Source organism: Argiope bruennichi, chromosome 1 (assembly GCF_947563725.1).
Source record: "Argiope bruennichi chromosome 1, qqArgBrue1.1, whole genome shotgun sequence".
NCBI classification, from domain to species: domain Eukaryota; kingdom Metazoa; phylum Arthropoda; class Arachnida; order Araneae; family Araneidae; genus Argiope; species Argiope bruennichi.
The window spans coordinates 54,147,639-54,291,817 of NC_079151.1; the positions used below are offsets into that span (position 1 = coordinate 54,147,639).

General features: G+C 30.1%; 1 protein-coding gene across 1 annotated transcript; it reads right to left on the reverse strand.

Annotated features, from left to right (window-relative positions):
• Positions 1-433: 433 nt before the first annotated feature.
• On the reverse strand, positions 434-80,159 carry LOC129963841 (semaphorin-5A-like). The gene is made up of 19 exons (XM_056078420.1): positions 79,881-80,159; positions 37,971-38,165; positions 16,999-17,098; positions 15,746-15,854; positions 13,421-13,519; positions 13,023-13,236; positions 12,250-12,338; positions 11,915-12,114; positions 11,378-11,513; positions 10,027-10,139; positions 9,609-9,810; positions 9,210-9,286; positions 8,947-9,083; positions 8,410-8,577; positions 7,302-7,475; positions 5,560-5,934; positions 4,442-4,624; positions 3,295-3,450; positions 434-2,722 (listed from the first exon to the last, which is right to left on the reverse strand). The coding sequence occupies exons 2-19, from the start codon at positions 38,062-38,064 to the stop codon at positions 2,379-2,381; spliced, it is 2,970 nt and encodes a 989-aa protein (XP_055934395.1). The 5' UTR covers positions 38,065-38,165; positions 79,881-80,159; the 3' UTR covers positions 434-2,378.
• Between the last annotated feature and the right edge of the window lie 64,020 nt (positions 80,160-144,179).

Consider the following 144,179-nt stretch of genomic DNA (forward strand, 5'->3'; position numbering starts at 1 on the left):
TAAAAACATAATAGACAAAAAATATATGCAACACATAAAACGAACGAACATAAAAAAGGCACACTTAGTTGCTACATAATAAAGCATTTACAAATTTCGAAAGGCACGGAAATCTATTCTTGATACAAAAGTTGAAATTTTCAATACATCAAATACAACAGCATTAATTTTTAGAAAAAGAACCAAAATGTAACAAAATATTAAATCAGGAATTAAAATTATAAGGCTGGCAAACATTTAGTCTCAACTCAAAAATTTTATACAAACACAGGAATATATGGAAAAATTGAGCACAAAAACAAGTAAAACTTCAACAATAATTCTGCGATACTAATATTATTAAAATCAATAATTATCACATTACAGACTAATTCGTGAAGAAATAATTATTGGTGAATACAAGATGCAACTTGATTGATATTCTAGACTAAGATTTTTTTTTTTTTTTTTTTGCCGAGTTTATTTTATTAAATTTGGAATTTTGATCCATTCTTTCTTAGCATTTATTCCTAATTTTTATTTTAATATACTTTTTCAAAATAAAATTTCTTGAAGATAAAATTATGAAATAAAGTGATTGTTTAGATACCAGGACTATGTGACTTTATCAGTATGAATTCTTCCTAATTTCAAAATAAGAAAATTATTGCATCAATACACATCAATAAATTATATCCAAAGTTGGAAGCATTATAAAGAGAGAGGGACATACGTTTAACTTTAAAAAAAGAAGAAGAAAATTACAGAGCATTTCACCACACTGTACTTAAAATCTATATATATATATATATATATATATATATATTTGGGAGTTGAAATTTAGTATCAAAATACTAACAATTGCCATGAAATCAAATGAAAAATATTTTATAAAAAAAAAGTCACCACCGTAGTATTATTTTAAAACAAGTGAAGAAATACCCTTAAATATATTCTTTAGAGATAGGAAAAAAATGCCTTAACCTTCATATTCAAAGGATAAGATATAAATTTTTTTTCCCATATAAATAATAATCCTTATTGATGAAATGTAAAATCATATATTATTTAATTTAAATTATATAAATATAGAAACTAATGGAATTCAATAACTAAAAGTTTAAATAATACAGAGACACAAACTATTTAGAAACAAATACATTCATACACCCATATAAGTAGAATTTAATGAATTTCAAATAAAATTAAGTATAAACAGAAGTATTAATACATAAATCAAAGGAAATTTTTAAAATTCAATTTCTTTTTTTTAACTATATCATATGCTATAAAATTTTCTTGAAACAATAAATACTTTTATTTTTACTACACAAAAATTTCTCTAAAACAGAAACTGAAAATCAAAGTAACAGAAATTTTACATCGATATGTTAATCATAAAAAACTAGATTTGTAGGAATACTGCTAATTCAATGTAAATAATTGCAATAAATAAAATTTAAATTGACATATTTTTCCTTTAGATACTGGTTACTTTAATATTTTTCAGACAATAAAGTAAGATACTTTAATTGCCATAGTTCATACTGATGATAAAATATTAATATATATTAACATAATTAAAATTGTTAAAATTTAAATGCAGAGTAAATAAAAGAAAATAGTTTGTAATTATGAAAAACTCATATGAAGATAAATTCAGTTATTTTCTTCAATAAAATGGCACAATATTTATATACACAAAATTATTCCTGAAAACTATCCAGAATATATAATACAGTTTGTCCTTTGAATGGAAGATTTAGAAAGATTTTTTTTTTTGTTTACAATATTCATACAATAAAGGACAAAATCAAGCAAATGTTTCACATACTAAGACAATAAACTCAATTCTGACCATGTGTGCCGACTAACTTCCTGTACATATCACGTGATTCGTAGCTGCATACTCATAAACTATATGAAAATATAATCATTTGGCATTTCAATTAGCAACATGAAGTCTCCATGAAAAGTTTCTGATGATATTTACAATAGTGAATTTTGCTCAACAGAAGATACATTTTTCACACCCAACAGAACTCTTAAAAATACTTGATGTAGAAGTAAAAATGTAAAATTCCTAACAGAATTGTCCAACAAAATGTGAATGATTTTTTTAAAAAAATGATGTAGCATTATTTACATATAACTGATTGCTAAAAATGTAAAGTTTTCCAGTCTATGTGCACATGTAAAGAGTTATGCACACCAAATAAATTATCCACTTAAAAGCTAAGAAACAGTCTTTAAATCAATGGCACTGTAAAAGACAAAACTTGACTTCGTAGAAAGACTAGGCTGAATTGGACCGTTTTCTTCACTTCTGAACACAAATTTGTTCATTTTAATCATTAACGAAGTTTTTATTTGGTATTTTAATTATGAAATTTTTAGCATTATGTGCGAAAGCTTTCTTCTGAATATAATGGTGTCCGTAAGTTCCTAGTTAAGGTTCCATTACAGCTTCGTTTGATAGTGGCTTCTTTTTGAGGAACTTTGAGAGGACTTTCATTGAGAGGTCTAGTAGCCTTCCACTCTGAATTTGACATATAAAGATTAGCATCAGCTGTTCTAGGGGTGAGGTGGGGCAAATCATGGATTTTTCGTTGTTTGAAGAGATACATTCCAAAAGCTCCAAATCCTAAACCTACAAGAAGTCCACCCATTAAGGCTAAAATGACATGCTCCATGTGAACACCATCTTCCTCTAAGATATGAGATTCTTCAGCTTGATATTTCACTAAAATAAAAAATAAAAAATTTATATCTCAATTTTAAAAATTAAAGCAGTGAATTAAACCATGAAAGTAATCAAAAATATAATTATTATAATTGTAAAGTAAGAAAAATATTTCTATATACTCTTTCATTTGTTCCTAAATAAATAGACCACTTGCACTTGATATAAGAATATAAAGTGATTTAATATGTATTTTAAACAAATTATAGGAAATGTTCACAGCAAATAATCATTTAAAAAAAACAACAACTTTGGTGTAAATATTTAAAATCAGTGTTTCAGCATCCTCTAGTCCATTTTTTCATAGTAAATATTCAGATGCAGTAAAAAAAATTAAAATATAATATTATATAAAATATACATACCGTGTTTAAAAGAAATTTAACAGTTATGTTTTTTTTAATTTTAAAAACAAGATTTAGTCCTTAAATTAAAATGATATTTGAATATTATAAGGGACCCATTTATGATTTTTTAAACTCTACGCAGATCAAATTAGTGAGATTGAACTTATTAAATAATTTCTGATTAAATTCTCAATCTGCAATAAAAATCTTTTTAAACCAATTTACCTCTGATATCATTATCAATACAGAGCCGTGTTTCTCGACTAGATCCAGAGCAAAATTTTGTACCAGGCATATCAATTCTACATTTTCTCTGCCTATGTTGCTCTTGGTTAAAATCACAAAGAGACCAAACAGTCCATTCGTCCCATCCTTCATCATCTGTAAACATAAAATTAATATTCAAAACATTTTTATGGTGGAGGCAGAAGAAAAAATTTTTGCTAAAGGTATGTTTTAAGATGAAAAATTACACTTCTTAAACTATAAAATATGATCTATATATAACTTAAATACACAAAACATCCCTTTTGGGCCATTCAAAATTGCTCCAAAACTTAAAAATTAATTTTTTTTTTCGAATACCAGGAGTAATCTTCGGAACATAAAAAAAAAAAAAAAAAAAAACTGAATAGAACATAGAAGACTAGTGAAGTGGAAAGCATGAACTTCAGACTTAAAACATTTGAAATAGCTCCTCAGAGAAAAAAGATTGAAATATTTGCACACCTAAAAAAATGCACAGCTGAAGTATCTTCATAAATCATAATGGGCTTTTCTTCAAGAGTAAATGAATGAGTTGAATCAGCCAATGCAAAAAACGACTAATATATCAAACATTCTGTAGATGCTTACTTTCTCTAAAAACTTATACTCTAAGCACTAACTGTAGATGAGATTTATAATAACATATCCATTTCTAGCCATATAGCTCTGCTATATAGGGCAAAAAAATACAATATACAGGGCAAGGAATTTGGTATGCTGTCATGGAATTTTTTCAGTCGCATTGTTGAACACACCTTGTGCCATCCCTCAAACAGATCTGTATATAGACAGATTGAAAGCTAACTTCATAATATATTTTCATAAAAACCAAACCCCTACTGATGCCTCTATCACTCACTATTTTGGGTATGCTATTGACTATCCTCAATGATTCATTCTACATTCCATTTAATAAAGTAATCAATGAATGATTAAATCTTAACTTATCCTTCTTATGATATTATAATTATCACAAATGATAATTATGAAATTGATGCACTGCTTCCATCATACATCTTTAGATTATTTTAAACAATTCAATTTAGCACAAAAACTGTAGCATGTTGTCAGTACTTTTTAATAAATAATTAGTACTTGAACATACCTTTGCAAGCAGCTAGTTCACACTTCCTTTCCATTCTTGGTGCACCTTTACACTCAGCTCCATTTCCAGAAGGAGGAGGATTATCACATGCCCTCTCCCTGTATTGTAATCCTGTTCCACAGCTAACAGAGCATGATGACCACTCGGACCAATCAGACCAAGCACCATCCATGTTAATAAACGCTACAAGAAAGAGAATGTTGAAAATGCTTTTTTAAAATAATTCCCCCATTGGCATATATCCAATACTAAATTTCTATCACAAAGACTCTACACTTTTCTCCCTAATAATACCATTTTAAACAAAAAATATTCCACAAGTCCATCAATGAATGAAAAAAATTGTTCTAATCCTATTTAAGAAAATAGTTTTTTTAAAAAATGAAGCATTAAGAAGAAACACAAGGAAATTTGCTTAATTAATTTTTTGAAATGTTAAAAATCAAAATGGATTTCTGTATAATTTTCCTACATTAGTAAGAATAGGGTGAAAGAATTCTGTAAATATCTTAGTACCCCCTCCACCCCCACCCAGCTTAAGAAGTCTTATCTAGTATTTTGCGAAGTATATAATTCGTAGCGTTGAAAGAAATGCATCTCATCTAATATGAGTTTTAAAATTGGGCTTACTTTCATAGATTACTCCAATGAATGTGTTTAAAAAAACTGTCATTTTATTTCAGATTTCAAGATTTATTTATCTGAAACCCCAATACATTAAATGATGAATGGAAAAATTAGTTACAAAAAAATAATCTTAAAATTTACTTAAGATAAAGATTCACATTTTCTACTTTAATTTTAAAACTAGAATTACATTGGGAAAAAAAATACAGCAAGTTATATTTTTAAAGTAGTAATCTTAAAACCTTTATCATATTTGACAATAATAAATGTATAACTAAGCGATATAAACAGATAAATATCACATTTTAAAACTATTTTTTTAGACAAATTTCAAAATATAGAGTGAATATTATAATGCAAATGAAACTAAATAATGGTTCAATCTTTACAAACAGCAAAACAGAATTATTTTCTAAGTAGAAATAAATTATGTCATTGACAAAGTCATTTCTCTAATAAATTTCAACTACTAATCAACATTTAAAGCTTACCAGAATCCAAACAACTAAGGCTTCCTTCTAAACAAAATCTTTCTTCCTTCTTTGGATGGCTAATGCGAATGTCATTGACATCTGGCACATTGGCACGACAGGTGAACCTAAACCTCTGTTGGAAATATCCATCTCTGGTTACGTTAATCTTAAACCAAGGAGTCCAGGATGTTGAGCGCCTATGCTCAGGACACAGATGATTGTTGCAAATACGGAAATCCTGGTCACAACCTGAACATTCATTTCCACCATACTGTGGAGCTGGATCATTGCATTTTCTATCACGAGTCTGAACTCCTCCTCCACAAGGAGAGCTGCATTCACTCCAAGAAGTCCATTCTGACCAATGACCATGTATAGGTACTTTGGAATAAGCTGCAAAATTTAATTAAAAGGTTAGACAAATTTTATTTCTCATAAAAATATGTTTAATAAGCAAATTGAAAAATTCACAAATAATTTATATTAAATAAGAAATTGAAAAAAATTTTCAAAAAAAAAAAATTAAAAAGGCAGTAATGAATTACTCAATATAATATAGACCTTTTCATACAATAGATATGTGTTTTATTTTTTTTTAAAGCATTTCTCCTATTGTCACTTACATAGCTGATTAACAGCTTTACATTTAAAACAGCACAAAGCATAAAATGTGAAATTTTAAACTACAGTTTGACTATATTTGAATGCCAAGTTTAATTCAATGATTTAGACCAAAACATTTAAGAATTGTAGTTAATGTTTCAACCAGAAACCTGTGGACTATATTTTGTCTTTCTTAAATCCTGATTGAGATTGTAAAAAAAGGAATTGGAATTACTTATGGTAGTAAGTAGATAAATGCAATAATAAGATTTAAAATTAATATTTTGATTTTAAAACAAAGTCTAATTATTAGTAAATTAGTTATTAGTAATTAGTAAATTTTCTGCATATGCAATTAAAACAAACAAAATGCTAAACTGCTTAACTGGCAAATTATATCAAGAGGGTTAAGGATAACAGTACTTAACTTCAAAATATTTATGGTTTGTACATATTTTTTCAAACAAATTCAGCAATATCAAAGCAAGAGAAATAAATATTAAAAGTATACAATAAAACAATTATCTCCTTTATATATATAAAAAAAAGTTGACATTTAATCCAGCTTCCCTTTAAATAAAGGGAATTTACTCAGAATTTTGATAATTTAGATTTCTAACAACTGAATTAGTACTGGAAAACTGAACTGTGCTTTTCATTTTTTTTTAAAAAGATACTAAATTTGTTCATGAAACAGTGTCCAAGTTGGCACTGCTTTATTTTCATAATGACAAGAGTTGAACAGATATTATTGGGAACATATTTCATAATGGCAATAATTTTATTTTATTAGGAAGTGCAGGAACAATTGTGATTCTTCATCAAAACTAACGAATGTTTCACAAAGTATATTTTAGAAGACTGACAACTAATAAAAAAAAGATAAATAAAATGTTAATAGATTGAACTTGTTAAAATGCTAATAACAAATTTAGCCTACATATTTCATAATTTTAAAAAAAAATTCTGGGACACCTTTTCAAAAGAAAAGAAAAAGCTGTGATCTTTCAATTATTCTAGATGATTATAATTCCAATCAGTTTGGATAATTGATGTTATATTTCATTAATAAAAATATCAGAAATAAATATAAATTAAGAAATAAAATTCATAAAAATTATTTTATTGAGAAAAATATTTTCTGAACTTGATATTACCTGGACAGGGTGGATTTGTAGCACAGAATATTTCTTCTTGATCTGGACCCAGACAATCATGTCCTCCATGCTTAGGAGCAGGGTTTCCACAAGTCCTTCGCCTCATTTTCAAAGCAGTGCCACAGGTTTGAGAACAAGCAGACCAAGCCGACCATTCTGTCCACTGACCATGAACTACACATAAACACACAAAAAAATCATCTCTAAACATTAACAGTAAAAAATGGAATAAATATTTCTTTATAAATTTGAATTCTAAAAGAAACTAATGGCATGCATATAATAGGTTGAAATTAAACGTATGCATATAAAAGACTGGAATTAAAAGTAATATATGAAACAAATATTGAACTAACCAATCAATATGTTTTCCATTTCCATAGCTGCATTTCAAAAGAAAATTAGAGTTTTTATAATTTGGTTTGACAAAGAAATGTATATGGTTATTTATTTGTAGGAAGTTAAAGATCACAATTATAATTTTATGTATTTTAAGACAAGAAAAGGATTCATTTACTAATGTTTTTAATACCAAATTAGTACTTTTATCATAAACACAGATTCCAGATATATCTATCAAGTATGCAAAATTCTTTACAAAATTTCATGAAAAGTTAAGAAAATTCTCATTTTTTTAATACTATAGCATTATAAATATACAGGCATTATTGATAAGTTTTGTCTTGATATAATTAGAATTTTTTCTTTTCTTTCTAGACAAATTTTAATGGAGCAACAACCAAAACAAAGACCTTCTTCCCATAAAATGTTTAAAAATACAATATTGTTCAAATGGAAGAAAAATTTGAAGGTAGTGATAATTCTTAAAATATAATTTATATACAACAAAATTTTATTGCTTAAAATACACATGTACATTTTAATATCAATATTTTATATTAGTTTTTGAAAAAACTACTAAGAAACACAAAAATAAAATTCCAATTTAAAAATGGCTTAAAAATGTAAACACACACCTTGAAATCGATTAAATTTTTTAACCATTATTTGATACACTACATAATTTTTTAAAATTCCATCCAAAAAGCAAAACAAATTGCAGTTACATTTACTGAAAAAAATGTGAACACCATAAACTCTTTCTTACCAGTGCAATTTGTGACCTGAATTTCAACGCCTTCACAAGGTTTGCCTCCATTTGCTGGAGCAGGTTCATTGCAAAATCTTCTTTTGCAAAAGCATCCTTCATCTGCTGAACCCCGTTTTAAATGAGAACAAGGGAGCCAAGATGACCATTTGCTCCAACCACCATCAACTAAAATCAAAGAAAGATAGTATTACTACTTTTCATGTAGATAATTAAGTATAAGAAAAAGAATCATAGAACCTATAAAAACTCTTTTGCTTCCATAATTTTAAGAAAAGTTGATTCAGGAAATGAATTTATAAATTAAAAAACAACAACAACAAAAAAACAATGTCCCACATTTCAAAACAAATTTCATATTCTTTTGGATTATTTCAGTTTATATAAAAATAGCAATTTACAGAGTTACAAAAATTAAAGAAAATATTACACAATAGATAATTACTTTAAATGGATGCACTTTTGGAAGAAAATCACACACAAACCAGTCCCATTTATTAAATATTACAATAAAATAATAACATCAATGTCTCTTACCAGGATCATCAGGTTTGGGACATCGCAAAGGCTTTTGCTCCCAAAATGAAATGTAAGGGTTTCGATTAGGTGCAGCTGCACAAGCCATTTGATAATCATTCCAGCCACAATAAGGATCCATTGAATGCAAGCAATCACTAATAATAAAGTTATAGATAAATGTTATGATAAATACAAATTTATTAGATAAAAATATAGAATGAAATGAAAAATTTTAAACCAGAAAGTAAATATTTGTTAAAGTATAAAAATTTTATACATACGACTTGGTCTTGAAGCGGTCACATCTATGAAGTGGCAATCTAATCACTGCTTCATCAGTTCCAATATACAGAGAATTCTGTAAATTTATAACACAAGGATGTAGTAAGTATTTAATACTTTTAAAGTTCCTAACAAAACTGAAATTCCTAATACACTAGAAGTATATACTATTTCTAAAATGCTCTGTTACCAACAATTCCAAATAAAAAACATACATTTTTTTCCATATTGTAACAGAAATATAAAACCATTGACATAAATATTTCAATAATTATTTAGTTTATAAAATTTATCTTTAAATAATAAGAATATATATTAAAAAATAATTTTGCATGAAATGTTTGAAATATCTGGCAAATGGTATTTGAATCTTCCTTTCTAACAGAAATAAAACTTACTGTATCTTTTAATATCTTCATCACTTTAATTTTTTGAGGTTTTCCATCAGGAAATATCTTTAATCGTTCTACTAAACAAGTCTCTGTACTATTAGGCATTCTCACTAGCTTTTGCAATTCACCTTCTACTGTTGCAACATAAATTACATGAACTTCACCATGATGCTTGGCAGCAATAATATCAACAGCTATGAAAGTCAGCCTATACAAATAAAAAATAAAAAGAAACCATTATGGAGAGAAAAAAAGGAATTTGGAATTTTAAATAAAGAAAGAAAAAAAAGAATTATAGATGGTATATAACTAAATTATATAACTGAGCCTGAAAAACTTTAAAACAATCTCAATGATCAGAGAATTTCTTTGAATTAATGTTTGACAAATATATAATAGAATAGATTCAAATTTCAATAATTACCTTTGCAATTCCAGTGAATAAACTGGGCGAGAGAAAATTGGTTGAACAGCAGTATCAACTAGCTGATACTTTTCTGAATCAAGTAAATTTTGTGTACTTCCAGGACTTTGACACTAAAACAAAATAATAAAATCATTTTCAATTTAAATTAAAATCCTTTTCAATTCACACTGTGTTAGTTACAAATGAAAAGTTTAGAAGTAGCTTTACTACAGTACCTTTGATAATTCAAATTCATTTATATAATTATAGTTACAATTTTATTACATTGTAAAATAAAAGAAATCAATCAGAATGAATGAACTTCACTTGAATTGATGAAATTTAGTTTGGTGCAGGAAAATCTTATTTCAAAATTAGAGGACACTATATTGAATATTTCTTGGATAAGTTGTAGATATTTGTTTGAGGACTGCTTTTTGTAATGTTATCAAGAATGTTGCTGTTCATATGTTACTTCGGTTAAAATAAATTATTATTCTCCTGAAAAGAATATTACTTTCCCTTGTCTGACAACATCCCTTGCTGAGTTTGCAAAAAATATTTGACCCTAGGCAACCCTTCATTTACTAAACAAAATCTCACTGCTTTAAATATATATGTCATTCTGACCAAGAATTCTTGATTTATAACATTTTAAAACCATAACTTTTTTATAATCATCTTAAATACAATTGATTTGAACATCTTTCACAAAATGTATTACTTTTTTCTGGTTATATCAAAATGAAATTTGGAAATTTAAAATAATTAGAGGAAAAATATTTCTGAATAAAGATGTCAATACTTATGACTATTTAATATGTTGCTGCATATCATCGCTATTCACCTTCCAATCTTCCATAAAAGAATTTTGTGCAAGAACTAAGAGGTGTTAAACATAAGAAAATAATGTGTTGAAGCATACGAAAGTCTATAAAATTATTTTATGATAGAAATAAATGTTTCCTCAATGAATAAATTCCATGATTGGTTTATATGTATTGAAATAGAGCTATGAATTTCCTTTATCGCTAATATCTAGTAACATATTAGAAATAAAATATTTTTCTAAAACAATTTTTGGAATACGACTATCTTATAACTTAAAAAATGCTTGGTGGAAAACTTTCACGTGGGTGCCCTTTAAGAAAATTATAAAAATGTATTTATCACCAGCTCTACAGAACTGGCAGAAAAATGAAAATAAATTTAAGTGACTGATGACAGAATATGTTTGAAAAATAAATTAGGCTAATTATTTTTTTTATTATTTCAAAATGCCTTGAAACTTAACACTTTGAAAAACTATTCTATAACTGCATTAATTAATATCATTCTATACAATATATCAAATGCTAGAATATCTTACTTGAAAGTGCTTGTGAGTGACAGTTTGCTTTTCCCAGGCAGATTTTGGAGTGCTCTGAATTTTCAATGGACCCTCAAATGATTTCTTAATCGCCGACATATTATATGCACATATTGCACTACCATAAATGCTATTACTAGAAGAGGGGAAAAAAAAACATTTTCAGAAACACTCATATTTTATTCAGTTATAATAATACTGACAAAAAATTAGAACAAAAATTATTTTCACTCAAAATAAAAATCAACTTTTTAGAAAGAAAAAAAAAAAAAAAAAAAGGACTTGAAATGTTATATTATATATATATATATATATATATATATATATATATATATATAAAACCTCACATCTACTATTGAAAGAAATAATAATAAAAAGACATGGCAAAGGAAAGGCATTTTTTATGACATATTTACAATACATATGGCATAATACAACTATGATTTTTCAGTAAATTAGATTCACAAAAAAATTGCAATTATTGAACATATTTTAAAAGTAAATAATAATAATAATAATAATAAAAAAACTACTTACTCTGGAGTTGTGAAAGTTGCATACATAATATCATATTTTTCAGAAAAATGAATGCCTTGTATTTCATTGTAATAAAAGGGATAAGAACCCGGAATAGAACAATTTAAACGTGCTTTCAAGAAAGTGGTCCAGTTGTCTTTCAAAATAAACTGACCACCTTTATCATTCTTGCACATTCTTCCAACTCTTGAATAAATAACCTGTAAAGGAAAGGAAGGGGCAAGAAAAGTTTAGAATAGCTGTACTAAATAAAGCAATAAATAAATAAATAAAATAATAAATAATAATCACACAGAAGTTTTAGAATAAATAAATGCATGTAGTTTTTATAATACCTTTCCACAGTTTATATACTCCACAGCTATTTCTCTGAAGAAAAAATATGTGAAGTTCCCAATCTCGTATGAAGCTACAAAACTTGGTTCTATGAAGAAAAAGATTAATAAAGATTATTGGAGATAATGCAAAATATGAAATAAAAATAACATGTTTAATAGAATAAAATCTGAAAACAAAATATATTTAATATAAATATATATTTAAATAAGAGATGTTTATCAAAATCTTAATTGGAAAATAGATCATACGATAACAGACTAAAAATTGTCAAACAAAAAAAAATGTTAAAAATTTTAAAGCAATTAAACAAAGACTGATTTTTACAATAATTAGCAACTGAAGAAATAATGATGGTTAAAATATCAAATGAATTAAGCATAAAAATTTACAATATGACATTCTTTAGTATTATAATTATATTATATATTAACAGCAGTAGTCCCACCTTTTCCCCACCTCAGCCTTCCTTCAAATATAGCAACATGATTTACACTTCTTTTAGGCAAAAACAAAACAGAAGAAAATAAAAACAAATCAAACTATGCCATAAGCTAGAACATAAAGGTAATAAAAAAATCAATATAATTTGCATATACATAGTTTTCAATTTTCTGAAGTAGAAAGCAATTGTTACTTTGAAGTGAAATCTGTAGTGGATATTATTATTTCATTATAAGTATGGGAAATGATGTTAATTTGTCAACATAAAATATATGGAAATAGAGTTGTTGGCATCTGTTACGCCTAATGAGCTAGTAAATTATCTTACCATTTAGCCACTTAGGATCATACTGCACAGTTCGTAAAAATGGCCCATTTCCCATGATACGATAAATTGCATGGTTTTGAGAAGAGAAATCCAATGCAGATGCAATGTAATAATCGCCTTCGGATGTCATGATTGCTGTGCTATTTGCATGAGGATTAAAGGGACATCTGGCCAAACCTTCGACCCAGCCATGAACAAGGCTCAAGGAATTAACCTGAAAAATAAAATTATTCATAAGAAATTAAAATGAAAAAATATATTAAATATGAAATAACTAATTAAAAATTGCATTTTAAGAAACTTTGTTATAATAGAAAAAATTGTCATTGGATGGGAGGGGGGGGGGGGGAATCTGGCAAATTTAAAACTAAAAAGATCAATAAACAGCATCTACTTACATCTCTCCAAGTACATTCAGGTGCAAATGCATTTGTCCCACAAGCAAAAATACGATCTCCTTGCGTTAAAAGAACCCTGATGAAGTTATGACAGTCCTCCTAAAATGACGAACAATGTGACGCTTAAAAACCTCGCCAGGTAAAAAATTTATAATACTTAAAAAATATTCTAATATAATAATACTTCGAAAACAAAATTCATTCCAAAAAAGTTTTAAAATTAGATTATTATCTTGTATTTTTGATATTCAATGAGAGCTTTTTTTTACACTTTTATATTAAAATTATTTTATTTTTATTAACAAAACTAAGTACAATAAAATAAAGAGATTACATTTATTAATAATTTTGTTTAAGAAATCTGTTCCTTTTTTTTAATCCCCAAACCATGCACTAGTATTTAAAGAGAAGGAAAAATGGATTAAAAATGTATAAAATATTAAACAATGCATTCAAATAAACATGTATTTAAAATTTTCTGTCATCCACATTTCAAAATTTGCTGCATTTTAAAACTTAGCTTAATTTGGCCAATTAACTTTTATATTTGTGAAATTAAAACAGCAGAACATTTTTAAAAAGTAAGATATTAATGGGTGTTCAACTACAGGTTAAAATCTTTTTTGTAATGATAAATAAACATTCTATCGTTGGTACTTCATGAAGAAAATTGTAGGGCTCCTTGTATATAAGCCATTTCTTATCATTTAAATAAGTTCCTTAAATGTTTTTAACTACCTGCATTTCTCTGATCAGACCAATTTTAGAATATGGCTTCCCAATTTATTTGTATGCCTTAAAAGTTGAAACTTGAAAGAGTGCAATTAAGTGCTTCAAGAATAATTACTGGCCTTCGTAATAGCTGTCCTAATGATACTGTACTGTACGAGAGTGATCTACCACCTCTTTCTCTGAGAAGAAGCTTCTGAATTTCAAAATATTACAACAAGCTCTATAGCTACAGTGACTATCCCAGAACTTCTGCTTACCTTCATTGATGGTATAATAATAAGCGTTTAAAGAAACACAGTCCTTTTTCCTTTGCAATCTACCTTCTGGAATGGAACCACATTCCTTAAAGCCCTATTGGAATTTTAAATTTGACCCTGAACAAATTCAATTCCAGACTGATCTCTTGACCAAGGTAAGCAAAAAGTCAGAGTTACCTCAATTTAATAGACAAATAGCTCTAAAAACAATTTATAGCATTCCATATCCGGCTCAGAAAAAGTAAACTGATGGCAGTAAAGGAGATGGTAGCATTTCTGGTAGTGGCGTGCACATAGAGACTCTTGAAGGAGCTATTGATATTTTGATTAGAAATTCCGACAACCATTCTGTTTTCAGGTTCGTACTTATTGCAATCTATAAGGGCTTTCAATATACCAACAGATCCACTGAACTTGTCTTCAGGGAAATTTGAATTTTAACAGACAGTCGTGCCTCTATACAGCACCTTTCTCAATGGACAAAAGTGGGGAACAAGACTAGCATGAATATCTTGGATCTTATTGCCAGGCTCTCAGAAGAACACTCTGTACACTTTCAGTGGGTCCCCTCAAATGTTGGTTTAAATGGTAACGAGATAGCCGATAGCTAAGACAGCATCAACCGACATATTTCATGATGACCCAACACTAACTAACCTATTCTAAAATCTCTTCTATTAAAAAGATGGAGTCGGATGCACTTTGGAGAGTCCCACCTGCTCATCTTTGGCACTAGGGTAAAAGTCCTGGTTGGTGTCACCATCTGCATATCTCTAGGAAACAGCAAATGGCTATCTCTTGTTTTTTGAGTGGATGCATCAAATCCCTCATCTTAAACATGGCAGGAGGATCTTTGCTGAATGTCCTTGGTGCAAGGCAGATCAAGCCTCCCCTAATCATATTCTTAAAGGTTTAAATTTTACTATTTTTGAAATTTTAAAGGATCCGCTTTTGTTTTTAGACTTTTTAGAGATTTTTGGTTTTATGGAGGTGGTATAGTGCAACTATACCAACTGAGATCAGAAACAATAACAATTTTTTTTCAATACCTACATTAATTCCATATAAATAATGTAATTTTATACAGTTTAAAAGATATTTTAATATTTTTGTTCAACACACAATATTTCGGATGGTGGAAAATTTTTCTCGCTATTAAGCTGGTAACAAAAAATTATGCATTATTTCAAACTAAATAACAAAATTTTCTTTTGTATTAAGCTTTTCATTTTCAGCCTTAAATTTATTTACCATCAATTCTGAATTCACCTGGAAAAATAAAGATAATCGCCTTATAACAACTCGCATGCAACATTTTTTTTTTCTATATACTTACTTCAGTCTGGCCTTTCTGCATGCATGTCTTCACAGTTTGTTCAGCTGATGGCCAATGCGTCTGCTCTAAAACTCGTAAGCTTTCCAAATTTAATCTAAATAAATAATCCCTGTAAAAAATAGAAAAAGAAAAAAGATAAAATACCAACAAAATGAGAGAAAAAAGTATTAAATTACTGAAAACGGAAGTAAAAATGAAGCTGAAATAACATCTTCCATTAACAAGCAAACATGCAAATATATATAATACACGGATTTAATTTCTCTCCTTTTCTTTTCGATACAAAAAATTTCTCCCGCACACTGCTGCCGTTATTTAATTAACTGAACTTATTCAAGGATAATGTTGACGAACTGCCCGATTAAAAATCACAAAAGATTGTAAAAATATAAATTTATTGATAATGTAGAAGAGATATTTCGAATTGATATTGCTATGTATTATTTTAGAATATCAAAGAAATATATAAATGATTACCACTACAAAATTATTACAGATCGAAGCCATAAAATCTTAAAACTTTCTCCATTAGCGGTCGCTTTTGGGGTGAGAAGAACTTAAGCAATTCTTCATCTATCACAAAAATTTTGTTATTACGATCTTCAAAGTGGGAAATAAAGTATATGATGCATTAAGTAAAAGAAATCTGAATTAAAAATAAATATTTCGAAATTTTTGTAAATTTTTTCTCTTTTTATTTGACTATTTATGAAAACTTTTTCTTCATTAGTCTTGCTTACAAATGTAGAGAAACTAGAAAGATCTCAGAGAAATTTCGTTATCTTAAATTGTCCGTTTTTCTGTTTGGGATAGCGAATTACAGTTCAATATACCCTGATCTAAACCATTTGAACAATGCTATAGTTAAATATGTTTACAACCTTTTTAGAGTGAGGGAGAAATGGCAAAATTCTTATTGTAAAGCTTCAATATATCCAACCCTTACAGCTTTCTCCAAATGCCAAATCAATATCCATATATTTACCCAGCTCTTAGCAATGCGATCCCTCAAATGATTGTGGCAATTCGTTCTTTGGAAAGAGGAAACATTTCTACCAGCTGTTGAACGAATGGTACATATAAATGTATCGCATTCTCAACAACAAAAAATAGCCAGGTTATATGAGTATCCATTCCGGTGGTTTGAGGGCAACAAAAGTTTTATATACCAGAAAACCAAGAAAGGAAATGTTTAAATCGGACGGAATTGCATTGCAAAGAAGGAAAATGTTATATACAAATTTATGACCTACCTTGCTCCCACTATGAGCTGATAACGAGGAATATCAAACAGTAGCTCTGTGTAATAAACAATGTTTGGTCTAGAGAATACTTCTACAGCATTTTCAAGTTCTAAAAATAAAAAAAAAGTTATAAAACAACATTATATTAAAAAAGACAAAAAGAAAATTCACAAACAAAACATTTTCAGTGGCAAATGGTTAGACGATACTCCTTTTCCTGCTTTTGAATTGTATATGTTATATTTTTGAAGAGATTTCTGTCATTTTTAGACTAAATTATAACTTAGACTAAGTTATTCTAAACTTAAAGTTCTAACATAAGATCCAGTATTACTCCAAGTACACTTAATAATTTTAAAAAAATCATGCAGAAATATATGAAATTTTTCTATCCAAAACTTATATTTGAAATATTTCATCAAAAAATTATTATAAGGAAGGAATTATAGTTAAATTATTTGCAAGTTATTAATATCCTTAAGACTTCTAAAATTTCATATGCATTCTTTTTCTTTATTGTAAATTTAATGGGGAGGAAACATTAGGACTCAATAAGTTGGATTTACTAGTTTATTTATGGATTATTTGAATTACTAGTTCATTAAGAAAATCTCATTTTGTCCTTTTCTCTGGAAAATACTAGACTATTTAATCTAACAAGGAGACCCAAATAACCAATCAGTCACGTACATCAATTATACGCAATACCAAATACAACAAACTTATTTCATCATGAAAATATACTAGAATGAGTCATCTACTTTATTTTTATAAAAATGTCACGAAGACAAGGAAGGGAACTGATTATAAAAATAATCACACAATCAGTCCCGCGCACAAATATGATTTAAAAATATAGACAAAATAAACAAAACATAAATGGATAATTTCCTCATTCAAAAATATCTCCGTCTGTCTACAATGTATGAAAGACTCAAAAAAAAAAAAAAAAAAAAAAGTAATTACACATCTGAATAAGTCATTCATCTGAAAGGGGGAAAGAGCTATCTTCGTCTCAAAAGAAATGCATTTATTTCAAAGGGAAATGAAATTTTGAAATTGCAAAAGGGCGCAGGGAGGATGGAGAAGGAAAAAATAAATAGCAGACGATCCCATCCCACCCCCAATGTGCTAGCGCGCGCTAAAGGGCAACTCGTCTTGCATCGCAAATGACAACACAATTAATACTCGACTGTCAACCGCGAGAAATTTCCTTCATGGTTTTTGAAGAACCTTTCTCCAGAAGTAACAAGAAAGGGGAGGAGTAGATTTTGGAAAGGGGATGCGAGAGCATTTGCAGAGTGTAAAAAAAAAAAAAAAAAAAATCGTCAGGAATTATTCGGCTGCTAAGAAATTAATAATAATAAAAAAAAAAATACCGACCGTGTTGGGTGCCAGAAATAACTCGATATACTCTGTAGCAAAACAAACTTGGGTATGAGTAAAAAAAAAAAAATAATGCATAAAAGAGAGTTGGTAGATTCACGGTTGAATTATTTATCTAACTAGTCTTGAAGAAAAGCGTCAAAAAAAATTTCCCTCTCGTTTCAACTTTTTTTTCCCCCGAAAGCATTCACCTCAGCTTTTGAAGATTTAAAGGTTTCGCTTTCGAGTGTTTTCTTGTAAATGAAGAAAGATAGTAAATGAAATTCGGCCAACATTATTCTCACTATCCTCCTTCCACCTAAATTCTTCTTTTCTCTCACAATTCAAGCTTTCTTCAATTCACTCTTCCCGCATTCCAAGATAAAATTTGCTTTAAAAAAAAATTGTTTTCCATTCAAATGGCTCGCAACTTGCGAAAAATTCTTATATTTAAAAATTTCTTATTGTTGTATTTACTTTGACAAAAGCAAAGCATACGAACAGTATAAGGAAAACACTCTTTTAAAACTAAATTTAATTAACAGTTCATCTGAACTGAATAATACAATGATGTTTGATTGAGAACTACACTGACATCATATTATATAATGTCGAAACAAAATGGTATAAAATCAGAGAAAAGATTTCTCGATTTCAGAAATTGAAGGCATTAAACGTCATTTATCATTAACCTTTTAATCCGAATTACAGATACAAAGCAAAAAAAACTTTGAGCTTCATAAAATAGACAATTAAGCCAAACAAAAACATTGCAAACTAAAACAGGTATGATTAAATGAACAATAAAGTGAAATTTACACGAAAAGTGCTAGAGATATTAGAACTACTGAGGAATTTTTACACAAAAAAATTAATCTCAAGAATGATAATACTAGAAACAAGAGTCGCGTTTCTGCGGAAATGCCGTGTCTCGAATTAACTATAAAACTTTTTAATTTCAAAAATTTAAAATATAAAGAATAAAATTGTTCACATATGACAGAAGTGTGGAACCAAAAAGCAAATGTACCAATAAACGCAGAAATAAAATCAAGTTGGTTGACACCGTGTCAAATGCACAGTATTGCTGAAACCTAGCCATTTTTTTCGGATAAGCTTCCAGCTTCCTTAATTGGTTATTTTTCTTCTTATTTTTTTTACCTTTTATTTGCTTTGATACTACTGCACCTACACCAAAACTCAAAGCAGTATTTACACGATAATAACTAAGTAAAAAGTAACATGTTATTAAACAGTTAGACATTAATTACGTATCACACAACATACTTTAGAAGAAAAAAAATACCCACAAAATTATCAACCAACGCAAAAATTAACGGCAACCATTTATTTATTTACTTGCGAATGTAATAGCGGCCGAAAAATCATTATCCCACCCTCCAGAATATTGAGTTAATTAAAGAATGAGGGCGTGTGCAGCAATTTGACATCAAATGGCGCGTCTTGCATGCACATCTTTCTACTTCATCTCGCCCTTAAAATTGCTTTCTAAACGTGGTTCTTTTTTCAGAAGGATTAAAAAAAGATTGAAGTAAAAAAATTAGAAAGGGGAGAAAAAACCGATTTATTTTCCAAAATAAATAAAACTGAAGATGGCATCAAACCTCAGACGATGAAACAACTGAAGACAGTGTCAACTAGGTGTAGAAACATATCGAAGTTAATAAAGACTGGTATATGAGGATCCATGCACAGGAACGAAATAAATACTGATAATTAAAAGCTGAACAGAAGTAACTGCAGAAATAAAAGGCAGTCAAATATAAATGGACAAGAAAATATAAAAAACAGAAATTAAAAGGCTATGATATGTCGTTCTCATATTTCACCGAGCCCCACATCATGCATTCATCCTCGTTAAATAAGAGTCGAAAGAAACGGTTCGGGGAAAAAAAAAACTAATTATCTGCTACCCTTGCCACAAGACAAGGAACAATAATAACACATTTCAAAAATAAATAGGCCGCAGTTGACAGGCAAAGCGCAAAGTCAAATTTAGCGAGAGGACTATAATTTTCGGCGGCTGGCTTCATTACCAGTTATATAAATAAGCAGATGGCATTATGACGAGCGAGCTACAATTAAGATGGGAAGGGCGAGATAGACATGATTTAAACACCTCGAACAAATTTTGACTGTTTTTCTACAACACTTTTTTTCCCCTTTCCAAATCTGAAATGAAGGCAGACAAACAGTAACACAGCTAAGAATGCTGAAGTTCAAGATCAAAGCTATTTAGCCACGATTAGGAAATATGCTGATTTTTCTCGGTTGTATATGTAAGTAATGAAATATGCGTAGAAAACCACCACTTAATATTCTAAATAAAACAAATGGGAATCCAAGTGAATCTATGGCTAATTTCGATTCAAAACAAATACATAAATTTAGTATTTTAAATAGTTAATCCACCCTTTGTAATATGTATTTAGCATCATTAATACAACTTCACTTGTGAATTTAACACGTTTCGCTTCTTAGTTTTAAACCCTTCGAGTATTTTAATACTTTCATATAGAAGTATAAAAATGCAGAATTATCCTCAGACAACTTAAGCCCAGAATTTATCTTCTTCAGACAAATTTATGGAACTTCATTGCTTTCTTTTCTCTCACGCGTGGGGAAAAAATAATATAAAAAAGAATCTTTCGAGATAAAAATTAAACTGATAAGAAACATTTGCAATGAATGGCAACAAAAGTTTTTCCATAAAAATAGAAATTGTTGCCGACGGCAATGTTCTGGTGTCAACATCTAATTTAAGAATACAATTACAATTTGAAACGAAATTTACACAATTCATTGTAAACAACGATTGTCGTAAATGAATTAACAAAATAATATTTCACAATATTGCCAAAAACGCAGGAATCACAATAATAAAGTAAATTTTCTAGGAGAAATTAGAAATTACAATGAAACTTGCTCTTAAAAGTTTATCTCCAAAAAAAAAAAAAAGTCTTTGAAAATACATAGCAAATAATTTTAATAAAAGCTGCAAACTTTTATTAAAATTTTTTTTTCAATATATAACACTTTTTTTTTAAAAAAATGTGTTTTATATAATAATACGTAATTAATATTATTTATAATGATATAATTTAACTAGTATTAATTATAATGATACAAAATAATACTAAGTACGTATCATAGGTATTCTTGGGCTATACTAATTTTGAATTTTTTTTCTTTCGAATAATTTCAAAACTGTTAAATAAAGAACAAGTTTATTTTCTGAGAAAAAAAGCGGAGGAAGATATCCATTAGAACCTGTTATCCTAAATGATACGCTAGCTTTCTCAATCTCAAAATTGAAGCTTCAACTAACATATATAGCAGTAACATATATACTCGCTTCTGAACAGCTCAATTTCATTACAAGGTTACACGTCAATCAGATTAAAGCACTCAGATACAAATAAAACTACATTAAGACTGCAAATAGAAGTAATCATTCATTGAATGGCAGACAAAATCTCTAATTTGCTTTTAAATTTTTCTAATGACAAAATATACAGATAAGATTAACCTTTTTTTTTTAACCCACCTTTCCGCAAGCATTATTTAAATAATCGCCTTCGATTTGGCAGCAAACATTCGAAAAATGTCGGCTGCTCAGTACAAAATGTGCGAGTGTTAATGAAATACGTAGCTTCTAACAAACGACGCCCTAGCCTTGAAATCGGGCGTAGGTAGCAGATGAAAAGCTGAGAAGTGAAGTTAAAACTACAGAACTACAGAGCAGGATAGTTCCATTTATTGAGCAGACATCGATTGTAATTGAAGACTTAAAGAACTAAGACGAAAAAGGAAAAGCTGCATGGTATTGTTTAAGTTATTGCTCATTGTTAAATTAGATTCCATGTTAAGTAATTTTAGACAATCACCAATGCAAAAAATTCAGCAACGATTTTTCAACGAAGAATAAATAGGAAAGAAGAAATTAAAAGATGCCATTTTTCTAATATCCGAATCCAGATTTCAGATGCACACCACTATATTAAATGCAATTCAAACCAAGGTAATACTTATGAATGCAAGCAACAGCATATTAACAGAATAATCATCGTAAAAATGGATAATAAAAAAACGTAGTGGATAATAATAAAAAAAAACATTTAAAGTTAAATTCTTTGAAGGTTAATCCACATATTTTATTCTTGAACAGTTTAGCTCCGGTACAATTTTTTCAATCAATCAGAATGCTCAAGACTAACTATATCAACGACTTTTTGAAAATAGCTTTGAAAAGAATATCGCTAGTCATGGTGGAATAAATATATCAGATAATTAAAAAGAAAGGATTAAAAAATTAAGATATACAAAGTAAAATATGTTGTGACGGAAAAAGCATTTAGCACACCAACCAATAGGGCATAATTTTTTATTTATTTATAAAACTAAATGACTTGCTTTTTAAGCAATTATTTGTTCAAAAAAGCTAAATGGGAAGAAAACTTCCAAGAAGAAAAACGCTTATATCTAATACATACCTCTCAAAACTTTAAAACGAATGAAAAGAATGGATCACTCATTATTTTCGCGGCTGATCGGGATCTTTTTGCAAGAAAATTACGTGATTTTACCTCCCCTCATTTCAATCACTCTACATCTCATTAAAATTACTTTGAAATAATTAACAGGTCTAGATTTTATAGACTAAATCGTTTCAAGGATATATATCTCCTTATACATGTAAACACCTTGAACTGATATTAGTTTCCAATTACTAATTTATACAGAAAACTGAGCTCCCTTTCACGGCTTATTTGCCAATTTGAAGCTATATTTTACTAAGTATATACTTTTTATTTGAAGCTATATTTAAAAAAAAATGTAAATAAAACCTGCGTGTCAAGCACAATAAAATGCAACTGTTAAATGCTTTAATTCACATTTGGCAGATTAATTCTCTTTTGATTATAAAAATATTGATGTCATTCCTCGATATTTTCTCTCCTAATGGATTATTTTTCTTCTCTCTCTTAAATTTTTAAATTAACACGCGCCCGATACTTCAAAGGATTAAAGAATTCATGAGAACTGAAAATTAATCCATGGTTGTATGCAAAACGAATTAAACTTTTTTTAAAATCCAAAATAGCTACATATAGCAAATATTTCTAAATTGTATTAAGGAGCAATGAAACAACAAAAGCATTCTTCTGTGGGCAAATATATTATACCACATTTTTGTCCTGTGCATTTCTTAGTTCATCAGCTACAAAATTTCATCTACACAGGGCTAGACTATCAAATAAATGAACTATCCAAATGCTTAGGACTGGGTTGCGAGATCATTTTCAAAGTAATCTAATTTTGCCCTTTTATTTGACTATCAAAGGTGCGGCACATGATCATATCCAAATTAAAATCAAGCACCGTTTAAAATTCAAAACATTTTCAAGAAGTTAAAAAATTCAGTTGTCCATTAGTGAGGCTTTTTTTTGCTGTTGTTGCATACAGCCCCAGTAAACTTTGAATAAGAATATTTAAAATGCATTAAAAAATTTTAAAAATTCTTCACCATTTAGTTAAAGATTACTTTTAAATTTTAATTTTTTTTTTTTTACACCAGTCACTCATAATACAACTACATCATTACGAAACTAAATCTCTTTAAAGTGATCTGCAACTTGTTGTAATATTTGTAAAGGAAATTGCTTAGATATGATATTAAAATGCAATAAAATGGTAGCTTTTGAAAGCGGGAAAAAAATGATACAACATTGCCATGAGCCATTATTAAGTTCAATCCGTCTTTAAATACATATGAAAAAGATATTTAAAAGAAATCTTAAGTTACTAAATAACATATCCACACACACACAAAATAAATAAAACTATCAAACACAAACTGAATTTTAAATTGAAAAACTACAATTTTCAAAATATTAACTAAATTCAAATGTATGCTTTTAGAATTTTATGATTTATTTTTGTTTTGTTTTCTGTATGGTTTTTTACTAGAGTGAGTGAGTGAATGAAGTTTTATGGCACAAAAACCAATTTTGGTTATGCTGCGCCAAACATATGGTATATATCAAGTACAAATGGTGGATTAAAACTCTTATAGTTGGATTTATAAAAAAGGTTAAATGATTCAAACGTGATTCATCTCTAAAACAAGGTACAATGAAAGATTAACAAATGTTATTAATCAGAAATACGCGATAAAAATAATCAAGGAATGGTAAAAGATTGTGACGTATGTAATGTTTTCTTGACAAATGCCAATGTTGTTTGCAATAGTTAAAAACCAAGTGCTAAAACCAATGTTAGCTTTTTTTCTTACGTCGATGTTTAACATATTTCTTTTTAAAAGTTGAATAAAAGCGTGGATTAGTGATTATCCGACTGGTTGATGGCTGATGTCTAATGTCGTTTATTATGTCTTCGTCAATGGTTTCCTCGGGATCATAATCAATGAAATCATCCGATTCTGTATCATCAGAAAGTAAATTATCAGTTAATATGGATTCTCTCAGTGGATTGGTTGAACATGGTAATTCGGTTGTATCTTGGACAAATGTGTTTGAATCTCTAAATTCAGAAACAAAAACATTTTCATTAGAATCAATATTGTTGTATTGCTTGGTTTTTTTCTTTTTTGGAGGCCGTGTGACATTACAAATTTTGTCATCTGTAAGAGTTGAAACAGAGATTTTAGAAGCACTGAACAGGTTAGTAGAACTTAAATCTGTTTGTACAAATTTTTCAGTTGTATCAAAGGATTTTCTTTGCTGCACTATAGTTGCAAATGATGGAACAGATGGTGGCAAACACAGTTTTTTTGCTTCTGCATAAGAAATATTTTTTAATGATTTCAGCCTCTGAATTTGTTTTTCTTGTTGCCATGTAGGACAAACCTTTGAACTTGATTCATGCGGCTGCGAACAATTCGCACACTTCGGCTCTGAATGACAGTCAGTAGAAGAATGCCCAACTGATGCACATCTAGAGCACACAGAATTTCCACGACAGGCAGCTTTTGAATGTCCAAACCTTTGACATTTATAACATCTAATCGGGTTGGGGATAAAAGGCCGTACACGACAGTACAAGTAACCAGCTTTTACTGATTTGGGTAGTTCAGTTTTATTGAAGGTTAAGATTATACTATTAGTTGGTTGTAATTCAGAACCTTTCTTCATAAAAATACGACGAACATGAATAACGCCCTGATCAGCGAATCCTTCTAAAATCTCCGATTCTGAAGTGTTGAACAATTCAGGCTCAGAGATAACACCTCGAACAGAATTCAGAGTTTTGTGGGGTGTTACAGATATTGGAATGTCAAGTAATGTTTTTGCAATAAGCAAAGATTTTGTTTGCGTCGAAGACAAAGTTTCAATCAAGAAATCACCCGATTTTAATTTTTTAATTGATTTTGGTTCCCCACCAATGCCTGTAATACCTTTGTAGATTGCAAAAGGTGAAAGAGAAGAAATGTTTCTCGATTTATCAAAGGACAGAATTAAAAATCTTACGAATTTACTAAGACAATCTATGTTGCTACGTTCCAGATAAGAATTTCCGACACCAGAAGAATTTTGAAAAGACCCCATGCAAAGAAATGACAAAATTCGGGCCCTGACGGCACCGCCCACCACGGAGCCCAACAAGGGAAGGCAGCCACCGGCTCTGGACATCCCCAGCCTCGGCACTTACCTTGATGCTAGCCAAGGCCTATACGCTCAGAGTCACCTCCAGGAACGTTGACCACCTTTAACGCCAAGCCCCAGAGAATGACTCTTTCGCTTGATCCCTAGCAGACTAACCAAGTGGTTAGGATACCAGCCGATTGGTACACCGGGGATCACAGTGCACCACCCGTCTAAAGGGTCGCCACGCACGGCCAACACGTGGGGTTTTTGGCTGTCCATGAGAAGCAAGAAACAAACAGAGCGGCAACAGCTTCTCATGGAGAGCTCCCTCGCTTGCCGTCGAGGGATGGAAGAATCAAGCAAATAGCAGAAGGCGTAGAGGAGGAGAATCATGAAGGGAGTAAAGATCCCTGGGTACCTCGGGATTGGGACACCCGTACTCACCTATAGTAGGTGAGTCCCTGAGGGTATGGTTTTTTACTAAACAGTCTTTTAAAAAAAAAAAAAAAAAAAAAGAATGAAAATTCCTTCCAAAACGGTAAAGAAAAGCTGCTTTAAAAAATCAAGCCGCCATGTCAAATGGCTCGAAAATCAACGTGCTGTTACATTTATCTTACTCCAAGTCGAAGAATAACAAGAACTGTATCAGCAGCAAGAGACATAAAAATCCAGGCCTTTGGCTGACGAAACTGGAATTTAATTACAGTTCTTCCTACCATTAACGAGGGTATACTGCCAGAAAAGACATGTCTGGGAGAACGATAATTATGATGGCAATACCAAGGGAGCTGGAAGGCCGAGACAGCAGCAATTCGAACATTTCTGCCTATTTCCTGAGAAGATGTATGTGATTAACCCGACGCAAGAGTTCTTTCTCCCAGAAAACGACGAATCGAACGCCCTGGAGTGGAAGTTACACAAGTCGGGAACATTTCGGGTGAATGATGCTGCAATTTTATGAAGGGGCAGAAAATATTTGTTATATGTGGTGAGTTAATTGCAGTTTTGTGGTTCAATCCGTTATTCTATCTAAACAAAGAACTGAAGATTGAAATATGAAGACATTCCACATTTTAAACAGCAAACTACTGACAAGGACCGTGTATCGAGGGATTAAAGTTTAAGAAATTAGATTCTTTTAATAATTTTCAAAAAGAACAGAATAAAGAATGATTCACAATCAGCAATTTTCCCAATAGTACAGATACGACTGTTACACTCACTCATAAAAATGCAAGGTATTTATTATTATTATTATTATAGAAGCATAAAATGCTTTTATTTCACAAAATTACTTCAAACATTTTATAAAAATTTAAGTATTGGTAGGTATATTAACAAGAAAGTTTTAATTATCTTTCAGAATATTGAAAAAAAACTAAGAAAGCTACTATTTTGTTCTCACCGTTTTAACTAACGATAATTGAAGGAAAATAAACATAACCAATGCCAGTTGTCATACACCGAAATCAAAAGAATAAATAATATGGTAGGAAAGGAAAGACTGAGATGACAATTCAACATAGTGTTAGCAATAAAAATCCAATAACTGCCCATTTTTAAAATAAGATATTAATTTTATAAATATATTGTCTCTTATAATAATCTTTTCTGTTAATATATCATGAGACGATTATAATGATGTTTGATTTAAGTAGGCACAAGCGGAACTTAAAGCATTCTAAGGTTATAAATATTTTCCCAATGCAATAAATGACTAACATTACTCGACTAAGGAAACATCAATGATAAAATATATTACATTGTAGTTTGGCGGTATAACAAAATAAAGAAAATTCTATTAAATTTCATTAAAAATATTACCAGAAATTAAGAAGAGTTATAATTATTGCATATAAATAATACCTAATTTATAGTGACCTACAAAACGGTATATTCGCTTTTAAGGGAGTCCCCGAAACTGTTATTTCCAAATTTCCGACACAATTATATCCCGAATTTTTGCATTGAAAAATGTAATGAGCTGCTACTTCCCTCATGCTGTGTGCCCTGCAGGATAAGAATATTCAGAAGAGCTTAACCCTAACCCTAACCCTGGCATATATGGAACGTCTGTCAACCGCGCATCACTCTACAGACGCAAACTATTTCCCAAGATTGATTAGATAGAGTAAATACAGCATAGAATGTGCCTTCCCCTGGAATGACGACGTGTGAGGGCCAAAGGATGGATCAGGCTCCTCTAATCACGACAAGGACCTCCCGATTAAACGTTTTAGCCCCCTCTTCCATTTGTTGGACGTCTTCATTGAAAGGGGTCGTGAGGTCAGAAGCTCCTGCCCAGATTTAATCCATAATTTGGAATAATTTGACGTGACTGAATTGCCCAAGTAGACCTGTTTACTGAAAGGTTTAAAATCCTGTTTGTTTTTCGGCTCTTTGCTGGTTCACTGAACGTGACCTTGAACTTTGATGTCTAGTCTTCGGAAAACATCTCATTAAAACACAAAAAGAGGTTTAAAACCACTTTTAACTTCATTTCATTAAGCAAGTGTACCACTCCTTACACATACGCAGGTCAAATGTGTCAGATCCATAGACAGACCTTCTTCGAAAACCGCACGAATTCACGTATTCTGGGAACTAGTAAAAAAGATTTGAAAAATTACTGGACAGGAAACAACAGCAAATTACACATTGCCGAAGAAATTTATGAAAAAAAAAATGAATAAAAAATTTATTGAAAATATTGAAAAATCGATTATGATGCAATGATTTTCATCGGTGTTTTTTGTTCTGCCTATTATTTTGCTATATGTTTAGGAATAAAAAATGTTTCAATTCTTCCTATTAATTCTTTATTTCTTTTTTAAAGTACTGCAAAAGTAAAACAAACTGAATTTCCTAGGAAACGTAACATTTACTTATATTAATGTCCCACTTCAAATCAACAGGCTATTTTCAGATTTCATAATTTTGAGTAGAAATCAGTTGAGTAGAACATCCAACTGGGTACATCCAACCTCATCTCAACTCCAAACTTTCGCGCCAGATTAGTGGGACGGTATTTGACTCTCGATGTCAAATTGAACACAGACAAGGCCCACATACAAGATGAATAAAAAATGGGATCGGGTCTCAAATCCAACCCCTTCAGTCTCGAAGCAGAGACCTTAAATACAAGCTACCGAGGATTCTATGTTTTCTATAAATTACGAAATAAATGTAGAGTAAAGCCAAATTATAGGTACATTTTTCCTAGTGTCTTATGAAAAAAAAAAAAAATGAATTTGTGAGAATAGTTTAAGTGAACTATTTTATCCAAATTACCTAAAATAAATCAAATATATCATAAATAGCACACATTAAAAATGAATTATTAACCTTTTAAAATGTTTCTGGACTAATATTTTACAATCAAGTTATTTCTGAAAAAATAGTACCTAAAACAATTTATTCCGCAGAATATATAATAATTTACAGTGAATTTCATCCTATAATGTATAATGAACTTGATTCGTAACTCTCAACGATGCTATTATTTTGAGGGGGGGGGGGGGGGAGTATCATATATTAATAATTCATTAGAAGAATCAGGATCAAAAGGTATGGATGCTGCGCAGTCTAAACGAGCTTCGTATAAAAAACTACAAGGACTTTTTTTATGAATAGTCACAGCTGAAAGAATTATGTTATTACATTACTCAAATCAAGTAATCCTTCATTAATAAAAGGCAGATCACGTGTTAAAATGTTCCAATAAAAAAGTATAACGAAGATGCCCATAACTTCATCTAAAATTGAGCCATTAAAATAGAATTACCATACTAACCGAACAACGTTAGATGTCCTTATCACACTTGGTCATACAGACTGGACAAAGATTTTTATCCCAATAATCATCAGTTCTAAGAATTCGCGATAAAAAAAAGGGTTAAGTCCAATGCTCTTTATGCTCAAGGACTCTTTTTTTCCCTCCTTATTCATTACATGAACAGGATTTCCCCTCTCTCTAAGACTCATAACTCAAAAGCAGCCGAAGACTTCCAATTTGTTTCAGTGGTGGATGGACCCCCTAACCAATTTCGCGAAGTTATTCTGCAATTCTTCTGTCAGGCATTATTAACAACCTGACTGTGCCACAAACAGTGAATCCAAACAGCTCAACAAAAAAATAAAAACCAATTTCTCGAGCTTTGAAGATAATTTTGACACGTGAGACCGTTAATTATGTAAGACAACCTCTGGATTAGATTTAATAGGCACCAAGTTATAAATTTCTTCTTATTTTTATTATTGATTTTATGATTCTTTCTTCAGTCAGAGCGATGGGAATTTTGAGACTAGATAGCAAGCCTCGCCTTTAGATTTTTTTTACGCAAACGATAGATTGTTAAATCGATTCCTGCTGGAAATTCGAAATGCAAATTGCATCAGCCACTGAGAAAGTTCAGACCAATCGATATCTGGATCCGAGTTACAATCAGCAAGTCGCATTCCTTAGGGCAACACACTTTTTTTGAGGGGGGGGGATTCTTCTCCGTCAATCGTTGACTTTTATTTCCATTCTTAGAAACTGTCTTAGTTAGGCATCAATCGATATCGTTCAATGCAAACTGAGAAGCAATAGTTGACAAGATGAAGAGAAACTGAGAAATATGAATTAATAAAATTAATTTACGACCAACTTGTTAAGCAATTCTTCTTGAGAATTGACGTTATCAAGTTCTTGCCTCCTAATTCTCATTTATAGGCAGACGCAAATTTAATTTTCTCTTTCTTTTAGGATAGTCCTCGAATTACATCAGATTGCAAAATGCTACCAAAAGCTATCGAAAAAATCTGAAATATTACTTTTATTTTACAGAACATTAAATATATTATGAATGCTTTTTATTTTATTTCATTGTACGAATTGTTACATTTAATCTCTAGCATTAAATTATTTTCTGCGTCAATAAAAAATAAAGATTTACTCATGTAACCCAAGTTTTATTAATTTAATCGGCATTCATTTTCCCTTTAGAACACTGTCAAATAAATTTAAAACTATATCGGAATTTAAACAATAAAAGAATTCTTGCTAAACGAACTCTTACACATTGATTATAATCACAAAATCAACTGGCGGATTTTTTTTTAAGCCCTCAACCCTCCTGTTTGAAAGATTAATGATTAAAATGCCTTTATTGCAGAAAAATTTAAGAAAATTGAAGTTTAACATATTCGAACACTTATCTCTACTACCAATAAAGAAGTGTGTGGCAGAGTATTCTGCAGGATTGGCCAAGAGCTGCAAAATAAATGTTTTACGGCTCGCTAACATAAGAATCAGCATCTCGAAATGTTTTCAAACGTTAATGAGAATTCTATACTTAGTTAAATATTACGTAGGATGATGGAATTTTCTCGCAATAACCCCCCAAAAAACATGACACAAAATTGACATTTTTTTAAATTCAAAACAAAAAAAAAACATTTTATTAGTGATACCAATTTAGTAGTTACAAATTTACCTTGAAAGATGGCAATTTTTTTTAAACATATCACTTTTTTCGCATAATTTTCAGGTATTTCCAATGCTGAACTGAAATTCAAATTGCTTTCATTATTTCACCAAATATTTAATCGCACGGATTTCTTTATCTGTTGAAAAATAAGAAAGAAGGATTCTGTGTAGCTTGCACGAGGAATAAGTAAGTGATGTTACAGTATCGGGAAAGTTGGGAGATAAATTATCTAGACATATACTTTTAATAACAATATGATGTCATGGGACTTGAGTTTATTATTTCATATACTCAATGAACAGCATATACATACAGCTATTAAAGTAGCTTCGCTTTGATGTCTATCACAATTTAAAGCTTAAAAATATCAGGGAAAGATCATTTACCTATTCATAAAAGATTTAATTGACAGTGAACAACCGAAAATTCCCGGGGAATGGCAGTCAATATTCGATAAAAGAGAAAAAAACCAAGGATTGTATATATGACAATCAGTTATGAAACAGATGAATTACGATTCCACAGAATTATCTTTGAGGCAATGACGATGAAAAATCACCAGTTTTAGAAAAATATCACTGACTTCATTTGAAAATTACAGAAGCAAATGCGTAGCAGCAAAAGCAAAAAAGTAATTAGGTTCAAACTGCACAATGAAAGAAGATCTTGCGAAATATGTTATAAAAATAAACCTTCTTTACTATGAATTATTATTGAAAGAAATTTCAATTATTTTCCTAAGAATAAGCAACCTGTACAGACTTCAAGAAAAACAAACAAATAATTTCGCTTGGAGTATGTAAGAAAATACCACATACTAAAATCCGAAGGCATCTATGCCTTGCAATGACAAATGCACAACAAATGTTGTTTTAAATACGAAAGGAATAAATCTATTTTGCTTTGGAATTTTTCTTATTCAATTCATATAAAAATTAATTAGTTTTATTTATGTACTTTTTTTGCAATAAAAAAAAGAGAATACTAATTTTGTAGCTTCAAAAGCGCAATTACTTTCTTTCGAACGAAAACTTCTCTCCTTGCATCATATTTCAGAAAAAATAACACAAAACAGAACTTTATTTACGACTTTCTGGTTGAACGATCTCGAAAGCACTACAAAAAACAACGCAGGTGAATAATCTTCAGCTGAAGTCCGTTTTACATCATTACCCACGCTCTTCCATATCCTCCTAGTTTATGTTTCTACGATGCTTCAAAACACGTGGGCCAATATATCACGACGATTTTTGTCAAAGCTTGGACAAAAGCGTTTTCAACGTTTGAATGCAATGTTCAGAAAAAAATACGCCTTCAGTTACAGAAATATGGGTTGGTGGACTAGGAGAGAATCATTCTACTCAAAGGATAAACATTTTCTAATCAATCAACAAAAAAATAAAAAATAAAAATAATGACATTACCGAGGTCTTGAGTAAAAATTGAATTCAACGGCAGGAAATTTAAAGATTTAAAAAAAAATTGCTTTATATTTTTTTTACAAGTTTAAAACTTATACAGCTAAAATTAGAACTAGACAGCACGGACGTCTGTTGCATATAAAGTATTGTACACGACTTTTTTTGGACATCGTTTCTGGCTGGACTACTTTAAAAACAAAATACAAATACTATTTCTTTTCACTCCTATAGATCATGGCATAATTGCATTTACTAACGATAATGTTAGTTAAAATAAAGGTTTAAAATATTTTAAAATAACAAAGCATAAAACAACTTTGTTGATGAACAGCAATTGAATTTTATAAATATTGTATTTACATATTTCTATACAGGTTGAGCCAGGGGGATAAGATGTTTTTGAAATAATCACAAAATTGATAAATTTAACAAGCAATCAAAATTACTAACAAATAAGTATTCATGATTACATAACATTAAAAAATATTTAAGAACTAAAAAAAAATCAAATCTAGTACGTATATACATTTTCGTCAACGTATTCAAGTTTCGCAAAAGGGCTCCGAGGATATTGGCGTGGATTTCATAACATCGTTGTTTTAAACTTTTCCTCGTTTTCAGGAATACATCTAATATATAAAATTCTCGTGTCACAGTTTTCGTTGCCATACTCCTCCGAAACGGCTTGACCGATTTTGATGAAATTTTTTGTGCTTATCCGGTATCTATGAGAATCGGCCAACATCTATTTTTCATCCCCCTAAATGTTAGGGGTAGTCAATTATTAATTAAAAACTAACTTTCCCGCCAAAAAAATCTTCCATTTTCCACACCGCCAACTTTTCCGCCAAAAAAATCTTCAATTTTCCCCAACGCCAAATGATTTAGGCTTTAGTTCTTTTTTTCTCCCAACAGTAATGAGACTAGGGTTAAGATTTTTCGGCGGATTATTTCAAACGATTCTGTTTATTTTCTTAATGTTTTATGCATTTAAAATTAAACATTGTTAATTAATCCATGTTTCAGATTCATTCTGAAGTACTTTTGAATTAAAATAGCACAGAATAAAGGAAATTAAAAATGTCTAATCTTCATAGCGTTACCCCAACTGGCGTAGAAAAATTCACGCATTTGCGTTACGTAAAAGGCGAAGAAAATTCACGCATGCGCACTGTGTTCTGATCGTTGGCATGGCAACCCTTATCAACGGACGATTTAAATTACTTTTAGGTTAGTTGTATGCTTTTATAAGTAAATTGTATTTATGTTAGTTATATATTTTTTGTATATGCTTATAGTTTTAAGTACATCGTTTTTTAAGTAGTTTTTTTTAACCTGTTTACAATGATTTAAATTATTTTTAGGTTAGTTGCATGCTTTTGTAATTAAATTGTATTTATGTTAGTTATATATATATTTTTTATATATGCTTATAGTTTTAAGTACGTCGTTTTTTAAGTAGTTTTTTTTAACCTGTTTTCAATGATTTAAATTATTTTTAGGTTAGTTGCATGCTTTTGTAATTAAATTGTATTTATGTTAGTTATATATATATTTTTATATATGCTTATAGTTTTAAGTACATCGTTTTTTAAGTAGTTTTTTTAAACCTGTTTTCGACAGATTATTTTAAACGATTCATTTTATTTTCTGAGTGTTTGATGCATTTAAAATGAAACATTGTTAATGAATCGATCCGTTCATGATGAATCTGAGAAAATTTTGTTGACAAATTCTTGAGATATTACATAAATTAAGAAAGATATTCTTTAGTGCCCATAAAGTTTAAACGCTCAGTGACTATTATCAGTAATCATATTATTAAAAAAAAATGCTTTGTTTCAGTAAAAAAATATTATTATATTAATTGCAGATTAATCCTTTACACTTTAATTTAAAGCATAAATTCTACGAGGGGTAACAGAAAATTAGAGAGATACATATCACGTTATGACTGAAGGCCTTTATAATATTATGAGTGAATTATATGACTATCAAAATTTGAAGTTTTAAAATATTTTGCTGAAGAATAAAATATTTTGCTGAAGAAGTTGGAATTGCATAAAATATTTAATTATTAAAATTTTAACGAACACTAAGATTGGCGAACCGGCTGGTCGCCAAAGGCGGCTAGTATTTTATATGAATTACTCGGTAATTTTGTTTTCATTTCTGAGCATCTCAAAAGGAGATTAGATTACAGGAGGAAATAGTCATTTTGACTGATTTTGAATATTTGGCGAAACTCAAGCACAACCGAAGAATCATTTCACCACAGTTCACAAAACAGTAATAAAGAAAAATATGCTCTAACGTTCACGGCTGCATCTTGTCGACTGAAATGCTAATGCTATGAAGCAATGAAACAAAACGACGACTTCACTCGCAAATCAGTCGCCTTCTTCAACATGTACCTTTTCAAAAGCATGCAAACCATCTACCTCAATTCATATTTGCAATGATATGTTTTTGTTCCTTTTTTTTTTTTTTTTTTTTGACATTTTAAAAGAGTTACGTAAAATTTATAATATTGATAAACCTTACTTATGCCTTCAGCACGTCTGGTTTCCATCAGCCCGAATTTTTTCAAATACTTCTTGGTTCCTTACATATATAAATTACGTAAGTCAATTTGTCAACCCGTATCTACGCGACGATATGAAAATGTGACTTGATATAATTCTTGCCTATCAAAACATTTTATATTCATCCATTTCTGTAAAGACACTATGCACTAAACTAATACAAGAGTTTTTATCTTTCTTCCTTAATACAACAGTTTAATACAACCCTTACTTTCGAAAATTCAACTTCAATGACTGTGACATGAGCTCAATACAGAAATTGCACGGAAACAAATAGCGCTATAATTATGCAGTTCTAGCAATATTATTTTTCTCACATTTCTCAGTAAAAATGCTAAAATAATCAGTCTGAAGTTAAATATTACACAAAGAATGAAAACTTAATATGCGAAAATTATCATGAAAATAATCTAAAATTAAAATTATTTTTACGAAAGAAATAAAATAAATAATTTTTAATCAACGAAAATTAATTATTTATGCAGTGTATTTCCTTACTAAAATATCATAACAGTAAAATCAAATCTCATCCAACTCGTAAAGTAGAATCATGACACTCATTTTGAAACAAATTTCTTCCTGAAAACTTTAAAACATCCAAGGGAACCGTAAACGCTAGTTAAAAACAATTATGGCAAATTCCAAAAATTAAGAAACAAGATAATTGGTGAATATTACAGAACTTTTAAAATTAACAATATCTTGCATTCTTCCAGTTATTACAGACGAATTTAATAAAAGCATGTGCAGCTCTGAGTCATGAGTCGCAATTCAAGAAGCTCTAATCTAAGAAATGCCTCTTGGTTCAAAATTCTCCGCGTATTTCAGTGACAGAACAAATAACATGACTTTTTCCCTTCCTGTCTTGCTTCGAAATAGCGAATGCGTAACAGAAATAACAGTGAAAAGAAAAAGAAATCAGCTAAACATAAACCACGTGTCACAAGACCCCATACTGGTGCCCTCCTCCGACAGAGTGGGCAACGTAATCGGTCGCCTTGGGTTATCGAAAAATAGATTCGTCCCAGATTTCTAAGGCGAGGAGATAAGGTGTCCATTTCTGTGCAGGCTCACGAGGGACATCAGTTAATTTTTCGGTACAGCAAAGATAAGAGAGCAGAGAACGCGCGATTGCCAATCTCAATCCTGGACGTCGGACACGGAGGGAGAGCAAGGTCTCCAGTTCAAACTGATAAGGCATGGCGAAAAGGGGGGAAAATAATGAAAAAGCTTTTACTAGAACATGGCCGATGAAAGAATGATTTCGTTTCAGTGAAAAGTAAACGAATTTCAAGACTATCGATTGCGACTGTCAGCAGAAAATTGCCTTTCTGGTGAAAAAGACATGGCTTTTTCAGTGCATGGAACAGAGATCAAGACACTTTTCAGAAACTATTTTGTGCAGATGTATCGGATTTTTAAGAAGACTTAAGCTATTAATTTAATTCATGATAAGATATAAATTTAATTCATCTAATGATGTATATATATAAACTAAAATTTTATTAATATTTTGTCCTTAATGTTTGCTTTTTTTAGAATGCATTTTGAGTTGCTGAGTCAAAAAAAAAAAAAAAAAAAAAATGAAAATTTTTAGTGGCTTATTTTTTCACGATTTCTTCTTCTTTTCTAAGAAGGTTCTGCGTGTTTTTAGAAATTGTATGGGCATTACATTTTTAATCAAAAATATTTTATTTAAAAAACTGTTTAAGATACTACTTCTATGAAACAGTTTTATATGAGAAGTTTAATAAATCCTTGGTAAAATGATATTTAAACTATCGTTATTCGCCACAGTTTCCAGGTCCGGTCAGTCTTAATAAAAAGAAACAAAAAGATGAAGCAGAGCAGAAGTTCCTGACAACTTTAGTAGCAAATATCAGCCAATTTGTCGAATTCTAACATAGATAAACTTTATTTTTTTTTTTTTTTTTTTGCCAACTATATTTCAACAGATAAGCATAATAAGATTTAAAAGATTATGGTTAAGAAGCAACGATTCTTGACAACGATTCTTTGATTTTCTATTGTCACCAAGACCACTAAGTAAATGCTTTAATTTTTCCTTTTCCGTTAATTCATTCACATTATCTCCTTTAACACACACACACACACACACACACACACACACACACACACACACACACACACACACACACACACACACACAAAACAATCTAATTAAAAACGTGGCAGCTTTCGGCATCCTTTCATTCCCTTTTAATGAGATTCCCCCAAAAATTTTATTGTATTTTATAGTTTTCATATTTTTATTTTCAATATCAAAGTGAATATTGTCCTTTTCTCATTTATTGTCATGCACTTTGGTTATCTAATCAAAGGAGATAGACATGTTGAACAAATAATTTGTATTCTATCTCCGCAGTACTATCAACGTGTCTATCTCCCAGTCATTTCATTTCAGAAAACGATTTCTGTAATCAAAGAACACAAATACAATACAATATGAATAATGACATGTTTTAACAAATGCGTCAATTGAATAAATACCTTCATATGTGGTTGTTCGTAAATCTTGATGAGCAGAGTACGTGATGATCACAGAATGAAGGAATCCAACAAGTGTGATGAGAAATGACTTCATGTTGCTGTGAAAAATGTTCTCTGTTAAATCACCTGCGTCCTGCCATATCTTTCAACTTCACACACAAATGAGCCGTAGCTTCCAAGAATTAAAATACACGGCTGAAAGAAAAAGAAGAGTTAAAATTAGTAACCAAAAATCCACTAATACATCATTCACTGATTGATGAATTCCGGTAATCAAAATGCAAATAAGTTAAGTAAGAAATTAACAAGACTGACTTTCCTCAGCACACTCAGGAGTGGCTAGAGGCATTAGATCGGGAAATAAAAAATGGCTATCGAACAGCTATCTGATAGGTACACAAATAGGTTCCAGTAAAAGAAGATGTAAAAAAAATTATAGCGATGATTACTGATTTTTTTCATTAGACTCACGAACGTCATCCGAGAACAGCTCTCGGGAAGGATGAGTGAGGGGAGGGGGCATCAAGAATTTTTCCTTCGGGACAAAATAACAGGAAATGTGAAGAAAATGTTTTCCTACCTACCGGAAGAAACACTTCGATGCAGACGATTAAAGTAGATAACTTAAGAATATAAAAAATTGTCTCACAAATAGTAACGATTACCATATTTTGACTAGTAGCCAGTTCCTCTTATTTCCGAACACCTCATAATAAAATATAATTTCATGAAATACACACATACATACATACATACATACATACATATATACATATATATTTCGCATTTAATAACAATATTCTTAGAATTGCTTTACAACGTGAATTTTATACAATTTTTATTTATTATTTTTATTGGCAATAGAAAAAAAAAGAGAACTGGATTTCTTTTCATGATATGCAAAATCATTTAGATCAGAATTACATATAGCCAAACCAATGAATCAAAGGATCATTATTAACAGGAAAGTTTATGGAAGTCGGTAAAAGCGACGTTTTCGCATCTCGTGGCACCCGCGGTTGATTTAGCTCCAATATACAGTTTAGTTTAGTTATATTAACGTCCCGTTGTAAAGCAACACTAGGGCTATTTTGGGACGGACCTCGTAATTTTGAACCGCGGTCAGATGACGAGGACGACACATGAGTTGGCACCCCCCCCCCTCTCCACACCACACCAGCGGGAGGACGTTTGGCATGACGGATTTAACGTGTAACAGACCCCCCCTTACACGACGGTTCTTCGGTGGAATCGGGTCTCGAACTTGAAACACTACGACTCACAAGCCGAGACCTTATCACCAGGCCACCGCGGCCTCCTCCAATATAGAGATAAATTGACTTATTAAAAGATTTCTTAGGGAAACAGGATAAAAATTTTATTTCTCTCCAGCCTCTTTTCTTTGAAATCACCAAGCAGCCAGACCGATAGCGGAAGGAAATGAGTCGCTATATTACATCTAAGTCCGTTAGTTTTTCTAAAGTCCGTAACCTCAGCCACAACAACGCCTTAAATCCATTAGACCGATGGTTTATATTTTAAAAATGGTAAAAATTTCTTTTTAAATGCAATCGTATTATTGTATTTTAAAAAAATTCAGTATATTCATTAATTATGACTTGAAAAACTGCAGAATTAGTAGGGGCGCTTAACAAGTTTCCTGCCATGACTCACGACCTTTCTAAATTCTCTACTACAGTTAAGAGATACCGAAGAAGACACCTAATTAGAAAACAGTGTGAATAACTAGCGATTCACGAGCAGCCAACCAGTTCAATTCACTTAGGCATTTTTATTTATATTATGATGATCGACCATTGTATGGAGCTTTCAGCCATAAATAAATCTGACAATCAGTTTATTTTCTATGACAAAGTGTTCAGCAATGTAATTCTCGATAATTCGACTTCAACTAATGTGAAAAACCTAAATTAATATAAAATTTTTGGTCATGAATGTGAAGTCAAATAAAATCTTTAATTGCATGGAGTTCAATGAATGTTTACTAATATACAATTTTCAATTTAACAGAATTATTTGAATAAGGGGATAAATAAATTTTAATACGAAAAAACGAATCGAATAAAACTTTAAAATAATTCCCTGTTTCTTTTATTTTCAGACTTTTCTTAAAGCTTTCAGAGACAGAATTGATTTATTGTTCCACATTTAAAGCTTTTCTACAGATGTCCCATCTCCAATGAAAGAAACAATTGGAGGTTTAGGTAAAACAAAGTAATGAAAAAATATATTTTTATCTCATTGCGATAACTCAAGAGGCACTTGAAGTCGAATATATTTCGATCGAATACCTTTCACGGAAGAAAAAAGCATTTAGATCAATTAATTTTTTTTTTCTCCTTTTTTCTGAGATTGATTGAACTCAGAATACCCGATAAGATATAAACACCTACCTTCAAGCTTAAAGCAAAACCTTCATATATGTTGCTATGTTTGTAGTTGTGCAAAATCTTTCCAAATAGAAAATAATTTTATTAAAAAATATATATAGTAAATAAAAAGTCATCAAAAATTCCTATTCGGTACACTTTTATATCGCCAAATGATGTCCAGCCATCCATTTCAAAGCACAAAATTACTTCTAAGATATAAAAAAATGGCAGACAGAACAAACACAACAGATGTAGGTTCAAAAACAAAATTCTACGAAATATCTGGACAGCTCAAAATTCACAAGTAATTAAATTTCAATTTTGAATTCTTCATTGTATTATTTATATCAGCACTAATCTCTTTTTCGATAATTTCAAATAATTAGACCGACTGATGTACAACTATTTGCACTTTGAATTGATTATATATCGGCCCGACTGAAGTATAGAGTCCGATCACCAAAATTGAATTTATTGTAGGATTTTTAGCTAAATGAGACAATTCTCAAAATTATATAACCCTCCAAGTTGGCGCACTTTTGGCGAGTTTTTGGATGATTACAACGCGTTTAGAGTGCTTGGAGGGAAATCGGATCCTGACCGTTTAAACGTTAACGAGAGCGAAATATCTCAAAGAGAAAGATAATCTTAGAGATGTCAAGAAAAAAATCAAAACAGAAAGCGTTTCGATAAGATTGAATGTTTCCCTTACCCAATTTTGTGCTTAAACTAACAATAATCTGAAAACAAATTTTGAAATGAATTCCTTCCGCTTCAGTTAAAGAAACGAATATAAAATACTTTACTTTTCACATTAAAGGAAGATATTGCAAGATAAAGTAAAATCAAGTTTTAAAATAACAAAATCTCGAAATAAATTAAAAATCTACCGAATTAATATATATATTTCCGAAAATAGTGTTTTTTATTTTATTGCAGCAATCAAATTAACTTTCTGCTTTTTATACTAATCTTAAAAGAATACGAAAAGGTGAATTGTTTGCATTTAGAAGTAGAAGAACCCTAGAAATAAAAAAACACTTTAAACTAAGGGAAAAAAAAACACCTTCTGATTTTCTGTATCTCAGTTTTCAGTTGTTTATTTAAAGCAAACGGATATTTTTAGCAAAATAGGAAAATGAATTTTACAAGTACCAAAATAAATAAATGAAGCATTTAAATCCCAAAACATTTCATTTAGACCCTAAAACTACAAAAACACGACGAGAAGCATAAACTTAATACCAGTGTGAAATAAACTTCATCTTAAACGCTTCCTTAGCTCTTATAACAATAAATAGGAAAGAACAGCACATAAAATGCAAAAGGTTTGATCTTTCAGAGGAGTGGGTTAAGATGAGTCGCTGAGTTAAACGACCTGGCTGATGGAAAGATTGGAAATAGGACGCCTTTCAGCTCTTTCCCTGGAGTAGAAATAAAAATATGGAGTAGGAGATAAAAATTTCAACGCCCAAGTTACATGAATGTCTTCACGTGAAGAACATGCTGGCAGGAAGGGTTCAGACGAAAAGCGCCTCGTTGTGAAGGAAAACAGTTGGGGACACACAAACGCACAGCTGGCTTTATTTGGTGTGCACAAGTGAGGTTATCAAAGAAGCCTATTCACTAACCAGGAGGTAAGATAAATATACTTAGGGTTAATAATACTCTCCAGGATGAATTTTTCTACGAAGTGAAAGGAAACTATTTTTTTTTAAATTATCTAATCTTCAGATAGAAAATATGGATAACTCATTTTTGAGTTAAATCTTTATAAAATTAATTGGTAATACAAAGTCTTCATCAACTCAACTTACACCAACCAAAATGACATACCTTCAAAGAAAATTCTGCCAGTATTAGAATAATTACCATATGAAATATTTACAACTGACACATACTACTGTGAGTACAAAAGGCATGCTTTTTAAATGGGTACTAAGATTTTTTTTAAATCAATCATAAGTTCATAAAATGGCTCGAATCATATCTAAAAAGTAGTTCTACACATTAAAAAATTATATTTATACACAAATTAAAGCCATGTCCCCTTCAATTCTTACAATGATTAAAAATGTATATAAACTCAACACCAAATTGTCTATTATACATATTCAGGTTACACTCCAGATTTTTTTAATTTTAATATTTTTGTTTACTTCCTTTGTTGCTTAACTTTCACTTTTATCGTTGCTTAACTCGAAAAAACTGTATGATAATATCGGAGAATATATTTTTCAATTTCAGACGAACCTTTTTTTAAGTCTCGGAAAATTCATAATTTTAATCGCAAATATCTTCGTCAATTTTACAGATAACTCCATGAAATTTTTTCCTGTGTTTTTATTATAGTAGAGCGTATATTTTTCTTTCTACTTGCACTTTTTTGGCCGATCTCTAACTTTGAGTAGTTTTTTGCAACTTCCTAACTTCGCCGCTAGGGGGTGTTACAACCTGTTTTAATAATACAGCATATTTGCTTTAATGTAGATGCACTGGCAATATGAGATGTCATTTTGAATTTAAAGTGTTTTAAAGGACTTTATAGATCACCCCGTACATAATTCATGTTAGAACTTTGCACCATAAGAATCCAAACATAAAATATTTTCAATAATAAACCAACTTAAACAGTTTAATTTTACTACACGGAAACAGTTCAGAAGCATAAAAATACAGAACAACATACTGAGAATACAATTCAGATATAAAAGATTCTAACGTTTTATTAAACAGCTCAAAATCATTCAGTGCGTGATTTCAGTTTGCAAAATGCCCAATCCAACTTTCAATTTGAAATTCGAATCAATTCGCTATAAAACTACCTTGTATAAAAATTCTATTTTGTTTCTTACTGATGAGCAAGCACTATCACAACTGAGATGTTTCGTCTCATCTCAAAAACAGTACCGGGTCAATGAACAAGCCCCAAACATTCCTGATGTGATCATGATGGCGTGGGAAAAATGTGAGCAATGGTTATCAAAATAAACTACATTTGCATAGGAAAGAATATTGATTAAATAAGTGACCCTCTTTTCCGCAGACATCACAACTGAAATCAACCAATCGTATCAACCCTTCGTATCAACCAAAAGATACGAAGAAATTCAATTTGAGTATCAGTGCAGAATCGATATACAGCCCAAATTTCAATGTCGAATACTAACTTGGATTTTCATCTAATCTTGATCCACAGCTTCAGAGTTCTATGGATCTCTGCGAAATTTCTTCTTCGCTAACTCCTCTCCCAGCAGACTTCTTTTGAAAAGAAAATGCTGTTTTGTGGGACACCATAAAAGATTCGATTCATGGAGACAGGTCTGCAGGAGGATTTTAGTGGTGGGGTGACGCTGAGCTTTGACGTATGCTTGGCAGGTGAGTTGAGAAACTTCAGCCGTTAGGGATGGACTGGCGCCAGACCCCCAACACGGAAGACAGTAGATTTGTAACAATTTCGGTCAAATGGTAGCTGCCATCTGCTAGCATCTATACTCGTTGATAGTTCCGAAGATATACGACAAGAGATCTCGGAAAAGTGGATAGCATTTACTTTTGATTTATATTTTACCACATATTTTTCCAATCTTTCTTTCAATTTAGTATCTTTGGAATGCAACAATTTTGGAATGATTTGCCTTTATTGTTCAGTGTTCCCTTTCTCAAATGTGTCTTGTCACTCTGTTTTTCAATTTTGTACTACTTTGGTACAAGAAAGAAAAAAAATTTCATCCCATTTTTCATTCTGTAAACTCGAAAATCACTTAAGTTGTGATAACACATACTTAAAAAAAAAAAAATCGAGCGGTGAATTATTTTAGAGGAATGTTTGAAGAGAGTACGGAGGAGTACCATTTTACTTATCTCTGGGTTGCTCCAATAAGTAACTTTTGAAGTTGGACAAACCATATTTTCTAACATGTAATAGAACTGAATTTTGTATAACATTTTTACACTCATAAAAAATACATAAACAAACAAACGAACCGAAAATGAAAAACAATGGAAAAGTCGGAATAGTTATCTGAAGGTTCAGTCGGGGGGGAAAAAAGAAAAAAAAATCGAAGCAGATTTGAAGTTTGAAACATCATAAGAATGAAGGAAAATATATCCTCACAAACACACACACACACACACAAAAAAAAAAAAAAAAAAAAAAAAAAAAAAAACATCACAGCGCTCATGAGCACAAATCTAGTAACTAAAAAAATGAACATTATTGTTGTAAAATATATTACAAATATTTTGAAAATTTCATTCAATTAAAGGAGAGAAAAATTATATGGAAATATAATTGGTATTACTAAAAAGCTTTAAAAATTTTCTAGATGGTTTAAAAAAATTGTTTTTTGTAAAATAATATGCTCCGAAATTGCAGGGAAAAGTAAAAAAATTTATTAATTTTGAAACAAAAATTTTGAAAATCCCTTGCTAATGAGAACTTACTATTTAAAAAGTAAAAGTTTAATTTTTTTCATCACATGGACGCAATTTACAGACAGTAAGCCGGATTATAAACATTTAACACTATTCTAAAAATGAAAAAATAATGCTTTCCAGTAAATCCAGACTCGAGTAAATATCAATATGTCCCTCCACACACACTGAAAGCAATAATAAATGTCAAATTATTTACTAATCACATATAAGGCTCACATCTGTGGCATAAGAGCAACTTCAATCAAGTAGAAAAGTGAGAAACACATCCGAAACGATGACAATTACGCCAATTTCATAAACCATTTGTGTTGCAAGAAAGGGTTCAGGTTCAACGACTTCTCCAACCTTGGCATTCAGTCTAGGTTGCAAATATCGCACTCTTCCCCTTCTCAAAAGAGATTTAAAATAATCACAACGCAAATCAAGCTAAGCCGAATAAAATTAGATGCTCTTCCTCAACATTCAAGCAGCGGCGTTTGCTTAAATTTAGTCTTCCGGGCAAACAGGAAGAAGTGGGAACCCAATGAATTTCAATAGAAAAGGTGAACTGAATAAAAGGGAGAATTCAGTTATTTGCAAGATTATATAACAAGAAAAAGGATAATATGTGCCTGAAAATTATTTGAGAATTTCTTTTACGGATTCAGCAGGGAACAAAGCGGAAACAATTTTTAGCGAGAACAAAGATAAAGCATAGCTTAAAATAAAAATTTAAAAATTGTGGCTTTTCATAGTTAAGTTTGTAATTTTATATTCAGTACTTCAAAAATTTCTGCACCTTAAATTTACTTTCATATTTTGGAATGAATAATATAATTTCAATTAAAACAAAGGAATTCCCGTTTCAAAATATTTATAGTATTTCAGAGCTGGTGAATACTACCATATCAATACAATTGACATCAACACTTCCAAAAAATGACGAAACGGGTTGTTTTTTCCTCTAAACTGTTGGAAAGTTAAAGATTAATTTGGTTAAATTAAATATTTAATTTATTGTAATCTTTCAACATTTACATCTACAAATATTTTTCTAAAAAAGAATCAGCAAATAGTAGTGCATGGTACTTATTCTTAAACCGGTTTTCATATGAGGGGGGGGGGGAGAATGAAAGGTAACAGACTCTAAATAATGTAACCCAAAAACTGCAAGGTAAAATTCTATTTAAAAAAAAAAAAAAATCCCCATAAGGAATGGAATTGCACAAGACTGAACTTGTTACAGCACATAAGCAAATATATTTTAAGTCCCCCCCCCGTCCTTCTGTAAATTAACATACATTAATTATTATAAATCTAAAATTACCTTCCAGAATAAGACATTTCGCCATTTGTCTCAAAACAAAATTTGTGACAAAGTAAAAAATTAAATTATTTTTACCTACAAGTTTTCCTCTCACACACAGAGAATACAGAACATTAAAAACTTAATATCTCCCTTTCATTTTAATTTTTGCCTTTTATTGCGAATTGCAAAACTTGAATGACATTACATTTATCTACTAAAAGGCTATATAATGACTCCATCTTCCAGTTTTATTTGATTTATACATTGCGCATAAGATTTTAATAGCTACTGAACGCTCTCTCTTTTCTTTTTTTTTTCCCCCACTAAGTCTCTGAACTTTTAAAAACAATTACTAGATGTGCTTGACCCCAGGTCTCAAGCTAGAAAAGAAGTTATGGGAATCAATTACCTCTTCAACCGACCACGGAATAACATAAAATGATAACGCAGGATATTGCTACATTAAAAGAGTTATGAAGGCACGGTGCGGAATGAGCAACTGCTTCTGGTGAAAGACCCGGTTTATTGTTTCTTCGTGATATTTGCTGAACGGGCAAATGCATTATGCTCTGAAACAAGATTAATAGAACGTTTGTTTGGGAAAAATAGGGATATTCTTTCACCAAAGTATTTTCAAGAGCAAATAGGGACATGATTTAAAAGGAAAGTCTTTTGCATAAAAGATCGTTACCAAGTCATCGTCTTCCGAGGAAAGGCCAAAGTTTTATCATTATTATATTCATGCGAAAAAGGTAGCATATATTTTGCAGACACTTTTATACAAATGGATAGAACAATGAGGTTAAGTAAATTTATTATAAAGATGATAGCTATTTTGTCACAAGAGTCAAAGTACTAAAATTACATATTAATCTCTATTACTATGTAAATAAAGTTTAATTGCTGAGACATTCACCAGCTCTTCAAAATGAAAAAACATTAAAATGGCATAATAGCTCTGTGACTATAGAAAGTTTTTATTATATTTCTGTCATATTCACAAAATTTCATAATAAAACAAAGAGGAACTAAAAGAAATCGCATTCAAACATATATGAAATAACATCTATATATATTGTCTGTTTTCAGATTTCCTTCCGCTTTTTTAGCGCGTGAGCCATTCGGGTCGAATTTTATCATAACAGAGCAGAGATAATCGATAGGGAGATAACTTTTTTTAATCAAACAATGTTATCAAACATTACACATATTTCGAATCTAATACATTAACATGATTTAAAACAGAAAAATGGCTAAAAGGAAGAGGGTCAAACAAAGAGCTCTAATAAAACTCTCTTCGCATTCATAACTTATCAGCCTTTCTCGGAATAAAATCGTCCAAAAGAAATATGCATGGTTTTGAAACTGATAGTACCGGATACGTCATTCCAAATCAATGATTTAAATTCAATGTTAAGCAACATAAAAAGACGAAGTTAAAAGCAAAGAGAGCTCGAAATTGTTTTATAAAATTAATACATCACATAAATTATAATAGTAATTTGTTCAAGTACGCTTCGATTAGCCATTTTTATACAAACCGAACTGTACTTTTTGTACAGATTTCCCCCTCACATTTTCCATACAGCAACGAATTGGTTTTAAAGTGTTTTTGTATTTTCTTTAAAATTCCAAGCCATATGGATTCAGATACATAGCAAATCTCTGTACCAGCACAGATCTAATTTGTGATTTTAAATATTTTAATCGATGTCTTAGAACTAGCTAGATTCCAGTGCAAATTTTAACTTTGATAATAAAAGGATATTTATGACCAGACTTCACTGCATCATCTGAAGTTTCACCAATATTTGTTAAAGGCTAGAGTGATCAAGAAAAGCGAAAGAGAACCACTTCTGTGACAGCATCTGGCACCTCGCACAAAACCCGCTACGCTGACCTTGAACTGGTCTCCCCTCCTCGAGAAAAAAAGCAGAGCTTTCAAGAGAGACAAGTACAGCTACAGCCATTCGCTCTCCATCTCTCTACTCCCACCCGCAAGATGACCTAAAACCCTTCCCTCCCCACTTCGAAGTTCACTTCAGATGTGGAACCTTCCCAGTTGTACAAAAGAACTGAAGACATCCCTCGGCGATAGGATAAAAGCACGAACATCTTAAATTCAAACTACCACTACCAAAAGTTTCAACTCCATAAAGGTTTGGTTTGGCCATTCCTAGTTTTCAATGCGATGATATATATATGCGTATACACAGACATTAAGTATACACGCTAATAAATATTTTTACCCAGCAATTTTAGATAACTAACAGCACAGCAGCATTACATTACATTGCAATTCAGCATAATTGAATTAATTGCAAGGCAAGAATCTGTAGAAGAAAGCGTAACTCATATGATTTTTTTAAAACTAAATGCAAGCATAAGTTTTAATAAAATATTGCTTACACTTAAAAAGTATTTGAGGGGGAAAAAAATTTCAATTATGCATCGTAAGCGAAAAAGTAAGAATCCATTTAATGAACTCTATAGAATCCCAACGCACTCGTAAATAAATGATTATTTTATATAAAATATTATAGTAAAAAAATTTACCTGTAATTATAATTTTAATAAAAAATGAATTGTTTTAAATCTAATAAATAAATTTTCTCAACGATATATATATTTTTAAAAAGCAAATTTCAAAAAGCCCAACTGTCACCTAGCAATAAATTTGCTTATTTCAAATTCATTATTATCTAATCACTTGTTTTATTAAATTTTGCAAAACTAATGAAAATTAAAGAAAAAAATTAGCGATAATTACTAGGTACAAATGAAAAAAACAAAATGTTGTAATTTAAAATGATATATAAGTATTTCTTGTGGGATAATTTACTGCAAAATATAGAGGAAAAACATGTCAAGATTTCAACGAATTGAATGTTTTATCAACTTTTGTAAATGACGTTGACTTTGAAAAATGGATAGTATTCTTTCTTCCGTCTTAAATAATATGTATGCAAAGTTTAGTTGAATTCAGTCCAGTTGTTTGGGTGATAAGGAATATACAAAGAGGATAACATAACGCACACTGATTCACTTATATTTAAATAAAATGAATTAAACCAAGTTTAAAATTAATATCAGATATCTTGCTTTAAACAAAATGATTAAATGATTTAAACTGATGTGTTATTATGGCGCCTAATTAATATTAAAATTGTCAATTTAAAAAATACTGCAAATCACTGAAAGGTAGCTTAAGATTTTGAGTAAATAAATTAAATATCTCCCAAACATAAAAGTCGTGCAGTGCTATATTTGTACATGTTATTTTTCGTAATCGATTTTGCTCTTCAAATATGAATGAATAAAAGTATGGTTAGCCGATAAGGTGCTACGTTTCGGTAACTGATATCCAACGAGTTAAAACACTTTCTGTAACAAAAATCAATAGAAATGGTAAAATAAATCATATATATTTTCATGCTCAAACTTTCAAACACCCATTTATTTTGACTGAATGATTTTCAGCTCTTTAGAATGAGATTTTAAATTAGATATACCAAATTTTTTGATATTGAAAATTTGGTTTCTCAAGAATATATTATTAATGGGTTTCTTAAGGGAATAACCAATAAATTTTATATACTTTTGACTTGAACATGAAAAACGCCGTTTCGGTCGCCATGAGTCAAGCTTCTAAATAAAACTTATCAATTACTGAATTTATTAAATTTATACAGCATATTCATTGTCGATCTTCACATATTATTATTCAATCTTTAATTATCTTTCTTTATACATATAGACGAAGCGACAAAATTAACTCGCATGAAGAAAACTTCCCACCACTGATGGATTGCACAATTGTATTAAATTCCTATCAGTAAATCGCATCACCAAAATTTAAAATTTTCACAGCAATCTCATTAGAATTTCTGTTTAAAGAAAATAAATGAAATAAAAACTTTTTTGTTGTGATTTTTTTTAAAAAAAATTATCCAAGAAATTTAACAGTCTAACAATAAACAAGAATTTAGAGAAAGCTCAGCAACTTGACGTCTCATTTTATTATTAACTGTTTTAATCGACATCAGAAAAGTACAAAAAAAAAAAAAAAAAAAAGGAAAAGAAAAAAAGACTCGTGCTGCTTTTGCATTCAAATTGAGAGCTCAAACTAGACGAGCTTAAATCAACGGTTGAAATTCAACATTTCAGAAACAGCTTCATAAAAAAATTTGCGCAGCGCAGGTGTAGACGCATTTATCAACTAAGCACGTGACCTGCATTCTGAGATTCTTTACATTGTTTGATATTAAGTTAATTTTAAAAGGCACATTGATGGTCAGATACGACTATTCGGAAGGCTGCAAAGGGAAGTTATGAAGATATTTAATATTTATAAGGTAAATAAAATACTTGAGGAAGTAGTTTGGAAATTTTCTGATACGGTATTATCAAGCTTCAAAATGCAATTTAATCACCGACTTTGAAATATGAATTAAAAAAAAATATTATTTAACAGACACAAGTGGAAATAATCGATGAAATATTAATTTCTTTCTAAAAAAAATTAGCATATCAACGCATTTCTGACGTCAATTTGATGCCGAAATTATGAAAACGCGTGCAATTCGACAGCGGTCAAATAAGAAAGAGGGATCTTCATATAATCATTTATATGTACTGTTTAAATATTATACTGACAAATAAATATTTCAACACGATTTTTTTTCTATAATATAAAGTTTCAAATTTTTAATGAACTGGACAATATAATTGCTATGCTTAACAAATTTGCCTTAAGAATTAATGCAACAACTTTTTCAAATATTTTTCCTTTTTCTTAAAATTTCGTTTTACTTAATACAGCGTTTTAACAACTAAAATGGCTGAGCCACTGCTTTATTGCTAATATGTGAATATTATCAAGCGAAAAGATTAACTATATGTATTGTTCAATATCAAAATATAATCTAAAATATTAAATATTATATATTTTAAGCACAAACAATGTCCAAGCATCATTTAAAAATAAATAGAGGCAATAACGGAATGATCTAGAATTAATAAACATTGCCATTATAAGAACTAGATGGACATCGTAAGACAGTTCATGAAAATTTCTTAAACATACATGAATTTGCAGAGTATTATATATGGATAATAAACGATCATTAGACTGAAATAATAATTTGAAATTATAAACAACTTTTAAGAATATTGATATTGGAATTATTTGTAATTACTAATTGTTGATAAGCTACGTATGTCGCCTCAAAAACTAAGAAAAGAAGTCAGACGATTTTCGCAAGCAATTAAAAAAAAAAAATCAGTCATCTGCAGACAAAACTCACAAATTTACTGTGTTTTATTTTTATAAAAGAAATGGCGATTGCTTACGACATAATTAGCGATAATATATATATAATATCTAAATTTATTAAGAAAACATATCAGTCCCTCCCCCCTCCTCTTCAGAGATGGAGAAGAGAATCAGAAGAATTTCATACTATCAGACATTTTTTTCAATCGCATTCCATTTTTCCATTCGGAATGAGGGCAGCCAGGGTAGGAGGTAAGCGATAAAAGAACAAATAAATAAAAGGAAGGAATAGATTAATTAACAGCAAAAAAAGTTCAGTGGCCTCCGGAAAGGGTGAAAAGAAATACAAAATAAAGAACAAACAAAAGGGTGAGAAAAATTTATAATCCAGAAATAAAGTCACATGAGTAAGATATGACTGTTGCTCATAGATATCGAACAATGATGGATCGTCCTTACCACTGTTTACTTTATTTCTTTATCCCACTTTGAAGCTTCTGCAACGGTGAAGAAAGCATGATATTCATTTAAACTGTCTACTACAAGATGAAAATGAATGCATTTGAAAAACCGTTTCCGATTTTATCAGCCAATTTTGGGAATTTAAAGCAAAGAATTTCTCTACTGTCGCAAGAAACTTTCAAAATAGTAGTCAACAATAATTAATTTGGAAGGATCAACCATTTTCATTTGTATAAAAAAAATTTACGAAGACTGCTTAAAATGAATTATAATTGAATAACTTATAATTATTTATTAAATTTTATATAAAATACTCAATAGATATAAAAATTCTTTACATTTAAATAAGTTTTTTTTTTTAATTTGAAACTCAAGCAATTATAAAAATCGACCAAATAAAATTTTATTATTTCTGTGCATCGCCTCAATGGAGAAAATATATATCTGCATTTTCTACTTTCTTTAAAAATTATATATATGGACGCTGAAACTAGAGACAGTTCTCGAAATTCAAGCAATCAAAAAATTATAAGATAAATCACAAAGAAAGCAATATTGCATTAACCAACAAAGATTATTAATGATTTTTAATTTAATAAAATTACCAACCGGATTACAACATAAACAATTACTGCGTTATTAATTTGATGGAAAATTGATAGCTCAAACACCAAAAGTTCCAAAAACATGCAAGTCTTGGTTTCTCAATAGATACATTGAATCATTTCAAACACTCACGTATTTTCTTGCAAGAAATCATTTTTACTTTATTAAATTAATGTCCACACAAAAAAAAATTAATATATCAGCACAAGATGTCTCACGTAACCTATGATTATTAGATTTGGAATGATTTAAACTTATTGCTGGAAATCGAACCACCGCGAATGAAGACCCCATTTATCTAGACTTTCATTTAAAAGGAGGGAAAATTGAAAGGAAGGAAAATAAATCAAAATTATCCAATTCGATGAAAATATGTCGAAATTAATTAATGAAAGCGATGCAATTTTGATCTACTTTGGAGGAAAATAAGAAAACCATTCCCAAAAAGGCAAGGTAACGCTGTTCTCAAATGGGGTTAAACAGGAGACGAAAGCAGGACAGGTTGCTGTTTCTCCAATGTTACTGCAATTAGTTCCAAGTCTAAAAGACAGACAATGGGTAATGGTTGGCTTCGTAACATGCAACTTCGCTGCACACTATATGACCGCAAAATAACTTAGTACTTTTTTTAACAGTAAAAAAACAGAAAGCTTGCAAGCTTACAATGCTTTGTCTCTAAGTTAGCTCGTTTTTATTAACTAGTTTTGTGTTAGTTCTATGGCAAACTATCTACATCATAGATGTTATTTATGTTCACTAGCTTTATCACAGTTGTGAAAAAAATATTTAATTTTTCCTCCTCTAACTTGTAAACAAACGCATACTAATTTTTACATTCTTTAGAACAAAGGCGACTCTGACAGAAACACCTGTTCAGAGAACTGGTAAATTAATAATTACTTTTCTAGAGTCTTATTGTTACGTACAATAGAATGACAGAAAAATATAATACGACGAAAAAAGATGTTTAAATGTTCCAAAACGAAATTTACAATTTAAATAAAAAGAGAATGGGACCTTTAACACAACCAGTAGATATTAAATTTATGAATAATTAATTATACCCGTAGCCTATTTACGTTCGTCATGTTAAAAATAATTTGTATTTAAAAGAAAATCATTCAGCATTAACCATAAAATTACTGAAATAATTACACTTCTTTTAAATGCGGTGAGCACTATTAATAATAAGGAAAAATAAATATCTGGACTTTATTCTTAGAAAAGTTGCTATTTATAAAGGCTTAGTGCTAAGTTAAGAAGGGGAAAAAAAAATCACGAGTTTCTGTTAACAAGTTTTATTTTATATACAGACAAGTAAATCACTGTACTTTTACACTAATTCAAAGTTTAATACAAGTCAACTACTTTGATATCAAGGCCAAATTTCAAATTTCATTCAATTTGCTTTTTTCCTTTGAGAGTTATAATATTCATTTACAAATAGATAAGTTGTCTTTTCATAGATAGATTCCACCGAAAATTTAAAACTTACCAACAGATTTGGCATAATGACTGAAAACACAATTCCATCTTTTTTTCATATCTTTTGAAGAGTGGAGTTCAGACATTTTGCGCCTCTGGACAATGTACATTATAAGGCTCATCTTTTAATAATTATAATTCCGTTCCATATTTCAACAAATTAGATAATTATATAAGATAAAAATTTATTCTATTTTTATTTTAGCACTCTTATGAAAATGTTTTTATTAATTTATTTTCAATATATACAACAGTCAAGGAAAAATTTACAACAATAACAGTATTTTTGAAAAATTAACCAAAACTGTTAATTAATGATTTTTTTTACTAGTATAAAAACACTTAATATCCGTATATATCATGATTGATTATAAAAAATAATACATTTCATATAACTAAAATAGTATGGAATATTTTATAGATTTGTCAAACAGAAACCATAATAAGTTATATAATTAATATTTTCAAAATAAATAAGTAATTATATTTAAATTATTTAATTATAATTAATAATTTAATGCATAAGTGTTGTTTATGTGTTGTTTTATAAGTACAAATAATGTTTCGTAGTTCACAGAATGTGAATTTTTTTATGTCTTTATTTGGCACCTAAACTAATAAAAAAAATTTTTAAGAAAGATTTTTTTTAATAAGAAATTTTTTAATTAAGTGGAAAAATATTTAACATGATCGCACTAATTAGTGTGAAGCTTGCGTTACAACCAATATGTATGCGGTATGTATTTAATATGTTGTATGTAACCAATATGTATGCGGTCATTCTCAACCTGGCAGTTCTAGATAACTGTCTGGTTGAAAATCCACCACTGTCTACATACCCACTGAGGAACAAATTAAAGACAATTATAATACATTTTTAAAATTCTAGACATACTTACATCCGAAATAAAAATGAGCCATTACGTTAATATTTATTAAGATTGTTTTCCATCTTTTCATTTCAAAGTCTTACATAGCCAAATCCAAGGAAAGTTGTAGCATAATGAATATTAGATTTATAAAATAGCGAAATACTAATTATTATTAAACTATGTAGATATTTCATCAGATGCGCGGTGAATTCTAAAAACTCGCTGGAATTTGTAGTTTTGCATTCGAAAGCTAATTCGTTCTCAACACCGAACTGAATAATGGGATTCGAGTATTTCTCATTATCTTCAAACGAAGGACATGATTTAAAAGGACGCATCGAGGCACACAATACTTCACCTGCGTCACCTACTTGGCAAATTTAGCAGATACGTTTCCAGCGTGGTGAGTAATCGAAGTCGCAACAATTCACAGTCTGTAATGACTCAAGGGGAAGGTAATTTTAGTTTGATTTACATTCGGCACAGATGACGCGGACTTAAAAAGTACCCAGGTGGAAGATTTTAATTCATCAAAATATTGCGAGTTAAAATAAGGCTGCAAATGACTAAGCATGTTTTGAACAATGATCTTGAAATGCGTAAGAATATCACTTATAATTCGATAGTCCGATTAAGGTGCCTTATAAAGTTTGGATTCTTTAGAGAATGATTCGCATCACCTGCCAGAATGAAAAAAGATATCAGACTCAGAATCGATATCGTTTTTCCTAGCATTCTCTTTCTAGGAAAGTGAAATTATTCAAAAATAAGATTAAAATATGTCTTTACTTTGATCAATTTTTAAAATTTCTGTGTTGACAACCGTTAAACAAACCTAACTATAAGAGTTAAGTCAGACGAATCTACTGTCTGCAAGTGTCGCAATGGCAAGCAGTAGCAATTTTGAGACGGGCATTATTGGAATGCGCTGACAGTACTCAACGTTGTACTCTCGCCAAATGAAAGAAAAATTTAACGAAGACAATGCTTCAAAAGGATGAACTATCTTAAATAAAGCATTACAATGAAATGTAATTTAACGAAAGAAATCTACAACGGAAAAATACAATGTTTTTTTAAACATTGTATTGTCTTTGAATGATTCGATTTTTTTCAAGATTTTTTTCAAGTAATTGAAAATTTTAAATTAAGTAGAATAATATTTAACATAATCGCACTAATCAGCGTGAAGCTTGCGCTACAACCAATATATTAAATAGAATTTTTAAATATTAGCAATGTTAGGGGGGGATTTTTATTCTCTTATATACAAAGTATGGAAAGAGAAAAATATTGTAATCTTCACGAAATTCGAACTCGAAATTTTGACGAATTTCAACTTTTCAGAACATCCTGTATTCGAAAAACAATTTTGTAATAATGTCTATCTGATTATGAACACATTAAATTAAAAATGCTTTGCTGGATGGGTGAAATTTAGTATGCGGTTTATATAATAAATTTGTAGATTTCTAACAAATTTTAAATAAAATTCATTCAAACAAGACCTGTGTGTCAGAATATAAATGAAAACGATAAATACAAAACGTAATGAACAGATAGATAAAATTGGGAATACAGACTTAGAATCGGAAGTGCAGATCATATCAAATTTTGAATTAAATTCGTACAAGTGTTGATTAACAGTCTGTACTTCTGCATGCATGTAAACACAATAACTTAGATAAATAAAATTTGCTATGTGATATTATTACTAAAATTGCAGTTCTATGTCAAATTTTGATTTCTACGGCTGACAAAAGGCGTTCTTGATTGATAAAGGCACATTAAACTACGAAACAAAAAAACGCTCATAGACGGGGGTCTGAAAATAAAAACCTGAACATACGTTACATTCTTAACCTTACCCGAAGTTTATGATTTTATGCCGGGGGAGGAGAAGATATAATATTCGTTACAGAGTAATTTGAAATTGAGAAAATTTCGGGAAGAGGAATCCCACTTGTTTTTCCGCAATTTCACAAAAATAAATAAATAAATTTTAGGTCTTTCCTACTAATGCATTCTCCATATGCTCCGTTATCAATAGGTTATTTTAAAGAAATGAAGATCAATATTCTTCCTTCAGAACAAAAAAAAAAAAAAAAAAAAAAGAAGAACTTCAAAACAGCAGGTTACAGATGCGCCCTTAAATGGATATTCTTATCGAAAGATTTTCTATCTATTTTGTAGACACCTAAGACGGCTACAGAATACAAGATACAGCAGCGAGAAGCTCACATATGAGCAGAATTTCGAATGGAATAGAGTAAAATATTAACAGATGGTGCCGCATTCAAGTGAACGCAAGAAAAGAGTAGGAGTTTACATAGCGTTTCAAACAACTACTCGTAAATGTCGCCCGCAGAGTAAAAATCTTGTCAAGTTCCTGACACCAAGGACATGGCTGACCCTAGAGGTCCGAGGATAAGAGAAAAAAAAATTAATGGTTTGAGGAACAGCATGTTGTAAAGATTAGAATTTACTTCCTGAGAAAGCCGGCCGACTTTCGAAGAAAATGCTCTTAAGGTCAACATGATAAATTTATTTTCACAGCTCTAAGAAATTAAAAATAAATCGCGTCCCATTTTAGATGAATAAATGTCATGCATTTTAAGTGTTCAAAGTGTTATGTTCCCTTCTGCTTTTACATAAGCTTTAATTTACCTCAGAAGTTGTAATTTCGAAAAGGCGTTCGATTAAAAACAAATTAATAAATCGCAACTAATATATAAAAAATTTTTAAAACCTAAAATATATAATTATTGATTAATTTCTTATAACCATTTATTAATTCCTTAGAACATACTAATAAAATTGACGAATGAAAAATGAACAATGCGCATCATAATTCAAAATGAAACACAATGAGAAATTAGACTTCTGTTTATTAAAAATAAAAGTTCTGTGAAACATGTTTGAAATTTTTCTCAGTTTAAGTATATAAGTGAACGTTAACCATTAAAGATGTGTTGTTGTTACTTATGGCACTTTACAAACCCGCTGACAGATCTGTCAGCGATTTAAGCAGAGTGAGTCTCTTGTTTTTTTCAGTAGCGCCAATTAGGGCCAAGAGTACGACTTAGCTACTTCATGCGTCGCATTCACTTGCACAACCCCTTTTTACAGGGGGGGCACATTCACACACCTCACAGATAGAACACAGAAGAAGAACAACCATGCCCGAAGCGGGACTCGAACTCGGGACGTCCAGATCACGGGGAAGACGCGCTCCCCTTATTTCAGGACAAGGCGCCAATAAAGATACGATACATTTAATTAGAATCATAAAATCAATACTGTATTTGGAAAAGTTTTTCTGTATATAAAAATATCATTTGTTTTAATCAAAAAAATAGATACTAATTTAAAAACTATTCCTTTCTTCCCATACATATAAGACGATTGTTAAAAAACATTAACATTAAGACAATGATAAAACCTGACAGCAATTAATGGTACCCTTCGGCAATACGTGAACATACAAAAGTAAGCCACATCATAACTTTAAACGTCCATTCCACAATTTAAAAGCTATTTAAACAATGTTATCTTTAAGTACTAATTACTCTCCATCTAAGAATAGGCCGCAGTGCAGAAGTTCCTCATTGACTGTATCAACTCAACACTAAGTAACCACAAGCAAGTTCATTGCATTGAGGTTATGACCCTGAATTAAAGAACTGAGAAGCTGCATTTAAGAGTCAATTTAAGTGTTGTAAAATGCTTTGCAATTAACATTTTTTCTAAAAATCTACAGTAACAATTGTCTTAGCAATGACCTTTTCAAGATCCAACGCACAATTTTCATTTGTTGTAGTACAGAAAAATCTTATCAGATAATTATGAGTACATTTTCATTAATAAAAATACATTTGATAATTTATTTACCAATCTACAAAGTTAAGCTGAAGTAGTTTGCATAGCTTATCAACGAAGATCTTTGGTTCACTGAACAGTTAATTGCTTACTTATAGTTTAATGAAAAGGGAAACTATTATATCAGATTATTGTATTAATGGTCATTATTTCAATGAATAAATTATTATGGTACTTCGCAATGGATGTTATATGATCATCCTTTAATGAAATGAATTCGTGTGTCACGTGATACCCGTCAAGTAAGTGGCATCAGTATGTGTTCTTGATGCAGGAAAAGCGTGCAGACAAGCTAAGTTTCACACAAAATCGCATGCGAATTAAATCTATGACGGAATCATTTCATTGGATTTTCATTGAGAAATTTGGAATCTATAGCATGTTCACATACAGATACTTTAGAAAAAACAAACTTTCTTCAATAAAGTCACTTTATTTATTGTGAAGGCTATCAGTTTTTCTCCATATAAAAAAAATCAAAACAAATCCTCAATATTGCAATAAAATAAGGAGAAAAAAAAATCCCGAATAATGGAAAAATTCTCTATGATTAAATGACAGTGGAATCCGCTATAGGAAAGATACGCAATTTAAAAAGAATTGTGGAAGACTAATGCAAACTGTTAATTCTTTAAAGAAATCCTCCTTTTTGTTCCCTCACGTAGTTAATCTTAATATATATAAATTACGTGTCACGTTGTTTGTCCGCGATGGACTCCTAAACTACTTAACCGATTTTAATCAAATTTGCACACCGTGTGCAGTTTGATCTAACTTAAAAGATAGGATAGTCCTTTTTTTGAACTTTTAATTAGAATTTTAATTATTAATTAAAAACTAACTTTACCGCCAAAAAATCTTTTCATTTTCCCCACCGCCAAATGAGTTAGTTTCCAACTAACTCATTTGGCGGTTTTTTTCCCAACAGTCATGAGGCTAGGCTTAAGATTTTTCGGCTGATTATTTGAAACGATTCTATTTATTTTCCTAATGTTTGATGCATTTAAAATTAAACATTGTTAATTAATCGATCCTTCGGATTCATTCTTAAGTACTTTTGAATTAAAATAAAACAGAATAAAGGAAATTAAAAATGTCTAATCTGCATAGCGTTACCCCAACTGGCGTAGAAAAACTCACGCATTTGCGTTCCGTAACTGGCGTTGAAAATTCACGCATGCGCATTGTGTTCTGATTGTTGACATGACAACCATTATCAACGGATGATTTAAATTATTTTTAGGTTAGTTGCATGTTTTTGTAATTAAATTGTATTTATGTTAGTTATATATTTTTTGTACACACTTATAGTTTTAAGTACATCGTTTTTTAAGTAGTTTTCAACCGATTATTTTAAACGATTCGTTTTATTTCCTTAGTGTTTGATGCATTTAAAATTAAACATTGTTAATTAATCGTTCTGGTCATGATGAATCTGAGAATATTTTGTTGACAAATTCTTGAAATATTACATAAATTAGGAAAGATATTCTTTAGTTCCCATAAAGTTTAAACGCTCAGTGATTGTTTTCAGTAATCATATTCCAAAAAAATACTTTGTTTCAGTAAAAAATATTATTATATTAATTGCAAATTAATCCTTTCCACTTTAATTTGAAGTATAAATTCTACGGGAACTAACAGAAAATTAGAGAGATACATATTACGTTATGACTGAAAGTGTTTATAATATTATGAGTGAATTATATATCAAAATTTGAAGTTTTAAAATATTTTGATGAAGAAGCTATTAAAGTAGGAATTGCATAAAATATTTAATTATTAAAATTTAAACGAACATTAAGATTGGCGAACCGGCTGGTCGCCAAAGGCGGCTAGTAAGTATAATATGAAACATTTTGCCATTAGCATAGTTGGATTACCTAATTATTTTCCCATACAAATCAATTTTGACCGAATTGCAATATTTTTAAATTTACAAAACTAAAATTAAATTATTCTTAAATGTCAATGAAATACAATATTATATATATATATATATTATACGGCATTTATAAGCCTAGATTGTGCCGTGAATATGTAGATAAATTAACACAACACATTTCATAAACAGAGCCCTTCTCTAATTAGAAAATAGAAAAATTCAACTATCAAGAAATGAAACAATTAAAATAGCGAAAATAATTGTCAGAAAAAAGCATTTAACATTTTGAGATACAAAATTAACAATATACGGCAGGAAGAAATTCTACAGTAACAAATGCATATTGATAATCTGTTAATAATAATGTTAATTTCATCTGTTGGTAACAAGAATTTCACATTAACTCAGTACTTGTGACTAAAATTAAAAAGGTTCCAAATGAGCTATACACATATCTTAATAGTTAACTATTGCAGTGAAAAGTCCTCTTACTTTTTTTATAATTCTATCATCTAAATTATTTCCATCTTTTTCTTTCATTTATATAATGCTATCTTTATAATTTTATAGATGATTTCAATTACCAATCATTCTAAAAATTCATCCCGCAAGTATCTATTTTGCAATAATAATTGCTATCCCAGAATCAAAAAGGTAGATCTAAATTCAAACCTATGTTTATGTTATTCTTATCTGTGTAACATCGGTCAAAGCCACTCTCAAATGCGTATCAACAACAAAAAATATAAACAATTTCTTCTGATCAATCCAAAGTAAAATTATTCAAGTATTGATTCAAAATCCCGTTGTTTGTTATTCTATAAAAACAAAGATATTGTTTTAAATAACGAAGAAGAAAAAAAAAAAAAAACTACATACAGAAGGAATAAGAGACCACTTATGAACTGATTAAACAGACGAAACCAGGAATTTCAGCTTGTTATTGACAAAGAACCTCTTCAGGGCAATGAAAATAATTTACTTTGATAAGCATATATTTGATTATTTTTATTAAATTTCGAATATAAAATGCTTTTTCGAACAAACAGAAATCAAATTAAGGTTACTCGAAGAAAGATGTTACGACCTACAATGTTATCTCAATAGCATTCGTAAATATTCTGGAATAATTCGCAATAAGCATTTAATACATTAAAACGGCTTTATAAATTAATTATTAAATTTATTCCAATAATTGTACTTAAGCAGCAATAAGATTCAACAGCTTCTTTTTTAATGCTTACTTAATTTTAAAAAGGAAGATGAATTAAATGGCATTACAATCTGTTCGATATATTTTCTCTTGAATATTTAAAAAAAAATTAACATGTAAATAGCATTACGTTGGTTCTTTTTATGATAATGTTATAATAATAAACAATTACATATTTACTTTATAAAATTCTCAATAATAGTGCTTGCAACAAAAACTTCTCTAAATAAAATTTTTAATAAATCAGAATATGTCCTGTGTACGTAAGTTCAATAAAATACATTTTTGCATTACTTTCAAGCAACCCTTCGTTACTAAAATTTCAAAATGGACATGTTTATCACATTGTTATAGAAATTCCAAAATATCTGAAAAAATGGCAAAGAAAATGTAAATTTTTTTCCCCCGACGATGTCACTTTTCGAAATTCGTTCAAGTTTCGTCTGACAGGCAATAAACATGCTTCCAAACAAAAGCTCTTCTATCGAGGTTTTCTGCTTGTTAAAGCTTGTTTCTTTCTAAAATACGATAACTTGGCACGCGACGGGGCAATCACAGTTTTAAAATAAAGCCAACAACTTGCACAACATTTTCCCTTGGAAAACAAAATGTCAGGGTGCAGTAAAAAAATAAATAAACGTCTAAAAACACACAATAAGAAAGCGAAAACAAAACAGTCCAATTTCCTTAAACGAATCTTATTACGTCAATCGCATGGACCCGAAATACGCGGAATTAGGATAGTTGGCTTCTAAATAAATCCAGCTGTCGACAAATAAAAGCTTACAGCAGATGATCGGGAAGGAAACAATAGAAACGCATACATGTAGCCAAACCAAATATCGAAATTCTTAGTAGGAAAAAGACGAGATGGGAATTAAGCCAGCAAGACAGCCGGCTGGAGGAGGGAGAAAAAAAAAAAAAATCAACCCTTGGTCTTTCGGATTTAGTTGTTGCTTTTGTTGGCTGAGTAGTTGCCCTTTCTTTTTCTTGTTGACCCAAAAATATCAAAGGAACATTTTGTCTGCAGTGTTATATACAGGTCGCTATCTAAATTTCTATTTCATATGTCACGTAAAGTTTGAAACATAAAAGCTCTGTAACGAGACCGAGCTATGAGTTATCGACGGTATTGCAGTAAGGGACTATCTTCTTCCAGGGAATGTAACGGACATAAATTCTTTCCCAAAGTGCTTATACGCAGTCTTGTTAAGATATTTTAAAAAGCTGTAAGGGGGAGGGGAGAGAGTGGCACGTCATTTATGATGTCATGCTACTATAAAACATTCTTTCAAAGTAAATGGGAACGAGGGAATACAGCTCAGGATTTGTTATTTCTTTATATACTGTTTCATATTTTTTTTTATATATTGACGAGAAAACAAGAAGGTGGAAAAAAATTCTGCGCATATTCTATTCAGCAACAAACTGGTTATATTTCTAAGATAGATATTCTAAAACTTAATATTTTGTAACACATTAATAAAAATCAAAAATATGTACTATTATGTGTGAAAAATATATGTGTATCTACCAAAAACAATAAAAATATAACAGGGATTTTTATTTAATATTTAGAATTATTTCATGTAGCAATACTTTAAAAAATTTTCAGTGTAAACTCTTTCATATAATATATTCATTGAAATATTTTGAGTTAAATTATTAAAATATTTTCCAGTTCAAATTTCTAATTATAGCATATCGTATAATAATAAAGAACCATAATATTTATTTATAAAATTTCATTAAATCTATCAAACATCTATTAATCTTAAATTCATTAAAGACCTTAATATATGCCCAAGGTCAATTAATTTCATGCATAAAATTTAAAATTGAAATGAATTACATTTATTTTAAACTAAAACCTTCACCGTTATTTTGTATGTAATTACTTTGAATAACAACCTCTAGAACAAGAATATAATCGGGATGGCAAATATATATACATACAGTTGGCTATTAATATTTATTGCACATTTAATATACTGATCTATAAAGAAAAGACAGAGTAAATAAAATGCTTTTCTGCACTGCTAAGAATTAAATACGAACAAATTGTACTTTGATCACTAATTCTTTTTCAAAATCATTTACATTATAAAAAACGCTAATTAACAGTATAATATTTCATTCCTTAGTTTAAAATATTAATAATTGGAATTAATATGTAATTTAGAAAATCAGTATTACCAAATTAATTTTAACATTTATGGCAATTTATTGTAAAATTAAGTCATCATTCGCCTTTTGTATACAAACGTCATTTTAAAAAAATGACTGCAACCAGCAAACAGGGAGAAGGTCGTACCGTTGAGTCCCCTACGTCAAAGAGCATGTTAAGGCACGCCGGAGCAAAGAACGGTAAACGGTATGCCAGTAGCGTCCAGTAGTGGCTTAGGATCGGAAGGGGCAGGATGCCACGCTCGTTTATTCTTTGCAAAAAAAAAAAGTATTTTGCGCATGGTGAATAATAGAATATTGGATTACTCAAGAAAAGTAAGTTTTTTTAACTTTTAATTCATGCTTTTATATTTAAAAAAGAAAGAAGTTATTGTTTTTATTATTCTATAAATAGGATTGACGATTCAATTAGTAGGAAATATTTTTAACTTTTAAATAATAAAGTTTTATTTTATATAGAATTAAATAAAAATTTCATTCAATATTGAGCAGAAGTTTTGTTCAATTCATATTCAGATCCAATTTTTAAAAGCAATGCTAGGGGTATTCTGAAACGGACCTCGTAATTCTGATCTTTGATCAAAAACGATCCGAGAAAAAATATTTTCGTTTTGCATGCAGATGAGGTCGACAATTTCGATTCCCTTCTTCTCTTATGTTCGGCTTTATTTGCTTTATTTTTAAGGAGTTATGTTTTAATTGCGTTTATTTTGCGTTTGTTGTTTCTTAATTTTGAAATGTAATATAACATACCAAATTTCATAATTAATGCATCAATATATACAAGACATTGCCTAATTAGCACCTATCGTTTATTTATGTTCAATGTATAGAACTGTGTAATGTAAAATTTTATCGCCATTTTCATTTTTTTAAATGAATGATTATAAGTTTCATAAATTATTCAAATTAATCACTATTTAAATTCTAGATTATTTAAAAAAAATATTTTACTTTTTCTCCAGGCACTTCAGGTAATAACAAACATATTTAAAAAATACTGTATCCAAAGGAATGATGCAATTACCTTATAAAATTTATTAAATTCACTTCAGCAAAATAAATACTACACATAAAATATCGGACATATTTTATGAATCATTTAATAAAGTATCCAGCCCTAATTTCGAATCCCATTTGTAACACAGCATAACTTGTACTTAAAACAGAATCCAATCTAATAATCGATCGCATGCAAGAAGTAGGATTAAAGTTTACGACATGATTGAAAAACGATTCATTGTTTGAACAATACCCAATATAGACAAATAAGATTAAATAACAAACAATATGATGTTTATAAATTCACGAGGAATGCTTGAACAGCCATTGGCTATTATGGCTCATAGAACCCATAAAAACATCTAGTTAAAAGTAATCAAAATATTATGTTATAGAACAACAAACGATTTTTTTTAACATTCTTTTTTGAAATTCTTTTCTTAGACAAAAGCACTTCTCTTAATGAGCGTGGCAACAAAAATGGCCAATTTTGTAATTAAGCTTTACTTTTTCAGGACAAAGTACTAAACTGAGTTTATTAAAAGCTCATTTCAAGACAAAAATGCTTTTCTCTAAATTTCCTTCTTAAAGAATCTGCAAGTGCACAATATAACTTAAAAACCTGTTTTAACTTTTCACAATTTTTAGCCGTAATATTTTAGCCACAAAATATATTATATTTGCATTTTGAAGAATTCTGAGAGGTTTTAATTTTATAAACCGACTTTTAGGTAAGATTAAGTAATTACCTTAATTTTCAATTTTAGATTTAATAGCTATGAATTTTTTTCCCGTAAAAATTCAGATAAAAGAAGTTCTCATTTAGCTACCAACATCTGTAATGAAAGAATGCTTGTTTGAATATTTTTTTTTACACAAATCTACAGTTTTTTTTATCCAATTTTGGTGTAATTTGGTTCAAGGCAAAAGGAAAGTCAAAGTCAACTTTTGAAATAAAAATGAATTAACATGAGATAAGTAAAAATTAAGCAAATTATGAACATCTTCCTAAAATATATATAAAAAAAGTATTCCTTTCCTATTTAAAAATATTATTTTAATTAAACCAATTTTATTTTCATGCAATTTGACGCTTAATTTTAATAATTTTTTTAAAATTTCATTTGATATAAACTATATGAAAACATTAAGTGTTATAATGCGTTTCAAATATATTTCATTCTTCTATAAAACCATGCAAAAGCGTGCTTTTACGAATGTTAAAATAGTATTTTTAAAAATGCTTTCAGTATATATTAACGCTGGAGTAGGATTTTAGTTTCCACTTTTATTATGTAGTATATATACTTTTTTTAAGTTTGCAGCATTTTAATAATTTGTTGATAGATTTCATTTAATTCATATTCATCAGTCTTAACAAATAAGGCGAAATCTGAACTAATAATGAAGATGGTAATTCCAAATAAAAAGTCTCATTATTTTATATTAAAAAAGACGTTTCAAAGAGTTTTAACTAATTTTAAATTTTTCAATGCTCAGTGTATTTAATTGTAAATAAAAAACGTTTAGTATAGTAAGGATCGGCCATGGTTCTCTCACTCCACAGGGCGATATTCTGCCAAATTTTGCATCCCGGGTTCCAAGGTCGCCCCCAGAGAACACTGACCGGAGGGAAAAAGAGGGACGGGGTGTAAAAGAGGTTAGGAGAGACAGGAGAGGACGCCAAGTCCAGTTTTCTTGTGTTTGTTGATGGTTAAAAAAATATTTCTTAAATTACCAAGGTTAAACATTTCACATCAATTAACCCATGTACATAATGTAAATTCATGTAATGAAAACTATAGCCTAGAATATGGCGCTTGGCATTTATTTATGCCGACAGGCAGTTGGCCACATCTACATGAAATGACAAATGAACAGAACGGTCAACCTGGGCCATCGGAAAACGCGGGAACTCGTCATAGCAGGGACGGGAAAAACTTTACTATACTCTGTTTCACCCTAACTTGGCAGTAGTGTATATTCTAGGCATGCCGAATCGCAGTCGTCGTCAGGGGAACAGGGTTACTTTAAAGTACAATGTTACTAGAAATGCAGATCGCTGGCGAAACTTTATCTCGCAAAGTTTTCGCCAAATAGTAAATATTTATTTACTTTATCATATTATCACTTTATCGGAGAATTAATTGTTTCCTTATTTTCATTATTTTTTCAATATTATTGACACATTATTTTAATAAATCATTAAAGTTATTTCATTTCGTTTCACCGTTTCTCAAAAGAAAACAATATATCTTTCAATATTCTGTAAAGTGTAGTTCGGCTAATGTTTTTCGAAAAGATATCTGTATCATCGTTCACAACTTTTAAAACTTTATCTAATGTTGGGATCTCATTTCTGCGAAAAAAATGCACGGATTTTTCGTCAAATACAGATTAATGTAAAATCATCATATTTTACAAGACCTGAATGTTTATCTACTGAGCCTGGTCGCTTCTTTCCAGGGGTACTTAAAGGATGCCTTTATTTATTTTTTTAAAAGGAAAACTGTTCATTGCGAAACATCTGTAAGATGCGAAACTTTATCAACGATTTTATTGATACAATCTTAAGGGTTTTCTCGGAGTCGAGAATAAAGATTTAATATGTTTTTACATGTTGCCCTTCTTGTTGGTTTCACTCGTCTTGAAGGTGTGCACAGCGTAGTCGGTAAAAACACTTTCTCCTTTTCAAACATTTTAGAAGTTAATAGAAATGACGAATCGAATAAATATTCACCAAACAAAACTAATAACTACTAATGCGATTAATAGTATCAAAAATATCAGCTGCTAAAAAAGCTAAAATAAAAACGTACGAAAGATGATAATGGTTGCGAACTGAATGAAGTTGAGTTGGCGGAGACGTAAAACAAAAGTGCGCCAAATATTGACCTTGAAGACCGGCTTTAGCCAAAGTGGAATTCATTATGTCAATCTTTTAGTTTTATTCGTTCGCTTTATTTACAAAATACTTAACATATAAGCACTTCTAACTTGAGAATAATTTTAAATACATATTCATAAAAAAAGGATTTCTGTAATTTATGATGTTATTTGATAAATTTCTGCGCATTTTAACTATTTTAAAGTCGGAATTGATGGGGAACTCTTTCCCAACGCGGAGCGTCACATTTTCTACCTTTTACAATACTGCCAAGTTAGGGTGAAACAGAGTATAGCATATAGGCGAAATATAAATTCGAATAGATACAAAAACGGAAAGGTCTTGTATTCTACATTGATATTCAATTTTTATAAGCGATCTAAGACTGAAATATAAGAAAATTCCTAATTTAAAAAATAATAATAATAATTTTCTTCCTCTTTTTTTTTTTTTTTTTTTTCTCTTCGCGATTGTGAAATCATGGTATTTTTTTAATAATAGATTATCCGTACTTTATTAATGTATTTGATTGCATCTCAGTTCGAATTCAACTAATCAAAACTGGCTTCATGTTGATTTCCAATAATTCAACAATAATTAACATCAATGCAGAAAATCGAATATCTTTCAAACCGCTCCTACACATCGACAAAGATTCGGAATTCTATAACCTTCAAACTACAATATAACACAAAAAATTTCCAATAATTCAATAATAATTAGCATCTATGCAAAAAAAAAAAAAAAAATCGAATGTCTTTCAAACAGCTCATATACATCGGCAAGATTCGGAATTCTATAACCTTCGAACTACGATATAAAATAAAAAATGCGGTCAAAAGCGGCTGATCGCATAAGCATGGAAAACACGCGTTGCCACCCGAGTCGTAATCTTCTTACGAATTATTAGTATCAGACATCCAAGACGTGATATCTTTTCGCTATCTCCTTCAGTTTATATACTCTCTATCATCACCCAGGAACGTAATTCGTCAAGCATGAGCCAACATATAAACAAGTGATATGATATCCTAAGATGAATAAATATATAGATTACCAAAGACTTAATTGAAAAGTATAAGATTTGGTGCTATGTCTTAAACGAGAGTTGCGTTCAAGATAGCACGAGCATCAAATTAACATGCTTTTTTAAGCAAATTCATCCTAACTAATAAAAAGATATGGAAATGTTCTGTCCTTGGCTTTCTCGTAAACTGCAATATAAAAAGATTGTTTAGCAGTTAAAAAGACTGCCCTATGAGGTAAGCAACCAAATGTACCATCAGAGGAATCAGTAAAATTTCTTTTAAGTTTCTAAAATTCACTTTTGTATTGTTGCCTATCTCAGCGGAGTATTTTTTTAATTTCGCAATTTTTGCATTTTTTGACAAGAACTCCGGAATACATATTGAAGAAAACAATTTTCAATTTTTTAAAATTATTTCATTGAATGACGACTGATAAAAACTTTAGATTTGCAATTTTTCCAATTCTTTAAAATTATAACCATGATAAACTGCACGCAATTAAATGTTTAATATGTGTGCATAAACATAATTAAAAATCTACATATTCTCAGACTAAAAGTAAAGAAGTGCGCACAGAATTTCCTTGACTGAAAAAGCCAATACAACTGTAAAAAGCTTCGTATTCACAAAGCTAATCTTTTTAGCATCATTTCATCATAAAGGGTATAAAAAATAAACTGCCATTTAACAAATTAATTGGATGGGGAAAATAAATTGTATACGAAAAATAAGAAGTCCCTTAAATCGTAAAAAATAGTTATGAACAATATTTAAAATATATACGTTTGAAATTATATTAATATAATTATAAATGTATATTTAAAATATATCTAAATATGCTGATCATATTAATAACAACAAAAAAAATTCTCAATTGCTTATCAGAACAGCGTGAAAAATCTCATAATTATTTGAAGATTGAAAAAAAAATGTTAAATCTTAAATCTTGGATCATAGATTTTTTTTCATTTTTACATTTGATTTAGTAGATAGATTTGTTTAAACATTCAATTTGTAAATTGTTTACATTGAAATGAGTATTTATTTTTCCGTTACATGATTGTTTTCAAGATTCAGAATGAAAAATCGCATGCCAAATTCCGGTCATGTCGCATCATTACATTTTTGAATTAGGTTTACATATATAAGCATAAACAGACACGGATGGATGGATTTTGGGGATTCTTGAGAGTTTCAAAGCTATGAAATTTATCAAAATCTGGTCCCTAAAATTTGATTATTACATGACTTTTTGTATTTAAGAGGAAGTTCAACTATTCAATTAATTGTTTAACAAATGAAACCCAATAGATACAGACATTTTATTAAACATTTTAATGAAAAACAGAAATTATGAATGAAATTCACTGAAGATAAGAGAAAGAAATAGGAATATTTACTTTCATTATTCAATTCACCAAGTTCTTTTCATTGTATTTTTCTTGGAACACTTCACTTTAAAGTCTTTTTTTTTTTTTTTTTTCTTTTGAAATCTATTATCAGAGAAAGGTTTGACTTCTGTAGTAGATTTCCAGCCACTGAGTAAATAATATTTATTTACTCATGATAAAAATGTAAAGGAGAGGCATATATTATACCTCTCCTTTACAATTTTATCAGGCTTATCTCTTGCCCCTTATCTTCAATTATGTCAACTCATGAGATAAAAAAAAAGGACAAAAATACGTTAAACACATTTGCATCAATAACATAAATCGCATTTGCAACAATGCCATTAAATTATACCATGAACAAGTGTCACAGTATTTTCATTAACATAATACATCATAATATCCGCACTACAAGCTAGTTCTAAATGGATAAGCAAAACGCAAATGGATTTCCAAAACACAATTTAAAGATTGATCTTTGAAAACTAAATATCGTAAACTGATATATTTCATGGCACCAGTATAATTTCACGCCATTATCCCATGCATTGTAAAAAGAAATTAAAATACAAAATTTTATGTAACTTATAAAGCCGGTGTGCTTTAATTACGATTTTAATTGAAATTACTAAGATATCTTGTCCCAACTTTTACGAAATAGGAAACAGTCCATAATAATGCTAAAATTGTTATTCTTCATTGTTAAAAAATAGATTAAAAATTAACTTTATATAAAAATAATTCTGAAGTTAGTTTCTGAAGAATTATTTTTCTCAACTTATTATACCATCTTAGACGGAGATCACTCGAATCGTCCACTGTGGAAGAATCAGATTCAAGAACAAAACGCATGATTTATAATTCTTTATCTTTTTCTGCTTTTTATTATTTTTATGGGGAGTGAGAGTTTTAAACAATAAACTAACCTATTGTTTCCTTTTTTTTTATCTTTTTGATTTGTTCCATTTTTCCAACACTCCTCATGACTTGAGGTTGCCCGCTTAATTATTAATTAATAAGACCATATAATTTGAATTGCCACAATTTTTTACACACTTTCAAAGAACAAAAACTGATATGTCACAGATATATATTTCAAAGAAAATAACTCAGCTTTCCTGAATGCAGATGATGCATTTTCAAATGAAAAGTTAAAAATATTTTTAAAAAGCTATTGTTAGTAAAATTCAAACTAAAAAATGCTTAAAATAAAATGCGTAGTGCTTAATTTATCTTTACTTTAGCTATTTATATAGAAAAAGATAAGTTATTACTCCAGACGCAACAAAACTTTTGAAAAATTGATGCTTCAACAGTCTGGTGTGAAGAAAATTTTGTCGCCATAATACCACCCATAAATAACTGCCATGTTCTAAATGCGAGGGCAGTGGCACTTTTGAGCTTCAAAACAAAAGTGTGACCCACGTGACTCGGTATCATGGTCGGGGTCGCCCACGCCGACGAAGGAAGGGGGGTGGGAGAGGAATGGTGCCTGTGCCCGGGGCAAGGAAACTCCTCCACCGTGTACACAGGCGAGAGAAAACACCGGTTCAAAACGGTAAAATGGATGAATGAATCTCAGTCACGGCGTTCGAAGCATCTTGTCATGACACAACCATGATATTTACTACTGCCCAATTACGAATTTACGATAGGAAGAGCTTCCTTTCACTTTTTATACGCACTGAATTTGGATAATGACCCCCCCCCCCTTTAACAATAGTATTAGAAAACTGCATCATTAAATTTGAGTCCTTTTTTGTAGTATAAAGAGGTCTTATTTTCAATAGGCCAGTTTATAATAGATTAGGAATTAATCTACTTACTTTTCATATGTCACAATTATTTAAGCTTGAATCAATTTAGCTGGATTAATTTATTATGTATTTTTATTAGTGATTTCTACAATGTTTCAAATTCAGGGGTCCTTATGGTATTTAGCAATAACGGGACTATGAACGGAAAGAATACTTAAAAAAATATGCCATTTATTAAATTCTAAACCGATTATATATCTATGAATTTTTGAAAGCGTCGGTTAATCATATATGCTTGTTGATGATCAAACTCGAAATTAGCCTTTATCACAATTTCCATATATACTTACTATAATGGCTATTATGAATTTTGAACAACAAATAAGATTCCAATGGGAACAGTTAAAATTTCCAAATCCAAAAAACATGCAAGTTTTGATTTATTTAAAACAATTTACAATAAAACTTTTTATATGTTTCTCATTTAAACGTCGCTTTATCAGAGTCCAAATTAAATGGTAATCATTGTAATTATAAAAATATTTCATTTCTAAAACACACAGCTTCATTTTTACGTTATTTCTTCTGATTTCAAAACCTTCCAAATTTTCAGCTCCTGTCTTTATTTCTGTTTTTATTCAGGAGAGTTCCCCCCCCCCTTCCCTGTTGGATATCACGTCATCTTCCGAGTTTTTATGCATTTGAGCACCAATTATTGTATGCTTTAAAAAATATTTCAAAGGCGTACAACACTTTCAAAGAAAGTTAAATTGAAATTTTAAAATAATTTGGGAAGAGTAAAAGATTAGGGAAAGTAGAATTGAATTCTACAAAAACATAAATCGTATAAATTAAATGTATAACTAATAATATAGATATGCAATAAAAGTATGATTTCCGCACTGATTTGCATGTTTGATTTTAACATTTAATACTTGGTTTCGATACAATATCGTAATATAGCATCTTAAAAAAAAATTGTTTTTAAACTATTGCTTGTATATGAATTTGCATTAGTAATCTGAAATTTGCAATAACAAAAATAGTTTGTTTATATGTTGGTCATATAAAAATGGCTTTGTCATATCAAGAAAGCTTTGCAATCCAATCGGAATTGATGGAATTGGGGGGGGGGGATAGTTAAAATACTCCACTTAAACATTCGATAGTAGAAATACTTAAAGGGAACAAATTGAATAATTGGCACATGATAAATTCTAATTTTTGCTCATAATTTCTAGTAATGTCTCTATTTTCAAAGTAAACTAATACAAGAAATTGTTTTTTAAAAATAACTAGGTTAAAGAAGGAAAAAGTTAACTTCTAAAAAAACTTAATACGTTAACATTATGCGTACGTATCCAAAATGCTTAAAGGATGCCATGCTCATTTAAAATAATAAAACTGTTCTAGATAAAGATTATTATTACTATTACAAGTCGTTCCCTAGGTTAATAATGAGAAACTTTTCATTTCAGAATTTATATCAGATAGGTTAAAGACCTTAAAGCATTTCATTCATGTATTCATAATTCATTTGCTAGATATTTTCAATTCATCATTAATTAAACGTTTTATTTTCCTTCCTTATTTTCGAATTTTGAATTCACATAATTTTATTCCGATAAATATAGTATCGCGAAAGGAAAAAGCCTCAAAAGACCAGATAATTAACTTTTATGATAGCTTGCTAGCAGAAATTCAAATTAATCACCAACTTATTAATCTTCGTTAAGATATTTTTCGTAAATTTGAGATCGAAAAGCAAAAAAGAAATTTAATCTAATAATCATCGACTTCCTAGACAAGATATAGTATAATGCCGATCAGAATTAGCACTTTAAGTATAAATCATATTAATAATAGTATCAAATATACCAGGCATATAATTCGAAGCTTCTTTCACTGGCAAGGCATGCACGCCTGCTATTCAACATTGTTTGAAAAATGTTACTTTTCATTCTATGACAGCAGCATTCAGTTTTTTTGTTGCCAAAAGATTAATCAAACCATTCAGTTGCTAATTCAATGGAGCTACAGTCATACTCTTGCACAAGTTTCAGTAGTAATAATAATTCCAAGATAGCTCTAAAATAACTCTCCTGCTGTCATCAATGTTACACAATAAGAGTAAGGGCGAAAAAAGTTCTATGAAGGTCATCCCTACCGTATTAGATTGCTTGTCACGTCATGACGATATGATCATTCAAAAGGCAGAAACAGATAGATAGGTTCTAACATATTATTAATCGGAAATCAGATCCGGTAAGAGCAGTCTATACCTTCTACGCCTTCACACTATCATTATAGCAATAGAAATTATGCAATTGTGTTCTATAGAACAAGAAAATTGAATCAACATCGTCATTAGACATGGGATGAACTTGAGTCTTGTGAATGAATTTCCAAATGCAGAACACGTATTTTGAATTCGTTAACATTTACTGTGGCATCACTAGTTATGTACATGAATTTAAAAATAATATTTTAACCCCATTCATTGTAATATATAAAATTTAGATGTAATCTTTTTATATAAAATGAACCACGATTCATTTTGGTCTCAGTATAAAATAAAAGAAATCCAAACTTTTTAGTCTGAAACATCGTAGCATGCTAATTAATGCCCCAGACTTAATTCCACTAATTCTTAGAAGTTTTAGAGGCAGCGATAATATGCGTTAGAAAAATGTATTTAATACTGCATGGATGCAAGTGTATAAATGCAACAATTAAAACAATGAAAAATATTGTGGTAAAATATACTTAAAATATTTTTAACAGAATGAAATTGCACGGAAATAAAATCCACTGGAAAGCTTATTTTTCCCATTTAAAATGGTGCTAAATCAGCTCTGTCCAATTAGATACTGTAAAACAAAATATGCATACTGAATTAGGTAGCTCTAGATGAAACGGTTTCCATCGTGGAGAATTCTGAACGACTTGTTAATAATACATGGCCAAAATTACAGATAGTAAAACATTATGTTAATAAGCTCTAGTCAATCTTACTAGTTATAACAAACCATTTCATAAATTCGTTGTAATTATCGGGGGATAAATTACGAAACAATTATGTATAAATAAAAGGTAATGAATTATTATAATAGCTAAAATAATTTTTTTATTAAATAATTGAAATGTGTAATGCATGAATAAACGCTTAAAAAATTGCTAACTAAGAATGAAATAAAAGAATTTAGAAAGTTAAAATTCCACTTTGAAGTAATACCGTGGCTATTTGGAGTTGGGAGTTTTCAATTTTGGGACAGATCAATTAACGCAAACGACACAAAGCCAATACCTGTCTAAATTTTTATACCACATCATCAGTAAGATGTTTGATCCTCGACATAGAATTGACAAACACAAGACTCGCATACACTGCAGTTCATTGGTAGAGTTGTGCCTGTATTTCCATTAATGAAGAGTCAAAACCAGGCTATCGTGTTACACACATCCCGAAAATAAGCCATTACGAATTTCTTATTAGTAATTACAGACAGAACTTTATTTTCTGAACTTTTAATGCGGCGATTGTTAAATTGTTTCAAATTATATTCGCTACCGAATCTATATCCGATCATTATCAAAATGAGAAAATACTTTTCGAAAGCAAGCACCTCATATATTTAGCTTTTTGTTGATGACAATTTTTTGCAACAAATGGCCACATTAACCTTTCTAAAAAAGTCACAAGTTTGAAGACATGAAAACATGCACTTATATCCGAGAGTACTACACACACTCACAGCCGAGCGTTTCCGACAACAGAACTTGCAGCCAATTTTAAATCTATCAAAAAGAGAAACAGGTGGAGTTTGAAATCCTCCCCTCTTTATCATTCAATAGAGAAATTTTGTTAACAACCTAGTTCATAAAATATTAGAACAGCCGTTTTAAAATCACACACAAAATTTTCATGGTCAAGAAATTTTTAATCTTTCACCCATTTCTCCTTGATGTCTTATAACAAATCTTAAAAAAAATTACTCCTTTTTCACTTTGACAACAAAATACAGAAACTGCAACCAAATACGAAATAACCAAAATTTTCGCGCGTCTTCGTGGGTTCCTTGTAAATCCACTCTCTCCATCTTTCAATCTAGGTTCCTCCAAGGTTCCCCTGAAATGTTGAATAGCAGCTTTCTTGAGACGCAGAAGGGGGAACACGTGCATAGAAAGAGGCCCCACGGGGGCGTCAGTCGGGGGCCAAGCCCTCCCCCTCCCGTAATAGCACGACTTCGCTTTCCCCATTTTTTGGGGGAGGGCACGAGCTAGAGGGAGGGAAATTTACGCAAGCAGGGAACACAAATTTCTACCTCACGTTTTTGCAACAAACCTAAAATAGAACGGAAATCTCAAGTTGTAATCGACAACTTTCCTTGAAGAAAATGATGAAGTAATTTGGCAGCGGCTTAGCTGCGTTTATGCTCAACAATCAACGCAATTATTTATATTATACTAGAACATTTTTTTCGCTTAAAACAAAGTACAAAACAAATCTCTGACAGTCCTCATGTTATTTCAACACATCAATCAATCAAAGAAAATGGAAATTCTACAGATTTTTTTTAATGTCTAAAAGGGAAAAAAAGATTTGTACGTATTTACAATAGTGACACACCTTTTAATAATAATCAAATTTCCATTAGATAAGGAGACAAAAGAAATCGAATTGTTCTACTTAATGGGTGTCTTGACAGATCAACAAATTCAGGTAAAGAGCCGCAAGTAATGCGATTATGCATAAAATGAAACTCAATTTTTTCAGAAGAAAACAAGTGAGCAAAAATACGATAACAAATCTGCAATTTAATTTTCTTTAAGCTCATGTTTAAAGCATTTATAAATTTCTTTAAAAAATTTAAGTAAACACTTCGAATACGAATTCACGGCAGAAACAGAGAAGGAAAAAAAACTCAGTACAGATGAAAAACTGTCAAGACATTTCTTTAACAAGTTCCATAAATCTTGTAACAAAAGAAGTCACTCGGGAGGAAAATCAGAAAAAGGAAATAGTCGTTTATGGGTGTACATTTATAAGCTAGGGTCATTCTTCAACCTCGCTCGTTCGATAACACTGGCTTGCAATGTTCCTCAACACAAAGAATAATGCTCTTTCCTTCCTACGCCTGTATATAGAAGTACTTTCACATTCTAAAAAACTTTAGACATTTTTAATAATACCAATATCAGATCATGTATTTTTTATTATAAACTTAGGCATTCTAGACAAAATTTTTTAAATAAATTTTAATTACAAGAGGGACGGATTTTCTACTAGGTAACTGAGAATGGGCCCGCAATAGGATGGGCGCGCAAGTTGATAGAAAATACTAGTCTAAAATGATAAATAATTCATTTGTAAAAAATGCGAATTTTTTTAATTATAACTTATAACTTTCTCTTAATATAATATAAGCTTTCTTTGATTATAATATAAACTTTCTCTTAGAAGAAAAACATTTACTAGTTATTATTTATAAATAACTGCTGAAATATAATTGGGCACAATTATGTGCATTTTTTATAAAATTACTGATATAAAAAAAAATCTAAAATGAATTGCAAATTCTCATCAAGTTGAAAAAGTTAAAATGTGAAACTACGCATGCAAATTTATAAAATGAGAAGCCTCATAATGTAGATTGTCTAGGCCCACCAAATGCTTAAATCCGCAACTATCGCAAGAAAATTATACATTTATCTTCCTTTTAAAGTTCTAACTACGTTCGGAATGTATTAAAAAAAAACCCGCTGTAAAATTGTAATATTTTTGAAGTTTTGCATAAAATAGATTAGAAAAAACATCAATACCAAAAGATATATTTGAAATGGAAAAATGTTAGGTTTAAAAAAATGAGTGAAGTGAAAAGTGAGGTAAAAAGAAGGTATGAAGCAAAAATCTTCTAGTTTAAAAGTTTATCAAATGGTTTGCTCAAAATCTTGTAAACATATAATCCCTGAACTTAAAAAGTACAGCTCTCCTTCTATAGAATCCTTAGATATCGGGGTTCGACAAATAAATAACCTGTTTTTTTTTTTTTTTGTTTTTTGTTTTTTTTTGCATTGTGAAGTATTAAAACAACTACAGAACATTTTAAAATGAACAAATTATTTATTCGCTAGTTCAGATGCCTCAGAAAATAGAGAAATTATTATACCAAATTTGAATTCATAAATATTCATTCGATTTTAATTTGGGTTGTTTTTCCAGTATAAATTCATGGTAAAATTTTAAATTTGAGAAAATCATATTTATAAATGTAAAATAGTAGTAAAATACGTATTTTGTAAATAAAAAAAAATCAACAAAATTTTCCAAATAAATTTCGAAACAAAATTCAAACGGTTTTATGCAAAAGAGTGTTCAGAAATCAAAAATATTGAATTTATATATATATATATATATATATATATATATATATATATTCTTATTCAAAAATATTAGATTTTTTAACGCAGCCAAAAACGACTGATATTGTAGGTGCGCATTTCTTAAAGGTTTTTCTTTTTTACTTAATTATTATAAAATTCTACAATATGTCATATCTAACCAACTAAATCTTGTTGTGATAAATCGAAAACTCTAGGAAAAATAAATTCCTCAGTCTAAGCACATTAGTTTTATCTTTACGTCTGTAAGACTTTTGAGTGATTTACTATAACAAAATATTCTATGCAACAACCGCTTGATTGAACTGTTTCTTAAAATCAAAATTTCCTAACAGGTTAAACGAGAAAATGAGAAAATACTTCCATTATACAAAAATATCTAAAATAAATATCGCCAATATGCGAAATTGTATTCAAAACCACAAACGATAATTCGTTTTAAAAAGAAAAGGATATTTTTAAATCATTAGTTTATTATATGTTTACTTCTTAGAAAATACTTCACCAATATTATATGCTAAAATTAAATTAATTTTTACACGTTATACTGACTCTATAATAATTTTAAATATTAAGTAGAAAACAGCAAATCATTCTAAACGATAGTTATAGATTCATTCAATCTAATAAATTCCACGGAATCCAATCCTACCAACAGTCGATAGCTATGTTAATTATACTCAAAATATACACAGACAAGTACGACTCAAAATTATTCCTTTGCTGCATGTTCACTAAGTAATCAAACATCGCGCGCCAGTGAAAAGAAATACTAAATCTCAATACCGCAAAAAAAAAAAAGTGAGTGAAGCATTCCTAATAATTACAACATTTGACATGCAAACCACGACAGAAAAAAAATCCTGTGCAGGCAGGCAGTAAAGGCAATGTTAAATTGATCCTAAGAATTTCATAAGAAAATATTTGGATATGTATCATATTTTAGAGAAATGCCGACATGTTAAAAAATTACCGTAAAGTTTCTCTTAGATTAATGATACTAACAACTAAAAATCTAAATCAGATTTGGATAGCCATGTAGTGAAATTTCGAATGCAGGATTTATAAGGAAAAACAAAACTATGTATAAATTATCACTGAAAAAAAATTATAAAATTCATTCATTCATTTTTCGCAAAACCAAGTAAAAATCAACTAAAAATTATAATAGGAAAGCAAAACTATATATTCAGAAATGCACGTTTTAAAATGCATCCGAAATTGCGCAATATTATATATATTAAATGCAATAGAAACTAAACTTTGTTAGAACTACAATCGAAACCCCGATAAACATTTCGATCCAATGATAAACAAATGCAAGTACTAAGTAAATCAGCGCTCATGTGTGAAGAAGTTCATGCTAAGCAGTTCGAGCGGTTGATAGCAATCAAATAATAACCTGCTCTGAGCACATGCATGTCAATTAAAACACAAGATATCGTAAGGAGGACTTACCAAATCAGAATGAACGCCCAAGTGCACCGCTATGGCAGTCCCGGGTTACGAACACTATAAAAACCGCTCTTTCCGATGATAGTTTACGCATAATATTTCCTTCACTATTCCAAAATCAGATTTCCGAATGCATGATATGGAACATAAAATTCTGAAAAATGCACTTTCAAATCCACATAATTTGTAAGATAAAAATAAAGAAAAAATTATTCACAAGTGCTAAGAAATATCACGCGCCGAAGGATCGTCTGTTTGTCTTTCCTAGGAGTAAGGTTTTTTGCTGAGTTTGCCGTGTTTGTGTGTACGATGCTGTCTTCCAAGGTTACTATAACAACCGCGCCAAAGTTGTCTGCCAAGATGCGCCAAGCTGTCAGTCGGGTCTCGGGTTTAATAATTTCAGGATGGATTCGTGTTTACTTTTGCGCTTTTCCTTTGCACCTGTGTCAGTAATGTTCTGCTAAGCTGCTCCCTTTATCATGTAAACATAAATCTTCGCGATAGGGAAAGGCAGGTGAACTCTTAAAATAACAGTGAAATCCTTTTTGAAAGTGAAATTCAATAGTCGTATAGACTTTCCATTTTGTAACGGAAATTGAAAACTGTTTTTCAAAATGATATATAGTATATTGAAGTCGCTTGGATATTACTAGCGAATCTAAATGACTACTATATTAAAAATTCAGAAAAGATTCGGGTACATTAATCTGCAGTTTATTCCGATTGTCGTCTATGGATATTTTCATTGAAACAACTCTAGACCGATTTTATAATTTCTGAAATTAAAAAGCTTTAATAATTTTGAGTCTTCGATTCGCATTTCGAATAATATTAAGATAAAAAATCATAGTTCAACAAGAGAATATTTCAGAAATCGTAAATAATTAGATTTATTTTTTGTTAATTAATGATTAAACATGAAAATTTGAATTTATACTATTTTCAAATCAAATTTCTGCATACACTTTTGCATCTAACAGAAAAAGGATATTAATATTCATTAATTAGCAACTCTTATTTTGTTTCTTATTTAAGAAAATTCTAATTTTTCAGTTACAAACTTATATTCAGATAAAACATTACAATTTTGTCCTCAAAGATTTCCTAAATCAAAAACAAGAAATCTGCTTAAGAATTTTGAAGTTAAACTATTTAAAACTTTTGTTCGAGATCAATATGAACAATTAAAATTAATTCTTTGCAAAAAGCTTTATTGCATTTCCTGCTGCGATAACTAAACATTAATATATACATATAGAGGGAGAAAAACATTTTGATGCCAAAAAAAAAAAAAATAATAATTATTTTGTATAAAGATTGCAACTGCTCCTTCACACCTCTCTCTCTCTCTCTCGTTTTTTTTTTTCTTCATAAATACATGCCATGTTTAATATTAAGAGTTTATGTCCAAATTAAATGCATATAATATGGAAATAATTTATTAAAAGTGAAAGTACGAATGCTATTAATCTTTTAACGGTGTTGATACTCGATGCTTAAATCATAAAATAAGTTGTTTTTTTTATGTTTATTTTAAAATACTTGCCTTGTTCAATTTCGCTAACGGTACTACAACAAATAAGATTTTTGATTTTGGTGTTTCATTTCATGAAATAGAGAGTGTCCTTTTCATTCGCTGCTGGCCTTTTACGCGTGGTTTTCTGTTACGACTGAGACTCATTCTTATCGTATTTCTTTTGACAACAATTATGAATGGATAGCCTTTGAAAATTATTTCAACTAATATAAAACATAAAAATTTTAAAATATTTGCATAAAAATTATATTCAACGATTTTAATTATGTTCTTTTGCAGTTAAAGAGTCATCCGACACTCACATTTCCGGTTCAGTGGATTATATTCCTCAGAACCGGAAGTGCGAACTAGTTCGTGTTGAAATAGGCCCATCCTAAATTTGTTTATATTTTGGGGTTAATTTATTCTAGTTTCACTTGTAAATACTTTAGGAAAGAACCGGCAATGTTTGGATTTTTGCTCGCCAACTGCAGGATTTTTGCAGTTGGGGGACATTTTGCACAATTTTCCAAGTTGTATGCATATTTCCACTCCGTTGTTCAACTACCCACATCTGGAACTATTTAAAGTTCTTTTTCAATTGTTCCGATTTTCTTTCAAAAATTTTCCCTAAAATTAACACAAAAGTGGAAAATGAATGTATTAAAGAAATGAAAGCAAAAGATTCGAAGACAATGGGGTTTCCTTTTCCCGACGTATTTATAAAAAATGCTGGTTATGATAATATAATTTCAAAGATTCCTCAACTCTAAAAATTTATGACATAATATTTAATATCCTTTAATCAATGTGTATCGTTTGATCAAATTGTAACTATAATTACAGAGGTTGCTAGTTTTCCTTAAATCAGTGGGAGAGGGTTCTCCAAAACTTTAAAGCTTATTCCCTAATAAACGTACTATCCCATCTCTTTCAAGTCGGAACTTTCAGAGTTGTGTGCTATTACAAAGGAAACCGTTATTAGTGCATTAATTGCATACCATCAGTGAACAAGTGCGAAGGATCGATGTTTGGAAAATTTTGACCGAGTGGGGAGGCGATTAATCACCGACATGGACGTCAATATACAAGTACCAGATGATGCATTCCGGAGGTCCTTTTTCCAACCGATTGAAATAGAATTTAACTTCAAATTGCATTTGCAGTTTTATGATCACATAACAATTTCATTTTATTGAAGTCATTGCGTTTTCATTTTATCGTGTTTACATGCATGAGAAAGTAAACACAGATGGTCCACTCTGACAGATTTGGTTCAAAATCTGATAAAACTCTACACTTTAGATGCTAAAACTCGGAACTCAAATTGTATTTTTGAATTATCGCGCCTACAAACATGCGAAATTATAGGCCAACATTATGGATGTTAAATCTGAGTTATAAATTTTATCAATCTAGTTCTTTATGTTTTATAGTGTTGATTTGTTCAAGGAAGGCAGAGAGACAAACTTTCACCGAATGGATTTGAAAATTTGAAGGAAATATGCATATAGTATATGCCAATTTTCATCTTTCTAGTCAAAGCGTTCATTGAATTATAGCATTTACAGACGGACATAATCGCAAAAATTTATTTTTCAGACTCGAGGGTCTGAAATATGGGCACATGTCAAAAGTTTGAGTTTGGATTTTTTTGGCGATTATGATACTTTAACTTACGTACACAAGTAAGGAAAAGATAGGACTTTTATCAATTTCATTTCTTATATTAACATGTTCTGCAACCACTCCAGAACTAATGCATTTCAAATATTGTATATAGTGGTGTATGTGCATAAAAGTATGTGGTTAGATGACAAAAAAGGAAAAAAAAATTAACCTTCGAAGTCACTTGACAAACATCCATTCTGCAATAATCTAAGAATGGTTGAGTACACTGATCAGACAGAAACAGTATTTGGAATTTAAACAAACTCGAAAGCTCATATATGACACTACAAATATTAGTAGCTTCTAGTGTCTTAGCTAATATCACCTAGGTAATTTCTTTGATTTCAAACCCTTTCGCCAAGAAAGCTAAAATTGTTAGTCAAATAAAGGGCCGTTTTCAAAACATAGCAACAAAAAAAAAAAAAAAAAAAAAAAATTAGAATGGCTAGTTACTTTTCTTTTCCTCAATCGGTAAGCTGAAATTTCTGCTTACTTTTGTAACTTTCATCTCTATCTCTACTAATAATAAAGGTGCACGCGTGTGTGTGTATGCAAATGAGATTACTATTATACTTTTGAAACGCTGACAAATGAGAACATTTATCTTAATCAAATATTTTCCGATTTATAATCCATATCCCATCTAATGCAAATCAAATTTTTCAGAAGTAATGAAACCATTGAAAAAAGGTAATTATACATTTACAGTCTCACTGATAAAAGATTAACATTTAACTATTAATTAAAAATCAAGTTTTATGTTTGTTACAGTGACTTTATTTTAGAACTTTATATTACTAGAACTAAACAGCATATTGCAAACAGCAAAATGAAAGCCTATGCTATAAAGAAATTTATTCTTCAATCCGAAAACCACAAAATTTGATCCAAACCGCATGGCGGGAAAAAGTTGACTTTTCATGTAAAAGGGCGATATTGCGCCAAATGGCGGCAACGGCTTTTTTCTTCGTCTTGTTGATAATGAAAGCTGTCCTTCTCCACCAATCAGGATTGTTGGAAGTAGCACGTGTTTATGGGATTTCTTATGGAAGCTGAGCGACAGTTGCCTCGGGGTCCGAGACACTCCGATTTTTTTTTTTCTTTTTTTTTCTCCTTTTTTTTTTTATTTATTTTTCTTGATGGGGAGGGAATAACTCCTTCGGGAGGCAGGAGGGAGAGTGGGTGCAATGCGAGAAAGAGGAACGAGGGGACTCGAAGATCTCAGATTTGTTTTGGTCACCTGCAAGGTCATTGGTGCAGCTGAGGAATGGGCGAAAGATATGCGGATGGACATATGGTAAATGCAGCACCCTCCAGACACCCGAGCCTTTCTAATGTTTTTAGGGGTGCAGTAACTAGAATGACATCCGCCATTAGCGACGCCAGGAAACAAGAAAAACAGAGAAAATAGTTTCCACATTTTCAAAATCTGGTTCGAAATGACTAAAATGGTAAAATTATATATACCAAGATGAATTAATGCTTTGTCGTTATTATATACTTTTCCTCATGACCCGAAAAAATTATTTAAAATGTTTTTTTAATTATTTTTTTTATTTTATTACTGGAATGAACGTTATACCCACATAGTGTGGTAAGGAGAAGGGCAATAGAAACAAGATAAACCAACACTTTTTTAAAACAGTTTTTTAGTTTATATTAATATTCTGTTTGGAAGCAATACAAGGGCTATTTGGGAGTCTCCTAAATTTTGAACCGTGGTCAGATGGCGTCCGTACATAAGCCGAAACCCCAACACTATCCCTCCCATGCCACACCAACGCAAGGGCATTGGGCGCCGACAAATTTGAAGTGTTTTAAACCCTTTACATTGCGATTTTTCATTGTGATGAATTTAAACTTCCGTGGCCCATGATTAATTGCAAAAATATATTACTACCATAAAAACGTCCATATCAATTAAACTTGAAAGGGGCTCAAAGGATCTCTGTGGAAAATGTTGTTATAGTGGAAAAAATAATAGGAATATAAAGTAACCTGGTGATTAATCTTGAGAAATAATTTCATGTAAAATACTTTTTTTTTTTTCACTAACCTGCATATAGTCATAAATATTAATTCAAAATATATTCAATTTTAATAAAATGCATTTTTTAGAATCAGATTCCATAAAAAGAAACAAAAGGCTTGTAAAAATGTATCATTTTGAAAAAAAACAAAAAAAAACTTGTACACAATGTAAGAAAAAACAATTTGAAACACAGTAACCTGAAATTATATATATATTGCAATATTAACCGCTGAACCATGGCTTCGCCCCCGTTCATTTAATCTATATTCGGGTAAGAAAAAGCAAAACATATATATACTTTTACTTCACACAATTTTTACTATCAATATTTTAAGACAATCAAATAATAAATATGAAGATTTCAAATAAACCTGTATATAAGCGAATAACATGTATTTGAACTCTGAAGAAACAATGAGTTTCTAGCTGGCATTTTTAAGAGCTAACATATTTAACAAAATTCGTCCTACAGTTAAAAAAGGTAATAAATAATAGACTGTAACAGTTTTAAATGGCATTCTTTAATGCAAATTACTGCACGTACATACTGAAATTTTTGGTTTTATTTTGCATAATAAATGCAAAAATATAAATGCCGGAAAAAAAGCAATTTAACACTAACTTGGGTAAAAGTGTGCGAATGATAAATATGATTAAACAGTAAAATCCGTTTAATATGTCAACGAAAATTAAAGAACTTGATACAAAAGTTTTTAAAATAAACTTTGAAAAATTGATTAAAAATCAAAGAAGAATTGCTAACATTGCTAAAAGGCTAATTTTAAAAATTTTCAGATGATGCAAAAATTTGTATGGCAGTATGTTCCTAAGATATGGTGAAAAGACAAAATCTGTCAACCCCCGTTTCACCTCTTTTAGAGAAATGTAGAAGATTTTGGATTTCAAGTTATTGTCTACGTTCTTTTAAATGTTTCAAAGGCTGTGAAAAATTGACAGTCCATCTGTTCACACAGATAAACGGGCATTCATTTATATATTAGTAACAATATATTTTTCTTTTTGCCTATTTTGTTTTATCTTAAACAACTATAATTTTCCACTGCAAATTATTCCTCATAATAAACATCTCGCTTCCAATTCTTTAAATAAATTACGCATCGCTCTTAACGCGATACATTTTCAAATGGCTTTTAAAATATAAATATCATGACATATTGAAATACGAAAGCAATTTAGAGTAAAATTCCTCATTTCATTGGCATGTCTACTATTAACAGTTACTATTGTTTCATAAATAAGCAAATCGACATTTCGAATTGTCTAACAAATCCATGATTATTATTTGCAAAAGAGATTTCAATTATTTTTTCTGGAAAGAAGCCATAAATTGAGCAGCAAAGTTTTGGGCGCAAGCAGACATTCGCAAACGTTAACCTTCCAAGTTATTTTCAGTTAATTACTTTCTGAAGTTGCAATATATCGCTGGAACTTTTATATTTTACTTTACTGGATTTCCCATTTGTGCTTTCTTATATTGAAATAGTTTGCAGAATAAAATAAAAATAAGAAATATAAAAAATAAGATGAAACAAAAACTTTATAAACATTAATTAATCTGAAAATAGCATTTTGAATTCTTTGTAAAGAAAACTTTAATAAATAAAGACAAATGGGGATCAGCTTTCTTCAGGATAACCAAATATGTAAAACAAAAACTATTTTTAGAGCAATCCTTTTAGTCTTGAAGCCGAAATTTCAATTGTCATCACCATAGCAGAAAAAATTTAGTTATTCATTATCAAAAAGAAATATGAAGATTCGTTGGGATTTAATATATTGAACCGTTTGAATATTTTTCTTTTAACCTGAACATCAGGCAGTTGAGGACGATCCGATTTCCTGTTCAAAGCAGTTGTTCCAGTAACAAAAGACTGAAGCCGCACTGATACTCTTCCCCAAAATAGCATACCAATAGAATAATTGGATTAATTTATCGCGAAGTGAACTTCTGCTAATCCTGTAGTATCAACCTCATTATCAGATTACTGAATTTGTCAAACAGCCAATATGCTTGCTTGACGCAAAAAATCATAGCAAAATTAATCCCCTGCTTTAATACACGACGGATTTAAATTCTTTTTATAGTCTACTAAACTGCTAGAATGATACGAAATTTAAATGAACCATCATTAATGGTCGCGTATTTATATAGTTTAATTTAGTTCAGACAAGATGGCAGCTGAGCAGACAGAAGAACGCATTTGCCGAGAGGAAGAAAAGTATGAAACGAAGTGCTAGTGGATGAAGAAAATAGAATTGTATCGAACAAAAAAAACAATGAGAATTGAAATATAAAAATAAAAGTTCTAACAATTACCTGAATGTAGAAGACAAAATAAAACGAAAGACTACAAATTTGATTTGGAATTGATAGTTTTTAATTGTATTCATTTCTCATTATTCCTTTGTTATCCGGAACTAAGTAAAACATAATTCTCCACTTTGAAGCTCTCATTCTAGTACAATAAAAAGGCTTTATACCATATTCAGAGCTTTCTATAAATTTATATTGATATTTTATATCTAAGCATCAATGCTCAGTAACTGATATTGAGTAATGAATTTACAACATTGCTAGGGTAGACGAAAGCATGACACTAACATTTTGCTTGGACTCAATTTTTTCTAACTGTAAATCAAAGCAAATTATTAACAGTTCGTTGTATTATAGTAAAGCATAAGAAAATTTCGATTATATACAGACATATTATCCTCGGATCCACCAACCTTGAAACAGTTAATAACTGACAAAAAAAATGAGAAGATATGATTAGTTTTATTATATTTTCAAATGATTTAAAGACCTGTTTCTTTATAAATACTTCGCAATTACTGATATTATTACATATCGTACTTCGTGGTATTAAATAAAGATATTTAAACACTTCCTATTTATAGTAACAGTTACTGATTATAAACAGTAAAGTTTCACAAATATCTAATATACTTGAACGCAATATGTAATGATTTCTAATTAACTGACATTTCTTGGTGCTTCGAATTCCGGGTTCACTATAACTTCTAAATTGCGTGGCCCACAAATTTTCTCGCGAATCAAATTGCTGTGTCGGCATATTCACTTCTAAAATTTCATAAATTCAAAATAATTTCCTCACGCTTGGCAAAATCTTGAGAAAAGATAAAAATTATGAAGAATATTATAGAAATCATGAAGAATAAAATCGTCAAAGAAATCCACAATTGTTTCTTCAAACCATATTATACACACATACGAGCGCGAGTGCGTAATAATTTCAAATTAGCTATTCTTTTAAAATAATTTCTTAATCACTCGAACTCTAGTATCACTGTAATTTCTGAACTACGTGGTCTTTTAACTTTCTATGGAATCAAAACATTGAAGTTTGAAAATTCCGTATAAAATTATATAAAACCAAAATTGTTGGTCAAGCTCTATTATTCTTTTACTTACTTCTTCTTCTATCATCCTTTCTACTTATCTGCTCGGTTCATCACTCTGCTCATGTAACAGCTTGGACAAAGAAATCTTAATACAAGCTAAAAATTGGAATATATTCATTAAATTATTAAAAAAGCATTAAAAATGATTCCTTCAAAAACTGTTTTATATACATATAATTCTTATAATTAGTAGAGGGAATATACACGAAAAAAAAGCTTAACAGACTTCATTTCAAACACCTAGAAAGGTCACTTGTAAGAAAAATATCTATTTACAGCTGCCAGACATTTCACCAGAATAAACGATACATGAAGCCTTGTGACATAAATATGAAAGCAAAGACAACACGAGAAAATTTCTCGGTTACTTAGATGTAGAAAATAAAAGTTCCGCAGTTGAAAAGTTGTTCCAGAGCAACCTGTCCCTGTTGCAACCACAGACGCTTTTTATTTTCGTTGTCAATGTCAATTTATCGTCCGATTTAAGACAAGTAAAAGAGAATTGCAAGGTTAATGAGTATGATATCAGGTGATAAATGTCAACAACAAAAAATAACGAGATTATGGTAGAACTTCTACTTAATGGGAAATGTCTAGATATAAATCATTAGAACATGGAAGAAATTGTTCTCCAGATTACACAGCGATTTTCAGTCTTTTCCCTACTTATGTACCCCTTTTCAAATCATTTTATTAAACTGTATCCTTTGTTCTTAAAACAGGTTTTTAAAAAAAGGCATTTTTAAAAGCTATCTGAACTTTTAAAGTGAAAATGTTTCACTTTAGATTAATCGAATACAGGAACAATAAGTATAGTTACATGTTAAATAACGGCAATAAGCATTGAAAAAGTTTTTGATACATCGTCTATAATAATATTTACACGCATTACATGAAAGTTTAGCAATAGCACTGGATCATTAGCTGACTGAATGACGAACTGTGAGAGAATTGTGTTTTGCGATAAGTTTAATTACTCAAATTCGTAAAAATAAACACAGATTAAAACTAGCAATTAATTTTTTTTATATCCAATTCTGTGTGTTTAAAATATTAGCTGCGTAGATTCCCCACCCCCTCCGCTATATTATTATCTCTGCATTCTCGTTTATAAAGTACAGAAAAAGTAAATATCGTAATAGTAAAAAATCGAGAAATCTGTTTTTGGAAATATCTGTGAATTTATCAAGAAAGGAAAATGAAATCGGATACTTGGACTTGATATCAAAACAAATTTCCGATTTTGAATGCCATTAGTCGATGGGAAGAGGAGCAAAATACATTCACATTCTAATACTGATGTTAGAAACTAAACATTGAACGTGACAAAATGAAAATAAAACATTGTGTCATGAGGTCATTTATACATTATAAATTAACTGCAAAAGATACGAAATAGTTTTAGTTTCCAGGAAGCGAAGAATTATATGACAATGACAGTTTATAATATACAGTAACAATAGCAAAAATGAGTTTCTTCGTAACAGAATAAAGCAGATATTAGCACTAACTATTGTCACATTTTTCCATCTGATTTTTTTTCCTAAATAAATTTATTGACACATTTTTTGTAGGACTGCTGTAAAAAAATTTCTCCAAAATTTGGAAATTTACTAAATTTACTGAATTTGAAAAGAATTGAAAATAGCTGCATTGAAACATTATTGACGATTTCTTAGTTTTATCAGAATAGATCATAGTATCTTTATGTGATCATTTTCTAAGATTAAAACAAAATTAAAGCTTCCTTACACGTATGATTGAGGATAAACTTTAATTGTTAAAAATCGACATAAAAAAATCAAATCGATATTTTGTAACAATATTTTTTTTAACTCAAGATTTATTTATTTATTATTATTATTATTATTTTTTTTTTTTTTTTGCTATATTAAAATTGTTTTCTGTTAAAGCTAACGGTTCAAACTAATGTACAAACCAAAATAGAAATTTTGCATGTAAATGATCAGGGGAGTTTTATGGCTAGGATAATGTTCAAAGCCTTTCGTCTATTTCCTTGAATAAGAATGATTAAGCATATTATCTTGAGTGCATTTGTCCTTAACAGAATAGGATTAAGTTACTGCGCAAAGCAAGAACTTACACAGAGAGGGATAGGGAATAATAATAAAAGCAACCCCTTGCAGCATTCTCATTTGCCTCGTCATTTTGGGGGTTTAGTTTAATTATATTAACGTCCCGTTTTAAAGCAACACTAGGGCTATTTGGGGGCAGACCTCGTAATTTTGAACCGCGGTCAGATGACGAGGACGACACCTGAGCTGGCACCCCCATCTCCACACCGCACCACAAGAGGGATTACGTTTGGCCCGGACGTTTAACGTGCACCAGACCGCTTACACGACAGTTCTTCGGTGGAATCGGGCCTCGAACCTGAAACCCTCCAGTTCCGAAGCCACCAGGCCACCGCAGCCCCCGTTATTTTGGGGGAGATTGAATCGAACTGCAATATTATTCTTTTGAATATATTCGAGAAATGGGCAGATAAAATCTGCTTGATAGATATTTTCCGAGATTTGCATCAGATTGGATTTTGGCTCTCATATTATTAAACATCCGGATATATTGAATAGAAAATCAAAATCTAAATAACATTTAAGATTTCCTTCAGAAAGTCCAGGAACAAGATTATAGGTCATGTGATGCTATATTGTTCAAATATCACTTAGAAACGTCTCATCTTGTAATTTATGAAATATTTATGGGGCAGTAGATTTAATATACATTCAAGATCTATAGGACAAAGCTTGCATTTTTTTTTATATGTAAAAGTGTATTCCATAATTTGAAACAAATTTTTTTTTTCGCTTATTGGTAATGTATTAGAATTACAATGGGTTTAATTTATAATTCTTAATGTAATAACTTATAACAGATTATTTAATTATATTATATAATCTTTCATGCCTCTAACAAGTTTAAACGAAAAAATAATTTACACTTTTTTCCCCCACCCTTAGAAATTGTTAATATTGAACGAATTTTCCTGAGAACAGTTTATATTTAATACTGAATTTTAGATGTGTGATAAGGAATTCTTTCTATCTACGATATCTTTCAAGAGCTGCTCCATAAATACAGATCTATATAAAATTTGGATGACATAAACAATAAGCAATTTTAATGTTCCTTTTCCACAAATTGATATTGAGTGTACGCAATAGGTTATTTTAAGTTTTAAGAATTATTAACATTATTTTATCTCCCGGGTAAAATTACAATAATTTTCAAATTAAGCTGTTCTCCACATTGATTTGATAAATCCAAATGCCCAAACATGAAGAATCCTACTCTTTTCCATTTGATTTACAAATATCTCTGTAAAAGCAACCCTTTATTACCATTCGTGACAGAAATAAAAATAAAAAAAAAAAAAGTAGCTTCAAATCCCTGTAGAGTAGAAGTTTCTTTCTCAAACCCTTTCCTTGTTTTTCCAAAATATCACATTTTAATCCATATCACGTAATCGTCCCCATTGTCGATAACTACAATTACAGAAGTAATAAAGAAAATGGAATTGACCACCCTTAAAGTTTGCATTCACCGGCCATTATTGGAAGATTTAATTGCAATGGCACACCACATTTATAACCAGGCCCGAAGCAATACCTCGTCGTTGCTTGACAAGAGGCTTGCCGCCCGCCCGGCGACAGCAATAATCCAATGAGCAGATTTAATTTCCCATTAAGATACCGTTAATAGAGATAGGTCGGCAGGGTTGAGTGCGAGGAACAGCTCACTGTAGGTTTTACCACCCCCGACTGGAGAAATCGCCCGTGAAGACGCCGAGATAAAGTGATTGAGGTTGTCTCGCCCGAATATCGACGTACCCTTGTCTGGTTGAATCATGCGAAGAATCGGTAGCACGATACCTATGATTAAGTTCTACGAGTAAATAGAACGTTTTGGGCTCAAAGTGAGTCATGCGAGGGAAAAAAAACATGGTGGAAATTATGGCGTTGTTCATGTAAGAAAAAATTACTATTATAAAAGTTGTTTTTAACTGTCAGGGGGGGGGGGGGTACAGCCTTAAAGGAAACATTTCATCGTTTAAAATGAGCTTATTTACATCTTATTTTTTATATACAACCACCTAGGCTGAAATCTGAAATTGTTCGATTGTACTTACAGTTTATAATGGAAGAGGATTTTTTTTATTTCTAAAAAATTACTTTTACTTAAAAAAAAAAAAAAAATATTTTCACAAATGATATATTCAATGTTTTTCAAACCCCACCCTCTGATTTCAGTAAAGAGTTGCCTTTTGTAATAACTATTATTAATTTTTTTTTCTATATAAGTCTCCGTGTTTAGGTGTAATTTCAATTCCTTCAGATTTTAGAATGCCTTGGATCTAGAACATTTATTTTATATATGGCATTCAATTTTTTTTAAATTCATAGTCATTTTATTGTATGCTTAGGAGAAGCTACGCAGTTTATATCATTCGAAAGACTTATCAGAGAAGTAATAAGAAATTTTTAATAGATTAATACTTATCTTTGATGTAGAATTGGGATTAAATTAAATAGGAACTGAAGTTATATTTTATTATAACTTAAAAATATTATTACAGGGGTTTTACCGCTTATATTTAAGTACATGTAAGAAATACTCGAACTCTTTCTAATTATCTTTCCTCTTAAATCGCATAAGGATGCAGTCATTTCTAATATTCGTGTATCTACAAACACTAATTACTATCGAGCTATAAAACAGTGGGAATATTTTATCTTCGATTTTCTTGTACACTAAATAAAACATGACATGTGTTGTATTTAATTTTGTTATCCAGTGGAGACAATCCAGCACGAAATTTGTATTTCACCCTGTTAATCAATAGGATTAAAAATTGGATGCAGATGATTTTAATATAAAGCCCACATACCAAATTTCATGTCTTTTATACTTCGTTTTTTTTTAATTACATACACATAGACATGAATAAATAAAATAATAGACATTTTTTTTTATGGATATAGTGGTCCAAAACGAGATGCATATCTTTGTTTTTGGTGTAAAGATCATATTTTAAAAATTATTCATCTAGCCTTATGCAATTTTAAGCATATTCCTTATAGAAAAACTATTATCTCTTAACAATATATATAAATTTTACAAGTTTGACTTCTCATAGTCCTTTGAACCCAAACCACTCATCTTTCAAAAGTTTAATATATATGTGTGTGCGCGCATATAACGCTTTGCCCATGTTATCTTCTTAACACAATAACTAGAGAAATCTTGATTGAATTTTACACAGCTTGGGAAATTATGTAACAAATGTAAAAATCTTGGATAAGTTTATACATTGGTCACCTAGCTCAAAGCAAGTGCAAATGGTGAGCGAAATCTTCCTATAGCTTCTTTAAAATCGACTAAATAAATCATATTATTCGAATTAGCGCGAATTACATTGTATTCATTAAGTTCTATTGCTTTGAAGTTATCGTATCGATTTACTCTCTAACGAATATGCTTCACGTGAAATTTATTAGTTTAAAATTTGATAGCAATTTGGCGGAAAGACCACATGCCAAATTGCAGTTGTTTAGCTCAAAACATTTTCAGTTATCGAGCTCAAAGATATACTGACTGACTGACTGACAGTTATTTTTTAAAAAAAGCATTTTTCAAACTTTTCAAAAACAAAAATAATCAACGGAAATAATCTCCTCTAAATTTTCTCGCACACTCTCTAATAAAGATTTTTTTTTAGATGGTTTTTCTAAACCAAAAATTGTTACAGAACTACAACTGCTGTCACAAAATTACATTCCAAATTTGGTAAATGTAAATTTTCGTGTTTACGAGTCATCGCTTTCATGTTTCTGAATGTACAGACCGACAGGCACACAAATTTGTCAGGTGTCTATACTAATCTGTGTAACAAAATTTATCCATCTATTTTCTCTTCGTTTTTTAGTTACCATATCGAGGTATATTTGGGCAGTCAGACATACTTCGTCTGAAAGGATTTTGCTCAAAATTTGAGAGAAATCTACAAATTTAATGTAAAAACCATATACTAAATTTAATTCATCTATCTCAAAGCATTTTTCGATTATCTTTAAGAATAGGCAGACAAACAGACATAATGCCAAAAGTAAGCTTTCGAGCTCAAGGTGGTTTGAAATGTGGAGATTCGTCAAAATCTCGAATTCGAATTTTTCGACGATTACAATATTTTCTCTATACTTCTCATACAAGAAAACAAAAACGTCCTATCCCTCCGAATTCATACACTCCTAAACTTGAAAATTCATTAAAATCGAGAAGTCGAATTTCCCAGATTGCAATCATTTTTTAACTGCTTACATTTTATGAACAAGAAAGAAAAAAAGTTACTGTTTATTTCATAAAACGTGTATGTTATATTTGTTAAAGTATTTACTTCAATCAAGATCAACTAGTACCTATTGCAAAACATGATAAACATTGATTTCTGTTTCAAAAAGAAATAATTTTTAGATACTTATATTTTTGTAAAGATTTCATAGCAGAAAAATGAAAAATAAATGTATGGCCGATCCATTTACATCAGTTCAGTATCATATTTTCTCTTGCACACCTTTGGCCAATATTCTTTTATCTTTGCAAACCTGCCAGATAGCAGACAGCCTTCGGCTGAAATAATTTTACAGCAGATGCCTCGGTTAGATTTCGCGAAGAAAAACACCAGAGGCCTTTTTATGCATGCATACATGCAAATAAAAAGAAGTAACGCGTCTTCAATTTCAATCGAAGATGTTGTAAGCAAAAAAAGTACTGGGCAAGGGAAAGCGAAAACACTGGGATGATATCTGCCACGCCCAATTTTATCCATATCAACTTGCATCGCAGCTAGTATAAGATTTACTAGTAGTTCATCGCAGGGTCAGGAGCATTTCGAAGAATTCTAGCCTAGTCTGTCATCTTTAGTTGTCCTCTGTTCTGTTGCTCAGACGGAGAAATGAACAGGTCTGTTCTGAATATTATAGGGTTGCCCCCCGTCTCCCTTGGCGAACGTCGCATCGAATTCAGACAATTTTAGATCTTAAGCGAAGTGAAGCGTGACAAGGAGATGGAAGGTCTTTGGACGATTTTCTGTTTTGTCTTCAAAAATTTTAAAATGATGATAGTATTTTTCTTTCTTTTATTTTATTTTCATGGTGGTCCTCTCAATTTAGATCTAACCGGCTTTCTGCCGGTATTTTCGCAAAAAGTTTGCGTGTTACAGTATTTAATCTGTAGTTAAAAATTACTAAGCTGATTCTGTAACTATAAATAGTTTTAGTCAATATTCCATTCTATAAAATTTTGTTCGGACACAATTTATTCCATAATTTGAAATTTGATTTGGAAAAATGAAAAAAAAAAAAAAAAAAAATCATACATTTATTCGAAAATAATATAATAAAATATAAAAGTCAAAATTATAATAGAAACTAATTCAAATTTTGTATGGTCTTAACCAACAAGAAAACACTGCTTGAATAAGCATAATATGCTCCAAGTTTCACATTTAAATTTGTTTTCAAATCACATTTCATAGAAACTCCTGGAAGAGTAGTTTTTTCGTAAGTTAGTAGTAATATAACTCGTACTTATATTAATACTAAACTACTCGTAGTGTAGTAGTAATATAATCTTTATAAAATATAACAGATGCCGAAACGTTTTAAAACTTTTATGACGACGGAAATCTGTTGAAACCTCCGAAGACTTTCCTTTGTCATTAAATTCGAAGGGTAGAATTCTATCTTCAATATGTATTCAATTCTTTCGTTGAATAATAATAATAATAAGTGATATTAAGAATTTCTTCATAAAGATTTTAACATTCAGGAAACTTTATAATATCCTTATTATAATAATTGAGACATGAAGGAATGCTTCGCAATTTCTGTGCTTATGCATTAGGAACAATTCCAACTGATTTACGTAATTTTTGATTAAAGTTTCCTGATACAATCAATTTTATATGTAGGAAAGGAGAAAGAATTTGAGCAATCAGAGGATACTTTAATAATAAATGGATATTTTAATAATTCCCTACCGACTAAAAGGGAAATATTCATTTTTCCAAATTGCGACTACTTTATTTCTCGTGTTTTTCCTGGCAACGGTTTATATTATTCTATTTTTCATTTTGTGAATTCATCAAACAATGTATTGGCTATCGAAATGCCATTATTTCTTCTTATTGCTATTGTAAGATGCGTGTTAAAAGACAAAATAAATTTTCCTTGAGGCAATAAATAACCTTTTTTCAGATTAAACTTCCGAATGAAATGTATGAAGGTTCATAGAATTTGAAAAATCATCGATTAGAACTTTGATTTTTGAATATTTCATTTTATGAAATTAAAGAAAAGCAACTGTTAATTCATGAAAATCTAAGTGAATGCATTTTCCTCGAGTACAAAATGCCTAGGATGCTTTATGTTAGTCTTTAAAAAAAGTGCCAAAAGAGAAGCATTGCAGAGTTGATTAAAGCTTCAACAATAATGAAATAATTTACAATTGAAGAAAAATTATAATTTAGAAGAAATTATAATGAAAATTGACAACGAATAATTTCTAAGTAACTTTGAAAATATTCTCAAATTCTTGATTATTATAAAAAGCTAAAGAACATTTACAAATTTCGTAACAGAAATGTTTTGTAGAATTAAAATTTTGCATATTGTATTCAAATAAAAAATGAAAAAAAGTTTTTAATGAAATCCTTAGCCCGGAAAATATTTTAGCATGAATTAGATAGCTAAATGAAACTTAATTTGTATTTTATTTGTTACAGATTTCGAGAAGGGGGCGGGGGGGGGGAATTCCGCAAGATTAAATATGCTTCATTGTTTGTTTGTTTTACAACTTGATTACTGTTCGATGGATTTTGATTTTCAGAGGTTGTTTGTTTATCTGGTTAAATGCCAAATGGAAGGAAATACCAGTTTTTCGGTGAAACTATAACTTTGAAGCAAGCATTTGCAGCTGTGTTCCAACTAATAATTTGCATTGCATGTCCCTTTTTATAGCTCGATTCTCACGAATTTGTACCTTTTTAACTATCTAAAATTAGATTCAAATATTTCATTGTTTTGCCATGAATTTTATTTTCTAATGCTATTTTCTAATACTTTAGAAAAGAATACCTAATATTAACCTTCAAAACTTGCAAATTTTCTTTGAACTTCTGTTCTTCTCTTTCAAATAAGTTTTGACCTCAAAATCAACAAGCAGTGCGTTATTCAGACAGATCTTCCAATTTGAATCGTAAGACAAAGATTATTTCTCCTACTTCAGAAGTGTCAAGGTATGAACACCATGAACCATGAAACGAGAATATTCAATTTTTTTTTTTTTAAAGAAGATAAGAAAAATCTATAGTTTATTTCTATTATTTGCTGAAGTTTTCTTTCTAAGTTGTAGTTCTGAATATTTCACCATTTTTTTTTTTTTTTGCTTTGCAAGTTTTTTTTTATAAATTTGGAAAAAAAAAAAATGTTTTTTTAACTGATTTAGTCCAATTTTATTCACGCTTCCTGAAAAACTATGCCAAGGTAATAAATAAACCAAAGAAAATAATTGTACGCAAAAGTAATATTTGTTAAATCTTTCTGAAATATTTTAATGTAATCTACATCAAAAATTAGTTGAATTCAAATAGAAGTTTTGATATATTGAGATAAAATTACATATTATAATATAGCATTGAAGTATTTAAAGAATTTTTAATTTTTAAGATTTTATTATATAAAAACTGATAGAGAATTTCCAGTTTAAATTATTTTTCTTTCATAAAAGAAAATTTATTTAAATGAAATAGTTTCTCTTCTGCTATTTCTAATGTTTTTAAAGTGGCGAGATTGCTTATAGTTTTCAATTGAAAGCAGTATTAAATTTCAATGAAGAAGATACAGCAAAAAATTAGCTATATAAATGTGAATATAATGAATTAACAAAAACACTTAAAATTAATAGTACTCAGGAATTCAAATTCATACTTCAGTAAAAAATAGTTACAAAATTGAAAAAAAAATGAAAAATAATGCGCGTAATCTTAACTTCTAACGAAATACTTTTTGACGTACATTTAAATAGAAAATAAATAATACACTGCAACGTATTTACCCATTATTTCCGTTCGTATAATTTTTGAGTAAAGTAAAATAGTTAAACTAAAACCATATAATTTAGCTGTCAAAATTATAAGAGGCGATGTTCTTTTTAATGAATTAGTAGTGAAAATGAATTCGTCTTCAGAAAAATATTCATTCATCAAAAAAAAAACATTTTTTTTTTTTTTTTTTTTTTGGCAATTTCTTGATTTATGTGGTATTTTAGTAATTTTTATTGCAAACTTAAGACATTTGTTACTATTTTTTGAAGCCATTCAAGTGAATTTTTGACGAATTTTTGGACATTTGGCACGTTTATGTCTAACCTAGCTTGAAACCGGACACTAATCTTAAGTCTAACACGATGCGCCTGTCATGATGATGGCCCGGTTACTCATATGAAAGCGCTTGTCCGGTTTCTCGCCAAGAGCGACAGAATCCTGCCAACTATCCAAAATCTTGGCAAAAGTCTGTCATCTTGAATGGCAAACAGAGTAGAAACTGAATTTAAGGTTGCAATAAAAAATTGTCTGCTGACGAAAAACCATTCGGTTGAAGCGTAGTTTAGAGTGCCATCGAGTTTGTCGCCAATATGGTAACCCGGCGAAACGATCTCATAGCAACCCTAATGCTGATTTGTTTACTACTTTTTGCAGTGGTTGAGTGGTACATAAACTACAACTATTTTACGAAAAGTATTATATTAAAAGTAGCAAAAAATATCAATTAAAGATTTTAACTTTGCATTATAAGTTTTTTTTTATTGCTAATAAGACACTGTAATGAATTAATACTGTATGAATACGCACAAAAAATATTTATTCTTTTGCAATATTTAACTGTCGATAAGCGTTTTAGAAATCGTCTGCATTATTAATTTAAGAAATCGTCTGCAATGGAATTCTGATCTGATGGTTTCCTTGATAAGTCGTTATGTCTCTAATTTTTCAAGAACGGATGTGTGGTGAATGGGATGGCAGGAAATATTTAAAACCTGCAGAAATGATGAAGGGCGAGTTGAATATATATATTTTTTACGAATTGACGAAGTTGGGAAAAGGATGCTTGTTTGAAATTTTATATGGAGAATGGTTCGATTGCTTCTTCCTCCGTTCTATTTTTTCTTTTGATCATGTACTGTTCCTATTATCCACACAGTCCTTAAGATCAACGTGCTAGCGAAGCTACTAGGTTCCCGCTCCCGCTGCTAGTGAAGCCGTAGGATATTTTAAGTTAAAAAAATTCTGCCCAGTGCCTTCTTTAGATGCCAAAGGCATCACACGCTTTAAATTTTACGTACACAACAGACTTTCGCAGCCGGTTTGAAAAACTTCTTTATTTCAAAATTGTTAAAATAAGCAGCGACAGTGATCAATCCCAAAGGTTAAAATAAAAAAATCTCAGATAAACAATACTTCTCAGTAAAGATCATAATTTTAATGAAGAAAGTAGTAACCATAACTGTTTTGCAGAAGTGTTTACTTATTTTGTCCGCCATCTTTATTGGCGACTTAGCATCCTTGACGCAGCAAGGGACACAATAAATTGCCCTTTTACCAATCGCTTCCAAAATAATTCAACTTTGGTGAACAAATATTAATTTGAAGTCCAGCCTAAATTAAACCAAGCAGGAATTAAATTAAACACTATTTCCATTAATATATAAATCCATCTTAAATTCAAAAGCTTTTCGATGATATTTGCCAATTAAAGAAAAAGTTTGATTGTCACTTGCAAAAACATTTTTATAGAATATATAAATTTAGTTTTTTATAAACTGTTCCATACATACTGTGATGAAAGGATTTAATTACAAAAATTTCTATGTATTTATTTAACTAAGAACATGAATGAAAATTATCTATGTTTTGAAATTAAGTGAAAAAAAAAAGAAATATATCTTTATAATCTACTTACAGTTCAGATCGACAGATATTTCTTCTTCATCTGTAATGAAAAGATCGGAATTTCAGTTCAATTTGCGAAATTTTCAGAAAAAAAATAAAACATATTTTGTAATTACAGTTACGGCTAAACTTTTACATCTGCTTTACGAAAAAAAAAAAAAAAAAAAAAAACTATATTAAAAAATACATAGTTAAATATATGTTATTATAATAAGAGCTTAGAAAAGCTTATATTAGAGCTTATCAATTATATTAAGAGCTTAGAAAATCAAATTGTGCCAGTACAAAGTCGTCTGCTTTTTAAATTCCATAATCTTAGACTGTATTTTCAGCTGCATTTGTTTACATTTTACACAAAAGTTTTTTTTATCGTTTGAATATTGTATGTAAATCATATCTTCTGAATATATAATGCAAAAAAGAAAAATTCACGTAGAAAAAAAAACACCTTATTTCAAGTTTTCATTTAACTGTCACGAGTTATTAAAAATACATATTATAAAAATTAGAAAAGAAGCTAATATATTAAGAACTTTGTATCGAACTTTTTAAGTATAACTAATTAGTTGGCAACTGACAATGGATTATTCAAAAGTATTTTTTCTTTTAACAGTATGTAATGGAATGTTCCGCTGATTCTATGAGAACCTTTATAAAGAATTTCTTCAAAGTGTTAATGCAAGTATAATCTTTGAAAATAAATATAATACATAAAATTAAAGTAATTAAATATTATAAATACAAAAAAATTAATATTCTATTTACACCGCCGAAGGAAATTAATATCTACGATTCTAAAATAAATAATTAAAAAACATCTAAATTAGACAAAGTTTAACCGTTTGAGTAATGAACAATTTTTTATATATTCCAAAAATGCGGAATTGATTGCGCATACACAGAAAATTAAAAATAGAGATCTAATTAAAATAAATATTGCGTTGTTAAAAAAAAAATTAGAGCTGAACAGAGCTATGGTGTTTCTTAATACGTAACGATTAAGAATTTTAAATATCTGGTGTGAAAAAATCAGAATTAGGAAAGAAAAAAAAAAACATTTATTTCGAACAAGCAAAGAATAATTCTTACCATAACGAAAGAATTATAAAATGTACAGTAGATTCGGAATTTAAACTGTCACCGGCCATTTTACGGTTATCAGAAGAGCTTGAATTACCCGATTAACGTTTAAAATAAATCTAAGATGCCCGTTAGTACTTTGAAACGTAGTATGTTTTTTTTAACACTTATTCTTATTTCTTTACAAAAATTGCTCTGAACAACACTAGACGAGGACAACGACTTTCATTTATACAGATTAATGTCGTTAATCTTCTTAAATATTTTTTTCGTCCCATATCCATGAAAAATACCATTTCCGTCCAATTCAAAATCTACTACGTGATGAAACGAAAGCTAGAAAACCAACATGATGAAGCTAAAAAAAAAAAAAAAATTCTTTGTTGAATCAGTAAAAAAGAAATCCATTTTCGAAGCAGAATATTCTACAGACAAAAGGTGAAGATAAGTAAATGCGTCCATTACTTTATAGTATTCGTCCTACATCAATTTGTTAGACAGACTCTAAATTATTAACATCCGACTCTAAAATTCGTGGGTGTGAAGCGTGTTTTGTCTGAATAGCAAATCCAGCTTGCAGAATTCAATCTCGCAGGTGAATAGGTCAAAGGAAAATAAGACGACAACTGAAAGGACATTGAAATGATAAACGACGGGAAAAAATTTACACAAAAGGTGCTTGGCACATCTGAACCACAATAAACACGATGTTCAAATAAGCAAATAAACACCTGAAAGAAATCCGGTTTGTACCCAAAATGGTTTCCAAATATATATGTCACTCTTAAAGGAAGCATTAGGCGCAGCACTATATTTAGTTTGAACTATACAAATCTAGGCGCTTTTTTTTTTTTTTATAGTTAAGACTTCGTATTTTACTTTCAAGGTATTTTGTTTACGATGTCTGGAAGCAAATTTAGAACGCGGATCTTGCTTACACAATACCCTTTTTCTCATCTTATTTCTCAATTCGTAGTCGAATTCAATTAGATTTCTACCGACACTGGCAGCTAGTCAGATTCCTCATCCGCCAATCAACCGAGCTTAAAATGCTAAACTGTTCTAAGAGAATCTGGATCAGAAACCTCATTTAGAGAGGTTTGAGAATAGTATTTGAAGTTGCGTAAGTTAGCCACTTAGAACATGTTCCAAATGAAAGCTGGAAGATAAAAATAGAAAACAATTTACTTTTAAAGATTAGTGGGTATGAAAAAACGCAATTTGCCAATGAAAATGCTATAAAAACATTTGAAATCTTTAAACCTTAAAGGAAAATAAAAAAAGAGTATTAATTTGATATTACTCCTCAACCGCTTTCAATCCAGAATTAAATATTTTAAATATGCCAATAAAAATAACCCATTCTATAATTAAATTCATTTTCTTGCTGAACTGTATTTACAATAAGTTACTGTATTTTACAATTCCTCTAAAAATATCACTTTCATTTAATTCATCTAGAACTTTTTTAAAAAGTTTTAATTTTATGTTCATTAATTCTTCTAGAACTAATTCTAAAGTTCTTCAATAATGAATATGTATTGTAATCAAAAAATTTTCTAAATTCAGTGTATATTTTATTCTTTTCATTTCGAATGTATGTAGGTCTTTATTTCATTACTCTAAGAATACTTACAAAGCTACAGTATCCAGTGGGAACATTGAATTTTACTAGAATGATTTAGAACTCAGAAATATTTTATTCGCAGCTGGAATATACTTGTCAAGTAATCACGAAATTTGGAATAATCCAAGCATGTAATTACAAGACATCCAGAATTTTTCATATTTTCACGAGACTAAATAAAATTTTTTTAATAGAATTTCTAACTACTTTTCATCATAATATTGCTATCGTCTTTTACAGAAATAGTATTGATATATTTACTCAATTCCAAATAACATTAAAGATTATGCAAGCGAAATCGTGACTTATTTTTTTAAGTAAGTTTTTTTCGAAATTTTTTTACCGTGTATTTCACAAAAGATTTATAAAGCGTGATCAAAATAAATATACCTACAAGTTACCTAGCCTGATATTGTCGATTTGCGTTAATAAAATTACTCAGAAATCGTCAGGAATTTGGTTTTTGCAATCGATTGTTTGATAATGTAATTTCCATTCAAAGAAAGCTATTTTTCCTCCATTTTAAAATGCAAAAATTTTTATTCATTAATGTAGAAAGGATTGTTAATAAGTAATGCACAAAATAATTAGAAAATGAAATGCGTGACAATATGAAACGGAAATGAAACTATTACCAGTTTCATTATTTTTCGGAGTAGCTGTTATTCATGTTGAAGCATTAATGCAAATGTTAGATCAATTTGAAAATCTCTGTCTCATAGAACACATCGACTCGTGTGAACCAAACGTTGACTGATGAATGATCTTTTTATTGATCCAAACAGATGAAAATTTGAGGGAGCCAAGTCCAGAGCTGTATAGGAGTGCTCCAAAACTTCCTATCCGAATTATTGCAGTTTTGCTCAAACAGGTCGATGATGTTCAGTGAAACCAAATTCAACCAGTACCAAGGCAAATACATCAACTTGAATGAAAATCATGTTGGAAAATAATAAATTGGTAATACTCTCATTTCCATTTCTATATTGTCATGCATTGCATTTTTTATTATTGTGTACAAAGTTATGTGCGTTATGTTACTTAATGATACACCCTCGAATGTTTCATCGCCATAGAGATCCTTATTGCAGTTATTATTTCGTAATAGTAACGATTTCGCGACAATAGCCAACACGAGATTGTTTTGAAATATTTGCAATTTCTTTAGTGATTTTGGCGAATCATAAATGTCCCATGGTATGCCAAGCGTATAGACTTGTCTAACAATCTTAAAATTGTATCTGTTTCAACTATATCAAATACGTTATAAATAATTCTTTGAGAAAGTTTTTCAGATTCTTAACGACATCCTCAAAATCTCCTGCTTATTAACTACTATCCTTACTTTCCAAAACTCTCCAAAACGACCTCCGGCCATTTTGGAATATTCTTTCAGTTTTTTTCTCCAATCAATTACGAAAATATGTTCTTTAAACAATTTGCAAATCCATGTGACCATTTTTTTTTAATTCTAAATTATTTCCAACAATTTTAATAGCGCTTCGTGGTGCAGTTGCGACAGATTATGTTAACTCCTTTTGATTATCACTTGTCATCAATTTCACCACTTTCTTTTTGGCAACACAGAGGGGCAACGGCAAATTTTCTTATGGGGATGATGAAGGAAAAGAAAATCTCCAATTTAGCTTCAAAATATCACTCAGATAATTTTATATTTAAAGAATTTGACGACTAAGTCTATTATATTGAATAATTATTTCCAATAATTAGCTATTTATATGTCATCAGGCAGGGGGTGGGGGTGAGATAGAATTGTCCAACGGAACGCAGAACAAGAAATTACGAACCTGATCTTAAATGTATCACACCGATATTAGAAATAAAATTTCACATTCTCTAAATCATTACAAAATAATAATTATTTTCATAATCATTATCGGCTGTTAGCTTATTATTAAACGTGATATTTTACACTGATTTGATGAAACGTATTTAAATGAACATTGTATGAAATGAAATGAAATCAAATCAAATGTTAAAGCATTTGGATTTTGGTTATTCGACTCTGATTACATTATGAGCAAGCGAAGATTCGGACAAGATGATGATAGAGGGGATGGATAACTCCGAAGGTAAAAATCTCGGAAACAGAGAATACATTTGTAATACCCCCCTCCCCCTCCCTCCCTCCTCCTCACATCAAAAACAAGAAATCAAAAGAGGGCTTGCTTATGTTTCTGCACAATGGTTTTAAAAAAAATCCATTCGTGAGCTGCTTACAGTAAGGGGAATTCTTTTGTTTAGAAGACCCCAAAAAACAATTTTTTTTTTTAATGTACCCACGTAAGAAATTTTTAAAGCTAGAAGAGAAAAATCACAATGCATTTTGTTTTAGGAAACTTAATAGTATTTTGTGACTTGGACTTTTCTTGGTGTTCTGCATAAAAATTGATTAAGAGAGGCAACACGATAATGATGAAAGAACTATATAAAACTGCACACGTGAGAAATGAACTACTTAAGATTTCCGACACACTTCAGTATATATAAATACGTACTGATATGTTTGAACTCATAAATGAGCGCATTTCATTCAGAAACAAAATGTTCTTGAATCTGAATTCATTCCGTCTTTATTTTTAAATGTATTCGCTTATTTTTACAAAATCTTTCAACGAACTATTTCAAGCTGCTGTACTCAAAAATGGGCATTTTTTCTCAGTTTTATAAACAAGTTTTTTTTCAGTGTAGTTTATATAAATATTCCATCCATAATGTTTGAATCAATCATCGCTTTATCAAGATAGCTTTATCCATGGGTAATTAGAAATTCAGAAGCATTTTGAATGATATAGTTTCTGTCGTGAAGGAGAAAAAAAATATTTCGCATTCTGCTTTTATAATATTTCATTTGGAATCTGAATAATTTAGGTAAATATTGTTTCAAGAATTTCAGCCTATGCTTAGATGAATTATTTTGCTGTGGATAATAGGTTACCATATTAAATATTTACTTTTTGTCTTCAGATTGCAGTATGTACTTCAGATGCTTCTTGTTTACATTGATTGCACTGGCGACAATAGCTGTTTATGTTTCTTATTTTAGATTGACATTAGCCAAATTTTAGGAAAGGAATCACGATAATGAAATAAAATATAATAAATTAGAAAATATTTCAAATCTATTGTTGAGAAACAAAACAACTGAATGAATAAAATGTTAAGGATTTTCACTAACAAAATCAAAATCAGACAAAAAAAAAAAAGTCAATAGGACCTCTGCATTTGCTATAATAACTTACGTCCACACTCTTGTATAACATTATATTTTAACTTTCGCTAATAATTCCACAGATAGTGCAAAATTACAGATGAAAGCGAAAATATATATTAATTTTTATCCATTATATGTTGGTTTCTAACACGATCGACCAAAAGCAGTTAAATGTGACGTTTGATTCACTAGCCGCCATGCCACTTATTCTTCCATATGTAGGACAAACTTCACGCTCAATGGCCGACAGTTGAATCAATTATCTATCGTTCTGTTGACTTAACTGATGTTACATCATTAGATTCAGACGAAATTTGTTCATTTCAGCTGTTTACTACATAATTTTTAGATGGCATCTAAATTATCAGATTCTTTGAATTCAGCTCTCAATATCTTAATTCCGAAACAGTGAAGATGTTTATAAATGAAACCTTTAATTTTCTTGTCGGCGAAAGTGGGGGGGGGACGGTAAACGGTCATTGACAGGCGGGCTATTGCCTTCCCCTCACTACCGCTACCCTACATCGTGGCGCAAATCCTTTTCTTTCACCAATTTAAAACGTTTCTTTTTCTGAAAATTCGTAAGAAAAAAACTGCTTTAAACCAATCTTTCAATAGAAGGAACTTTTAAGTAAAAATGAAATATCCTCGGCTCTCTTAAGAAAAATTGAAAGCTATATTAAAATTCATCTGAAGGGATTATGCAAAGTTCTCATTGTATCAACAGTAAATAGTAATTTTGATACTGTTCCTTTTGATCACCGGCTTGTTATTCCCCAATTTTAGCGATTGTTTAAAAAAACAAAAAAACTACGTAAATAAATTTATTTTTTCACTACAAAAAGTGTCAACGTCTAGTTAATAAATGCAAAACTAAAAATGTGTACACTATTTCTGTAGAATGGCTGTAAAGAGTCGCCAGCAACTTCCTCTTCAAGCAAAAAAAATCTATAGGATAATTTAAAAATAGTGCTATTTTCTTGCCACTCTAGCTTTCAACATCAAGTGTCATACTCACAAGGACTAAGGGGGGAAAAAGCACCACAGTTTTTTCACATATATTTGCATTCATAAATATCTTTTAAACAGATTTTCTTTGTTACAATTAACCAACTTATTTTTTATTAGATTTTTATAACATTTAAGGCAATTATAGAAAACTAATAAAAATCTTCTATATGATATACGATATTATTCATTTTCTATATGATAACAAGTGAACACAGAAGTCATATGTTTTTTTTCATACATAACATCCAGATAATCATATTATTTCAGATAATTTTTCTATAATATTTCAAAGTAGAAAGTCTTAAAGTAAGTAAAAAGTAAAGTAAGTAAACGGTTTCATTTTATTATCATTTCTTATATGTTTGTAAATTCTGTACATAGTTATTTTTGTTTTTGTTTATTTCTACAGTAAATATTTTGGTATTTAATAAAGACCCCGTAACATGCCCATCAAACCGTTCAGTGACTATAATGGTTGCGGATAAGGGGGTATGAGACAGCCTTCTGTTTTGTGGACAATATGCACTTTACTAATTTACAATATTCATTCAATTAGGCATTTCATAACAGAGAAGCTGCAGAATACATATTTTGGAGAGATATTTTTCCCATTTAAAATTTATCCCAAATATTGATACAGTTCAACAATTTTGCTGAAAATATGCGTCAAAGACTTTACAATCGTAGCCTTTTTGAATTCATATCATCATATACATGAACACAGACAAAAATTCCATTTTTGGTCAGAGAAAATAATCGAAATCATAGGATCGAATTTTACTTTTGAAAATTCTCTCTGCATATTTTATATACCTGAAAATACAAAATCAAACGAGTTATTTTTTTTAGCACGGATAATTTGCAGATCTGCATTATCCCTTTCAGTAAAAATTAAAAAAATTTCGGCAACAATGACTTATTACGATGGCAAAAATTTAGTAAAAGAAGCGACTTGTCCTGAAATAAACATTTTTTTTTTCTGTAATACAATAAAAGTGCGGAAAAGGACAAATCTTATCCGAAGATCAGGTAATCACATAAGAATGAATGATGTTACTTCTAATCAACTCATGTAATAACACATAAAACAGCGATAAAACTCTTGCCGTAACAAAAGAGATTGAATAAAATAGCGATAATCCTCTTTAATCCGCTTATTTAAATCAGAGCGATAAGAACCTAATAAGGACAAATCTTACTTCAGTGGTTTGATTGTCATTTCCTGAACAGATATTTCAAGTTTTTCGTCTAAATACTATCAAAATAAGGGCAATTACGTCTAAGAATCTTTATGCTTTATAGAATATAATAAGTGCATCCTTGTTAATAAAGACATTAACAATTATTTACGCATGATTTGCTATGTTACTGCCCCTTTTTCGAGCTCTAGATTTATATCTTAATTTTACCATCACATCGATTTCTATTAAAGATTTAAAATAAAATATCAAATATTCATTCATTGGAGATCAAGTTTTTGCTGGATGATAACGCATATCTGCGCTTGTAGTAAATAGCATTCTACAACTCCAAGTTGTTCAAAAAAGGTGAAATAATCTTTCACTTTTAAATCCAATCGTTTTATTAATTTAATTCAAAAACACATAAAGCAATAAATTTATTTTCAAAAAAATCTTTTTGATTTTAAATTTTAAAAATAGAAGCATTAGAAGTTATTAACATACAAATTTAACTATTCGCTTTCAGTGATCAACTATTCGACCGCCATAAATTATTAAATTAATTAATTTTAATAAACTTTGAGGAATTACATTTAATAAAATCGAAAGGAAGTATGAACCCATTAAAAGACTTTTTTTCTAGTAATGGTATATTAAAATATTTTTAGGACTGAAATTAGCTTAAGAAAATGATTCATTTAACTTACTTGATAAATTTAATTTGATTAATTAATAATTGAGTAACATATCAAGATACACCATTTTATGTGAGATAAGGAACTGAAGTCTCTGAATTTCTGTTTTATTGAAAAAATACAGTCAGAAATTATTGCCAACTTAACTAATTCCATGCAAAGATTGATGAATCTGGTGGGAAGCATACTTTCCATGCCAAAAAAAAAAGGGTTGAAATGTACTTACACATTAAACATTGAGCTAAAAAACTTTGATTAGCTATGCTTTGAAATTGGCGAAATCTTTCTAGTTGATGAGGCTGGGGACTCTTCTATTTATTTTGCACCGTACCTCGAATCTGGACAGTACATGGTTTAAGTGACTATTGACGCATCCAGAGGTCATGAACGTTCATATGAAATAAAAGTTTTCGTAATTGCAGTGGTTGAAGCAGAGAAACTCTTTCGTGTGTGCGTGCATGCGTGCGTGCGTGCTTCCTCCCAAAGTAAATGTACAGTGAAGTAATGTTTTAAAGTTTTTTCCCCCCTCAAGATTGAAAAGAGGGGGAGGGGGAGACAGTGAATATCGATGCCATATCTAGAAGTTATAAGTTTTCATCTAAGGTTAATTTAGAAATTGGACCAGGATTGAGAGCTGTACTTTGGTTTTCCTAATTATTTTAAATATGGAAGTACACAATAAGAAATTATAGATTTTGAAGCAATTTTTCAACAAATATCTAGTTTGATAACTTATCGAATTCAGTTTTACGATTGAAAAAAAATTAAAACAGTTTACAACCGAAAGAATATTTGAAGAGCGCAAAATTATTTTTCAACATACATGACGTTTACTTTGCGTCAATTACTTTGCGGCCGCTGCATTTATTGCTATTCAGTTTTTAAATTTTATAACTTATTTATGGCTATATTAAAGATATATGTTCACTGTGTAAAATTAAGATAATTTTAAAAATAAACAATATTATTGAAATATTGCTTAAAGAAGTTACAGGGCTCATCTCATCCTCTGGATTTTTATTGCCGCTTATTTATTCATTTTCATTCAAGGAAAATACTATTTTTGAGTGTGGTATACTTTTTTCTGACATGCGCAGTTCGTTCGAGATCAATTCATTTGTTTGTATTGAGCCATCTGATAGCAGTGTCTCGAAATCGACTTCATTAAAAATCACTATTTTATCTTAATGATGAGTAAATATAATCTTTCGCTTGCCCTCCGGTTAACATCGTCACGTTGCAAAATAGTCTTAAAAATAACAGTTGGTGACAGTAGTCTCTCATCGCATGATTTCCTCGACATTGCTAATGACCTGCCAAAACATATAATATCCACATAATTAGATACCAGCAGTCATAAAAAAAAATACGCGTTTTAGCTTTAACTTTCTAAGTTAATTGAAAATTTGATATATTCATGTAAAGCTGTTTTAATGGCGTGTATTAAATAAGTTGGACATCAAGTTTTCGATAATTTTTTTTATTGAATATCAGTGAAAAAAAATAATTTTAAATTACCGTGTAGAGTTGGTTAACATAAAAAAATTCCGTCGTGTTTTTATTCAATTTTTCAAATTTACTGAAACAAACTTTTAGGGCGAAACAATACAATGAAGGGAAATGCTGAAGACGTTTTTACTTTTCAATTAATGCTTTTTTTTTTGACTAAAAGAATAACAGAATATGTTTTATTCTAACTTTTTTAAACGCAATCTCATTAAGTATTTCAGTTATTTAAAATTGACTTTTGAATAAAAAACAGCCAAAATATTATATAATTAAAGTTTTATGGAGTCTGATTTAGATTTTTACATATTTTTCAATCTCAAATCAAATTTAATACCCACACTTCAGTCAAATCTATGCAAATATATCAAAATACTAATAATTTTTTATTATGGTCCAATCATACTTTAGAAAACTAGGAAGTCGCTTCATTGGTATTTTCCTTTATAATAAACAGATTAAACAAAAGTTGTATCGTGAATTTTTTTTAACATTCTTTGACACTATTTCTATTATATTCATTTATTTAATACATATTAGCTTGCATATGTTTATCTATTAAATAGATTTCGGCTGAAAACTAATTTTACATACAGCTCATTCATAGCAATCAGTCCAAATTATATATTTTAATAGCCTTTTTTACAGTTATCAATTTCTGTTCTTCTAGTCATCTAGATTGAACTCAAATTACATAATTGTATTACTGAATATAATATTTTAAAAACAATTATTATGCTTAAATTCTTATTTTAATTATTCTTATTTTTTGCATCTCACAGTTTCTACAGAAATCATCTTCAAGTGATTTTCAAATGATGAAAACATGGTTCTCATGTGCATAAATATTTACAAATAATCTTAAGAAATATTCTAAAGCAGTGAACAGGACAATTGCAAAACTTCTATGCAGAGGTCACAGATTTTGCAAAAATAACAGGAGTTTTTTAACCCAAATAGGAGGAAGTAATTAAAAGGAAAAAGATATGAACATGTTTTAAAAGTGAACGAAAGAGAACGCAGATGACTCGACATTCGACAAAGAGAGCATTATAAATAAATTCTAAGGTGATGAAATGTCTATTAGCCAAGGCAGTTCCGATTTTCTAATTTTGTTCAATACACAGAATCTTTCTTGGAATTAAATACTTAGGATTGTCCCGTATTTTGCTAGCAAGCGAATACATCAGAATAAAAAAAAATTATATTTAATAAATAATAAATTTTTTAAAGATTAGTTTCTGAAGAAATCTATCTAGATTTTATGACACGTGGAATTATATTCTAACATAAAACCAAATTGAAGATAAAATTATATCGAAATATGCCATTTTAAATTTTTACCATATTATCGACTTTTATTAGAAACTTTAATAACCTACTATCTGATATACTCGGTGTTGCTTGGGATTAAAATTCTTCAAAGTTAAACATTTTTAATATATAAACTATTTTTGTAAAATATTAGGATACAGAGAATTCTTTTATCGTCTGAAACATTTTTTAAATCGAAATGAGAAAGTCAATTGAAGCAGACAATTTTTAAAAAACTATCAGTAGTTAATCTTTTCTAATTAAATAAATATAAGAATAATTTTAAAATTAATAACAATCATTGCCAGAAGTATTTAAAAAATGAAATAAAATATCAAAAAGGAAAAGAATTCATAGTCACACTGTTGTCTATCAATGGAGTATCTATAAATTTCTTTATTTTAAAATCGTTTGCGTTTATTTAATTTTTTACTAAACTTTAAAAAAATAAATAAAAATTGAAAGGACAATTATATGGAAATTGGTATTAGTATTAATACTTTAAATTTTAAGATGGCATGAAAATGTGTGCGAAGTTTGCTGCGAAGTTTCTGGGCAAAAATGGCAAAAAGAGATTTAGAACTTACATATACAGCAATTATGACCCTAATTAATTATGTTCAGGTTTATTTATATTCTTTTAGATTTCGTTTAATAATCCGTTTCCCCAGATAGTATCCCAGGTTGCGATGCTACTTTCCAGAGAGGCTCCATTGGAATTTCCAAATATCCAGCCAATTTAAAGAGTGCAGTAAGAGAGAAGACATAGTGGTGGATTAAAAATGGGAACTCGAATGATCTAGAATACAGCAGCTATAGCAGACATTTCAAATTGGATTCTTGAGATATCCCATCACTGTACTTGATTTCAAGTAATTTTATTTTGATTGGCTTTGTATCCGTATTCATAGATCTATATTTATAGCCTGTTGAGCCAGGAGTAAAAAGAATACTAGATAGAACCTTGAACTTTATTTCAAGAAGGAATAGCTTATTAAAGAAGTTCTTTTTTATAACCAAATGTCCTTTTTTCTGTTCAAAATATCGTCGGCAAGAGATTCTACCATTTAGCTCAATATCTGGTGATAAATATCACTACAATGAAATGAAAAATATTCCATGCTTTTCATGTAAATGTTCGAAAGTTTGCTTTTTAATCACTGAAAATAAGTTCTATAATTTAAAACAAATGTAAAGCCTTACACTTAAATAAGCTACAGCAAGATTTCGAACATTGAAGCGAAGAATATTTGGACTGAACTGGTCATCAATTTAAATATTCTTTGCTTATTAAACAATTACATTGTCTGTACAGTTTGTCTCAGTCTATATTGAAAAAATTATTCAATTAAAAAATTATTATTCAATATAGGAACAACACATCTTAATAAAATTCAACCAATATTTCTGCCAAATTTCGTAATGATTAATAATTAAAGAATATCAGAAAAACGATAAATATAGAAAATAAATGTAGAATATGCATCTTCTTAAAATACGCATAATTATACATATTTATATCATAAAACAAAGACATGACTAGTGTTATTTTAATTAAATATTATAAATAATGAATAGGATAGAATCAATTTGAGAATGTGAAGTACGATTCCACAAATCAGAAGAAAATATTACAGAAGGAATGTATATAATTAATTTAAGATTTACAAGATGCATTTCCAATTTTCAGGCCTCTAAACTCGAATTAATTTGTTGTAATTAATATTTCTTTACATAAAACATGGGTATATAAAATTATAGAAGAAATAGAACCATATGTGGGACTACTTCAATCGTCTAAAAAAATGGAACTTTAAACAATAGTCTTAAGAAAATGACGATTATGACTTAATGACGATTTTCTATATTATTTTCCATTCCATTTCCAAAGAAAAATAATGCTTGAAATATATTCCATCCCTAGATTGTTTCAATAAGATTTTTCTCTTAATTATTTAATTCTTAGATCTGAATTGTTTATCAGGTTTTATAATAATTCAAATGTACTCTAAAATACAGTATTCAATTAAAAAATGTATGGCTACTAACGTTTTTGCGTTATCAGAAGATTCATAGAAATGCGCGAATAATCACTTTATCCTTCCTGATAACTTAACTTGACACCATATTTAAATTTTTTTAATCGACCAAATTACTGGTGAATTAAGCAATTATTGAACTAGAAACTAGATCGTAAAATCTTCATTCCAATTATAATTTTCTTACTACTGCCAATATATTAATGATTTCTAAATACACCAAAATATTTAATAAGATCCTAAATATAAAACACTAAGGCCATTTAATAAGGCGTTATATTATAATGCTGCATTCGTCGAAGTGTCAGTTTGAATGATCACTGAGCAACAGTAATAAATGTGGCACCTTTCATTTCCAATAACCAGTATAAGAAAATAGATTGATTGTAATATTAATCTTTTTGTTTAATGAATAGCACAAAAGAATGCTGAAAATACTTCTGGGGGATATTTAAATTATTGTGATTACATTAAAAAAACTCTAGGATGAACACTATTTGTATTATTTGAAAACTTCGATTATGAAACGCCTAAATTTGTTTGTAACTATTAGAAAGCTGCAATGTTCTTGACTTTTTAGTACAAGAAATTGCAATATTGATGTCCGTTTTAAAATGTTTTACATAGCTGTAGTGACATTTATTTATTTAATCATACACATAATACAGAAAAAACGTTCTTCGATAATAATTCCGTCAATTTAATTTAAGAAAATTGAAGCTTTCTTTATTGCAGCCAATAATCCAATAAATCAGAGACCATTAGCGCTCTCTAGTGTTAACTGCTACGTAATTTTGACTTTAAGATAATTTTATGATGTTCCTAATTAAACGGTCACTTTCACTGATATAAGCTAAAGAGTAGTGAACTTCGAGCCATTAACCCATGCTTTTATGTCAATTTTACGACTCACCGTATTTTCCGGAATGCTGCAATTTTAATCCTCAAACCAACTGAACCAAGTTCCAGTTTTTTTTCCTTCTTTTTTTAAATCAAGGAATAGTTTTGGTGTGAATCAATCATTTTTTTTCTTCTTCTTTTAAAATAAACTGATTTGAAATCTAGATTTATAAAAGAATATTTGCATGTATGCGTGTCAGTAATATCCATACAAACCTAACGCACTTAAGCTATGAAACTTAACGCACAGTTATCCGTATGGTTCATTTCATTCTAATAAACATCCCGAAGCCTGATTACTATAGAATTTAACATAGAAAATCTTAAAACAATATAAATATTAAAAATTTCTCGCTCCTATTTGCTCACATTGTGGTTTCCTAAAAATTGTATAAAAAAAGAGCCCAGTACATCATCGAAGACAACAAATAATTGTCACTCTTAAGAAATTTCTCACCTCTGATGTAATTGAGGGATGTTTTAAATATTTTTTTAATTAAGAAATAAGAAGTTAATTAAGAAATAAGATATACAAATTTTAAGAATTAAAATTCCTGCATTCAATATATTAATTTCGTTTTATGTTTACTAAATAATTTGAGGGTACTATTCGAACATTTAAATTTTAAATTCAGATTTTTAAAAATTCTTTTTTGTTGATGATCGATCTCTTGATGAGTTCAAAGATTTACTTTGTTCTCCCGTGGCTGAAAAAGGGTTCACAAGAATAAATTTTACTTTTCCCCTGATTTGGCAAGAAAACAAATCTATCTATACTTATAATAAAGTCAGTGTGTGTGTGTGTGTGTGTGTGTGTGTGTGTGTGTGTGTGTGTGTGTGTGTGTGTGTGTGTGTGTGTGTGTGGCGCTCTACAGACCAGACCGTTTGACCCTACAGCTACCAAATTTGGTACATGTATACCTTGGAGGTTGGGAATGTGCACCTAGGGTTCCTTTTTTCGAATTTTTAATTAGAATTTTAATTATTAATTAAAAACTAACTTTCCCGCCAAAAAAATCTTCCATTTTCCCCACCGCCAACTTTTCCGCCAAAAAAATCTTCCATTTTCCCCACCGCCAAATGAGTAAGGCTTCAGTTTTTTTTTCTCCCAACAGTAATGAGGCTAGGGTTAATATTTTTCGGCGGATTATTTCAAACGATTCTGTTTATTTTCTTAATATTTGATGCATTTAAAATTAAACATTGTTAATGAATCGATCTTTCAGATTCATTCTGAAGTACTTTTGAATTAAAATAAAACAGAATAAAGGAAATTAAAAATTTCTAATCCGCATAGCGTTACCCCAACTGGCGTAGAAAAAAACCACGTATTTGCGTTACGTAACTGGCGTTGAAAATTCACGCATGCGCATTGTGTTCTGAATTCCACATTCTGTTGACAATTATTATTAACAGATGCGGACTGGATTTAAATTATTTTTAGGTACGTTGTATGCTTTTGTAATTAAAATGTATTTATGTTAGTTATATATTTTTTGTTTATGCTTATAGTTTTAAGTACATCGTTTTTTTAAGTAGTTTTTTTTAAAACCTGTTTTCAACCGTTTTATTTTCTTAGTGTTTGATGCAGTTAAAATTAAACATTGTTAATGAATCCATCTGTTTATGATGAATCTAAGAAAATTTTGTTGACAAATTCTTGAGATATTAAATAAATTAAAGATATTCTTTAGTGCCCATAAACTTTAAACGCTCAGTGACTCTGTTTTCAGTAATCATATTATAAAAAAAATACTTTGTTTCAGTAAAAAATATTATTATATTAATTGCAGATTAATTCTTTCCACTTTAATTTAAAGTATTAATTCTACGAGAGCTGACACAAAAGTAGAGAGATACATATTGCGTTATGACTGAAGGCCTTTATAATATTATGAGTGAATTATAACAATTTATCAAAATTTGAAGTTTTAAAATATTTTGATGAAGAAACTATTAAAGTAGGAATTGCATAAAATATTTAATTATTAAAATTTTAACGAACATTAAGATCGGTGAACCAGCTGGTCTCCAAAGGCGGCTAGTAAGAAATAAAGTATCGTGAAGGTTATTTTATTTAATTTAAAAATTTTATTATTTTATTATAATTATTATAATTCAAAAAGCATCCTTTGCAACAAGCCTACTAATTTTTCTTTTCTTCCCACCCTCCGAGTTTTATCGTTTGTCTTCTAATTAGACCACATTACCGTTATGAAAAGAGAAAAGTCATCCAAAATCAATATATTTCTACATTTTCATCTATTTTACCTTATTGTGGTTTGATTTCACTGTCATTTATCGCATCATGTGCAATCAACATTATACAGATTCTGATAATCATATCTATAACTGAGAAGTAAATAAATGAATTAAAAAAAATCGATTTTTGAAAAACGTACATGACACAATTCGATCTCTCTATGCTCCAGGTACTCTCTAGGAAATACAGATATAACAAGTGTTACTATACGAGTTGAATGCCTACAAGTCATTGTGTGGAGTGATGCATCTTTAATGGCAAAAGAACTTATGTTCTAGACTGCAATATATCTGATTCAGGATCTTTTCTTAAAGATAAAAAAAGGAGGGAATTAGAATAAACACGTTATATAGATTTTAAGTCTAGTGAACTAGTTTGATTATCGCTTTACAGTATAGAAATCGCACAATTAAAAACCAAGCAGAGGCAATCAGAGCGTAAATAGTACTCACAACATAAGATTATCACCTCAGACATATATAAATTTACGAAATATTGCCGATTTGCGTGAGATGATGTACCCGAACTCAAAGTTCTTCACCTCCGGACATAACGATGTTGAAAGAGAAAATACAAATCAGGTCCTGCCTTAAAGTAAAAAATAAAGAAAGCTGAGTGGGAAAAAACTTTATTTTGTCTTCGGAATGCCCCTATTTCCGCAACCCAAGCTGGCGCCGAGAAAAATCAATATCCTTTGCCCGTCCGTTGAAGCAATGATTCACAGTTATAGGGGGAAAACATGACCAACATCGGACCTTATCGATTCTTGGTTGTTTTTAGGGGGGGAAACAACTTCATTTACTGATTAATAAATAAATTAATGAACATTTAAATATGAATTTTCTGAAATAGAGTGCTTAGTTCTGAATTGAATGATTGCGTTAAAAAAAAAAAGCAAGGTTCAAGTTTGTGTTGCCTTTTAGTACTTTTATATTTGCAATATATATTTAAGTAACTATGTCTATTTGTAGCCTAATTTCCTTTTCTTTTATTCGTATGGGGTAGCATTCAGACATCTGGCAACGATTTGTTCTGTCTGCTTCTGTCTATAGCAACAGTAATTATTTTGTAAAAATAAAAATAATGGAATTCTTTGGTCGATTTTTTAGATTAGATCTGTGGAATGCTGTTTTATTCAAGACTAATGACCGTATGACTAATTCATAAATCGATGCATTTATTCTTTTGGAATATGGGGCTATACCAAGGAATTCCCGAAGGTAGGATTTCGTGTCTGGCTTCTTACTCTTTATGCTTAAAAATCTATGTAATTCAAATAAAACATTGAAAAATGAAATCTGTGTCTTGCATTTTTTTTTGGTTTACAAATTTTCCCCCCTTTAAATTTCATGAAATGAAATTCTCAAGTCTTAATTACTGTTAAATCCCCACAGAATATTCACTCAGCCTAGCATAATAACTAATTACGGTAATCTCAAGTGACAATTATTTTTTGTCGTCCGTGAAACAAAACATCAAATGACCCGTGAATAAAAGCTATTCCTGCCAAGACATCTTCCCAGTCTCCATCTATCTCCGTCTTGAAGCAAAAGAAAGCAACAAGCACTTCTCAAATTAAAACCCCGACTCAGAAGAGAGTTTCTTCCTATTTATTTTCGCCTCCGGGAATTGCCTGTTTTTGCTCCTCTTTTTGCCCTGCTGAGGGTCTGCTTTTCGCTCTGCCAACCTCACGCGGCCTTTGCGACCCAAGCCGAGAACTCGCTGCTAGATGAGCTCTATATTTACACTGCTCGCCCGCTCTTTAGGATAATAAGGCACGCTCGCTCTCGCCCTGATAAATTGTGCCGTTGAGATGGGGCTTAGCTCAAGATGGATATTCCCGAGGGGGACGTCCTCTTACGGACGGCAGGACATACTTTATTGTCCACACCTTCTGCAAACAACCCGTCTCTGTCTATGGTTTTGTTTGTTTGTCTGTCTGGGGAATAGAACACGCGATGGTTTTAATGCAGGATCATTACATTGTAACTTCTTCCGGAATATAAAAAAAGGTTTTGTGCATATAATGAGCAGCTTAATTAAGAAGCGTCTTAGCAAGTCTAACATTTTCTTCTCTTAGCTTAGAGTAGGATTTGGCTACAGTCACGACTCGGATGCTCCCTTTTCTATTCTTATTCTTTTCTGTGAGTCAAGTAAGACAGCACGTTAATCTGTTACCCTTTCAACACTAATTCATCTTATTAAAGAGTTATAAATCTTAGTAAACTATTTAAGGAGCAAATTACCAAATAACCATTATATAAAACATCCTAAACCAACCCCGTAACTTGTTCTATTGTATACAGTTTATGTATACATTTAAAATAACTGGCAAAATCCCCCATTCTAACCAATTTTTCGTTTTTATCAATTTTTATTTCCATGAAAGCTCACGATCCCTGACATCAGTGGCCATCTGTCTCCATCAACCCTAGTCCCGTTTTGAAGAGAAATCTTCGAAGCATTACTTCGGTGTACGTCCTGTATGGGGGAAATCCCCCAGAATCCCCTTATCCCAATCACTGCGCTGATTTCGCCAATATTTATATATTTTGTAATTTTACAAAGTTTATATACATCAACATTAATCGTCTACCGCCCGTGTCCGCCCTTTTCCCCTCTGAAAAATCACAGAATACAAGTCCTAGCTATAACTGGACCGATTTCGCCAATTTCGTTACTTGAGATTTCGAATCATAATTTAGCTTAGTTATATCCGTCCTGTTTTAAACCAATACCAGGGCTGTTTTGAGATGGCCCTCGTAATTTTGAGCCGCTGTCAGATGACGAGAACGACATCTGAGTTCGCACTCCCCTCTTCAAACTTTTACACCATACCACTGGGCCGACGTTTGGTCCCAACGGATTTAACATGCACCAGGCTCGCTTACAAGTCAGTTCTTCGGTGGAATCCGGTCTCGAACCTAAAACCTTCTTGTTCCGAAGTCGAGACTTTACCACCAAGGTACCGCGACCCTATTCGAACCAAAGAATACTCCATGTTTATTGTTCAATTTAAAATACTTTTCAGTTGTTTAATAAAATGTAGTTCAGAGTTGATTGACATTACTGAATTAATGATGTTAATATAGAGAGAATAAGTCATCGCTGAGTTCCGTTGGTTTTTATTTTTGACGAATGAATAAAAAACTTTTCAAATTCTAATTTCCAAAGAGGATTCAGTGTCGATTTTTCTTTTGCAATCGGAATGATACTAAGATTTGCATTCGATTTTCCGGTTCTGCTATGAAGAGCCGGAAATAACTTGTCCTTTTAAGTCGTGTTTTAAATTTCCGAGAAGAGATTTAAATCGAAAGATCTGCTCTCGGGCTCTGTTGACGCACATGTCAATTTTTTTACAGCTATTCTTTCAAAGGTTTAGGTCAACTGACAAGAAGAGAAAACGTCATCTTTATACATAGACTGACATATTAGGTCAAAGTTCGGTAAACTTATTTCATAAAGCGCCATTTTTAGAATTATGTTCTCTAAGATATTACTTTTACTGGGTCGCAAGACAAACTCGAATTATGTCGTATTGAATGTTTTAAGGAAATATTATTCATTAATTTAATGAAATCAAAAATATTTATTGATTAAAGAAAAGGAATTTTGAAGTTTTTATTACAATTGTAATTTAAATGGACTATTTTGTAACAGTTAATCATTCAATTTGTTCTGAAAATTAACATCCAATTTTTTAAAATTCATTAAATTAATTAACACTTTCTCTTTAAAATACTGAATGCAACAATTATGAAACATGCCATTTTTTTAAACTTTAAAATGGGGGGAGGGGGTTGTTAAGAAACGGTTCTTTTTATTTTGCTTAATAAGACTGCAAAGAATTCATTCACAATTTTATTATTTATTCTCAATATTAGAATAGTCAATTATAAATATGAAATATAATTATTAATTCAGAAAATAAATGATTTTTCAGCCTCCTTGCATATAAATTACCATTTTTCTATTGTCAAACATTATATGCATATTTCATTAAAAATAATTGCTTCATAAAATAATAATATATATTTTCAAGGGAGATACTGTCGCTGAATTTATCGAGAAAGTTTGCCAAAATCCTATGAAAATATTAGTTTCATTTTTAGACTAGACATCAGACTAAAAAGTATGGTGTTGAACGTTCAGGCTGATGTATCGATTTTTTAAAAAATGATTTATGTTCGGAAAATGCTTGTCCCCCCCCTAAATATGCCGATATAATGATGTGCAGAATTCTAAATGCATTTTAATTTAATAAAATAAAAAAGGAACTACTTCTTTTTTTCTTCCTTTGAAATTTATTATTTACTTGTTAAGCTTTTATAATAGTTGAATGCTTTTAGTTATAACTAATGTAAACATTGACGAATAATTATGGCTCATTTTTTTCAAAAAATATAATACTTTATTTTCTGAAAAAATGTCATTTAGTTATGTTTTTTTCCTAAAAAAAACATAACTAAATAACATTTTTACTGGTTAATAAAATAAAAATTACACTTTATCATCGTGCTAATGACTTGAGTTAAAACGTATTGAAATCTGCTACTAAATTGACTAGTTATTAAAAGAAGGCCTCATAGTATGCCTTACTTTGAACCGCAAAATGCCAAAATCTGTCACTGAATATCTATATTACACATTCATTTAATGAAATTGGTTAATATCTATTTTCCAAATATACTAAAGTGAAAAAAGCCGATACATTTTGCCAAAATCCGCAACTGAATATTCACATTACAGAAACATTTAACTCTGTCTAGGGCCGTGTAAAGTATGCTTCCCACCAAATGTATCAATCCTTGTATGAATTTATGTAGGTTGGCATAAGTTCTGACAAATTTTTTTAGAAAGGCAGAAACTTCGATGCCTCATTTTTTTATCTTACACAAAATGACGCGTCTTGATTTGTTACTTAATTATTAAATAACCAAATTAATTAATTAATCAAATTTATCTAATAAGCTAAATGAATCCCTTTTCTTATTCCAATTTCAAGCCTAAAAATATTTTAACATAATATGACTAGAAAAAAATGGCCCTTTAAAGGGTTAATGAAATTTGTTAATATCTACTCTCCAAATATTCTAAAATAAAAAAAAACCCAAATATTTTGTCAAAATCCACTATTGAATATCTATCGACATTACACATACATTTAATAAAAATGGTTAATATCTACTATCTAAATATTCCAAAATTAAAAAAAAAGCATATTTTTCGCCCAAATCCGAAATTGAATATACACATTACACATACATAAGAAAATGATGAATGTCTACAATCCAAATATTCTAAAGTGAAAAAAATACATTTTGCTAAAATCCTCCACTGAATATTCTCATTTACATTTAATGAAATTGGTTAATATCTACTATCCAGATATTCTAAAGTGAAAAAAATACCCATACATTTTGATAAAATCCACCATTGAATATCCACATTACACATATATTTAATGAAAATGGTTAATGTCTAATATCCCAATGTTATCAAGTGAAAAAAACCCCCATAAATTTTGAAGAAATCTGCTACTAACATCAACATTATACATACATTTAATGAAATTGATTAATATCTTTTATCCAAATACTCTAAAGTGAAAAAAAACCTATACATTTTAGCTCACAGCCCTATAATAAAATAAGCTGGAATCTCAAAGCAAGTATTAATAAAAAAAGATGTGGGTTTTATAAAACCCGAATCTCCTTTATCTTCAACTCACGTGCGTAAATAATGAAAAGTGCTCACACGCACGTACAAGAAAATGAAATTCAGTTGGAAGCACATTTAACGATAATGCCAATCACTGTCAACCGATTTCTGATGCCTGTCATCACAGCTTTGACTCCGCGCAAGGGCTTTTATTGATGAGATTAAGAAACATACGATCCAAGAAATTCTAGTCTTCCAACCGGAAGATCACATCTAAATTCCGAAAGTATTAGGAAAATATATGGTATTATTATCGAATGTAAAAACATTTATTTTTCTCGAACTAAGGAGAAACACTTGTGTGCTAAAGAATTGCTCTTGACTGTTCTTTTGTTGATGAATAATAAAAATTTAACCGACATTCTGTTGCGATATGGTAAAATTCAGATATTTGGCCATATTTCAAGCTAAAGTACCAAATGTATTGGTTTCGTCGGACAGTTGCCATTTTTGATGGTTTTCCAAATTAACTCTTTCTAGGGTCGTGGTAAGTATGCTTCCCACCAAATTTATCAATCTTTGTATGAAATTATGTAGGTTAGCATAAGTTCTGACAAATTTTTTTAGAAAGACAGGAACTTAGATGCTTCAGTTCTTTATTTCACACAAAATGATGTGTCTTGATTTATTACTTAATTATTAATTAACCAAATTAATTAAATTAAATTTCTCTAATAAGCTAAATGAATCCTTTTTCTTATTCTAATTTCAAGCCCTAAAAATATTTTAACATAATATGACTAGAAAAAAATGGCCCTTTAAAGGGTTAAAAAAGTGACTTTAGTTTGATTTAGATGTTTAAAGTCTATTTTTTTTAAACTGATCACTAAATAATTTCTATTATGAAAGAATGAACTAAGTTTAATTTTTAGAAAACCGTGCTTGAATTTTCCCTCTCGGCTACTGTATATTAAACATGGTCATACTAGAAATTAGTTTAAAGAGCAGCTGTGAAAAGTGATAGCAGAATATAAAATGTTCAGTCTAAACCAGCATTCACATGAGGCCAACTATTGCAAACAGAAGACCACGTCTACCTCACATGACCCTAATGGGACAATGGCAAATAGTTACGCCAATGAGACAACTATGTGTCATTGTCCCGTTGAAGTCATGTGATCTTCCTGAAGTAGGTCTATTGCTCACAATAGTTGGCCTCGTGTGAACGCTGCATAATCATGGCCCAACAGTTAATTTCTAAACCATTAGGGATAAGCATGTTGTTAAAATTGGAAAATTGCTTTACTTTTTTTTAAATTTGTTGTTTTAGGCAATACACTAGGAAAAAATGTATTAAATCCAGATTATATATGCTCACTCAGGCCTTTTTAATCGTGTCGATTAAAACATTCTAGAAACATTAACGCTTCAAATTAAAAAGTTTCCCTCTTCTGCAACTAAATCTGACCGAGTTATGAAACCTTTGAGTTTTCATATTTTGGAACAATAAAAAATATTCCTGGAGTTGATTAACAGATTTTCATTGAGGTGACTGTTCAAATAGTCTAAAATAGGATATTAAAAACTTTATAACTCGATCGTATTAGACGAAAATTGTTTTTTAATTTAATTTAAAATATTAATGTCTCAAGAATATTTTACTAGATATGTCTATTATAGGGTTGGAAAGCTATATAAAAGCTTAGATACTTTAAATTTTATATCAGTATATTTATTGACGTAAACAATATGGAATAAAATTCTTCGTATGTCTAAATTTCCATTTTCCGCATTGAAAGCATATGCTCATGTAACGGTTAAGAAATTACGGCCAGTTAAAATAATTTCTTATATTCGATCATTTTTTCCTTTTTTTCCGATTTTTTTTTCAATAATTAAAAAAAAATGAGGAATAAGAAAAATAATTCATTTATTTATTTTAATTATATTTTGTTATGCTTTAAACGCGTGCAATAATATTATAGAGACGAATTAGATTCTAAAACTAGAGCAAAATAAAGTCTTAAAATAATATGCTTTCGTGAACTAATAAACATGAAGACTGGAGACACATTTCTTTCAAAAACTGAATTATAATGATCGAACAGATTATTTTCGAGCAAAAATGTTATTTCAATATTCCGTTTCGGATATTTTTGTTGAATAGTTGCTTTCCATCTTTGCGGGCTAGATTAACTAATTTTTGTTTTTATCTAAAATATTTTCAGATTCAGATTATTTCGGACAGAGCTTAAATTATCAGAATATGTGTCGAGGTTAATTGTAGATTTCTATGCAGCAATTTAATCGATATCGAAGTAATTTATGTTTATAAAAATTATAATTTGATTTCAAAACAATTAGGATAAATAATTTCGATCAAAGATTGGTAATAAATAATAATAAATAATGATCAAAGGTTGGTAAAATTTCGTCATGAAAAATGAATAAAAATCTGAAATATTTTTCTGCCCTCTTTTAGTCGTAATGAAATTAATTTACGTACATAGGGAAAAGAAGTTATTAAAGAACTCTAGGAGAGGAGATAAACTTATAAATATTAAATTACTTTTGCATTTTCATACCAAAGAGAATTTATTTTCAGATTATATTCTTCAAAGTCACTGAAGAGGTTCCGAACCATTTGTGTAAAATTGCCATTGTTTGAAGAGTTTATGGTAGAAATAGTGGCAGCTCATTCATTACGGTTGCAGCAAAGGCATAACGACCTGGGTGCAAGGAAGTAAAGATGCTTCGGATGCCGGTCTTAGAGGGCTCCAAGGGAAGAAGCATTAGTGCATAAATGACATATTTTAAAGAAAAATATGGGGAAAAGATTAAAAAATAATCATTTCCCGGGCCCCTTCTGCAATGACAAAACCACTGTTGACGACTGGGGGAAAAAAAAATGTGTCCCAGGCGTCATTTATCTCTGATATGCTACAAGGCGGCAACATTTACTGACATTTATATTTAAAAAGCTGTAGAATTCCCTTTTATAAAACATGTTGGCTCTTTATACACATTAAGAATTCGATAAATAATGAAAACAGAAAAAATTATATGAAAAATGAAGCCAGAAAAGATGAATTAATAAGTCGAGTTTACGCAACACGTTGAAAAGTCCAAAGAGACATCAAAATTCGTTCACAACGCAATAGCTGCGCAGAAGTTGATGGCGAAAACGAAAGATTCAGACCCATTGCGCTTAGCTGCGATTCGTTACTCTGGATGCAGACCAAACTTGACACTCAAACAATCTTTGATGCTTCTTTTCCTCCTCGTCTCTCTAGCACGCAGGCTGATCATTACTTTCTTGATTTGGTTTGCAACACTAGGGCTATTTTGGGGCGGATCTCGTCATTTTGAACCGCGGTCAGATGACGAGGACGACACCTGAGCTGGCTCCCCCCTCTCCACGCCATACCACACCAGCTGGAGGACGCTTGACCTGACGGATTTAGCGCGCAACATACACCCTTACACGACGGTTCTTCGGTGAATCGGGTCTCGAACCTGAAACCCTACGGCTCACAAGCCGAGACCTTACCACCAGGCTAATGCAGCCTCAAAAAGCCAACTTGAAACTAAACATTTATGAAATAATATTCTGCATTATTTCTGCTATCACACTCACTTTTTTTTTCAATTAAGGCTAAGCAAATGCAATGCTACAGCAATGAAAAATATATCAGCGAATAGTTTTTTTATTTATTAATTACACAATTTACTTAAAAATATTATTTGTTTAAGTCAAGCACTGTCAACCCCAAACTCATTAAATTATGTCAACAATATTAATGACTGACATGAAATCAACGAACAGATTATGCCAAACCTTGCAGAAGGTGATCGCAAAGTTTACTATAATTGCAATTCTGTACAATCCGATAAGACGAGACACCCAATTATTTCCTCTAAAATTCTTAAATGATTTTGATTCATCAGCTTTAGACAAGCCAACACATTATTTTTTGAAGAATAATTTTATTGTCATGTTGAGAAGGAACTTAAATTTTACACGTGGTAATTCAACGGGATAATTTCATGAATATCCAACAGTTTCTCGGTTAATTGATTCCGTCCTATCACGGGTAAATCCTTTGAACTGAAATGACGAGTCCAGCCCGTCACGAGCTTCCTTGAGTAAACTGACACTGATGAGCTTCACTCTCCAGGAATTGAGAGTTTTTATTAAAAAAAAAAAGTTTTATTTATGAAAATACTTTTTTTCAATGAAAAAACAACTATATTTTTTATATCAATTCTTCTTCTTAAAACTAAGAAAATTGTCTGTCTAAGCAGTGCTGACGAAAATGAAATGCAGTTATCGCCATCAGATCTCATTATACCTTTCCAAATGATCAGATGACAGTTCACACTCATTGTTGTCTTTGGAATGATTATTGTTAAGTTTGAGGGATAAATGTATAAAAAAAAATAGATTATATATAGATATATTTATTCATGGTAAACTATGTACCTCTTTTTGTCAGTTACTAAATAAAAATATCTTTTTGCATAAATGAGAGAAGTTGAGAAACGAAACAGTTCAAGAAAATTTAATTTGCTAAAATTTCACACAAATTTAATGATAATAAATATTTATGTAAAATTGAACTAATAATTATTATGAAGTTGTCTGAATTGTATTATGAAGTTACATTAAGTTTAGTAATTATTGTTGTTGAAATTAATTATGAAGCTTAAATTAATTACGAAGTTGTACTAATATGAATAGTTAAATGCATCGTCTTCTAGTTAGATTATAAAATTAACATAGCTTTTTTAGTAAAAATGAAACATATATCGAAATAATATTAAAAAATAATAATTCTAAACTCTTAGAAATAATTTTAAACTCTTAGTAGCCGCACGTTTCAAAAATATCTCAGAAATCATGAGATTTTTAAAAATTTACTATTTATAATTTTTAAAAGAAAAAGATTTATTTACTTACTAACACTTTTTGCCTTATATTCAGTTTTCTTCAAATCCAAACACAAGAAATAAAGTTTCAGTGAAGGCACTTAAGAAATTTATCGATTTTTTTATGAATAATTATGTATTCTATAAATGATTTATGCCATTACCTTAAGAACACGATTTTATTTAATATAATTATATATTTTTCAAAATCTTAACTTTTCTACGTATGATAAATTTTTAAACTGCATAAAATGTATACTTCAAATTAATTTACCCGAAATATTAGCACAATAATTTTGCTCAAAAAACGTGGCGGATGATGGGATTAAATCTTCTAATGGCTTTTAGACATTGGAAAGGAAAGGGAGTCTGATTTGCAAATATTTATGGGTTTTAATTTAATTTTTATATAAATTTTAAATAAATTCTGACAAACTAAAATTGTTCCTTAAACTTTCTCCTTAATTAAGGTGTTAATCCCCTCTCTTGCACATTATCATAAACATTACGAGAGCTCAGATTTTTATTTCCATAGTCCCTAACATGTACACATTCTTCTCAATATAGCACAAGAAGAAAACTGAAGATGTTTTTGATACCTTTTCAACCAACTGCAATTAAAATTCTATCATTTTGACACCAAAATCAGATACTAAATTTCATTTATCGTATCATTGCATTTTTGAATCACGGCATTTGAATGCAAACGGGAAAAAGATCGACAGATGATCACCCCTTTGATGGATTTGATAAGAATCTATATCTTAGATACTAAACCTGTATACAATTTTATTAATCTAACATCTTATATGGTGTGGTTATGCTTACTCTTCCTATGAATGGATTTTGTTCAAAATGTGATAGAAATCCTTAAATTTTGAGTAAAAATTACGCGCTAAATTTCATCTATCGAACTTTAAAGCGCTGTCGAGTCATCGCATTCACAGATAGAGAATCAGACACCATTTTAAAAACTGCTTTTCGTGTTCAATGAACCGAGAAACGCAAAGATTTGTCAAAATCTTGAGGTCGAATTTTTGGACAATTATATTACTCTTTTCGTGTGTACAAGTAATAAATAAATAAATCTGAAACACTTTCCGATTCCTGAAGAATTAAATTCTCATATTATTCTCGTATTCCCCTTAACCCTTTGGGTACATTAGACGTATCAGAACGTTCTGTATTTGTTCAAATTTATGTTCCTTTTTTTTTTTTTTTTGTAATTCTAATTAGTTTAAGTTGCATTAATATCATGTAGCAGTATATATTCTGAAGAAATAAATGAATTCTTCCGTAAAAGCTAGTGCCTTCACATGTTCAAAAAATTAAATGCGCTTCAAATACAAAAGTCTTTTCAAATAAATGTACAAGAAAGGGTTAAAAACGTCGACATGAAAATGCGGAAAACGCTGACTCTAACATCTATTCACAGTTCATTGTAAAGACATTCTGAAACAATACATTATTCACTTAAACAATTAAATCTTTGGGATGGCGTTTATGAAACAGTTGCATCCCCTCCCCCCCGTCTGAAAAGATTGCATAGACTTGATAAAATCAGAATTCCCATGCGAAGTATGTTGTTGAAAAACCTTTCGTGACATGAGCGGGATACAATTTGTTGGAATTTGCTGCTCGTATGACAGACGGGCACGACTATTAATAGGTTAAGCAAATTCTTTGACCAGATTTAATGAAATACTTCATTCAGTTCAATGTCCGATAGTATCAGTTACTCAACTAATACAAGCTTATTTTTTTCTCAAATGAGTCCATCTGACTAACAGCTTGTCGGCATTTTTCTTAGCATCTTTGGATGTTTTACCGTAAAGTTTATGATTTACAATTCAATTTAAAAAAAAAAAGATAACTTGTTTGATTAGTTTCTCTTTGAAGCTGCATTTTCGGCTAATTGTTGATGAAAGAAATTAGGTTGTATTCAATATGGGTGCACTTATTCCGTATTCGTTCAGTGAACTGGTGTGTTCTTCAAAGGAACAGGAAACCGCTCGAAAATAGCGTTGCTCGGCGCGCGTTGCATAATGCAGCCTTGGCAATTACAAAACAAACGCCTTCCACTGAAGGCGGCACAAAACAACTGAAATAATTTCGAAGTGTCTGGGAAAGGAAGCGTATGACTCATAATGGACACCGAGAAACAGATTCACCTTTGGAAAGGCACGACGTGATTATTTAAAAACATGTTCCCGAGCGCACAAAACAAGAGACCGCCGGGAAACCTAGTCGGTGCACCTTTTTTTGTTCATTTTTAAAGAATCTTTCTGTAATTTCGAAGTAGGTAGAGTGCCTAATCTATGGGTTTGCATTTTACATGCATTTTTAAATTTAAAAAAAATAAAATTTCTCTTTTCATGACTTTTAAAAAATTGTTATTGACTTCATATTTATTTTTGAACACGAAATATTCAGAAAGAAAGTCTTGTAATTGTTGAAAAATTTGACTAGAGATTTTGACGAATCACAATTCCACTTCCTTGAATTCGAAATAAATAAATAAAATATATTTTTGTGGCATTATGCATGTTTAATACAATAAAAACATGCCTCATGTTCACCCGGTGATATTAAAGAAAGTCACGGAAAATCTAAATTATCTTTGGTAGCAATGTATTTTCAGACAAGTCAAGCTGTGCATTTGACCCAACCCACGATGACCTGTCTTAATATCCTACAGGGTATAAGACATAAAAAAATTACCGAGGAAAAAACCAAATCCTCGACATCCAGTCCACTTATTAAACTGCAAAAGAAAATCTGTAAACACCGATATAGTAAACTTAAAATAGAAGATATGTGTTACATAAATAATAACTCATGCTTAAGATCATGAAACCAAAGAATAATAATACAAAAGCAATATATAAACAAACATGCATATTGAAAAACAAAAAGGAAGGGGAAACGGTGCTAAACAAATGGCGCCAGCCGGATTAAAGTGCAAGTATATTACTATATCAGACAAGCAAAATCAAAAAATTAAAATGGAAAGAGGAAAACATCTTTAAACAATGCAAGCTATGAAGAATAACAACATGCATAGAGGAAGATAAAATTCCAAGTTTTTCAATAACTAATAAGTTAATTAAGCAATTTATAATGAATCAAATATGAACTAGCGGAAGTAAAGATATTTATTAATAAAGGTATTTTCGAATTTTACTTGCACCACTCGGCGCAAAAAATATATTTGGTAATCACTCTATATTGCGTACAACAGAAAGTGTGTATTCTATGCTTCGTTTCTTTAACACAAGCTAACAAACAAACTTGAAGTTCGTCTGTAAGTTGAACGGAACAGAATTTTAATATTTGAAGCATTATATTTTTGGTTTGGTTTTTATATTGCAATGAAATATTGTACATAAATAACTAATTTAAGATTATAGTGACGATCTGTTACTTTTTTGTTTCTTATTGAAAGGATTTTATTGATAATTTTATAACGATACCCTTTTTCAAAAATATTGAATGTTTGGAAAACGAAACAAGATTTGAATATAATTATACTGTTACACAGCGCTTCCTGTGCACATATAACTTATCAGGCCAAAAATTTCAAGAAATAAAATTCGGTGGTTGATAGATTAAAATAAATAAAGTTATTCAAATTTCATAAAATACATAGATAAAGATATACATATTAATTATAGTCCCGATTTTTATCGAAGTGTACGACATTAAATTTCGAAAATTTATTTTTCTTCAAAGCAGAACAAGAGTACTATATATATCTCTCCTAATTATTTTAGTGCATTTCATTTTTAGTACAGATTCGATCGTGAAATCAATAAAATTTGTGATAATTTGTTCGATTCGACAGAAAAATAGAGGGGGAATTTAGAACACTTTCGTTTATAGTGTCATCTAAACTTATTTCTATTTACGTAATTATGTAAAACATGTTAGTTACCCTCGCAGTAGTTGCAAAAGAAATTCTAAATGAAAATTGCTGGACAGATACAACCTGCATAGATCTCTAACATATACGGTTGTAGAATACTAATCCTTTCAACATTTCTGCGCTATTTGATTTTAAAAAAACAACAACTGCAATAAAAATAATAATAAATGATCTCGTTCAAGGTAAATCGCTGTCCATCACGTTTGGGGCTCATAATGGAGCGAGTCAATATGTGATCAACGAGCTTGGGAATTATACGTTACAGTCGTATGTCTGTATTTTTACTTCTTAGTCATACCTTTTAAGGGCAGGGTGTGGTGCTCAGAAACTCCATAAGAAAGGGGCACCGTTCCTTTGAATGAAAGCCGATGTCTTTCATTTTGTCAAGCATTTTTTTCTAGATATCTTTTAGATCGTTAGCGACAATAAAAAAAAAAAAAAAAAAAAAAACGCTCGATAGAGAGGCAGGGGAGGGGAGGGGGAAGAATCCATGGTTAGTAATCAGACTTTATTCATGTAATTTACTTAAGCGGAAAATTTGTTCCACTTGATATGAAATGCGGCACACTTGAAAATATTTGAAAAAGAAGTAATATCGATCGTTATAAATTTCACAGTGAATTAGACGCAGCTCTGAAACGACCTCGTCTAAAGAACTTTTGAATAGTCACCGACAAAAATCGTCCGAATATAAAAAAATAAGTGTTGTGAAAAAGGAAAATCCTAAATAAATTTAATTTAACAATTTATAAACCTTTTATAAATTGTTAATAAATAGAAAAATATTTTATGTTAAATGAAATTCTGAAAAATAAGAAATTATATTTACTTTCTACGTAGCAATAGATGTGAAATTTAAATTTTTGTCTAGTTTCTGATTGTTTATTCCCTTTATTTTGGTAAAAAAAACTCGCCAATATATATTTAACATAATTAATTTGCAAAATTGCTATGAGGATTGGCTGAGAAATACTCGGTTGCATCAGTCTGTCTTTTGTTTAAGAGTTTCTACAGTTATTTTCCATCTCTAGAACAATTTAAGTCTTCTGTCCGTTGCGATATCTAATAAATTCGCATACAGAGTGAATTAAAAGTAGAAGAAAGAAGAAAACGGATTAACACATCATAATTTAATTTTTTCTGAAAAGATAATCATTTTCATTTACCATCAGCATTTGATATCATCAAATCTCATTGAAAGTATCTTGAAATATAGCTGGCATTTGTGAGATGCATAGCGAGGATTTTAAGAAGAAAATTATTGTGTTTAGCCGTGAGTACTATAATATGATATACTGAGAAACACCTCCCTAGATCAAATTAATTCGATTATTGAAAAGTAATATCAAAAAATATAATTTTTCTTCATCACAATAAGGGCCTACGAGGGGAAAAAATATTTATATTTAATTTTTTTGATGGTAAAATAATTCCACTTTGTCGTTTTTAAAAATTAAGTACGTCTGCCATTTTACCAAATTAAGTAGGATAAAAGCAAATTTTGATAATGAAACAAGGATATCAAGTTATTATCAAGATTTTCAAAATATATACATTTATTTTTGTGCGAAAGAAAGATGCCCCCTCCCAATCCTATATTATGAAAATTTTTAAATAAAATGAAAATATTACATATACTTACAAAAAATATTTTACATTGTTGAAATGAATTTTAAACAGTTTTCACTGTTTCAAATATTTTTTTCTTTTGTTAAAAACTAAAGAAGAATTCTATTTATTATCTGTAGATAAGAATTAGATGATAGATTGATAAAGCAGATTCATTTTTAATATGTAAAGTGTTCATTTTCATTGTATAAAGAAAATAATACTGTTAACACCATACATTTTGCCACATTTTTTTCATAAATTATAAAATTTTATGCTTATATATGTCTTCCGAACAAAAAATTTCATTCTCTTTCTTATCTCTGCAGGATAGGAACAGAAACATTATAACTAAAATCTAATGGCCGGAATCATAGTTGAAGCTCCTTAATCTATTATTCTTTTAAGTTTTTCACACCTATGATAGACAAGACAGACTATAGATGCACAATCTATTCTTGCTAAAAATGCATTAACTCAAGATTTAAGTTCGAGAAATATTGTAATACAATACATTTATCATTTTTCCCCCCTTTGGCACATTGGTGGCCAATAGAACTAATTGGCATTGCCTTTCTACATTTTTATTTATCACGAATAACAAACATGCTTGAAAGTTTAAATCAATTTGTTATTATTTCATATGAATACCTCACCATTTTATATGAAATTTTTGCCGCAAGTAAAAACAAAATTATAACTTTTTCATTGGAACCAGTTAATTCAATGCTTTAGTCATTTTTTTAATGTGACATTTCAGGAGAAAATCTTATTTTCAGACTTAGTGACTCGAATGGAATTTGCGAATGGGAAGGTACAGATATTCCAGCAATGCCCTTCATGCAACCTAATCTCCTGCTTTAATCGTCAAACAAACACAGGCATTCCTTTATAGTATTTGACTATTTCCTTATCTTTATTCAAAGTATCCGGAAATATTTGCCTCGGCAGGTACGGTTCCAGACCTTACAAAAAATCGATATTCGAGGCGCCAACTCCGAAAACCCCCATCTCTCCTTCTGCGAAGAATATTGCACTTACTGTCCTGGGGTTTATTGTTGTTGTGTGCCCTCTCAGGTTGTCAAGTGCTCCTGTGGCGAAATCATTTAATCACCGCCCAGGTAAAAGAGGACAACAAACAACCCCCACGGCGCGAAGTGGTCAGATAAATGGTCTAAAAATTTTAACCTCTCCAACCTCAAATGCCTGTTATTTCCCAGGAGTTTTGGAATGACACGGCAGAAGGGTCTTTTAGCGATAAAAAGCGTCGCTGTGAGGAAGGCGTCTGTCTCACACAAATAGCAAAGTAAGGAGTGTTTACCTGGATATTTACATGGACAAATTGTTATCTTATCGATAGTCTGAGGGAACCTGGTTAGCATTTATTCATATTTTCTAGAACCAAGATGTCTGACGCCTAATTTCCAAAGTGAATGGCTGGATACTGACAAAAGATAACTATCTGAAATGTGTTATTAGTCAACCTCCCCCCCCCCCCTTAAAATCACGAAATATCCCAAAAAGGCTATAAAACAGTAGTTATGGCACAATAGAACGACGATCATTAAAAAATATAGGATATTTAGTGATATTTTGAACTTTTTGTTTAAATAACCTAATGCCTTGCACTTAAAAACGAAAAGATTTAGCAAGGGCTGCAAAATAATCAAGTCTGACTTTAGGGGCACACAAAATTCAAAGGATAATCAAAAGAATGTTCGAATGAAAAAAAAAAAAAAAAAGACCATTCAGCAGGGTCTTTGATCTTTAAAAAGATGTCATGTGTATGAAAATATATTTCCTTATTATATTTCTGTAGAGAAACCTACGATATTAACATAAATATAGGAAATTCACTTCCTAGAACATATTTCATTAAGAGGATGAAATTAAGACTCATTCATTATTTGAAACATCAACATTAAAAAGAAGTATTCAGTTTAAATCTTTTGGGAATATTAACAAAGGGGAAAACAAAAACTTTTTAGCGAAAAAAACTTTCTTCTGACGATTCAAGATAGTTTGCACAAAGCATTTTCGTAAATTTTTCTCCAGTTATTTCTTTAAAAAATTTATGTAATCTACTCTAAACCAGTAACAAGACATGAAAGGGCACAATTTTAAAAGAATCTGTTGTGAATGGCCCCACATCTTTATGGACTCGAGATTTAATTTTTCTCGAACAAGCGTCATCGAGTGAGGCTTCCTAAAGTGGACTTCCTCGTCCGCACAAGGCCACGACAATGGGAGCATATTAACGCTTTCTTTTCTCTTGTTAAAACTGATTCAATGGACATTCGCGCCAGATTCAATGGGAGGCACATGCGAGGAAAAGCCGTACGTGCAAGAGGATTACTTGTGTGTTATGTAGTGGAAATACAATTATCGTCTTTTTCATTCTCCGTCATTCAATCTTAATTGGCCTCTTTGTATTGACATTGATCGAATTTCTCTTATTTTCTTTGTTTTTATTTAGACAAAATACAATTTATGTTTTCACGTATTTCGAATCAACAATATATATCTATTTCTAAGAATTATCCAATGACTTAGTAAAGAATTCGGCAATACTATAAAACTGGCAATAAGACAATTTACACCCGATTACGTGTCAGTCTTCTATTTCCATTACAACTGAATTTAAAACGTTTCAATACCTATTTATTTCCTAGAATTCTTTCAACTTTCGAATGAACCATTACCAAATTTCTGCTTCATTATTGCCATTATTATTATTAACGAGTTAAAAGAGTTAGTAAATAATGTATGAGAAAAAAAAAGAGCCATACCTTTTGCCATATTAAAATATAAAATAAAAAAAGTTTTTATAATAAATTTAACAGTCCCTTTTAGCAAAAGGTAAGCGCTTGCGTTAAAAAAAAATCGATTTTTTGAGAAATTATGAATTTTTCGTATTTAATATTCTTAATGTTTGATAAAGCTTTCTTTAAAACCTTTATCAAACATTAAGAATATTAAATAACCTTTCTCTAAAACCTTTATCAACTTTTCATGTAAAACAGCATAAAACCATTAGAATTTTGTTTTTAAGGTGTTCTATTTTGGGAAATTACACTGATTATTATATTTGAACTTACGTACGTCTTAATGCCGTTTTACATATTTAGATGTTTTCTTAAATTCTAATCTTTGATAAAATTTTCCTACGAAATCCTCAAATTAAAATCTAATGCATATTTTCAAATTAGATATACTATTTTCTCAATATGTTCTACTGTTCCTGAACTAGAGAATAAATAATCTATTCATTTAGAAATATTTTATAGTTGTTTTAGTACTACACAAATTGAAAATTTCATGTTATTTATCAGTCAAATCCCAATTCAAAGAATGGATAGAAATACAGTTTATTTTTCAGTTCAGGAGCTAGATAATATATTTATTAAGCTATCTGCAAAATTTTAAACAAATCATTTGATGAATCTCTAAACTAGAAGATTTGTTCTTAATATCACTTTTTATCTAAAAAAGGCCCCTTTTTCAAAGTTTAAAAAACATTTTGCCGCTTAAACTGGTATATTTTGGTTTTATAGATGTTTTTTCCAATCTTTTTCATTCGCATGTACAAAAATATAACTATTTTCGAACGTTTTTCAAAAAAATTACCCCGCACTTAGTCGCATACCTTAATAGAGGGAGTAAAATCATTAGAGTGAACATTCCCGCTGCTATTGTTAAATTTTTAGCTATTTTCCAAAATTCTTCATTTACAATATTTACCAGTTTTAATCCTCAATTGCAATATGAAGTTAGGTACTTTAATTGAAGACCTAATCTATGATTTGAATCTTGAACATTGCAAAGACGATGTCCTGCAATTAAAGTTGTCTATGCACCTTTTAAAAAATGATATTAAAGTATTAAAAGATGATATTATATATTAAAATTTAAGAAGTTTTTAAATTGCATTTATTGTAATTCACTTCAATGGTAAAAACTTTCGCTGCATGAGGTTTTAGCAATGGATTTTTTTTTCTACTCATAAATAACCACAGCCTCAAGAGTTATGAATTCGACTAGAAGAAACATTCCTCAAGTGTAAATCAAATTTTAAGGTCACAAAATCAAAACAAAGATTGAATAATAACCCCATTATGTCTTATCGCAAGCTGATGAACGATTGTGAAATGTCTGTCATCCGAAGAATGTTTCTCTGAATCCAAAGTTTTCTCCTTCGCGTTGGGCGTCGACAAAAATTGTACATATACAGCAGAACTTGCCTAATTCGAATCCGTCAGTAATTGGATCTTTTCTTTGATGATTTGAATTTTTTTTTTTTATAACAGTAAAATATCACCTACATTTCACTAATTTTGATAAGATCGAAGTCAAAACTGAAAAACATTGTTTTTAGTTCTGTGTTGTTTTCATAAGTTGAACGTGAATTATTGAATTACTTTCAAACCTCTGTTCATTGTTCTATTTATGTTGTAATACATTTATTCAAAAAAAGCAACGCATTAGTCGTAAAAAGTTCTGTTCATTTTAAATTTTAGAAGTATTGCATTCAAATTGTTCTGTACTGCCTGCTTATTAGAATTATTCTTTAATTTTATATTTTTTCATAATTATTATAATTTTATTAAACTTAGTTATGTTAACCCTTTCTAGGGCCGTGGGAAGTATGCTTCCCACCAAATTTATCAATCTTTGTATGAAATTATGTACGTCGGTATAAGTTCTGACAAATTTTTTTAAAAAGGCAGAAACTTAGATTCTTCAATTCTTTATCTTACACAAAATGATGCGTCTTGATTTGTTACTTAATTATTAATTAACCAAATTAATCAAATTAAATTTATCTAATAAGTTAAATGAATCCCTTTTCTTATTTTAATTTCAAGCCTAAAAATATTTTAACATAATGACTAGAAAAAAAAATGGCCCTTTAAAGGGGTTAGCCTTAAGAATGCATGACTTCTTATTTTTTGGGGAAAATATACGTTTTGAATATCTGCATATAATTTAAGAAAATTTTAAAAAATTTAGTTATTTTTTTATGAAATTTAAAGAAAATTAAAATGTTTCAAATGGTTACATTATATCTCAGTGACACAAGTGACATAATAATTCTGCAATAAAAATGTTCCTTTACCAATATATTTTTTTACAATGCAAACAATATATAACTTATTTAATGGTAGAACTATTCATTCAAAAGCCATCTTTCTATTTTTTTTAAGTTTCCAGTTTAAATCTAATTCTAGTACCGCTAAAGGCATATATCGGTTGGTTGGTTGGTTGGTTATGAGTTTTAATGGTGCAAGAGCCAACCTTGGCTAAACTGCGCCAACCATATATCGGACTTTCCTACAAATGTGTATCAAGAGGATTTCCAAACACTCATTGTTGCCCTTTGGAATAGTCACGTAAACCTTAATGGAAATAAAAACGTGTAGTCAAATGGCTGTTCGATGCATTTCAGGGTTAATATTCAGCAATTTTCTAATATCGTTCATTTTTTGTTTTGTCTACTGATGTCGGGAAAGAGTTGCTATACCGATTCAATTAAGAATCCAATAAATTGAGTTATTTGTGAATTTTAGGAAATTTATATGTGCAATTAGTGGTTTGACTCATTTAATTCACTCATTTAATTTTAGCCTTTAAACTTAAGTAGCTGTAATTCAATGCATATATGACGCAAAAGAGGGATATCTAAAAGGATAAAAATTGCCATCTTCCTCTATACCCATCTTTTAAGTCCAATTTGTGAATTTGAATTTTTGCATAAGTTAAAGTTTGGATTAACAAAGTCTTAACTACAAACATTCTTTTTATTCTTAGAGTCGTTCTTTTAAAATACCTTCCCAAAAAATGCAATAAATATCATTCTGATATTATTAAAATTCATTCACGTTAAAGGTAATTAAATTATGTCTGTTGATTAATAATTTATTAATTAGGCTCCAATTAAGAAATGACAGAACCATCAATCACTCCTTTTCTAAATTTGCCTGGAGACTTGCATAATACCGTACATTAATCATCCATTTTTATTTCGGATGTATACTTCACTAACACTTTGACCGACGAATTTGACCTCTTAATAAGATAACAATAAATGTCCCAAATAAGATGTGTCATTTTAATCCATATAAGAACATGTGGATTAAACGCGTTCAAATGATTTAGATTGTAAATTGCTATTTTGACATAGTTAAATTTAATAATTAAATTTAACTAACTCTTTACCAATCAGACACGCTACTGTAAGCAAAACGAAGGACGACTTTTCTTCTTATCCGTAATGAATGTACGATTCTTCTTACTGTTTTGTAAAATTCAACTGTAAGGACAATTTATACATGTTTTGTAATTTGCAAAAACTAGTTTTCTTGGAATGAGTGATAATTCCTATCAACAACTGAATTTTCTAGTTTGAAGTTGTTGTTTTTTCAGTATGTCTAGATCAAAGACTCGTTTTACAGCCATACAAGGGTGAACAGGATCGACCTTGTAATCTCCCTTTTTAAAATTATTTCGTAACAAAGTGCTCTCTTTCTGCACTTCACCAGAAAGAAAGATTCTGATCGAAGCCAGAACTGTTTCTTTCTTCTAGAATCAAATTCACTTTCAATCATTGTCTGACATCATCAATGAAATTGAGAAAGCTCACGAGGGCGAATCTCTGATGAGCGAATCTCTCCTCCCCCCTCCCTTCTCTTTTTAGTCTAGACGATTGGGAAAAAAAATTTAATTATTAATTACTGGAGATTCAAGCACAGCTAAGAAAGCAATGCTGGTACAAGATTAAAAGCACCCCGAGGCAAAGCGAATGCACTTCTTATTAATACGTATTTAGTGTTCAAATGCTTATCCAAATTTTACTTATTCAGATATAAACAAATATAACTGGAAAACATCTCAAGATTTTTTTTAAAACAAATGCTATTTAAATTGCCCCTGCCCAATTTTTAATAAACCTCATTAAAATATATTTTGACTATTAATTTATTATAAATATATGCATATTTAAAGTTCAGTACGTCCTCCGAGCAGGCATCCTGGCATAGACCCGGGATGCCCAGATCACGTCTTCCCCGTGATCTGGGCATCCCGGGTTCGTGTCCTGGTTCGGGCATGGTTGTTCTTCACCCTGTGTTCTATCTGTGAGGTGTGTGGAATACCCCCCGCCCCCCCGTGAAAAGGGCAAGAGAGTGTGTGAATGTCATCTCCATATTAGCTGGAAATCGGACTTCTGCTTTTTGGGTGTTCAGGAGCCTTTTCCCACAGAAGTTACTCCACGAACTCGGCTTAAATCGCCGACTTCGTCAGCGGACTTGTCCATATATTGAATAAGTAAGTGCCATAAGCAATAACAACATCCTGCGAAATGTTATTATCGAGGGAAATTGCAGAAGTATGAATTGATGAATGATAGCAAGATTATCTACTTTTTTTTTTTCGGTTGAATTGATGTTATTGTTCCATTCTTTCATTATTTTATTATTAGAGCAATCTTCCTTGAGCTATAATAGATCAAATGTATACTTTCATCTATTTTAGCTTTTAGAAAGTTGAGTTGTTATAGCCCCTAGGTGCCCTAATGATAAAACCAGACCTTCTGAAATGTTTATTGTATTGTTTACAATTTGTTTTTTAAGTTCACTTCTAACACTTTGTCAGATTTTTCATGAACGACAGTAGTACGTTCTCCACGACTTCTTATATTATATGGCACATTGTGTTTTACTTTAAGATAAAGTGAAATGAACCAAACACACATTTCGGGTTCTTCTTATTGATTTATCCAAAATATGAAATAAGACAATTTTTATATCAAAGCTCCATACAAAATTTAATTTTTATATCACGCTGTGCGTTTAAGTTAGTGTTCAGGTATATATATAGACGGATAAATATATTCTTCCCGAATATGAATTTCGTCCAGAAATTAACTCAGATATATAATTCGAGTATAGAGACTATATACGAAATTTCATTCCATTAGCTTTTCGCGTTCATGTTATACAATTCAAAAAATAAACTAGCGGAAGTAGTCTCTCAGAAAATTTCTCGCATACTCCCAAATACATTTATTTCTTTATTATTAATCGCTTGCAACTGAACAAGAATAACGAAAAGATTTTAAGCATATGATCTTTCGCAAATTATCTTTCCTGATTGGATTGCTGGAATGGGGTTAATATGCAAGCAACACAAACACTGAATGCATATTTTGGCCAGGTAATCACCGTTTTGACATGTTTGTTTCAAAATTTGATATTTACCTACACTTTAGATTCTAAATTTGTATACCAAATTTTATCCATCTAGCTCTTGTTAACCGTTTTGTAGTTACAGTATTAAATGGCACTGGAATAGCCTGAAAGAAGACTTCTCTCGAAATGATTGCATTCAAAATTTGATAGAAATCTAGAAAATTGGTATGAACAGATACCAAACTTCATCTGTCTAGCTCACAAAAAAAACAATATCAAGGGTTTTTTTTTTTTTTTTTACTTGTCTGTCTAAAGCTGGAATTTTGTCAAAATAAAAATCGAATTGCTATTTGTAAACTTTGTATACGAAAAAGTAAAAAGTTACATCGATAAAAATGGTCTCTTTCTACATTTCATACGAAAAGGTAAGAAGACTTACAAATTCGTTTATCAAATGGAATTGTATCTCGAAATTTCCAATATTACACACCACAAATTCATGGAAGAAAAAAAAGTAAGCATTTAAAATGCACTGCAGAATTCCTGTTAATAAAAACTGCAAGTTCGCAAATAACAGATTCTCAAAAATGCAAATTCCACGCATAACATTCCGTTATTGAAAAATAAGAAAAAAATACAAAAAATATTATGAGTAGTTATTTTTTAAACACATATATCGGAAAAGACAGACTAAAGGTAAAAAAATCTGAAAATATTTTGTTTTCAGGTTCCTAATGCTTAAAGAGATCTAAAATTCTGAATCAAACATGAGTAAAAATAGGACATTCAGCTAAAATATGACAAAGTAAAATTAACGTGCCAAGTGACGTGACGTTGCGCAAGTTATTCATCAAATTCGTACACGAGAGTTTTGTTATCCCTTCATTGCATATGGATACGATAAATAAATTTTTAAAAAACCCAGCGGCAGTGGTCTTCTCAAAGATTTCTCACTCTCTAACAAAGGTATATAGTGAGTGTGTTGCGACTTTCTACTGAACAGCCCGGTTTTTAAATACAATATTTTTAATCTGCACAAACACAGCTACGCTACAAAATTTACAAAACACACACACACAAATAAGTTTAAGTAAACAGTATGGTGTGGGGATTCCACCGTTTCCAACCGAAAGCATTCGGTGTTAGCGCAAGGGTTGTGCATAAAAAAACCCGACCTCAGGCTGCAGGTCTCCCGTTCAACTGCTTGTCTGTAAACGCCGCAAGGGGCTTCTGTAAAACGCCACAAGAGGGCGCTCTCTGTTCAAGGAAAAAAAAGAGGTGCTACAGGTATTTATTATCCCAGAGACTACCTTTTATGGTCTTGGTAAACAATAGTAACGAAATATTAAATTTTGTCATGAATTTAGCACTTTTACTGAATTTGTCGTGCCATTTTGGCGATTAAGCTCTGGCATGCGGTTAGTACATCAGAAAATCGAATCTGTATTTTATATGCATTTTTCCCAATCGATTAAAACAAAAAATTGTTAAAAAGCTACACTTTTAGTCACAAAATCCCTTACCAAATTTAACTTTTTGCGTTTTTGAGTTATCGCGTTTATATGTTTCTGAAAGTACAGACCGACAGATGGTCAATTTCTCACTGAATATGGTACAAAATTTGCAGGTATCTACACTATACATTTTAAATGTGTGTGTAGAATTTTATCCATGTAGCTGTTTTCTTTTAGCAGTAATCTTATTTACTTATATTCGAACAGCCGGACAGACAGACTTCCTGTGAACAGATTTTACTCAAAAGTTGATAGAAATCTACAAATTTGGCGTAAAGAGCGTAAACCAAATTTCATTTATCAAGCTCAAGCTCTTTCAGTTATTTTTTATCACAGACAGATTCCCCCCAGGGGGGCACCTCGAAATGAGGATGAGATGCTTCCGGCATGGTGGTTGGATCTCGCCGCCCTGGAGGGTACACTAATAGGTGGGGGATCTGGCTCCTCCCATCGATGACGGGACGTACTTCCTTCGGGGAGGGTTGTACCGTGGCCGGTGACGGCCCTTAGGACTCAACCACAGTTCCCGCCAATGTTGCTGTTGCGGCGGTCCGGTCATTCAGTTTTATGGTTTAAATCCGTGTGCCTTCGGGCGGGTCGGAGTGTTAGATGGTTGACTTATCACAGACAGATGGATGTTTTCATAAAATGTGTTTTTTCGAACTAAAAAGGATTAAAACGGGGAGATTCGCCAAATCTTCAGTTTTTGGACGATTACTATACTCTCTGAGTACTATGTACACGAGAAAGTAAAAAGCAATGGAAAAATTAAATTTAATTTAATTTAAAACAAAACTGTAGATTTTCATTAACTTTTAATCTCACTCAGTTAAAGGAATGAGATTTAACATGAATACTCGATTTCTCTAATTCCTCACTTAAATATGAACCGTACGTGTTGTTTAAGTATACTTTAAAGGGAAGAATTCTTCCTCTT

What these genes read in the sequence shown, in the direction of transcription:
- LOC129963841 (XM_056078420.1), bottom strand. Translation starts at nt 38,064, where the DNA reads ATGAAGTCATTTCTCATCACACTTGTTGGATTCCTTCATTCTGTGATC. An exon ending in TATTCACTGGAATTGCAAAG is followed by an intron (nt 9,811 to 10,026) that starts GTAATTATTGAA and finishes TTATTTGTATAG; the next exon opens with GCTGACTTTCATAGCTGTTG. An exon ending in TATTGATAATGATATCAGAG is followed by an intron (nt 2,723 to 3,294) that starts GTAAATTGGTTT and finishes TTTTTATTTTAG; the next exon opens with TGAAATATCAAGCTGAAGAA.